We start from the raw sequence: 121,896 nt of genomic DNA, 5'->3' as shown, positions 1-121,896 counted from the left end.
TTAAGTTTGTGAAAGTCTGCCTTTTGAAATCGATCGACACCAGAAATGGTTTCGATGGAAACCTCAAGCCCTGGATCCTCTGGAGTTGAGAAAAGCAAAGCTTTGGAAAAATTGGTACCATTAGGATCAGATAAAAAACATGAGACTAGAGCCGACCTAAGAAATTTTTTTTTTGGTTGATTTGACCTAGAGACATGTCAAACATCCCCACCATCGAGTCATAATATGCGTTCTCTGGGCCTGGGGCTAAGACCCCATTCCTCTCTATATTTAATAAGTGTCTGGAAAGGATTTTGTGTACTATTGGGAATAAGTGGATCATTAAATAAAATGGTGGAGTGTTCCATGTTAAAGAGGCTTCATTGATGGGTCTCTCGGCCTAATTGACGCTACCTTCGCCTTCTCTATTCCAGCATGAGTATTCTATGTGTGCAACGTATCACTGATGCATAGTACTGCAGGACGCTGGATCTTTTCCAGATTCTTGAGAATGTTTTTCTTTTTGAGGGCTGGCCAACATACCAGTACTCTATACAGTAGTATAGGGATGACTATGGTGGTGTAGATCCGGTTTACTATATAGGAAGACACTCCCAGCTTAAGTCCTATTACTTTTTTGCATTTTTGGAAAAAAATTTAAGAAAACTGCTATAGCGGCCTTTTTTGACCTTTCTTTTATGTTTAGGTTCCAATTTAGCTTTCTGTCCAATAATACCCCTAAGTCTTTGTTAGTCTTGTGTGGACGAGGGGCGGGATTTTTAATATAACTAACTTTGTTTTCTGCGCATTTACTGCAAGGCCATTACTGCTCATAAGATCACAGAGCGTATGTAAGTGTTTTTATGTGAACCAAAATGCGACGCCATCCGCATATGCCACTACCTTGTAGCCTTGGATATGAAGACGATCCGTGATTTGACGGAGCCACGGTTGCGAAAATCTACCTAGCTTAAGGAATCTGATAAAGATCTTTGAAAACGAATTTGTGGCAATATCCCCTGCTTGTTGGATTTGTGCAGGAATCTCGTCGGGGCCGGACGGTTTGTAAAGCTTGAAACGGTGTATTGCTCAGTGTATTTTCAATGTCAATGCATAAAAAGCTCCATGAGGGGCTTTTCCGGATGGTCTTTTTGTAAGAGACCAGGGAAGCCTTATATTCGGTCCAGAGTATCTCCGCGTTTCCGGCTTAAGTCCTATTGATCAGGGCTCTGCTTGACGTCTGGAGGGTGTCCTCTTGGTTCTATTCTTGGGCATGCCCTTCTGAGGGCATTTTTTGCAGGCTCGAGTGAAACCAGAGTGTTCAGAGAGTCGCAAGACTGAGTACCGGTTTCGATACTAGCGTAAAATCAATGGATTCCATGCGATTCCAAATAATAAAGGTGGGGTAATTTCCCCTATTGCATAGGTTTAAAAATTAAAAAGAGACTCACCGCGGACATTGTTAAGCTATTAATATTTATTAATAGCGGGCAAATAAATAGACGATTTCACGGTTTAATTTCAATGTTTTTATTTGAGGGTTCAATCTAACCAACAAACTCGGAGCCGCTTGAATCAAAGCCAAAATACAAGTAGAATAGCTTTCGTTGGCAAGAGGCAAGGCGGGGGAGCGCACTCAAATGCAAGATGAGCTAGTGCGCAGCAGCTCTACAAAAAAGCTCTCAAAAGCGCTACAAATACCAGTAAAGCGCATGCGAACGGGGGAGAAATAAACAAAAACAGAACTGCTGATAAACCCGCCGCTGCTCCTCCGTTTTATAATTTATAAGTTATTTCAAATAGCTTCGTCTTTGGCTGCTTGGCTCAACACACATCTGATTATGAGGACTATGTTAAGCGTTGCGCTGTCTTGTACAAGTCTGTCCAATAGCTCGTCTGGACCCTTCCTCCTACTAGCCATGGTTTCTAGACAAGAACTAAATCAAGCCGATAAGAGGGGATAAAGACCTCCACCTCTTTGCAGAGGCCAAAACTTCGCAGCTAAAGATCTTCGGCTTGAACCAGGTTTTGGTGAGCAAGATGAAATGGGATGCAGAGAAAAAACTATCAGAATAGATTCTAGGATAGAAGTATTTGTTAGTTTTTTTTAAGAATCAGATTTGACAGATTATATTTTTTACCGTACTCGGTTGATGACCTCGCGAACATCGGCACACGTATCGTAAAGAACATAATGCGCCTCGAGTAGAAATACTAAAATTTCCTTATCTCATTCATTCTTATAATGACCTTGGTTCTGGCTTTGATATAAGCCGTGATGTTAATCTCAGAGGCATCAGGGGTTACCCTGATGACTACATTTAAGGGGTAAATTCTAGGCCATTCCTTGAGATCACTTACACGCGTTACCGTTCCTGCTTTTGAGGCAGCAACGAAAATGAGCGGCCGTAGTATTAGGGGTGGATAATCCGCGATCTATGAGGCTGCAACATCCCGAGTAGCGGATTTGTTAAGATTAGGAAAGTCTCCTAAAAACTTTAAAACTGTGAAATTGAGTATGCAGCACTCTGATTTGATCGATTATTTTTGGCTTCCGAACCTTCCGAAGAGCATAAGTGTTAACAGATATGTGAAAATAATTGCAGAATATTAACTGCAAATATATATAGATATAAATAAAGAAAATGAAGCAGAAAAGACATATATTTGGATTGCAAACGCCCGACTTTCCTAGAATCAATTCCCGGCCCACTTGTTGAACCAATCATTACTTCGCCGTGGGTCCTAAACTTCGGGATAGTCATGGGCCTCGCGCGGTCTATTTTCTCCTAATTTTTTTTTGGTCTTAAAGATAATTTTCTGTCATATTCTGGATACGTCTGTCATCATTATCCCCCAAAATCTTTAAACCATGTAAAAATCGTTCTTCTATTACTCTTAAGACCATATTTTATTTACATTTATCATAAATGAATAAGAACGCGTCGCATTTAAATATAATAGCTTCACTTTTAACTATTTATGAAATTTTATGTACGAAAATTTATTTTAAAAAGTACATTAATTTACACATAATATATTTAAATTTAAAAATGCATGTGGTAAAGAGAAATTGTAGCGTCATTATTAGCACACAATTCCTAAACAGCTGATTGCGTTAGCCTTGGTGAATGTTAAGTGTGAATACATAATATTAACAAAATAGTGGAAACATATTGGTATAACCGTTGATCATAGAAGATTAAATGATTTTTACAAAGCTTGGCCACTCTTTTTTTCTGAAATTGTAATATTATGGTGTAAATAAAACAAGTCACTAATTGTAACCAATACCATGAAGTTGAACGAAATTTAAAATTAAAATTGCCAGTTGTTCTAGTTTAAAATTATATTTTCTTCTTGAGTAAGAACAAATTCAAAGTTATTGTAAGTTCTGTTTTGAAAATGTACTAAGTTGTAGTAGCTGAAACTCTTATTCATTGATTGCTCGTTAGAAACAACTTTATAATTATATCTGGAACGTAATTATTTGAACTATAATTAAATAAATATGCAGATTTGTTTTGATTATTATGAATTAAAAAAATAATAGAGTTATATGCGTACAGCCTAAGCTTAATCTATTAAGAAAAATGTTTTGAAATGTGCAACTAACTAAGATTTGTTAGTCTATATGCATTGTATGTACATATTTACATACAAATACACATAGAAAAAGTGACCTATATGTAGGTCAAGGCTAGCGCACTGTACACACAAAATGAAAACACACTTATGTACGCATATATGCTTAAATATGTATACTTATATATTGTATATAGGAGAAATTTTATTGTTAACCCCATCTATGTACATATGTATGCAAATAGTACATCAATTTTATAAGTTTACGTTCCTTTTATTTTATGGTCACAATTTGGTTGCTTATTTTATTGCGTATAAAAATAAAAGTTATTCTTTTACATACAAATGTACCTACCAAATTATTCTCTTGCAGGCTAATATTATTTTGTCGAAGATTGTCACAGTGATGGATATACGGTGGCGAGCATACATACATACATGTATGTAAATACATATGTATGTAAAAATGTGGATTCAAGTTTACCACATTGCAACGTTTATACTTGTAAAGTTTTTAACGATGAATATAATTTTTTTTTTTAATTTTGTTATTTTTTATAAAAATATAATAAAAGTTTAATAAACATAAAACATTCACTAAAAACGTTTTCGATTTTTCGTAATAATTAAAATTAATTATAGGATATTGTTTAGTTAGGCAAAAACAAGTCACACTCAACTAAATTCTATGTATACAAGTACATATGTACATATGTATATGTAAGTTTTCAAAGGTTAAGATTTCTTTATAAAAAGAAATTAATCTTTTTACGTTTTTGTTTATTTGAGTTTTTAATTAGAACTGATTATGATTCTTATGATTAATAGCACAGGCCGACAATTTCCAACTTTTTTTTCCCTCTTTTTAGGGTCCCCTGAACCAAAGTCCAGAACAAACATAGGTTCTATCACCCACAGTTTCCGCGCTACACCTAAGATAAGAAATTGATCAAATTTTACCATATATTGAATTATGTAGGCCGTGTAATGGCGATGACCATCATTGTTTCTAGTACATATCATTTTTGAAATGTATGTATACCAACTAAAATTAAAAAATGGTATTTAGCAGTTACCATATCTTTGGAATACTTATCCAAACTCCGATGAATTTCTACATTTTCTACATTAATTTTTGGTCCTCTATGAATAACTAAACCTACATACATATGTACATATGCGTCGCTCCATCGCTGCTGCAATTTCGCGGTTGCTGCTTCTGCTGGCGTCCCTCAATGTTTTTGGTAGCTGATGTTCCTGTAACTGAAGTCCATGTCTTTTCTCCTTTTGGTTAATGGACTTGCGTTGCCGCTGGGTTCAGGGGTTACGATCGCATGCATATCCAATGCTTAGCCAGCGCACGAGTTTTTCGAACCGTGTGACACTTTTGGTGCCACGTCCGATCATATTGGACGCCTTATTGCGTCCGGTGCCGCTCTATTGCTGTTGTTGTTAAGAATTTTTGCGCGTGTGACTGGACTAAGCGATGTTTATTTTCTTTTTTGTGATAACTTGTTTTATTTCGCCCCTTCTGGCTGGCCCTGTGCCTGACGTTTAGTTTACCGATGCCTCATTTGCCTTCTCTTCTTACATTTTTTTTCAGGATCTTGGTGTTATTTATATTTTGTTGTCCTCGCGAGGGGACTTCATTCATTTTGTGAGTCTTTGTCATTATACCCTTGCAGAGGGTATTATAATTTTGGTCAAAAGTGTGCAACGCAGTGAAGGAGACATCTCCGACCCTATAAAGAATATATATTCTTGATCAGGATCACCTCCTGAGTCGATATGAGCATATCCGTCTGTCTGTCTGTCTGTCGGTTTCTACGCAAACTAGCCTCTCAGTTTTGGAGCTATCGAATTGAAACTTTGCACCCTTCTTTTTTTGCAGGTAGTATATAAGTCGGAACGGTCGGGATCGGTCGAATATATCTTATAGCTGCCATATAACTGAATGATCGGAAATACCATAACTTTGATCGGACAATTATATACGATCCGAAATATATAATAATAATATAAGCTGCAACTTACCGGCAAGGGTATATCAACTTCGAAATTGGTCGAAAATTATTGAATTCGATTTTTTGTACTTTGGTCGCTTGTGAATTCCAGAGCTTTGATTCAATCTGCACATATTATATTTCCACGTAAACATCACTTCATTACCTTTCGATAAAAAAAAACTGCTCACAACCTTTGAACATTTCTTTTTATGAGATATTACCGAAAACCTCAAAAAGCACCACAAAAACTCGGTTTTAAAAAATTTCTCCTAAACTGTCCTTAAGAAAAATAAACGGATGTCATTTTAGAGTTCTCCGACCCCAAATTACTTTAAACAAGAAAGGAAAGCTAATTTCGAGCGGAGCCCAAGTTGATATACCCTTGCAATTGAGTCGCAGTCCGCTAGGTGGCGCCACGCATCTTATATTATTAGATATATAGCGGATCGCATATAGTCGGCCGATACTTATGAAATTTGGCATATTGAATTATTTTGCCCAAAGAGTAATCTTTACCAAGTCCCATCTTTCTAACTTAAAAAACACCAAAGTTATGCTAATTTCGATCGTTCTATGACAGCTATAGGATATAGTCGGCCGATCCTTATGTTTTTGTACATAAAATATTTTGGTCAAATATAACATGTGTGGAAAGTCCCAACCCTCTAACTTAAAAAAACACCAAAGTTATGGCATTTCCGATCAATCAGTTATATGGCAGCTATAGGATATAGTCGACCGATCCCGGCCTTTCCGACAGACAGACGGACATGCTCATATCGACTCAGGAGGTGATCCTGATCAAGAATATATATACTTTATAGGGTCGGAGATGTCTCCTTCACTGCGTTGCACACTTTTGACCAAAATTATAATACCCTCTGCAAGGGTATAAAAACAGTTTTTAACCGAGGTTTTCGTGTAAACTAGTGCTAGTGTTATTGCTCCTATGTGAGCCCGGACAGACAGACGGACATGCTTATATTGACTCAGAAGGTGATGCTAATTAAGAATATATATACTTTATGGGGCCGCAGATCTCCTTCACTACGTTGCACACTTTTGACCAAAATTATAATACCCTCTGCAAGGGTACAAATATAATTCTGACATATCAATGGATTCTTGATGATCAGATCCCGCTTGCCATGAAGTTTCTTCTTCAGCTCATCTATTCCATTCTTTCGGCTGTCTGAAAATATTCTTGTTCTTCATCCTCCTCCGATTGTATAGTGAATTGGCGTTGCATTTCATCGTTCATGGAACGTTTGCGTTGCTCAGTGCTCTTTTGGTTAACGTGACGTGAACGAATCATGTCCATTGGTGTATTTTGTATGTAATTTCTAATATTATACTATAATATTTTTGGAAACCCTTTTTGTTGTGATAAAATTTTAAAACTCTCTTCGCTTATCTCTCAGGACCAGTATTCGCTGTTGTTCCCAGAAAAGTCTTAAGCGTCTGCGCTATATGAGACGTTTGCATGGCCTCACTTACCCTTTTGTTGTGACCCCTTTACCCTTTTTGTTGTGATAAAATTTTAAAACTCTCTTCGCTTATCTTTCAAGACGAGTATTCGATGTTGTTCCCAGGAAAGTCCCAGGACGCTTGGGTCCGCGTTATGTGAGACATTTGCATGGCCTCACTTACAGCATACGATCATATGAATTAATTTGATTTCAATTGAATTGAGTAAAAACGACACAAGAGCAAACGGAAGTTGTTTGAATTCGTAAATTCACTCGTATTCACATCATGCGAATTTCAGAGAAACTATGTATTTATGTTGTTAAGTGGAATTCGGTCATTTTGTGGATTCTGTACTATATGTGCATAATCTGTACTATATGTAAACATTTTCTGTGTGCGTTCAATCTGAATGAGTGATATACAAAATTAATTAGTTTGCCTTGGGAGAACTTTGCGTAAATGTAAAACACTTTTTACTTAAAATGTAAACGTTTAAAATGTAAAACACCTATAAAGTATATATATTTTTGATCAGAATCACCTCCTGAGTCGATATGAGCATGCCTGTTTGTCTGTCTGTCTGTTTCTACGCAAACTCTCTAAGTTTTATAGCTATCAACCTGAAACTTTGTACACATCCTTCTTTTGTTTGCAGTCAGTTTATAAGCCAGAACCTCCGGGATCGGTCGACTATATCCTATAGCTTCCATATAAGTGATTGATCGGAAATGCCATAACTTTGGTGTTTTTTAAGTTAAAGTTAGGTTAGGGTTGGGACTTTTCACACATGTTATATTTGGAAATATCTTATGTACAAAATTTATTAAGGATCGGCCGACTATAGCTGTCATAGAACGATCGGAATTGGCATTGACAAATTGGCAAGATGGGACTTTGCATAAGGATCGGCCCACTATATCCTATATCTATCATATAACTGAACGATCGGAAATGGCACAACCTTGCTATTTTTAAAGAACACTTGGGGCTGTTTCGAACACTTTCAATAAAAACTTGATTGGATGGTGAAATTCTCATAAGGATCGGCCAACTTTATACGATCCGGTATAATTTTCTAGGCCAATTAAAACTGTTTCTAACGATTCTATTCATATTGCATGTGGAGATAGCCCTTGAAATAACACTACGGTTGATACATCTGGGAAAAGTCGCTTAGTCAAGATATAGTCCGATAAGTTGTAAGGTAAAAGTGCATATTCATATAATTTTTTTGCAGTTTGCTGACACAAAAAATAAAAAAAAATAAAATAGGAGAAATTAATTTAATGTATTTTATTTTAATAAGATGTTTTTTGTTCAGAACTGGCCACTAACCGCGACCTCACTCCCGGAAAAATACTCAAACAATTTTTAGTTTCTTTTTTTAACTTTTGAATAGCGCTTTGCCACTGGCAGCTACCATATTGTTCTTATTCGGCTCGTGGAACAATAAAAACAAGAAAGGAAAGCTAACTTCGGGTTTATATACCCTTGCAGTTGAGTCGCAGTTCGCTAGGTGGCGCCACGCATCTTATATTATTAGATATATAGCGGATCGTATATAGTTGACCGATCCCTTTGAAATTTGGCATATCGAATTATTTTCGAATTTTTATTTGGCCCAAAGAGGAATCCACTGAAACTCCCATCCTTCTAACTTGAAAAACAACGAAGTTATGGCATTTCCGATCAATCAGTTATATGGCAGCTATAGGATATAGACGGCCGATCCTTACGAAATTTGGCAGATCGTATAAGTTTGCCCAAATTAAAATGCAGAAAGTTCCATCCTTCTAACTTGAAAAACAACAAAGTTATGCCAATTCCGATCGTTCAGTTATATGACAGCTATATAATTTAGTCGGCCGATCCTTATGAAATTTGGCAAATCAGATTACTTTGCTAAAAATATATCCTGTACTAAGTCTCATCTTTCTAACTTAAAAAAAATCAAAGTTATGCTAATTCCGATCGATCTATGGCAGCTATAGGATATAGTCTGCCGATCCTTATGAAATTTTTTAGACAAGATATTTTGGCCAAATATAACATGTGTGGAAAGTCTCAACCCTCCAACTTAAAAAACACCAATGTTATGGCATTTCCGATTAATCAGTTATATGGCAGCTATAGGATATAGTCGATCGATCCGGGCGTTCCGACTTATATACTACCTGCAAGGAAAAAAAGGATGTGTGCAAAGTTTCAACTCGATAGCTCCAAAACTGAGAGACTAGTTTGCGTAGATCGAATCAGGAGGTGATCCTGATCAAGAATATATATACTTTATAGGGTCGGAGATGTCTCCTACATTGCGTTGCACACTTTTGACCAAAATTATAATACCCTCTGCAAGAGTATAATAAACCATATAAACACTGGCCGGGTAAAAATTTTTTTATTATGTAATTTTTTATACATACATATATTGCATTTTTTCGTCACCAAAATTAATATTAGATTTTGGGTGCGGCTTGCGGGTTTGCCACCGATATTGTACCTTGTGAAGAGGGTTTTTTTATTTGATTTGTATATAAGCATAAACACACAAACATCTTTACATTCGTTTCAGATATTACGCTACACATTAAGATATAAATAAATTTTTTAAATATGCTTCATATTTGTATTCATAATAAAGTTAATAATTACATTATATAAATTAAATATAAAATATAATTATGTACTTATTAAAACTAACTGAATTTTAAAATTTTATCACTTCGTGTTTCGTTGATTCAATCTTGTGCGACTGAGCCGGTCGTTCGTGCACTCACTCTTTGTAACCAAAACGGTTAGAATTTCATATTATATTATGTACAGTTAATTCGAATGTAGTTTTTTTGCCATTAATGCAAATGACCACACTGTCTGATTATGAGCTACTCTATGCTAGCCCATGTTGTGATGTTTTGTGTGTTTTAATTATTTTGTTTTGTTAAGTCCTTGTTTTGATTGATTCCTTATCTGACGCAGCTAAGTTCTCTTGAAATTTGTCCTTAATTGTCTCTTCCACGTCCTTTTCAGTTTTGAAGTTTCGCACGTTCGGTCATTTTAATGGGGTTTTTAATGGATGATCGCTAATGGGTCTTATAAGGGTGATACTCTTTTCTATCTAATTCTAGCTTTTAATCTTCATAAGGGTTTTTGTTTAATTTCAGTTTTAGTCAATAATGTGGGTTTTTTTTTATAGATTTCTTAAAATTGTTTATAAATATCCTTTCTTCTTAAAATTTTAGATTCTTTAATCTTGTTTCTTGGTAAGGTTTTCCTCATCATTTGAGTTGAAGTTACTAATTTTTAGTGTTTAAGGATCGAAGTTCAAAAAAATCCTTTTTTGTTATTGTCGTATAATCTTCTACACAATCTCGAGAATATTCTCCTACATTTTCAAGTCCATTCGAATAAAAATTTCAGAGATACAGCCTTGAAAAGGTGGATGCTCGAGGTCATGTATAGGCAGAGCGCAAACTTTAAACGCGTTTTTCTCAAAACTATGTTTTTAAAGTCGGTTGACAAGATTTCTAGGAAATTACTCAACCTATATTGGCGAAATTTTGCACAGGCCTTCGAGATACGATTCTCTAGAACTTGAACGAAGGATTTTTTTGTTAATAATAACTATTTAAGGGGGCAGGATGGTTTCAGAGGCTGAAAAAAGCAGCTTTTTTTTTTATTTAATTATAATTATTTAATTTTTTTACACGATAAATGGCAATATTTGGAGAGTATCTAGGAATTTTTAGTTTTAAGAAATAATTATTATTCGTAAAGTCCTTACAGTGTTATCGGAAATAAAAAAATTGAATTGATTTACTTAAAATATTAGTTTCTTGTGCGGATGAACGAAACCATTTTGAACAATAAGCGATTTTGAATTTTTGGCGCGGTTCTAAAGTCGGAGGTACCATTTTTACATAAAAATCACCCCATTATTGCCCGCAAAAATGGAACAAAAAAATTAAAAAAAAAAAAAAAAAAAAAAAAAAGCGTTCGTTCATCCGGAGTATTTATTTTGTTTAAGATGTGTGAAATTTTTATTTAGATCCGAGCATTACTTTTTGCGTTATGTTACGCACAGACTCGAAAAAGTTGTTATGAGAAAAACGCGTTTATAAAGTTTTAAAAGCAATTGAATGAATATGGAGAGAAAGTAACTACAGGGTGCGCCATCTCAATGTGGTCAATGGAAACCTTGAATAACTTTGACAGATCTCAACCGATGGCGGACAGAATAAGCGTTTTGTAAAGGTTATTCCAATACAATTTTAGCCATGAGTCGCTTTACGCCCAAAAAACGCGCGGAAATAGTTACAATGTACATTAAATGTAATCGTTCAGTTGTTGCAACACAGCGTTCGTATCGTAAAAAGTATCGCGGCCGTGCTGCGCCTAAAAGATTTGACTGCACCAGACTTTTTCTTGTGGGGCTTTTTGAAAAGCAAAGTGTACGCGAACAAACCGAAGACTTTGGACGAGCTGACAACATTCGAGCCGAAATCGCTGCGATATCGCCCAAGATGCTGGCAAATGTCATGCAAAATGCCAAAAAAAGAGCGCAATTTTGTTTGCGCAATAATGGTGGTCATTTGATCGACGTCGTTTTTTGAACATAGCTGGAACAAATTGTAAAGCTTTGAATTGATAATAAAAAAAGTTTTTCCAAAATTCATTGAAAATTGTTCAAGTTATTCAACATTTCCATTGACCACATTGAGATGGCGCACCCTGTAGAAAATCGGTATCTCAGCGATTTTTAGTCCGATCGACATGAAACTTTCACAGGATATTCCTGAGATAATGTTCTATTATATAAACAATTTTTGAAAAAATTTTTTTTTTTATCTCTTAAACCATCCTGCCCCCCTAAAACAAAATAATGTTGAACAAATTTCACCACAATTTAAATTTTTTTACAAAAAGGTGTCAAATTTTCACTTTTTTTTTCCTTCGTTCAGATTCTAGTTTTAGGTCTGTACTAAAAGGAAATATTTTGTCTTTTCAATTCAGATGATTCTGTCAGGAATTGTGCTGTCAAAGAGACAGCACCTTTTTTAGGAGGGATCACCAGAAACGACGTCTCAATGGCTGTCTCAATTTCTTTCTGAAAATTTCAGAAATTCTTCTTCTAATATGTATGTTTAAGAAAAATTTTTATTATTTATATAAAAAAAAATTATTTAAAACAATCCATTTTTTGGACGAGTAAACCCACCTAACTCTTTAAAAAATAACAAAGTTGTGCCATTTCTGATCGTACAGTTATATGGCAGATGTAAGATATAGTCGGCCGATCCTTATACAATTTTGCATATCAGATTACTTTGCCCAAAATGGAATATGCTCCAAGTCTCTAACAACTTTCTAACTTAAAAAACACCAAAAGTTATGCCAATTTCGTTCTTTCTATGACAGCTGTAGGATATAGTCGGCCAATCCTTATATCGGCCGATCCTTTGTACATAAAATATTTTGGCCAAATATAACATATGTGTAAAATCCTATAACTTAAAAAATTCTGAAGTTATGGCATTTTCGATCAATCAGTTATTTGGCCGGTCTTTATCCTTTGATATATCGGCTTAGTTCATTACCCAAACTGGAACTTGTTTAAAGTTCCAATAATCTAGCTTTAAAACACCAAAACTATATATATTCGACCGGACAAAGGACATTGCTTGAGACCAGTTCACGTAGAAACAGACAAACAGACAGGATCTTAATTAATGATCGGAGATGTCTCCTTCTCTGCGTTGCACAATTTTGACCAAAATTACAATACCCTGTAAAAATCGAATTTAATAAATCTATAAAAATCAATAATACATCACAGTTGACGGCAGTCCTCGAGGTGACGACCTGCATGCCTTGGCGTGAGCGGTGACACTCCATATATAGCCGAAGAATTAAAAATCTGTAGGCATCCAATCTGAATGAATTATACACCAAATGAAAGGTATTTTTTTAATTAGATAATTTTTGTCCAAAAATTTTCGTTTGGTTTGGGAGAAATTAGGGTGAAAGTAAAAAAATTTTGAATCACTAAATTGGGACTGCTGGAGACATTTTAGTCCCCAGATAGAATATATTTCATTCTAATCCTAAATACGCGTCGATTGGTACTGCGATCCGACCCGATCTAACATTTCTTTTAGAAGTTATTGAAGAAATTCGATTTTTAAAGCTTTTTCCAAATTAAGGCAGTTTGTCTGCACTGTCTTGCACTATTTTTTTCTTGGCAATCCTGAAAAAAGTTGTAGATGTTTGTTACTATCATATGAGCAACTATTGTTCTACAAATTTTTGAAATACCTTAACCTTACGTTAAAAAATTAAAAAAAAACTTTTTAAATTAAAAAATTCATAACCTTTTAATAAAGAAAGATATTAAAATGGGCTTTACACCGTTGAAAAGGTTTTTTAAAAATCTATAGTAGACAAAAAAATATGCACAGAAAATAATTACACTGAAAATAATACAGCTGCTGCTGCGCTTGACGTTATCTTTCCTTTCCTGTTTTTTTTTTTTGATAATATAGTGAAAATTCCATAAGGATCCCACAAATACGAAACATTTTTAGATTTTTAGTAGAGTTTTGGCAAATTTTTAATAAAAATTTTTAAACTAACCAAATTTGAAAACCTTTGTAATTTAAAAATACGTATAACTTCAGAATCACTGAAGCTATCGAAACATTCTTTTCATCTTTGGAAAGTTTTTTAATTCTTCCACTTTAATGTCAAAATCTATGGAGTAAATAAAAAGAGTTTTGGTGTTTATCCTTACAATTAAAGTATTGCTAACTGTGTGAATCGCCTGTCCAGAGGTTACTTCAATATATATATATTCTATATATTATGCGTTCTATTTTAAATAATTGAAGTTCAATATATACAAAAAAACAACTGATATCACATAAAAAAACCTCTTGACGTGGTAAAGTACCGGTGACAAACCTGCATGCGAAACCCAAAATATCTGATTTCTGATTTTTTATAAAAATATGCTATATACATAGGTGTACAAAATTGCATATAAAAAATATTCTTTTTCGGCACATGCAAGAAAAACAAACAAAAAAACAGCCATGGGCCGAAAAGAAATATTTTTTTTTCTCAGTGTATTATTTATCCTTACGATTTTGGAATTTGATTTGATATTACATGTGAAGTTAGCTTCATTGGTCGTAAAGTTACGCGTTTTTTAAATTAGTCTTTATAAATTTTTTAAGGTATCGTTAAGTAATTTAAAACAAGAAAGGAAAGCTAACTTCGGGCGCAGCCGAAGTTACCTCCTGAGTCGATATGAGCATCTCCGTCTGTCTATTTCTATGCAAACTAGTCTCTCAGTTTTAAAGCTATCGAGTTGAAACTTTGCACACATCCTTCTATGGTTTGGGGGGATCGGTCGACTATATCCTATAGCTGCCATAAGAGTAAAAGGATTGGGATTTTCCACACATAGTATATTTGGCCAAGATATCTTATGAACGAAATTCATAGGGATCGGCAGTTTCTATCCTACAGCTGTTATAGAACGAACGAAATTGGCATAACTTCGGCCTGAGTCGCTTCAAAAAATTATTATCTTGCGGTGCGTAAAGTCTGGCCTTACAGTGTTATCGGAAATTAAAAAATTGAATTGATTTATTCAAAATATGAGTTTCTCGTGCGGATGAACGAAACCATTTTGAAAAATAAGCGATTTTGAATTTTTGGCTCGGTTCTAAAGTCGGAGGTACCATTTTTTCATAAAAAATGGTAAAAAAAAAATTTAAAAAAAAAAAGCGTTCGTTCATCCGCAAGATGTGTGAAAAATTTTATTTAGATCCGAGCATTACTTTTTGAGTTACGTTACGCACAGACTTGAAAAAGTTGTTTTGAGAAAAACGCGTCTAAAGTTTTAAAAGCTATTGAAAGTATATGGAGAGAAAGTAACTAGAAAATCGGTATCTCAGCGAGCTTTAGTCCGATCGATATTCCTGGATACAGGATAATCGATATTCCAGGATATTCCTGAGATACTGTTCTATTATATAAAAAATTTTTACAAAAAAATTTTTTTTGAAGTCTCAAGCTAATACATTCGTCTTCCCTGGTTTATAGAATAATTCATAGTCATATTCTTCGAGATCTTCACATTTTTATTCTAGGATTTCCATTCCAACTACTCAAGGAGTAAGTCAGAGCTTGATGGTCTGTGAAGATTTTTATCTGTGTTCATGTCAATACGTTTTTTCCTGGACTTTTTTTTGGGCACACGTCCGTCTTCCCCTCTTAAAAATGAGTGTGGAGGACTTTACCCTAAACAAATTTTGTTTTGTGTTATTGTATTGTTCTGTGTCTTCGTCATACTCTTCTGGGTGCTGTTCAGCTTGTTCTAAGTATTCTTCCTGACTTCGATTTTCTGTTGAATCAGTCATGTTAGCTTCGGTAGCGCCGAAGGTTGGTTCTGTTAGAAAGACTTCTTTTCCATAAATGTTGGGGTCGTGGATAGTACGTTGGGCCTGGTTATAGCTAAAATGTTGGGTTTGCTGTTGAGATTCATTTTCTATTAATTATTTCTAATAAAATATTTAACTTACTGATTTATGGTTGTTTATTGTTTGATTGTAATTTTTAAACTGACAAACTTAAACCAATTCTGATTTGAATTCTGAATTCAATCCCTGAGTTAGCTAAGACTTTTCGGTGGAGCTGCACCAGCGACGGAGTCCGGTGGCTTGATATTTTAGTAATTTAATTATTGTTAACTTACATAATTCTGAATATCTTGAAGACTGGTTCAAGATATGTGGTTCCTTTAACAGGCGGATGATATACAAGTTTAAAGTATGACTGTGAACGTGTTAGAGTGACTAGGGCAGTCGTCTCACTTCAATCACTGACTACAATATATAAAATACGAATTCCATACAATAAAAATTGACGCAAAAGTTTCTTGTGACAGGCCCAAGAGAGCATCTTACTCTCTTTCTTAAACTGATAATCTCATTGAGGGTTTTTGCTTGTAGTTTTGCTTGCAGTCGCAGAGAGGCATTATTGGTGATTAATTGGTAGCAGTAATATGTTTTTAAAATATACATGAGTTAAAAGATTAGGTTACTATTCTTTATAAAAAAAAAAAATTAAGTCACTTTACATTATATTTATTTGAGTTTAGATTTTGAACTGACAATTATGATTCTTATGAATAATAATGCGTTGCTTCAATGCTGCCACAATCGCTGTAACTTGAAGTCAGTAACTTGTTGCTGTAACTGAAGTCCATGTCTTTGCTCCTAATTGGTCAATGCAACTGCACTGTGTTGTTGGCTCTTGCCGTTGGGTTCACTGAGCTTTCCAAATATTTTGGTGTTTTCTTTCTTTTGGCTCTTCCACGATCGCAAGCATAATCAATGCTTACTCAGCGCGCGTGTCTTTCGATCCGTGTGACCCTTGTTGGTACCACGGCATCATATTGCGTCCGGTGCACTCGTGGTTGCGTAAGCTCTATTGCTAGAACTTTTGAAGAACTTTTGCGCGTTTGTCTGGACCTAACGTTTTGTTTAGTAATTTAGTTTTATTTGGTATTTGACATGTTTTGTATTAACTAATGTATACGAATGAATAAAAATCAATATACTAATATAGGAACAGGGTATATCTATGTTACCGATATACAAGGTGCGTTCAAAAGTTACCGGGTTTTTTTTGAATCTAGCGCCCTCTAGTGGCGCCATCTATATGTCAACTGGTGCGTTAGAATCTGCTATCTGTTATCGACTTCCAGTAAAAATTGCATGACATTTGATCTATTGGAAGTGAATTTATTGCGTTTTAAGTGTGTTTTGTTTTTGTCAGTATGTTTTTGTCATCGGTGCAAAAATGAGCTTCAAGCTAAGACCCAACATTGAATTTTGTTTTAAAATTGGTAAAACTTTTACCGAAACGTTTCAATTGATGAAACAAGTTTTTGGCGATGATATATAAACTTCGGCTCCGCCCGAAGTTAGCTTTCCTTTCTTGTTTAATTTTAGTTGGTACACATACATTTCAAAAATGATATGTACTAGAAACAATGATGGTTATCGCCATTACACGGCCTACATAATTCAATATATGGTAAAATTTGATCGATTTCTTCTCTTAGGTGTACCGCGGAACCTGTGGGTGATAGAACCTATGTTTGTTCTGGACTTTGATTTATGGGAGCTTAAAGGTTATGGAGCAGGTGAAATTATGCCAAGCAGCCACCAAAGAATGCATATAAAATAATTATAATATGCTAAGCTGCAGCTGTTGTTATCAGCATGTTTTCGTCTCTGTTTTGTCTCCCAGTTTCGCATGCGCTTTATTGTTATTTGAAGCGTATGCGCTTTGGGGAGCTTTGGTTGAGCTTCTGCGCAAGCTCTTGGTTTTTTGCGTCTGTTGTGATTTGGAGTTGATTGGAGCCGCATAGATTAGGGTTAAATTGAACCCTAAATAAATATATTGAAACACTGATTTAAAACGCGTGTACATATTTATTCGGCTGCTATTAAAAACTATTAATAGCACAACACCTGTGTTATTAGATATATAGCGGATCGTATATAGTTGGCCGATGCTTATGAAATTTGGCATATCGAATTATTTTGCCCAAAGAGGAATCCACTGAAACTCCCATCCTAATTACTTGAAAAACAACGAAGTTATTGCATTTCCGATCAATCAGTTATATGGCAGCTATAGGATATAGTAGACCGATCTCGACCGTTCCGACTTATATACTGCCTGCAAAGAAAAGAAGGATGTGTGCAAAGTTTCAACTCGATAGCTTCAAAACTGAGAGACTAGTTTGCGTAGAAACCGACAGACAGACGGACAGACAGACAGACAGACGGACAAAGGGACATGCTCATATCGACTCAGGAGGTGATCCTGATCAAGAATATATATACTTTATAGGGTCCGAGATGTCTCCTTCACTGCGTTACACACTTTTGACCAAAATTATAATACCCTCTGCTAGGGTATAAATATTAAAACAAGAATTTGAGTTTTGTAATTACTACATAAAATAGCAATACCAATAACATTTTATTTTAATAAAAATCGAAATGTGATGTAGTGGTGCTTTTATTATTTCGTTACTGTATGTTCCCATATATTTTTAGGAAAAACTTTGAAAAAAAAATTTTAACAAGAAAGGAAAGCTAACTTCGGGCGGAGCCGAAGTTGATATACCCTTGCAGTTCAGTCGCAGTCCGCTAGGTGGCGCCACGCATCTTATATTATTAGATATATAGAGGATCGTATATAGTCGGCCGATCCTTATGAAATTTGGCAAATCAGATTATTTTGTCTAAAATAGAATCTGTACCAAGTCCCATCTTTCTAACTTAAAAAACACCAAAGTTATGCCAATTCCGATCGTTGTATGACAGCTATAGGATATAGTCGGCCGATCCTTATGAAATTTTGTATATAAGATATGTTGGTCAAATATAACATATGTGGAAATTGGCATAACTTCGGCCTGAGTCGCTTCAAAAAATTATTATCTTGCGGTGCGTAAAGTCTGGCCTTACAGTGTTATCGGAAATTAAAAAATTGAATTGATTTATTCAAAATATGAGTTTCTCGTGCGGATGAACGAAACCATTTTGAAAAATAAGCGATTTTGAATTTTTGGCTCGGTTCTAAAGTCGGAGGTACCATTTTTTCATAAAAAATGGTAAAAAAAAAATTTTTAAAAAAAAAGCGTTCGTTCATCCGCAAGATGTGTGAAAAATTTTATTTAGATCCGAGCATTACTTTTTGAGTTACGTTACGCACAGACTTGAAAAAGTTGTTTTGAGAAAAACGCGTCTAAAGTTTTAAAAGCTATTGAAAGTATATGGAGAGAAAGTAACTAGAAAATCGGTATCTCAGCGAGCTTTAGTCCGATCGATATTCCTGGATACAGGATAATCGATATTCCAGGATATTCCTGAGATACTGTTCTATTATATAAAAAATTTTTACAAAAAAATTTTTTTTGAAGTCTCAAGCTAATACATTCGTCTTCCCTGGTTTATAGAATAATTCATAGTCATATTCTTCGAGATCTTCACATTTTTATTCTAGGATTTCCATTCCAACTACTCAAGGAGTAAGTCAGAGCTTGATGGTCTGTGAAGATTTTTATCTGTGTTCATGTCAATACGTTTTTTCCTGGACTTTTTTTTGGGCACACGTCCGTCTTCCCCTCTTAAAAATGAGTGTGGAGGACTTTACCCTAAACAAATTTTGTTTTGTGTTATTGTATTGTTCTGTGTCTTCGTCATACTCTTCTGGGTGCTGTTCAGCTTGTTCTAAGTATTCTTCCTGACTTCGATTTTCTGTTGAATCAGTCATGTTAGCTTCGGTAGCGCCGAAGGTTGGTTCTGTTAGAAAGACTTCTTTTCCATAAATGTTGGGGTCGTGGATAGTACGTTGGGCCTGGTTATAGCTAAAATGTTGGGTTTGCTGTTGAGATTCATTTTCTATTAATTATTTCTAATAAAATATTTAACTTACTGATTTATGGTTGTTTATTGTTTGATTGTAATTTTTAAACTGACAAACTTAAACCAATTCTGATTTGAATTCTGAATTCAATCCCTGAGTTAGCTAAGACTTTTCGGTGGAGCTGCACCAGCGACGGAGTCCGGTGGCTTGATATTTTAGTAATTTAATTATTGTTAACTTACATAATTCTGAATATCTTGAAGACTGGTTCAAGATATGTGGTTCCTTTAACAGGCGGATGATATACAAGTTTAAAGTATGACTGTGAACGTGTTAGAGTGACTAGGGCAGTCGTCTCACTTCAATCACTGACTACAATATATAAAATACGAATTCCATACAATAAAAATTGACGCAAAAGTTTCTTGTGACAGGCCCAAGAGAGCATCTTACTCTCTTTCTTAAACTGATAATCTCATTGAGGGTTTTTGCTTGTACAGTCGCAGAGAGGCATTATTGGTGATTAATTGGTAGCAGTAATATGTTTTTAAAATATACATGAGTTAAAAGATTAGGTTACTATTCTTTATAAAAAAAAAAAATTAAGTCACTTTACATTATATTTATTTGAGTTTAGATTTTGAACTGACAATTATGATTCTTATGAATAATAATGCGTTGCTTCAATGCTGCCACAATCGCTGTAACTTGAAGTCAGTAACTTGTTGCTGTAACTGAAGTCCATGTCTTTGCTCCTAATTGGTCAATGCAACTGCACTGTGTTGTTGGCTCTTGCCGTTGGGTTCACTGAGCTTTCCAAATATTTTGGTGTTTTCTTTCTTTTGGCTCTTCCACGATCGCAAGCATAATCAATGCTTACTCAGCGCGCGTGTCTTTCGATCCGTGTGACCCTTGTTGGTACCACGGCATCATATTGCGTCCGGTGCACTCGTGGTTGCGTAAGCTCTATTGCTAGAACTTTTGAAGAACTTTTGCGCGTTTGTCTGGACCTAACGTTTTGTTTAGTAATTTAGTTTTATTTGGTATTTGACATGTTTTGTATTAACTAATGTATACGAATGAATAAAAATCAATATACTAATATAGGAACAGGGTATATCTATGTTACCGATATACAAGGTGCGTTCAAAAGTTACCGGGTTTTTTTTGAATCTAGCGCCCTCTAGTGGCGCCATCTATATGTCAACTGGTGCGTTAGAATCTGCTATCTGTTATCGACTTCCAGTAAAAATTGCATGACATTTGATCTATTGGAAGTGAATTTATTGCGTTTTAAGTGTGTTTTGTTTTTGTCAGTATGTTTTTGTCATCGGTGCAAAAATGAGCTTCAAGCTAAGACCCAACATTGAATTTTGTTTTAAAATTGGTAAAACTTTTACCGAAACGTTTCAATTGATGAAACAAGTTTTTGGCGATGATTGCCTATCCCGTAGCAGAGTGCACGAGTGGTTTCAACGTTTTCAAAGTGGTCGTGAGGACATAAGTGACGATGAACATGTGGGCCAACCAAAATCCGTGATCACCGAAAATTCCATCGAAACTGTGCGTGAATTCATAAAAAATCAGCCGAAATCATCATTGAAATTCATGGAAATAGAATTGAACAAAACATCGATTAGGTATCATTGACTCCTTTCTTAACGTCGGACCACAGATTCTCTTTTGAATTTAGATCCGGCGACTCCGCAGGCCACTCCAAAACTTTAACTGAATTTTTGGAGAACCACTTCTTTGTCTTTTTGCTTGTTGTTTCGGGTCGTTAACCTGCTAGAAGACCCAAACAAAAGGCATTTCATCCTCTTCGAAGGGTAACGTTACAGTTTGCAAAATATTCACATAGACGTATTGATCCATAATAGTTTTTTAACGCATCTTATATTATATTAAAACTTCTGTAAAGCTTTGCGAAACAAGCTGAACCTGCAATAGATACGTTTTGAACAAAGAAACAAGATAGTCATGACTTTTTGAAAATATGAGATTAAAAACTCCAATTTAATTGAAGAAAATACTATTTAATGGGAGTTTCAATGGATTCCTCTTTTGGCAAAATAATTCGATATGCCAAGGATCGGCCAACTATATACGATCCGCTATGTATCTAATAATATAAGATGCGTGGCGCCACCTAGCGGACTGCGACTCAACTGCAAGGGTATATAAACTTCGGCTCCGCCCGAAGTTAGCTTTCCTTTCTTGTTTAATTTTAGTTGGTACACATACATTTCAAAAATGATATGTACTAGAAACAATGATGGTTATCGCCATTACACGGCCTACATAATTCAATATATGGTAAAATTTGATCGATTTCTTCTCTTAGGTGTACCGCGGAACCTGTGGGTGATAGAACCTATGTTTGTTCTGGACTTTGATTTATGGGAGCTTAAAGGTTATGGAGCAGGTGAAATTATGCCAAGCAGCCACCAAAGAATGCATATAAAATAATTATAATATGCTAAGCTGCAGCTGTTGTTATCAGCATGTTTTCGTCTCTGTTTTGTCTCCCAGTTTCGCATGCGCTTTATTGTTATTTGAAGCGTATGCGCTTTGGGGAGCTTTGGTTGAGCTTCTGCGCAAGCTCTTGGTTTTTTGCGTCTGTTGTGATTTGGAGTTGATTGGAGCCGCATAGATTAGGGTTAAATTGAACCCTAAATAAATATATTGAAACACTGATTTGAAACGCGTGTACATATTTATTCGGCTGCTATTAAAAACTATTAATAGCACAACACCTGTGTTATTAGATATATAGCGGATCGTATATAGTTGGCCGATGCTTATGAAATTTGGCATATCGAATTATTTTGCCCAAAGAGGAATCCACTGAAACTCCCATCCTAATTACTTGAAAAACAACGAAGTTATTGCATTTCCGATCAATCAGTTATATGGCAGCTATAGGATATAGTAGACCGATCTCGACCGTTCCGACTTATATACTGCCTGCAAAGAAAAGAAGGATGTGTGCAAAGTTTCAACTCGATAGCTTCAAAACTGAGAGACTAGTTTGCGTAGAAACCGACAGACAGACGGACAGACAGACAGACAGACGGACAAAGGGACATGCTCATATCGACTCAGGAGGTGATCCTGATCAAGAATATATATACTTTATAGGGTCCGAGATGTCTCCTTCACTGCGTTACACACTTTTGACCAATTTATAATACCCTCTGCTAGGGTATAAATATTAAAACAAGAATTTGAGTTTTGTAATTACTACGTAAAATAGCAATACCAATAACATTTTATTTTAATAAAAATCGAAATGTGATGTAGTGGTGCTTTTATTATTTCGTTACTGTATGTTCCCATATATTTTTAGGAAAAACTTTGAAAAAAAAATTTTAACATGAAAGGAAAGCTAACTTCGGGCGGAGCCGAAGTTGATATACCCTTGCAGTTCAGTCGCAGTCCGCTAGGTGGCGCCACGCATCTTATATTATTAGATATATAGAGGATCGTATATAGTCGCCGATCCTTATGAAATTTGGCAAATCAGATTATTTTGTTTAAAATAGAATCTGTACCAAGTCCCATCTTTCTAACTTAAAAAACACCAAAGTTATGCCAATTCCGATCGTTGTATGACAGCTATAGGATATAGTCGGCCGATCCTTATGAAATTTTGTATATAAGATATGTTGGTCAAATATAACATATGTGGAAAGTCCCAACCCTCTATCTTAAAAAACAACGAAGTTATGGCATTTCCGATCAATCAGTTATATGGCAGCTATAGGATATAGTCGACCGATCCCGGCCGTTCCGACTTATATACTACCTGCAAAGGAAAGAAGGATGTGTGCAAAGTTTCAACTCGATAGCTCCAAAACTGAGAGACTAGTTTGCATAGAAACCGACAGACAGACAGACGGACAGACGGACATGCTCATATCAACTCAGGAGGTGATCCTGATCAAGAATATATATACTTTATAGGGTCGGAGATGTCTCCTTCACTGCGTTGCACACTTTTGACCAAAATTATAATACCCTCTGCAAGGGTATAAAAAACTAAAAAAATTTCAAACGTCTTGATCTGGTTAAGGATAAAATACAATTAACAAAAAGCAAGCAAGAATTGCACGTGGTTCATGACTTATTTAGGTGATATTATGCGTGATATTACGCGACATGACGTCACGACATTCCTTATTGCCCAAAAAATTCAAATAAGTTTTTCAAGACTAACTGAAAGCCTCTATACTGATTATAATCAGATACTAATTTTTTTCGCAAAAACGCCGACAATGGATTAAGTATAACGTTTTGTGTACAGGTTCCGTACAGGCTTCTATATTTTGTATGTTAATAGATCATAACATAACATTGCAGAGGGTATTATAATTTTGGTCAAAACTTTACCGACTTTATGAAGTATTGTATACATTCAGGATATCCTCCTGAGAATCCGCCAGCCCGTCTGTCTGTGAATTAGTCCCTCAGTTTCAAAGCTACCAGCTTCATACTTTGTACACATCCTTCATTCTTTTGCACGCAGTATATAAGTCTAAACTACCGGGACCGGTCGGACTTTATTCTATAGCTGCCATATAACCGATTAATCGGAAAAGACACAACTATGTTGTTTTTAAGTTAGGATTATGGGAAAGCCACATGATCCGATCTGCTAAAATCGGCCGACTAAGAATCGACTATACTTGGAATCGGCCGACTAGATCCTATAGTTGCCATACATTCCAATTTTTGAAAACATTTTTGGAAACCCACCCTTCATCTGCCAAATTTGATAATTATTATTATACCCTTGCAGAGGGTATTATATTTTTGGTCAAAAGTGTGCAACGCAGTGAAGGAGACATCTCCGACCCTATAAAGTATATATATTCTTGATCAGGATCACCTCCTGAGTCGATATGAGCATGTCCGTCTGTCTGTCTGTCTGTCTGTCTGTCCGTCTGTCTGTCGGTTTCTACGCAAACTAGTCTCTCAGTTTTGGAGCTATCGAGTTGAAACTTTGCACACATGCTTTTTTTTTCTTGCAGGTAGTATATAAGTCGGAACGGCCGGGATCGGTTGACTATATCCTATAGCTGCCATATAACTGATTGTTCGGAAATGCCATAACTTTGGTGTTTTTTAAGTTAGAAAGCTGGGACTTGGTACAGATTACTGTTTGGGCAACATAATTCAATATGCCAAATTTCATAAGGATCGGCCGACTAAATACGATCCGCTATATATCTAATAATTTAAAATGCGTGGCGCCACCTAGCGGACTGTGACTGAACTGCAAGGGTATATCAATATATATTCGGGCTCCGCCCAAAGTTTGCTTTCCTTTCTTGTTTTTAATTTATTCCTTACCAATTGCTGTTAAATAATATTTACCAATTGTAAACTAAAAAAAATGTTAAGTATTATTTACTTACTCGCCACTGTGGTTTGAACTCTCGTTCTTTTTTCAACTGGACCGACATGCAAACCTCTAAGCCGAAGTTGATATACCCTTGCAGTAAGATATCAGTTTATATTATTATATATATATCGTATCGAATATATATGGCCGATCCCTTTGAGAATTGAGAATAAAAATTTGAGGCCTAATTGCATGGGTATATCAACTTCGGCTCGGCCCGAAGATAGCTTTCCTTTCTTGTTACAACCTAGCAGAGGGTATTATTTTAATTTGGTCAAAATTGTGCAACGCAGTGAAGGAGACATCTCTGACCCTATAAAGTATATATATTCTTGATCAGGATCACCTCCTTAGTCGATATAAGCATGTCCGTCTGTCCGTTTTTCTTTCGGTTTCTACGCAAAGTAGTCTCTCAGTTTTAAAGCTATCGATTGGAAATGCCATAACTTTGGTGTTTTTTAAGATAGAGGGTTGGGACTTTCCACGCATGTTATATTTGCCAAAATATTTTATGTTCAAAATTTTATAAGGGTCGGCTATATCCAATAGCTGTCATGTTACGATAGGAATTGGCATAACTTTCATGTTTTTTAAGTTAGAAAGATGGGATTTGGTACATATTTTGGGCAAAATAATCCAATTTGAAAAATTTCATAAGGATCGGCCGACTATATCCTATAGCTGCCATATAATTGAACAATCGGAATTAGCATAACTTTGGTGTTTTTTAAGCTAGAATGATGGGACTTTCTACGGATTCCATTTTTAGGCAATAAAATCTGATCTGCTGAATTTCATAACGATTGGCCGACTATATCCTATAGCAGCCATAGACCTGAACGATCGGAAATGGCACAACCTTAACTGCAAGAGTATATCAACTTCGGCTCCGCCCGAAGTTAGCTTTCCTTTCCTGTTTTAAAATGAATTTGGGTGAAAGTGAAAAAAATATTGATTCACCTAATTTGAACTAATGGCACATTAGAGTCATTAGGAAAAATATTTCGTTCTAAAGTTATTCAAATTCATCTGTTTGTGGAAATTTAAAAAATGAATTGCTCTCTTTGATATTAGAGCTTTGATAAAAATAACCACATTGTTCTTACCTGACACCTCACCATCATCTTTAAAACTAGACTAGTTTGAGTAGAAACAGAGCGGTGGATAGACAGACATTCTCACATCGACTTAGGAGGTCAGGATCACCTATAGAATATAAATTCTTTATAGGGTCGGAGATGTCTCCTTCACTGCGTTGCACACTTTTGACCAATATTATAAAACCCTCTGCAAGGGTATAATAATCTATAAGCTAAAAACAAACCAAACGATATCATTTCTTTCCTTATTGAATTCTTCGTTTTTTTCAGATTTAATGATTTGAATAAACGTTTTAGAATGAATGGAAGTATGAATATGGCCAACAAATGTGAATTACTGGTCGAATGCCCTAAATAGAAATAAAGGAAAAAAAACGCAAATATTGTATCTTATTTTGTTTATGGCTCTTAAAGAATTGATTGAGTACAATGGGAGCCAGCACCTCTAGCAATAATTGTTCTAACGTCGCATCATCAGGAAGCGTAAACAATAATACAGGCAATTCTAATGGAAACTTTTCAGTTATTATGCCTATCAGCATGACGAGAATGCTAACTTCGGGATCTGAAGGAGTCACAACTGGAAATGTTAATGTTTCGAGCGGAAGTATGGGAGAAAATCCTGACAATATTATAAGTAGTGCTCAATACCATCGTGAGCAAAGACGAAAACGTACTACCGGGTTTGCTACGCTTAAACGAAAATTAATTCGACGCCGCCGTTCGTCTAAAGCTTGCGATCACGCTCGAGTCTTAAGAGATTTTGTGTCGGACTGGAAACCTTTGGAATTGGCTGCTCTTTGCGAAGAGTTTGAAGCTTTGTCAGCTCTGAGGGACTTGTCGGTTAGCAACATAAATATGACATTATATATGTGACAATACATTTTTTTTGTATTTTTAGGTACAAGCTGAACTGGCTCGACCACCTGCGGCGACATACAAACAAGACCTAGCAGCTCTTTATGACCAACATTTGTGTACAGATTGTGACCTTGTTTTTCGTGGAGCAGTATTCCCTGTTCATCGCTCAATATTATCAGCCCGTTGTGTATATTTTCGTGACTTGCTCACTGGGTGCCCGGGCTTCGGAGCGCGTGTATGCCTTGAACTCCCATCTTCTCCAATTGATGTACAAATGTTTTCTTCATTATTACGTTACTTGTACACTGGTGACCTATGTTCTCATAACCCAAATGTTGACGTTAGCGTTTTGTGTCAGCTGGGTGAAAGTTTTGGCACTCCAAACCCATTGGAACATGATTTACGATACTTATTGGAAACAGGTGACTATGCAGACGCAGCACTAGTGTTTACAGCAGATGGAACAAATGATCATTTAAGACAAGACTCAGGATCCTCGGAGTATGGATTTCGTCCAAAAATCGAACTTCCTTGCCATAAAGCAATATTAAGCGCGCGGTCACCATTTTTTCGAAATTTAATTGCGCGGCGTACACGTAAAATAGATGAGTATGTAGAACGATCTTTACACGTTCCGACTCGTATTGTGTTAGACGAAACTGTTATTCCAAAAAGGTATGCACGCGTATTGCTTCAAGCTATTTATTTAGACACAGTAGATTTGACTTTGATCTTGCGTGGTGTTGGATCAAGTACAACAGCGGGTTCTCTAGGAGAAGTCCATGCTTTAACCAACACTGGCCGAGTGCGTCCAACAACTCTTGAAGAAGCTATGGAGCTATATCAAATCGGACGTTTTTTGGAACTTGATATATTGGCCCAAGGATGTGAGGATTTGATTTTAGAATGGTTATCTCTAGACACCTTACCCACCGTTTTAAGGTGGGGCTGCCAACCTTATGGTTCTGCATGGGTTTTTCGACAAGCTTGTCAATATTTGCGAGAAGAATTTTCGGCTGTTAGCGCCTCGCCAGTTCTGCATCAATTGGATAAATCCCAGTTAATACATGTATTGCACAGTAACTTTTTACAAGCGTCGGAGTTAGAAATATTGCAAGCGGTTTTAAAATGGGGCGAGCAAGAACTTATTCGACGTATGGAAGATAGAGAACCAAATTTGTTGTCACATACAGCCCATTCAGTAACACGCAAAGGTGTAAAAAAACGCGACATAAGTGATATAGAACTAAGAGAAATTCTGTCAGAACTGCTACCTTTAGTACGGATGGACCATGTCTTACCCCCTCATTGTGACGTTTTATGTCAAGCCATTCGAAGAGGTCTTGTAAGTACACCTCCATCACATATGATTGGGGATGAAAGAGAAAATCTCCGTATCAACGCCTGGATTCGTGGAGGAAAAAACCAGGGATTGTATGTAAGGCCGCGTCTATTTATGCCATATTTTGAAGAAGTAAAAACACTTTTAGAAGATCGAATGCCAACGCACAATCACGTAGAAATATTACGAATGCGCACGACTAGGCATCCTCCAAATATTCCAGACACATTGTATATGGTATCTCACTTAAATTCTGGCTCAAACAGGGGTATTGGGGCAGAAAGAAATAATGATGAACAACATTTTGGTTTTTTAGGGGGAGCAGTTGCAATACCGCCACCGGACAACCAAACGTTATTAGCTATGCGGAAGCGTGAACATAAATTGCGTCAATCACCAATGTGCCAACGTGCATTGCTGCTCCCTCTTTCGTCAAAAAATGAAATTGACCGGCAAATTAGGCTTAGAGTTGTTAGAGAGTTTAATCTTCCGGATGAAGTATCTGATATATTGGGGAACTCTCTCCAAATCAATAAAGGAAGTAATGATCCCTCTATAGAAGCAACTGTTACACCATCATCGGCCCAAAATGAGGTTAGTTTACTTGAAGATGAAAACCAGAGTCCCCCCCCTTCGCCAGCTGCTCATGGATCAGTTTCACAATACACAAACGCAGCACCTTCGTTTCTATCGACGGCTACAATGGCATCATCAGTGTCGTCTTATAATACTGATATGGTTCACCCATGTAACAACCGAAATCTTACTTTTCCAAGACATCACTCAACTGGTATTATTGGTGTAGCTAATTTTATGGCATATAATTCTGGTCCTGGAGCACAGTGCAGCTACGCACGTCTTTCAAATTCAAGTCAACATCGTAACGATTTGCCTGCCTTGATAACTGAGGGCGATTTTGGATTTTCTCATGATAACAGTCTGGGGTCTGATGCCGACACCGAGGGTGGAGCATCTGCATTAGATGCCGGTAACAGTCATCTTTCCGAAATGATGCCGGATGTAGCTATGGCTACGGCATCGTTGGGACAGCTTCATTTGACAAATAGTGGATCTGGGTGTATTTCCACTAGCACACGCGCATCAATTATTAATAACGAGGTACCAGAAAGCTTGCAATTGGATTTAGGCGATGGTCCAAGCCCCCATGTCGTTGGAACTGCAACAAGTAGTATTACTATACGTAATATTCAGGTAGGCTTCCATTACCGTTTAATTAAAAATGTAAATAATGCTATTATTTTCAGCAACTGCCTCAAAATAGTTACCACCATTTTAGGCATCGTTCAAATTCACCTTTTGAAATCCTGCGACAAGGGCAGGCCTCACCTACGTTGCATCGCGAACATTCCGGAATGTTTAATTCCGGTCCCCCCAGATTTTTATAGAGGCTGCAAATTGGACCGACCAGGAAAAATTATTTAAGCATGCCTTTCCGAGTAGAATCCAATATAACTATCCGCAAAGCTTAGATAATTAAATAAAATACTTATAAATTATAATCAATTTCTTTTTATCATTGTATGTATATTGAAATATATGTGAATTTGTTAACTCGTGTTGTAAATGTGCAAATTTTTGCAAGATTAGTAAGTCTTCAGAATGAAATTTTAAATATATATATAATTGAAAGATTCTATTTTACTTTTTACCCGTCAATGAAGGGATATAGGAAGAGGCGCCTTGCGGTAATGTCGGTTTTTTCGGCCTATAAAATAAATTTTAGATTATTCAAAATTTTAAAAGTTTGGTTGATTCTTTCGAGTCTATCTTTGTTCGAGAATCCAACCTTGTTCCTTATTAGACTCAAAAATTAAACATAAACTGCAAGGGTATATTTTTCTTATATGGGCATAAACCATATCTTACACTAACTTTCGGCTAACAATTTTTGCAATGTTTTGTTCCATAATTCAATAATAGTACGCATAGGTACTAGCTTGTCACGTAATCGGCGATCTGCAACATTTTTTAACATTTACTTCCGAATGCCATAAAGATTTCTTCATTTCAGAAAAGTAACAAGAAAAGGAAAGTTAATTTCGGGCGAAACCGAAGTTGATATACCTATACCACCATTAAGGTGGTGGTTTTTGCAATATTTTGTTTCATATATCAAACATAGTACGCATAGGTGCTTGCTTGCCACGTAATCGGCGATCTGCAACATATTTTAACTTGTACTTCCGAATGCCATGAAGATTTTTTTATTTCAGAGAAGTAACAAGAAAAGTTAATTTCGGGCCAAACAGAAGTTGAGATACCTATATCACCTTTTAGGTGGTGGTTTAATTACAATATATACATCGGATAAAATATACATCGCAAATATCGGACATAGTCAGCCGGTTCTAAAATATTTATTATAATTTTAAATTCCTAATAACATAAAAAATTACAATAAATAGCATGTAGCCTGTCTGTTTCTGCGCAAATAGTCTCTCAGTTTTGAAGCCTTTTGTTCCAGTAGAAACTTAGCACACATCCTTATTTTATTTGCAGGCAGTATATAAATCGGACCGGCCGGGATTGGTCGACTATACCGTATGCCTTTTAACTGATTGATCGGAAATGCCCTAATTTGGTGTTTTTCAGGTTAGATGGTTGAGACCTTCTATGGATTCTATTACGGGCAACCTAAGCCAAAATTTTTGAGGATCTTCAAATGTTGACGTTAGCGTTTTGTGTCAGCTGGGTGAAAGTTTTGGTACTCCGAACCCACTGGAACATGATTTACGATACTTATTGGAAACAGGTGACTATGCAGATGAAGCACTAGTGTTTACAGCAGATGGAACAAATGATCATTTAAGACAAGACTCAGGATCCTCGGAGTATGGATTTCGTCCAAAAATCAAACTTCCTTGCCATAAAGCAATATTAAGCGCGCGGTCACCATTTTTTCGAAATTTAATTGCGCGGCGTACACGTAAAATAGATGAGTATGTAGAATAACGAAACTGTTATTCCAAAAAGGTATGCACGCGTATTGCTTGAAGCTATTTATTTAGACACAGTAGATTTGACTTTGATCTTGCGTGGTGTTGGATCAAGTACAACAGCGGGTTCTCTAGGAGAAGTCCATGCTTTAACCAACACTGGCCGAGTGCGTCCAACAACTCTTGAAGAAGCTATGGAGCTATATCAAATCGGACTATATCAAATTTTTGGAACTTGATATATTGGCCCAAGGATGTGAGGATTTGATTTTAGAATGATTATCTCTAGACACCTTACCCACCGTTTTAAGGTGGGGCTGCCAACCTTATGGTTCTGCATGGGTTTTTCGACAAGCTTGTCAATATTTGCGAGAAGAATTTTCGGCTGTTAGCGCCTCGCCAGTTCTGCATCAATTGGATAAATCCCAGTTAATACATGTATTGCACAGTAACTTTTTACAAGCGTCGGAGTTAGAAATATTGCAAGCGGTTTTAAAATGGGGCGAGCAAGAACTTATTCGACGTATGGAAGATAGAGAACCAAATTTGTTGTCACATACAGCCCATTCAGTAACACGCAAAGGTGTAAAAAAACGCGACATAAGTGATATAGAACTAAGAGAAATTCTGTCAGAACTGCTACCTTTAGTACGGATGGACCATGTCTTACCCCCTCATTGTGACGTTTTATGTCAAGCCATTCGAAGAGGTCTTGTAAGTACACCTCCATCACATATGATTGGGGATGAAAGAGAAAATCTCCGTATCAACGCCTGGATTCGTGGAGGAAAAAACCAGGGATTGTATGTAAGGCCGCGTCTATTTATGCCATATTTTGAAGAAGTAAAAACACTTTTAGAAGATCGAATGCCAACGCACAATCACGTAGAAATATTACGAATGCGCACTACTAGGCATCCTCCAAATATTCCAGACACATTGTATATGGTATCTCACTTAAATTCTGGCTCAAACAGGGGTATTGGGGCAGAAAGAAATAATGATGAACAACATTTTGGTTTTTTAGGGGGAGCAGTTGCAATACCGCCACCGGACAACCAAACGTTATTAGCTACGCGGAAGCGTGAACATAAATTGCGTCAATCACCAATGTGCCAACGTGCATTGCTGCTCCCTCTTTCGTCAAAAAATGAAATTGACCGGCAAATTAGGCTTAGAGTTGTTAGAGAGTTTAATCTTCCGGATGAAGTATCTGATATATTGGGGAACTCTCTCCAAATCAATAAAGGAAGTAATGATCCCTCTATAGAAGCAACTGTTACACCATCATCGGCCCAAAATGAGGTTAGTTTACTTGAAGATGAAAACCAGAGTCCCCCCCCTTCGCCAGCTGCTCATGGATCAGTTTCACAATACACAAACGCAGCACCTTCGTTTCTATCGACGGCTACAATGGCATCATCAGTGTCGTCTTATAATACTGATATGGTTCACCCATGTAACAACCGAAATCTTACTTTTCCAAGACATCACTCAACTGGTATTATTGGTGTAGCTAATTTTATGGCATATAATTCTGGTCCTGGAGCACAGTGCAGCTACGCACGTCTTTCAAATTCAAGTCAACATCGTAACGATTTGCCTGCCTTGATAACTGAGGGCGATTTTGGATTTTCTCATGATAACAGTCTGGGGTCTGATGCCGACACCGAGGGTGGAGCATCTGCATTAGATGCCGGTAACAGTCATCTTTCCGAAATGATGCCGGATGTAGCTATGGCTACGGCATCGTTGGGACAGCTTCATTTGACAAATAGTGGATCTGGGTGTATTTCCACTAGCACACGCGCATCAATTATTAATAACGAGGTACCAGAAAGCTTGCAATTGGATTTAGGCGATGGTCCAAGCCCCCATGTCGTTGGAACTGCAACAAGTAGTATTACTATACGTAATATTCAGGTAGGCTTCCATTACCGTTTAATTAAAAATGTAAATAATGCTATTATTTTCAGCAACTGCCTCAAAATAGTTACCACCATTTTAGGCATCGTTCAAATTCACCTTTTGAAATCCTGCGACAAGGGCAGGCCTCACCTACGTTGCATCGCGAACATTCCGGAATGTTTAATTCCGGTCCTCCCAGATTTTTATAGAGGCTGCAAATTGGACCGACCAGGAAAAATTATTTAAGCATGCCTTTCCGAGTAGAATCCAATATAACTATCCGCAAAGCTTAGATAATTAAATAAAATACTTATAAATTATAATCAATTTCTTTTTATCATTGTATGTATATTGAAATATATGTGAATTTGTTAACTCGTGTTGTAAATGTGCAAATTTTTGCAAGATTAGTAAGTCTTCAGAATGAAATTTTAAATATATATATAATTGAAAGATTCTATTTTACTTTTTACCCGTCAATGAAGGGATATACGAAGAGGCGCCTTGCGGTAATGTCGGTTTTTTCGGCCTATAAAATAAACTTTAGATTATTCAAAATTTTAAAAGTTTGGTTGATTCTTTTGAGTCTATCTTTGTTCGAGAATCCAACCTTGTTCCTTATTAGACTCAAAAATTAAACATAAACTGCAAGGGTATATTTTTCTTATATGGGCATAAACCATATCTTACACTAACTTTCGGCTAACAATTTTTGCAATGTTTTGTTCCATAATTCAATAATAGTACGCATAGGTACTAGCTTGTCACGTAATCGGCGATCTGCAACATTTTTTAACATTTACTTCCGAATGCCATAAAGATTTCTTCATTTCAGAAAAGTAACAAGAAAAGGAAAGTTAATTTCGGGCGAAACCGAAGTTGATATACCTATACCACCACTAAGGTGGTGGTTTTTGCAATATTTTGTTCCATATATCAAACATAGTACGCATAGGTGCTTGCTTGCCACGTAATCGGCGATCTGCAACATATTTTAACTTGTACTTCCGAATGCCATGAAGATTTGTTCATTTCAGAGAAGTAACAAGAAAAGTTAATTTCGGGCCAAACAGAAGTTGATATACCTATACCACCTTTTAGGTGGTGGTTTAATTACAATATATACATCGGATAAAATATACATCGCAAATATCGGACATAGTCAGCCGGTTATAAAATATTTATTATAATTTTTAATTATTTGCTTAAATATCCCGAAAGTTTACAATATAGTTTCGTATTTTTTTAATAATATTTATACTTTTTGAGCAAAAAGTGTGTTATCTTGCTATCGTAATTACTTAAAATAAAATCCACTGATTTCGGGTGTTTGATATAATATTATAACTATTACATTGACCCGGTCACTTGGCTACGCACGTCTTTCAAATTCAAGTCAACATCGTAACGATTTGCCTGCCTTTATAACTGAGGGCGATTTTGGATTTTCTCATGATAACAGTCTGGGGTCTGATGCCGACACCGAGGGTGGAGCATCTGCATTAGATGCCGGTAACAGTCATCTTTCCGAAATGATGCCGGATGTAGCTATGGCTACGGCATCGTTGGGGCAGCTTCATTTGACAAATAGTGGATCTGGGTGTATTTCCACTAGCACACGCGCATCAATTATTAATAACGAGGTACCAGAAAGCTTGCAATTGGATTTAGGCGATGGTCCAAGCCCCCATGTCGTTGGAACTGCAACAAGTAGTATTACTATACGTAATATTCAGGTAGGCTTCCATTACCGTTTAATTAAAAATGTAAATAATGCTATTATTTTCAGCAACTGCCTCAAAATAGTTACCACCATTTTAGGCATCGTTCAAATTCACCTTTTGAAATCCTGCGACAAGGGCAGGCCTCACCTACGTTGCATCGCGAACATTCCGGAATGTTTAATTCCGGTCCTCCCAGATTTTTATAGAGGCTGCAAATTGGACCGACCAGGAAAAATTATTTAAGCATGCCTTTCCGAGTAGAATCCAATATAACTATCCGCAAAGCTTAGATAATTAAATAAAATACTTATAAATTATAATCAATTTCTTTTTATCATTGTATGTATATTGAAATATATGTGAATTTGTTAACTCGTGTTGTAAATGTGCAAATTTTTGCAAGATTAGTAAGTCTTCAGAATGAAATTTTAAATATATGTCGCAGAATAATTTAAACATTCAAATTATAACGATTATTTATTGGTACACATTTGTTTTATTTCTTTGTGGTTCCCCTTTCTTTCGTGCGAGGCAGATACATAATTCTGTCAACGTAGTCTGGCCGTGGGCATGAGTGAGACAGATAGTGTTCGTCATAACTCACCACACTGTGCGTGTGTATTGGAGGGTGAGAAGGAATTGAAAAGGGATCGACATGAATTAAAGAGGCAGTCGAGTTGTGAAATTCAATCAACATGCCACGCGCCAGAAAACGTTTCGCCGAAAGTCCGGTCAAAGACTCGGATAATGAATCCTCGTCATCAGAAGTGGGATTACCTCCGCCTCCAGCCGATGATGCAAATCTTTTGTCAATTTTGGAGATGCAAAATCGTAATTTCGCTGAGCTAATAAAACAAGTGCAGTGCTCTCAAAATGAACCAAAAGATGCCAAAAACATTGTTCTGCCAAAGTTCAACCCTGATCGTGCAGGATCAGACGCTCTCTCCTGGTGTTCAACGGTCGACTACATCTTGTCCGAAAACCAGCTAGTGGGCAGCGCTCTTGTAATGTCCCTCAGCAAATCACTGGAAGGCACCGCATCTCACTGGCTCTCGCAGACATGTTTTCCCGGCATTACGTGGACGCAGTTCCGAGAATTATTTTTGCAATATTTTTCTGGAACGGAGACTTTGGCCGCAACCGTTATGAATTTGCTAAATGCACGCCCAAACGAAGGAGAGTGCTTGTCGCTGTATGGAAGCAGAATGGTCACATCACTTATGGCCCGCTGGAAGTCACTTAGCGTCGAGCAGATTGCAGTATCCGTTACGTTGGCACATGCAGCTGGGATAGACAAACGATTGCGCCGTTTGGTTTTTACGACGGATATCAAAACCAGAAACGAGCTGCATCAGGAACTCAAAGCCTTTTCGTTCGACACTAGACAGAACCAGCATTCGAGTGACAACTTATCAGCACCCCAAGGAAAAAGAGTCAGGACTATGTCTCACATCACGTGTCATAATTGTGGCAAACCCGGACACAAGAAGGCGGAATGTCGCTTTAATAAAGAGGCAACTCAGCGTCAGCAGCCCCGTAATCAACAATTTGGAGCAAAAGATCGATCATCCGTGATCTGCTATAAATGTGGAAAAGCTGGACATGTATCTACTGTGTGCCCAGATCGTCAGGAGCGTCCGCCGATGAAGAGCAATACCATCAAAGACGTAAACATATGCACAGTACTTGAGCCCTTAGGAACGTTGCTGCAGTTTGGTGAGTCGTTCCAATTTTACTTCGACTCCGGAGCCGAATGTTCACTCATCAAAGAGACTGCATCACTGAGATTATCCGGCACTAGAATAAACAACGTAGTGACATTGAGGGGTATAGGTGGCAACTCTGTTTGCAGCACTTTACAGATATTGGCGAATGTTTTAATTTGTGAGCGTTCTTTCGAAATCTTGTTTCACGTAGTTTTAGACAATCATATCAAATACGACGCTCTGATTGGCCGGGAAATTTTGAGCCAGGGCATCGGCGTGACAATTACATCAAGCGCGCTTACTATGTTTAACGAAAAGTCTGTATTACCTGTCGTAGTCTCCGAATGCACTCCTGACCTGGCTGGTGTCGATACCGATTTACATGGACAGGATAAAGACAAACTGCTCTCAATATTACAGGGGTATTCAAATTCTTTTATAAACGGTATACCACAGAGTCGCGTGACTACGGGACAGTTAGAGATTCGCTTGATTGATCAGAATAAGACGGTTCAGAGACGCCCTTATCGATTGAGTGTGGAAGAAAAAGAAATGGTTAGACATTCCATTCAAGAGCTGTTGGAAGCAAACATAATAAGACACAGTTCCTCTCCTTTCGCGAGTCCGATGTTACTTGTCCGCAAGAAAAATGGTACAGACCGTCTGTGTGTTGATTATCGTGAGCTTAATGCCAATACCGTTTCCGACAAGTACCCATTGCCACTTATATCTGACCAGATAGCTAGGTTGAGTGGTGCTAGGTTTTTCACGTGCATTGACATGGCGAGTGGCTTCCATCAGATCCCAATACATCCAAGCTCTATTGAACGGACAGCGTTTGTAACCCCAGAAGGGCAGTATGAATACTTGGCTATGCCTTTTGGGCTTAAAAATGCGCCTTCTGTATTCCAGAGGGCCATTAATCGTGCCCTAGGCGATCTGACTCATACATATGCCATCGTTTATATGGACGATGTAATGATAGTTGCACGCACAAAGGAGGAAGCTTTCGACAGGCTAAAAATAACTCTACAAGCACTCGTCGAAGCAGGATTTTCTTTCAACATTAAAAAATGCTCCTTTCTTAAATCTTGTGTAGAATATTTGGGCTTCGAAGTTAGAGCAGGTGAAATTCGACCGAATCCTAGAAAAATACAAGCTCTTACAGATTTACCGCCTCCGCAATCTGTGACTCAACTGAGACAATTTATTGGACTGGTCTCGTATTTTCGTCAGTTTGTACCCAAGTTTTCACAGTTACTGAAACCACTCTATGCTCTAACTTCAAAAAGCATGTCATTTTCATGGGAATTAGAGCACGAGCAAATACGACAGAAGGTAATTTCAATCCTGACTAGTGAACCTGTTCTTACTATTTTCGATCCACAATTTCCTATTGAGCTTCATACAGATGCGAGTGCCGATGGCTATGGCGCAATTTTGTTGCACAAAATCGAAAACAAGCCACGAGTTATCGAATACTTTAGTAAACGGACTTCGTCAGCGGAATCGCGTTATCACTCGTATGAGTTGGAAACACTTGCAGTTTTCAATTCTATTAAGCATTTTCGCCATTACTTGCATGGTCGACATTTTATCGTTTTTACCGATTGCAATTCTCTCAAGGCATCTCGCACAAAAGCGGAACTGACTCCAAGAGTCCATAGGTGGTGGTCGTACATGCAATCTTTTGAGTTTGACATTCAGTATAGGCCAGGCGAACGAATGGCTCATGTAGATTTTCTGTCTCGAAATCCCATATCAAAAGATCGCATCCAGTCAAAAGGTACAGTGGAAAAACATATAAATTTAGCAGAGATTACTGACAAATGGTTGTTAGCTGAGCAGCAACGAGACGTAGAAACGTCGTCTATTGTTTCTAAATTGCGTAACGATGATCTTTCTGAGGATTTGGCCAAAACGTTCGAGTTAAGGGCAGGAACGCTGTATAGGAAAATTCAAAGAAACGGAAAGACTCGTTGTCTCCCTATTATCCCAAAGCCATTTAGGTGGTCAGCTGTAAACAATGTGCACGAGTCAATTATGCACCTTGGTTGGGAAAAAACCCTTGAGAAAATGTACGAATACTATTGGTTTGACAAGATGTCCAAATACGTTCGCAAATTTGTCGACAACTGTATTACATGCAGATTGTCAAAGCCCCCATCTGGTAGGGTACAAGCGGAATTGCATCCCATACCAAAGGTTAACATCCCGTGGCATACAGTCCACATCGACATCACAGGGAAGCTTAGTGGTAAAAATGAACAGAAGGAATACATAATCGTGTCAATAGACGCCTTCACGAAGTTTGTCTTTTTATCTCATACATCGAGGCTAGACACCGAGAGCTGTATTAAGGCATTAAGATCACAAATATCATTGTTCGGCGTACCCTCTCGTCTGATCGCAGATCAGGGACGTAGTTTTTCAAGCACAGCATTCCGTGATTTCTGTTCGGTTCAAAAGATAGATTTGCATCTGATCGCCACGGGTGCTAGTCGGGCCAATGGCCAAGTAGAGCGAGTTATGAGTACTCTAAAGTCCATGCTAACAGCGGTTGAGACAGGTCAGGGGTCATGGCAAGATGCTTTATGCGAAATTCAACTGGCTCTTAATTGTACGCCCAATAGAGTGACTAAGGTTAGCCCTTTAGAACTACTTATTGGCAAAGAAGCAAGGCCGTTTGGTCTCGTACCTGTTGTTGAAAATAAGAACGATGTTGATATTGATAAAGTTAGAGAAATGGCTAAGCAAAACATGGAAAAGAATGCCAATTATGATAGATTTGATTTGCTAGATTTGATAAAGATAAGGCTACTATTGTAAGACATAAAGTTGGTGATCACGTTTTGCTTAAGAACGAAGAGCGACATCAGACAAAATTAGACCCTAAGTTTAGAGGACCGTTTTTAGTAACCGAAATATTGGAAGGAGATCGGTATAAACTTAAGGCACTAACTAATAATAGAACATATAAATATTCTCACGAATTTTTGAGGCGTATGCCTGAGAAGGGGATTACCACAGAGTTGGATGATGAGTGTGATGATGAAGAAATCACAGAACTAAATGATGAAGTCAGTGATGAAGATGCCACAGATCAAGCCGGCGAGGGCTGTGATCTTGAAATAGAATAAAGACCTTTCCGGATCGGTTCCATATTTCATGACTTTCTGTAGAGGTGAGCGCCCGAGTTATGTGGTTCTCCATTTGCTGCATTAATATTGAAATTTTGGTAATGATCGGACGTCAGTTATTTGGCCGGCTTATAAACTAAACTGTGAGCTATTTGTGATGGCCGGTTTGTCTGGATATAAGCTGTGGGCTAAATTAACTTGTTGTTTGGCTGGCCAGTTTATTTTGTTAATGACTGTGTGCTAGTTGTTGGCATGATTTTTGTAAATGAAATGAAGAATATGGTCGCCTTATGAAAGAAAAGGCTGAATAATTTTAATTGTTTGAATTTAAGTTGGTGGTAATCTGAATCTCATGGCAAACGTTGTATAAGAGTAAGAAATAATTTGTTCAATTTTTATTTAAGAAGAAAAATGTATTTTTGCGAAACCTGCTTGAATTTGAATTTGTATTAAAAGGAAAATAATAATAATAATAATAAGAGAATATTTTGTAAAACCTTCATATTGTAAACTCACGAGGACGTGAGATAGGTCAGGAAGGCCGTGTCGCAGAATAATTTAAACATTCAAATTATAACGATTATTTGTTGGTACACATTTGTTTTATTTCTTTGTGGTTCCCCTTTCTTTCGTGCGAGGCAGATACATAATTCTGTCAACGTAGTCTGGCCGTGGGCATGAGTGAGACAGATAGTGTTCGTCATAACTCACCACACTGTGCGTGTGTATTGGAGGGTGAGAAGGAATTGAAAAGGGATCGACATGAATTAAAGAGGCAGTCGAGTTGTGAAATTCAATCAACATGCCACGCGCCAGAAAACGTTTCGCCGAAAGTCCGGTCAAAGACTCGGATAATGAATCCTCGTCATATATATATAATTGAAAGATTCTATTTTACTTTTTACCCGTCAATGAAGGGATATACGAAGAGGCGCCTTGCGGTAATGTCGGTTTTTTCGGCCTATAAAATAAATTTTAGATTATTCAAAATTTTAAAAGTTTGGTTGATTATTTCGAGTCTATCTTTGTTCGAGAATCCAACCTTGTTCCTTATTAGACTCAAAAATTAAACATAAACTGCAAGGGTATATTTTTCTTATATGGGCATAAACCATATCTTACACTAACTTTCGGCTCTGCTAGAACGCGCTCTTCACATCTATTCGTTTTCGGATTATTTGTGGCCTCTTTAGTTTTGTTAATAATAGTAATTATAATTTCCATATACGCGAATTGCAACTGTCATAACGATCTGGTTAAGTTGGGATGTATTGTGTAACAATGACAATTTAACAACCTAACAATTTTTGCAATGTTTTGTTCCATAATTCAATAATAGTACGCATAGGTACTAGCTTGTCACGTAATCGGCGATCTGCAACATTTTTTAACATTTACTTCCGAATGCCATAAAGATTTCTTCATTTCAGAAAAGTAACAAGAAAAGGAAAGTTAATTTCGGGCGAAACCGAAGATGATATACCTATACCACCACTAAGGTGGTGGTTTTTGCAATATTTTGTTCCATATATCAAACATAGTACGCATAGGTGCTTGCTTGCCACGTAATCGGCGATCTGCAACATATTTTAACTTGTACTTCCGAATGCCATGAAGATTTTTTTATTTCAGAGAAGTAACAAGAAAAGTTAATTTCGGGCCAAACAGAAGATGATATACCTATATCACCTTTTAGGTGGTGGTTTAATTACAATATATACATCGGATAAAATATACATCGCAAATATCGGACATAGTCAGCCGGTTCTAAAATATTTATTATAATTTTAAATTCCTAACAACATAAAAAATTACATTAAATAGCATGTAGCCTGTCTGTTTCTGCGCAAATAGTCTCTCAGTTTTGAAGCCTTTTGTTCCAGTAGAAACTTAGCACACATCCTTATTTTATTTGCAGGCAGTATATAAATCGGACCGGCCGGGATTGGTCGACTATACCGTATAGCTGCCTTTTAACTGATTGATCGGAAATGCCCTAATTTGGTGTTTTTTAGGTTAGATGGTTGAGACCTTCTATGGATTCTATTACGGGCAACCTAAGCCAAAATTTTTGAGGATCTTCAAATGTTGACGTTAGCGTTTTGTGTCAGCTGGGTGAAAGTTTTGGTACTCCGAACCCACTGGAACATGATTTACGATACTTATTGGAAACAGGTGACTTTGCAGATGAAGCACTAGTGTTTACAGCAGATGGAACAAATGATCATTTAAGACAAGACTCAGGATCCTCGGAGTATGGATTTCGTCCAAAAATCAAACTTCCTTGCCATAAAGCAATATTAAGCGCGCGGTCACCATTTTTTCGAAATTTAATTGCGCGGCGTACACGTAAAATAGATGAGTATGTAGAACGATCTTTACACGTTCCGACTCGTATTGTGTTAGACGAAACTGTTATTCCAAAAAGGTATGCACGCGTATTGCTTCAAGCTATTTATTTAGACACAGTAGATTTGACTTTGATCTTGCGTGGTGTTGGATCAAGTACAACAGCGGGTTCTCTAGGAGAAGTCCATGCTTTAACCAACACTGGCCGAGTGCGTCCAACAACTCTTGAAGAAGCTATGGAGCTATATCAAATCGGACGTTTTTTGGAACTTGATATATTGGCCCAAGGATGTGAGGATTTGATTTTAGAATGGTTATCTCTAGACACCTTACCCACCGTTTTAAGGTGGGGCTGCCAACCTTATGGTTCTGCATGGGTTTTTCGACAAGCTTGTCAATATTTGCGAGAAGAATTTTCGGCTGTTAGCGCCTCGCCAGTTCTGCATCAATTGGATAAATCCCAGTTAATACATGTATTGCACAGTAACTTTTTACAAGCGTCGGAGTTAGAAATATTGCAAGCGGTTTTAAAATGGGGCGAGCAAGAACTTATTCGACGTATGGAAGATAGAGAACCAAATTTGTTGTCACATACAGCCCATTCAGTAACACGCAAAGGTGTAAAAAAACGCGACATAAGTGATATAGAACTAAGAGAAATTCTGTCAGAACTGCTACCTTTAGTACGGATGGACCATGTCTTACCCCCTCATTGTGACGTTTTATGTCAAGCCATTCGAAGAGGTCTTGTAAGTACACCTCCATCACATATGATTGGGGATGAAAGAGAAAATCTCCGTATCAACGCCTGGATTCGTGGAGGAAAAAACCAGGGATTGTATGTAAGGCCGCGTCTATTTATGCCATATTTTGAAGAAGTAAAAACACTTTTAGAAGATCGAATGCCAACGCACAATCACGTAGAAATATTACGAATGCGCACGACTAGGCATCCTCCAAATATTCCAGACACATTGTATATGGTATCTCACTTAAATTCTGGCTCAAACAGGGGTATTGGGGCAGAAAGAAATAATGATGAACAACATTTTGGTTTTTTAGGGGGAGCAGTTGCAATACCGCCACCGGACAACCAAACGTTATTAGCTATGCGGAAGCGTGAACATAAATTGCGTCAATCACCAATGTGCCAACGTGCATTGCTGCTCCCTCTTTCGTCAAAAAATGAAATTGACCGGCAAATTAGGCTTAGAGTTGTTAGAGAGTTTAATCTTCCGGATGAAGTATCTGATATATTGGGGAACTCTCTCCAAATCAATAAAGGAAGTAATGATCCCTCTATAGAAGCAACTGTTACACCATCATCGGCCCAAAATGAGGTTAGTTTACTTGAAGATGAAAACCAGAGTCCCCCCCCTTCGCCAGCTGCTCATGGATCAGTTTCACAATACACAAACGCAGCACCTTCGTTTCTATCGACGGCTACAATGGCATCATCAGTGTCGTCTTATAATACTGATATGGTTCACCCATGTAACAACCGAAATCTTACTTTTCCAAGACATCACTCAACTGGTATTATTGGTGTAGCTAATTTTATGGCATATAATTCTGGTCCTGGAGCACAGTGCAGCTACGCACGTCTTTCAAATTCAAGTCAACATCGTAACGATTTGCCTGCCTTGATAACTGAGGGCGATTTTGGATTTTCTCATGATAACAGTCTGGGGTCTGATGCCGACACCGAGGGTGGAGCATCTGCATTAGATGCCGGTAACAGTCATCTTTCCGAAATGATGCCGGATGTAGCTATGGCTACGGCATCGTTGGGACAGCTTCATTTGACAAATAGTGGATCTGGGTGTATTTCCACTAGCACACGCGCATCAATTATTAATAACGAGGTACCAGAAAGCTTGCAATTGGATTTAGGCGATGGTCCAAGCCCCCATGTCGTTGGAACTGCAACAAGTAGTATTACTATAAGTAATATTCAGGTAGGCTTCCATTACCGTTTAATTAAAAATGTAAATAATGCTATTATTTTCAGCAACTGCCTCAAAATAGTTACCACCATTTTAGGCATCGTTCAAATTCACCTTTTGAAATCCTGCGACAAGGGCAGGCCTCACCTACGTTGCATCGCGAACATTCCGGAATGTTTAATTCCGGTCCCCCCAGATTTTTATAGAGGCTGCAAATTGGACCGACCAGGAAAAATTATTTAAGCATGCCTTTCCGAGTAGAATCCAATATAACTATCCGCAAAGCTTAGATAATTAAATAAAATACTTATAAATTATAATCAATTTCTTTTTATCATTGTATGTATATTGAAATATATGTGAATTTGTTAACTCGTGTTGTAAATGTGCAAATTTTTGCAAGATTAGTAAGTCTTCAGAATGAAATTTTAAATATATATATAATTGAAAGATTCTATTTTACTTTTTACCCGTCAATGAAGGGATATACGAAGAGGCGCCTTGCGGTAATGTCGGTTTTTTCGGCCTATAAAATAAATTTTAGATTATTCAAAATTTTAAAAGTTTGGTTGATTCTTTTGAGTCTATCTTTGTTCGAGAATCCAACCTTGTTCCTTATTAGACTCAAAAATTAAACATAAACTGCAAGGGTATATTTTTCTTATATGGGCATAAACCATATCTTACACTAACTTTCGGCTAACAATTTTTGAACGGTTTTGTTCCATAATTCAATAATAGTACGCATAGGTACTAGCTTGTCACGTAATCGGCGATCTGCAACATTTTTTAACATTTACTTCCGAATGCCATAAAGATTTCTTCATTTCAGAAAAGTAACAAGGAAAGGAAAGTTAATTTCGGGCGAAACCGAAGTTGATATACCTATACCACCATTAAGGTGGTGGTTTTTGCAATATTTTGTTTCATATATCAAACATAGTACGCATAGGTGCTTGCTTGCCACGTAATCGGCGATCTGCAACATATTTTAACTTGTACTTCCGAATGCCATGAAGATTTTTTTATTTCAGAGAAGTAACAAGAAAAGTTAATTTCGGGCCAAACAGAAGTTGAGATACCTATATCACCTTTTAGGTGGTGGTTTAATTACAATATATACATCGGATAAAATATACATCGCAAATATCGGACATAGTCAGCCGGTTCTAAAATATTTATTATAATTTTAAATTCCTAATAACATAAAAAATTACAATAAATAGCATGTAGCCTGTCTGTTTCTGCGCAAATAGTCTCTCAGTTTTGAAGCCTTTTGTTCCAGTAGAAACTTAGCACACATCCTTATTTTATTTGCAGGCAGTATATAAATCGGACCGGCCGGGATTGGTCGACTATACCGTATGCCTTTTAACTGATTGATCGGAAATGCCCTAATTTGGTGTTTTTTAGGTTAGATGGTTGAGACCTTCTATGGATTCTATTACGGGCAACCTAAGCCAAAATTTTTGAGGATCTTCAAATGTTGACGTTAGCGTTTTGTGTCAGCTGGGTGAAAGTTTTGGTACTCCGAACCCACTGGAACATGATTTACGATACTTATTGGAAACAGGTGACTATGCAGATGAAGCACTAGTGTTTACAGCAGATGGAACAAATGATCATTTAAGACAAGACTCAGGATCCTCGGAGTATGGATTTCGTCCAAAAATCAAACTTCCTTGCCATAAAGCAATATTAAGCGCGCGGTCACCATTTTTTCGAAATTTAATTGCGCGGCGTACACGTAAAATAGATGAGTATGTAGAACGATCTTTACACGTTCCGACTCGTATTGTGTTAGACGAAACTGTTATTCCAAAAAGGTATGCACGCGTATTGCTTCAAGCTATTTATTTAGACACAGTAGATTTGACTTTGATCTTGCGTGGTGTTGGATCAAGTACAACAGCGGGTTCTCTAGGAGAAGTCCATGCTTTAACCAACACTGGCCGAGTGCGTCCAACAACTCTTGAAGAAGCTATGGAGCTATATCAAATCGGACTATATCAAATTTTTGGAACTTGATATATTGGCCCAAGGATGTGAGGATTTGATTTTAGAATGATTATCTCTAGACACCTTACCCACCGTTTTAAGGTGGGGCTGCCAACCTTATGGTTCTGCATGGGTTTTTCGACAAGCTTGTCAATATTTGCGAGAAGAATTTTCGGCTGTTAGCGCCTCGCCAGTTCTGCATCAATTGGATAAATCCCAGTTAATACATGTATTGCACAGTAACTTTTTACAAGCGTCGGAGTTAGAAATATTGCAAGCGGTTTTAAAATGGGGCGAGCAAGAACTTATTCGACGTATGGAAGATAGAGAACCAAATTTGTTGTCACATACAGCCCATTCAGTAACACGCAAAGGTGTAAAAAAACGCGACATAAGTGATATAGAACTAAGAGAAATTCTGCAGAACTGCTACCTTTAGTACGGATGGACCATGTCTTACCCCCTCATTGTGACGTTTTATGTCAAGCCATTCGAAGAGGTCTTGTAAGTACACCTCCATCACATATGATTGGGGATGAAAGAGAAAATCTCCGTATCAACGCCTGGATTCGTGGAGGAAAAAACCAGGGATTGTATGTAAGGCCGCGTCTATTTATGCCATATTTTGAAGAAGTAAAAACACTTTTAGAAGATCGAATGCCAACGCACAATCACGTAGAAATATTACGAATGCGCACGACTAGGCATCCTCCAAATATTCCAGACACATTGTATATGGTATCTCACTTAAATTCTGGCTCAAACAGGGGTATTGGGGCAGAAAGAAATAATGATGAACAACATTTTGGTTTTTTAGGGGGAGCAGTTGCAATACCGCCACCGGACAACCAAACGTTATTAGCTACGCGGAAGCGTGAACATAAATTGCGTCAATCACCAATGTGCCAACGTGCATTGCTGCTCCCTCTTTCGTCAAAAAATGAAATTGACCGGCAAATTAGGCTTAGAGTTGTTAGAGAGTTTAATCTTCCGGATGAAGTATCTGATATATTGGGGAACTCTCTCCAAATCAATAAAGGAAGTAATGATCTCTCTATAGAAGCAACTGTTACACCATCATCGGCCCAAAATGAGGTTAGTTTACTTGAAGATGAAAACCAGAGTCCCCCCCCTTCGCACAAACGCAGCACCTTCGTTTCTATCGACGGCTACAATGGCATCATCAGTGTCGTCTTATAATACTGATATGGTTCACCCATGTAACAACCGAAATCTTACTTTTCCAAGACATCACTCAACTGGTATTATTGGTGTAGCTAATTTTATGGCATATAATTCTGGTCCTGGAGCACAGTGCAGCTACGCACGTCTTTCAAATTCAAGTCAACATCGTAACGATTTGCCTGCCTTGATAACTGAGGGCGATTTTGGATTTTCTCATGATAACAGTATGGGGTCTGATGCCGACACCGAGGGTGGAGCATCTGCATTAGATGCCGGTAACAGTCATCTTTCCGAAATGATGCCGGATGTAGCTATGGCTACGGCATCGTTGGGACAGCTTCATTTGACAAATAGTGGATCTGGGTGTATTTCCACTAGCACACGCGCATCAATTATTAATAACGAGGTACCAGAAAGCTTGCAATAGGATTTAGGCGATGGTCCAAGCCCCCATGTCGTTGGAACTGCAACAAGTAGTATTACTATACGTAATATTCAGGTAGGCTTCCATTACCGTTTAATTAAAAATGTAAATAATGCTATTATTTTCAGCAACTGCCTCAAAATAGTTACCACCATTTTAGGCATCGTTCAAATTCACCTTTTGAAATCCTGCGACAAGGGCAGGCCTCACCTACGTTGCATCGCGAACATTCCGGAATGTTTAATTCCGGTCCTCCCAGATTTTTATAGAGGCTGCAAATTGGACCGACCAGGAAAAATTATTTAAGCATGCCTTTCCGAGTAGAATCCAATATAACTATCCGCAAAGCTTAGATAATTAAATAAAATACTTATAAATTATAATCAATTTCTTTTTATCATTGTATGTATATTGAAATATATGTGAATTTGTTAACTCGTGTTGTAAATGTGCAAATTTTTGCAAGATTAGTAAGTCTTCAGAATGAAATTTTAAATATATATATAATTGAAAGATTCTATTTTACTTTTTACCCGTCAATGAAGGGATATACGAAGAGGCGCCTTGCGGTAATGTCGGTTTTTTCGGCCTATAAAATAAATTTTAGATTATTCAAAATTTTAAAAGTTTGGTTGATTCTTTTGAGTCTATCTTTGTTCGAGAATCCAACCTTGTTCCTTATTAGACTCAAAAATTAAACATAAACTGCAAGGGTATATTTTTCTTATATGGGCATAAACCATATCTTACACTAACTTTCGGCTAACAATTTTTGCAATGTGTTGTTCCATAATTCAATAATAGTACGCATAGGTACTAGCTTGTCACGTAATCGGCGATCTGCAACATTTTTTAACATTTACTTCCGAATGCCATAAAGATTTCTTCATTTCAAAAAAGTAACAAGAAAAGGAAAGTTAATTTCGGGCGAAACCGAAGTTGATATACCTATACCACCACTAAGGTGGTGGTTTTTGCAATATTTTTTTCCATATATCAAACATAGTACGCATAGGTGCTTGCTTGCCACGTAATCGGCGATCTGCAACATATTTTAACTTGTACCTCCGAATGCCATGAAGATTTGTTCATTTCAGAGAAGTAACAAGAAAAGTTAATTTCGGGCCAAACAGAAGTTGATATACCTATACCACCTTTTAGGTGGTGGTTTAATTACAATATATACATCGGATAAAATATACATCGCAAATATCGGACATAGTCAGCCGGTTATAAAATATTTATTATAATTTTTAATTATTTGCTTAAATATCCCGAAAGTTTACAATATAGTTTCGTATTTTTTTAATAATATTTATATTTTTTGAGCAAAAAGTGTGTTATCTTGCTATCGTAATTACTTAAAATAAAATCCACTGATTTCGGGTGTTTGATATAATATTATAACTATTACATTGACCCGGTCACTTGGCTACGCACGTCTTTCAAATTCAAGTCAACATCGTAACGATTTGCCTGCCTTGATAACTGAGGGCGATTTTGGATTTTCTCATGATAACAGTCTGGGGTCTGATGCCGACACCGAGGGTGGAGCATCTGCATTAGATGCCGGTAACAGTCATCTTTCCGAAATGATGCCGGATGTAGCTATGGCTACGGCATCGTTGGGGCAGCTTCATTTGACAAATAGTGGATCTGGGTGTATTTCCACTAGCACACGCGCATCAATTATTAATAACGAGGTACCAGAAAGCTTGCAATTGGATTTAGGCGATGGTCCAAGCCCCCATGTCGTTGGAACTGCAACAAGTAGTATTACTATACGTAATATTCAGGTAGGCTTCCATTACCGTTTAATTAAAAATGTAAATAATGCTATTATTTTCAGCAACTGCCTCAAAATAGTTACCACCATTTTAGGCATCGTTCAAATTCACCTTTTGAAATCCTGCGACAAGGGCAGGCCTCACCTACGTTGCATCGCGAACATTCCGGAATGTTTAATTCCGGTCCTCCCAGATTTTTATAGAGGCTGCAAATTGGACCGACCAGGAAAAATTATTTAAGCATGCCTTTCCGAGTAGAATCCAATATAACTATCCGCAAAGCTTAGATAATTAAATAAAATACTTATAAATTATAATCAATTTCTTTTTATCATTGTATGTATATTGAAATATATGTGAATTTGTTAACTCGTGTTGTAAATGTGAAAATTTTTGCAAGATTATTAAGTCTTCAGAATGAAATTTTAAATATATATACAATTGAAAGATTCTATTTTACTTTGTACCCGTCAATGAAGGGATATACGAAGAGGCGCCTTGCGGTAATGTCGGTTTTTTCGGCCTATAAAATAAATTTTAGATTATTCAAAATTTTAAAAGTTTGGTTGATTCTTTTGAGTCTATCTTTGTTCGAGAATCCAACCTTGTTCCTTATTAGACTCAAAAATTAAACATAAACTGCAAGGGTATATTTTTCTTATATGGGCATAAACCATATCTTACACTAACTTTCGGCTCTGCTAGAACGGGCTCTTCATCTATTCGTTTTCGGATTATTTGTGGCCTCTTTAGTTTTGTTAATAATAGTAATTATAATTTCCATATACGCGAATTGCAACTGTCATAACGATCTGGTTAAGTTGGGATGTATTGTGTAACAATGACAATTTAACAACCTAACAATTTTTGCAATGTTTTGTTCCATAATTCAATAATAGTACGCATAGGTACTAGCTTGTCACGTAATCGGCGATCTGCAACATTTTTTAACATTTACTTCCGAATGCCATAAAGATTTCTTCATTTCAGAAAAGTAACAAGAAAAGGAAAGTTAATTTCGGGCGAAACCGAAGTTGATATACCTATACCACCACTAAGGTGGTGGTTTTTGCAATATTTTGTTTCATATATCAAACATAGTACGCATAGGTGCTTGCTTGCCACGTAATCGGCGATCTGCAACATATTTTAACTTGTACTTCCGAATGCCATGAAGATTTTTTTATTTCAGAGAAGTAACAAGAAAAGTTAATTTCGGGCCAAACAGAAGTTGATATACCTATATCACCTTTTAGGTGGTGTTTTAATTACAATATATACATCGGATAAAATATACATCGCAAATATCGGACATAGTCAGCCGGTTCTAAAATATTTATTATAATTTTAAATTCCTAACAACATAAAAAATTACAATAAATAGCATGTAGCCTGTCTGTTTCTGCGCAAATAGTCTCTCAGTTTTGAAGCCTTTTGTTCCAGTAGAAACTTAGCACACATCCTTATTTTATTTGCAGGCAGTATACAAATCGGACCGGCCGGGATTGGTCGACTATACCGTATAGCTGCCTTTTAACTGATTGATCGGAAATGCCCTAATTTGGTGTTTTTTAGGTTAGATGGTTGAGACCTTCTATGGATTCTATTACGGGCAACCTAAGCCAAAATTTTTGAGGATCTTCAAATGTTGACGTTAGCGTTTTGTGTCAGCTGGGTGAAAGTTTTGGTACTCCGAACCCACTGGAACATGATTTACGATACTTATTGGAAACAGGTGACTATGCAGATGAAGCACTAGTGTTTACAGCAGATGGAACAAATGATCATTTAAGACAAGACTCAGGATCCTCGGAGTATGGATTTCGTCCAAAAATCAAACTTCCTTGCCATAAAGCAATATTAAGCGCGCGGTCACCATTTTTTCGAAATTTAATTGCGCGGCGTACACGTAAAATAGATGAGTATGTAGAACGATCTTTACACGTTCCGACTCGTATTGTGTTAGACGAAACTGTTATTCCAAAAAGGTATGCACGCGTATTGCTTCAAGCTATTTATTTAGACACAGTAGATTTGACTTTGATCTTGCGTGGTGTTGGATCAAGTACAACAGCGGGTTCTCTAGGAGAAGTCCATGCTTTAACCAACACTGGCCGAGTGCGTCCAACAACTCTTGAAGAAGCTATGGAGCTATATCAAATCGGACGTTTTTTGGAACTTGATATATTGGCCCAAGGATGTGAGGATTTGATTTTAGAATGGTTATCTCTAGACACCTTACCCACCGTTTTAAGGTGGGGCTGCCAACCTTATGGTTCTGCATGGGTTTTTCGACAAGCTTGTCAATATTTGCGAGAAGAATTTTCGGCTGTTAGCGCCTCGCCAGTTCTGCATCAATTGGATAAATCCCAGTTAATACATGTATTGCACAGTAACTTTTTACAAGCGTCGGAGTTAGAAATATTGCAAGCGGTTTTAAAATGGGGCGAGCAAGAACTTATTCGACGTATGGAAGATAGAGAACCAAATTTGTTGTCACATACAGCCCATTCAGTAACACGCAAAGGTGTAAAAAAACGCGACATAAGTGATATAGAACTAAGAGAAATTCTGTCAGAACTGCTACCTTTAGTACGGATGGACCATGTCTTACCCCCTCATTGTGACGTTTTATGTCAAGCCATTCGAAGAGGTCTTGTAAGTACACCTCCATCACATATGATTGGGGATGAAAGAGAAAATCTCCGTATCAACGCCTGGATTCGTGGAGGAAAAAACCAGGGATTGTATGTAAGGCCGCGTCTATTTATGCCATATTTTGAAGAAGTAAAAACACTTTTAGAAGATCGAATGCCAACGCACAATCACGTAGAAATATTACGAATGCGCACGACTAGGCATCCTCCAAATATTCCAGACACATTGTATATGGTATCTCACTTAAATTCTGGCTCAAACAGGGGTATTGGGGCAGAAAGAAATAATGATGAACAACATTTTGGTTTTTTAGGGGGAGCAGTTGCAATACCGCCACCGGACAACCAAACGTTATTAGCTATGCGGAAGCGTGAACATAAATTGCGTCAATCACCAATGTGCCAACGTGCATTGCTGCTCCCTCTTTCGTCAAAAAATGAAATTGACCGGCAAATTAGGCTTAGAGTTGTTAGAGAGTTTAATCTTCCGGATGAAGTATCTGATATATTGGGGAACTCTCTCCAAATCAATAAAGGAAGTAATGATCTCTCTATAGAAGCAACTGTTACACCATCATCGGCCCAAAATGAGGTTAGTTTACTTGAAGATGAAAACCAGAGACCCCCCCCTTCGCCAGCTGCTCATGGATCAGTTTCACAATACACAAACGCAGCACCTTCGTTTCTATCGACGGCTACAATGGCATCATCAGTGTCGTCTTATAATACTGATATGGTTCACCCATGTAACAACCGAAATCTTACTTTTCCAAGACATCACTCAACTGGTATTATTGGTGTAGCTAATTTTATGGCATATAATTCTGGTCCTGGAGCACAGTGCAGCTACGCACGTCTTTCAAATTCAAGTCAACATCGTAACGATTTGCCTGCCTTGATAACTGAGGGCGATTTTGGATTTTCTCATGATAACAGTCTGGGGTCTGATGCCGACACCGAGGGTGGAGCATTAGTAAGTCTTCAGAATGAAATTTTAAATATATATATAATTGAAAGATTCTATTTTACTTTTTACCCGTCAATGAAGGGATATACGAAGAGGCGCCTTGCGGTAATGTCGGTTTTTTCGGCCTATAAAATAAATTTTAGATTATCCAAAATTTTAAAAGTTTGGTTGATTCTTTTGAGTCTATCTTTGTTCGAGAATCCAACCTTGGGCCTTATTAGACTCCAAAATTAAACATAAACTGCAAGGGTATATTTTTCTTATATGGGCATAAACCATATCTTACACTAACTTTCGGCTCTGCTAGAACGGGCTCTTTTTCTATTCGTTTTCGGATTATTTGTGGCCTCTTTAGTTTTGTTAATAATAGTAATTATAATTTCCATATACGCGAATTGCAACTGTCATAACGATCTGGTTAAGTTGGGATGTATTGTGTAACAATGACAATTTAACTACCTAACAATTTTTGCAATGTTTTGTTTCATAATTCAATAATAGTACGCATAGGTACTAGCTTGTCACGTAATCGGCGATCTGCAACATTTTTTAACATTTACTTCCGAATGCCATAAAGATTTCTTCATTTCAGAAAAGTAACAAGAAAAGGAAAGTTAATTTCGGGCGAAACCGAAGTTGATATACCTATACCACCACTAAGGTGGTGGTTTTTGCAATATTTTGTTTCATTTATCAAACATAGTACGCATAATTGCTTGCTTGCCACGTAATCGGCGATCTGCAACATATTTTAACTTGTACTTCCGAATGCCATGAAGATTTTTTTATTTCAGAGAAGTAACAAGAAAAGTTAATTTCGGGCCAAACAGAAGTTGAGATACCTATATCACCTTTTAGGTGGTGTTTTAATTACAATATATACATCGGATAAAATATACATCGCAATTATCGGACATAGTCAGCCGGTTCTAAAATATTTATTATAATTTTAAATTCCTAACAACATAAAAAATTACAATAAATAGCATGTAGCCTGTCTGTTTCTGCGCAAATAGTCTCTCAGTTTTGAAGCCTTTTGTTCCAGTAGAAACTTAGCACACATCCTTATTTTATTTGCAGGCAGTATATAAATCGGACCGGCCGGGATTGGTCGACTATACCGTATAGCTGCCTTTTAACTGATTGATCGGAAATGCCCTAATTTGGTGTTTTTTAGGTTAGATGGTTGAGACCTTCTATGGATTCTATTACGGGCAACCTAAGCCAAAATTTTTGAGGATCTTCAAATGTTGACGTTAGCGTTTTGTGTCAGCTGGGTGAAAGTTTTGGTACTCCGAACCCACTGGAACATGATTTACGATACTTATTGGAAACAGGTGACTATGCAGATGAAGCACTAGTGTTTACAGCAGATGGAACAAATGATCATTTAAGACAAGACTCAGGATCCTCGGAGTATGGATTTCGTCCAAAAATCAAACTTCCTTGCCATAAAGCAATATTAAGCGCGCGGTCACCATTTTTTCGAAATTTAATTGCGCGGCGTACACGTAAAATAGAGTATGTAGAACGATCTTTACACGTTCCGACTCGTATTGTGTTAGACGAAACTGTTATTCCAAAAAGGTATGCACGCGTATTGCTTCAAGCTATTTATTTAGACACAGTAGATTTGAATTTGATCTTGCGTGGTGTTGGATCAAGTACAACAGCGGGTTCTCTAGGAGAAGTCCATGCTTTAACCAACACTGGCCGAGTGCGTCCAACAACTCTTGAGGAAGCTATGGAGCTATATCAAATCGGACGTTTTTGGAACTTGATATATTGGCCCAAGGATGTGAGGATTTGATTTTAGAATGGTTATCTCTAAGACACCTTACCCACCGTTTTAAGGTGGGGCTGCCAACCTTATGGTTCTGCATGGGTTTTTCGAAAAGCTTGTCAATATTTGCGAGAAGAATTTTCGGCTGTTAGCGCCTCGCCAGTTCTGCATCAATTGGATAAATCCCAGTTAATACATGTATTGCACAGTAACTTTTTACAAGCGTCGGAGTTAGAAATATTGCAAGCGGTTTTAAAATGGGGCGAGCAAGAACTTATTCGACGTATGGAAGATAGAGAACCAAATTTGTTGTCACATACAGCCCATTCAGTAACACGCAAACGTGTAAAAAAACGCGACATAAGTGATATAGAACTAAGAGAAATTCTGTCAGAACTGCTACCTTTAGTACGGATGGACCATGTCTTACCCCCTCATTGTGACGTTTTATGTCAAGCCATTCGAAGAGGTCTTGTAAGTACACCTCCATCACATATGATTGGGGATGAAAGAGAAAATCTCCGTATCAACGCCTGGATTCGTGGAGGAAAAAACCAGGGATTGTATGTAAGGCCGCGTCTATTTATGCCATATTTTGAAGAAGTAAAAACACTTTTAGAAGATCGAATGCCAACGCACAATCACGTAGAAATATTACGAATGCGCACGACTAGGCATCCTCCAAATATTCCAGACACATTGTATATGGTATCTCACTTAAATTCTGGCTCAAACAGGGGTATTGGGGCAGAAAGAAATAATGATGAACAACATTTTGGTTTTTTAGGGGGAGCAGTTGCAATACCGCCACCGGACAACCAAACGTTATTAGCTATGCGGAAGCGTGAACATAAATTGCGTCAATCACCAATGTGCCAACGTGCATTGCTGCTCCCTCTTTCGTCAAAAAATGAAATTGACCGGCAAATTAGGCTTAGAGTTGTTAGAGAGTTTAATCTTCCGGATGAAGTATCTGATATATTGGGGAACTCTCTCCAAATCAATAAAGGAAGTAATGATCCCTCTACAGAAGCAACTGTTACACCATCATCGGCCCAAAATGAGGTTAGTTTACTTGAAGATGAAAACCAGAGTCCCCCCCTTCGCCAGCTGCTCATGGATCAGTTTCACAATACACAAACGCAGCACCTTCGTTTCTATCGACGGCTACAATGGCATCATCAGTGTCGTCTTATAATACTGATATGGTTCACCCATGTAACAACCGAAATCTTACTTTTACAAGACATCACTCAACTGGTATTATTGGTGTAGCTAATTTTATGGCATATAATTCTGGTCCTGGAGCACAGTGCAGCTACGCACGTCTTTCAAATTCAAGTCAACATCGTAACGATTTGCCTGCCTTGATAACTGAGGGCGATTTTGGATTTTCTCATGATAACAGTCTGGGGTCTGATGCCGACACCGAGGGTGGAGCATTAGTAAGTCTTCAGAATGAAATTTTAAATATATATATAATTGAAAGATTCTATTTTACTTTTTACCCGTCAATGAAGGGATATACGAAGAGGCGCCTTGCGGTAATGTCGGTTTTTTCGGCCTATAAAATAAATTTTAGATTATCCACTATTTTAAAAGTTTGGTTGATTCTTTTGAGTCTATCTTTGTTCGAGAATCCAACCTTGTTCCTTATTGGACTCAAAAATTAAACATAAACTGCAAGGATAAATTTTTCTTATATGGGCATAAACCATATCTTACACTAACTTTCGGCTCTGCTAGAACGGGCTCTTCATCTATTCGTTTTCGGATTATTTGTGGCCTCTTTAGTTTTGTTAATAATAGTAATTATAATTTCCATATACGCGAATTGCAACTGTCATAACGATCTGTGTTGTCTCCGGGACGTATGGCTCCCACGTTCCTTTAGCAAACACACAATTTCTTAATAATAATCTTTATTATCCATATGCGTGCCACAAAAAATGTGAAAAGCGCTAAAAAACTTCGTGTTTTATCCACACGTTAACTTCACCGTATTTCTCTTGTTCTTTCTAATAGCGATGGCCGACGCTTTGCCTTCTTTTGGCCGTTACTAAACCTATCGATAAGTTTACATATGTGTGCTTATTCTAAACAATTCAAATTTAAATCAAAATTCTGTTACGGCGGCAACATTCCCTCCCCTGTAATTGATCCCGGTTCGTGGTCAGTTACCATCCTCCAAGCCGACGTCCAAAACCGCTATCTTCGTTGCTGGTCTTTCCAAAACGCCGTGCTGGGTCTTTATAGTCACTCGTCGAACTTGTCCATCCTTGGCTATCATTGTGTCGATCACTCGTCCCTTTAGCCACAAGTTCCTGGGTAGAAGCTCATCTACGATGACTACGATGCTCCCAATGGTTATGGGAGGTACCTTCTCGAACCATTTGGTGCGCCTGGTTAATACGGGCGCATACTCTTTAATCCATCGCTGCCAAAAACGGTCCCCGAAGCGCTGAGACTCAATCCATCTACGCTGCAGATTCATCCCTTCTTTTGGTAGTGGCTTGTATCCATTCGCTGACCCCAACAGTAGGTGGTTCGGGGTCAGAGCGGCGTCATCCTCAGTGTTCAGACTTACGAACGTGAGCGGTCGCGAGTTGATGATAAATTGTGCCTCCATCAATGCATTCTCAGGCCCTCGTCGTTGAAGGAGTAATTTGGGCAAATGATTTTCAGAATTCCTTTTGTTGTCCGGACAAGTCTCTCCCATGCTCCACCCATGTGTGGTGCTCCTGGTGGGTTGAATCGCCACTTTATGCCATCGAACTTAATGGTGATCTTATCGTACTCGATCTTTTTCAGCTATTCTCGCACGGCTTTTTCCGTGGCTCTGAAGTTCGTACCATTGTCTGAGAATATTTCCTTCGGAGTCCCTCGAAGTGCCATAAAATTGGAGAGGCACATGATGCATGAACTTGTGTCAAGACTATAGGCGATCTCGAAATGCACCGCGCGCAACGTGAGGCAGGTGAACAGAGCTACCCATCTCTTCTCCTTGCGCCTGCCGACGTTCACCATAACGGGCCAAAATAATCGACGCCTGTGTAGGTAAACGGTCTCTGGAAGCTTCCTATTCTCGCTCTCGGAATCGGTGCCATCTGGGGAGGTCTGGGAGCTGCAGTGTCAACCTTGCATCGTTGGCATGTACTCCGCACGGATTTATACAACACTCGGAGGCGGCTGATGTAAAACGAAGCCTTGATGTCGTTTATTGCAGTCTCGTGAGCAAGATGATGGTACTTCTCGTGAAAACTCCTCGCTATTAGGTTAGTTATCCGGCATCCTGGAGCTAGTATAATTGCGTCTTCAGCTATGTCAATTGAGTTCAGTCTGCCTCTAGTCCGCAGTACTCCATCGTTGTCTACATATGCGTTCAATCCGACCAATCTGTTTCCTTTGTGCAGCGTCGCTCCCACGGATAGCACTTTCAACTCTTCGGCGAAGGCGATGTCTTGGGATTGCTTATAAAGTAGTATTTTCGCTTTCCTCACATGGTACATCGTCGTGGCTGTTGGCATGTCTTGCTTGGCGCATTTCGCTCGTAACCGATCGACGAATAAGAATATTATCGCCACTGCTCTATACAACCGCCGCCAGCTCGAGAAATGGTGCGCATTGAACATAACCGCTGATCTCGCACACGTTGTCATCACATGCTTCCGTATTTCTGAAGTATCGATGATGCTCTCCTGCTTTGTCGATGTTGGCCAATGGCTGGATTCAGCTTTTAGGAACCCAGGTCCCGTTATCCACGTCTTCTGCTGGGTTTGGTCGGTGATCTTTGTAGCTCCGTCTGCTACGTTCAGCTTCGAGGGTACCCACCGCCATTGCTCGACTTGCGTTGTTTCCAGGATTTCGGCGACTCTGTGCATCACGAACTGATGAAAGTTTCGGGGGTCCATAGTTAGCCACTGCAGTACTGTCTTTGAATCTGACCAGTATGTGGCATTGTCGATTCGCAGGTTGCGCGTGCTCATCACCTTGTGGGCTAAGCGTGCTCCCATAACTGCTGCCTGCAGCTCCATACGCGGAATCGAGAGTGGTTTTAAAGGTGCCACCTTCGACTTCGCTATCACCAAAGAGACGTCGACTTTGGCATCCATTGCTACACGCAAGTAGCAGACAGCAGAATACGCATACTCGCTGGCGTCGACGAATGTGTGGAGCTCCGTTTGGCGGGGATCTGATGTGTCTGGGGAGAAGCATCTCGGCACCTCGAAAATCCTGATTTGCTCTAAAAGAGTTTTCCAAAGGCGCCAGTCTTCCAGAATCTTCTCGGGCAGCTCCTGATCCCAGTCCATATTTAGCCGCCATATACGCTGTAGAAATATTTTCAGCCCAATCGTGTGGCACGACAAGAATCCTAATGGATCGAAGATCGACATAAGGACTTGCAGAACTTCTCGCTTGGTCGGGATTACGTTTTCTGCCAGGACGTCGCGTTTCAGCCTTGCAAATCTGCAGAGAAACTTAAACACATCCTTATGTGGGTCCCAGGACATACCAAGTATCTTTTCAGTCGAACAAAAATCCACAGGTTCTTGGCTACCAACATTGCCATTACTTTGCAAGCTCTTAAGGACTTCTTTTGAATTAGAAGACCAGTTGCGGATCTCGAATCCGCCTCTTCGATGAACCTCTATGACTTGTCTGGTGGTCTGGATGGCCTCCTGTTCGTTTCTCATGCTATCGATGTAGTCGTCGACGTAGTGCGCCTTTTGGATGGCGTTTTAGGCCAATGGGAAATCTTCTTGATGGGCTTCTGCATTTTTATCTCGAACGAAGTGAGCGATGAATGGTGCGCAACTGATCCCAAACGTCATAGCCCGCATAACATAGGTTTCTACTTTATCGCTGCTTCTGTCATACCACAAGAATCGTTGCGCGTGCATATCCTCCTCACGGATGTTGATCCTGTGAAACATTTCCGCAATGTCTCCGCAAATCGCAATCTTGTTGACACGAAAAGCTAGTAAGACCTCTATGAGTGGGTTCAGGCTATCTGGTCCCTTAAGTAAGTAGTCATTCAGTGCACATCCGTGTGACTTCGCGGCTGCATCCCATACCAGCCTTAGCTTACTCGGCTTATTTGGATTTCGCACTATGAATATCGGCAGATACCACGTACGGCTGTTCTCACGGCAGGTTTCCTCCTTGGATAGCTTAACCGCGTATCCTTTGTCTAGAAGGTTCCTGACTTGGGCGTCAATCTTGTCGTACATTTCAGGTTCCTGAGATACCTTTTTCTTTATGCAGGTAAGGCGTTTCAGAGCGTTACCGCGGCTCTCTGGCAGTTTGTCGATGCCGCCACGCCACGGAAAACCGACTTCGTATTTTCCTGACTTCTCTTGGCAGGTGGTCTCTAATATTTTGACTGCTAGCTTATCTTCGGCTGAATATAGCTTACGTGGTACGAGTGTCTCGAGGCTGTAATGGTCCTTGATGTCGTCATGAAGCTCCTGCCAATCGCAGTCGCAGTGATGCATGACAATGGATCGTTGGGGGTTCGTCGATCCTTGGATGGTCCATCCTAGCATACACTTCGATGCTATCGGTTCGTTCCATTTCCCTTCTCGGATCCTGCGAGGGACTGCTAGCTTCCAATTATTCGACCCGATTAGCAATGTCGGCTGGGCAGAATAGGACTCTAGCGGTAAGTCTCTCAGATGCTGGAATCTGCTACGTAGTTCTTTCATCTCGACTGTCTGTTTTGGCAGTGCTAGGTTCTGAACGGTCTGGACGTTGTTCAACCAATAAAATCTATCGGAATTGGTTTCAGAGATTTGGACTGATGCTTTTACGGATTCGCTCTCAATTCGAGTTGTTTCTGCGGTCCACTGTAAACACATTGGCGCAGCTTGGCCTTGTATTCCTAATCTTTGGAATACAGATGCGTCTACTAAAGTCACGGATGATCCTTCGTCTAGGAATGCATAGATTTCGATCATCCTGCTGCCATTGCGTAGCTTAACTGGAATGATGCGAAAGAATTGACTTCCGTAGTTGTCGTCTTGATGCGTACTCACGAGATTTTGTGTACTGCCTTGTTCCGTGTGAAGTAGCTCATGGTGCCGCCTTGTACATCCGTTAATTCCACAGTTTCCGGTTCGGCATCTATTGCGATGTACTTTGAGGCAGCAGAAACATGCTTTACTCGATGTGATTATCTGCCACCTGTGCTGCGTGTCGAGGTTCAAGAACACCTGACATTGTGGTGGGCGGTGACTGATGTCGCCGCACGCCACGCACCCCGATTGAACTTGCTTGTCCTTGCGTTGCGCGACTGTTGTGAGTGTTAACTGCGCCTGATTTGTAAAACGATGGCGCCACTACTGAAGATGCTGCCTCTGCGATCTTGTACAACCAATCGCTGAATGCTTTAACTGCTGCTATTCTATCATCACGAGGTTGCATTGCCCAGTTTAGCTTGTGTTGGTTGGGAAGCTTATCTACGAGCTCCTTAACCAGCATTGGATTGTTAAGATGTGCCTTCAGTTCGCATGCCTCCATAATCGCACAGACGTTGCGAACTGCTAGCGCGTACTCTATTAAAGCCTCCAATCTGTCTTTGGGTGGTGCCAGTCTTCGCACCTTTTCCACCATTCTTTCTAGGATATGCTCTGGTCTGCCGAAGAACATCTTCAGAGTGCTGATGACATCTGGAACTAGGTTCGGAAGTAGAAGTTTATCCCTAATCAGTTCACGAGCCTTTCCTTTAAGCGACTTTTGCAGACGTAGCATGTTTTCCACGTTGGTGTATCCAGCTGCTGTGGTGCTGTGTTCGAACGTGCTGATAAATAACGGCCACTCCTCCGGATCTCCACTGAATGTTGGAAGATCTTTTGGTATAGCTTGCCGGGCCGCTATTTGACTGCTCGTTGGTGAATCTGTAGCTCGAACCATCCCGGCTTCCGGTACATCAGTGGGATTCATTTGCATGAGAAGTTTATACTTTTCTTCTATAAACTTTGCCTCCGATTGCCTTTTCTCCTCTAGCTTCTTTAAAAGCAATTGGTTCCTAGTCCTTTCCGGATTTCCTTCCTGCGCGTGTGTGTTCTCTCCGCTGCCGGCCATATCGATTAGAGTATCGACAGCTAGCGCTTTGTCGTGCGGTTCGGGGGTGGCCATTGCGTCTTCGCGTGTTTGAGGCTGTACCGGTGATCTTTGCATACTGCCGTACGGTGCTATGTGGCTGCAACCCGCGAGGCAGAAATCGCAACTCCAGTCCTTGCTCTCAATGTTGTCCTCTACGCCGGCACACTCAAAATGGTACCACCTTCCGCAAACGTCACACTGAACCCAATTCTCTGACGCTGTCTCGTTCTTGTTCTCACAAATTTGGCACACTTCTATATTCATGCTCCACTCTAACCAGCGTGCGTGTTCTGACGCGTCTGCATGTATACGTGTGCTTCTTCGTTCGATCTGCGTGCTTACCTAGCTTTTCTTTCTAGGGCAGCCACGCCTTTACCTCTGCCTTGATCCGCAAAGTCCTTTCGTTCCTGTAATCGACGTGATCAGCTCGACCTAGCTGTTATCTGCTGGGAATCCGACGCTTTGATCCGTAGGTAACGAAGTTCTTTAGAACGAGGTCTTATAGAACCAAGTTTTTTAGAACTGGGTCCTATATAACGAAGTTTTTTAGAACGAGGTCTTATAGAACCAAGTTTTTTAGAACTGGGTCCTATATAACGAAGTTTTTTAGAAATGTTGTCTCCGGGACGTATGGCTCCCACGTTCCTTTAGCAAACACACAATTTCTTAATAATAATCTCTATTAATCCATATGCGTGCCACAAAAAATGTGAAAAGCGCTAAAAAACTTCGTGTTTTATCCACACGTTAACTTCACCGTATTTCTCTTGTTTTTTCTAATAGCGATGGCCGACGCTTTGCCTTCTTTTGGCCGTTACTAAACCTATCGATAAGTTTACATATGTGTGTTTATTCTAAACAATTCAAATTTAAATCAAAATTCTGTTACGGCGACAACAATCTGGTTAAGTTGGGATGTATTGTGTAACAATGACAATTTAACAACCTAACAATTTTTGCAATGTTTTGTTCCATAATTCAATAATAGTACGCATAGGTACTAGCTTGTCACGTAATCGGCGATCTGCAACATTTTTTAACATTTACTTCCGAATGCCATAAAGATTTCTTCATTTCAGAAAAGTAACAAGAAAAGGAAAGTTAATTTCGGGCGAAACCGAAGTTGATATACCTATACCACCACTAAGGTGGTGGTTTTTGCAATATTTTGTTCCATATATCAAACATAGTACGCATAGGTGCTTGCTTGCCACGTAATCGGCGATCTGCAACATATTTTAACTTGTACTTCCGAATGCCATGAAGATTTGTTCATTTCAGGAAAGTAACAAGAAAAGTTAATTTCGGGCCAAACAGAAGTTGATATACCTATACCACCTTTTAGGTGGTGGTTTAATTACAATATATACATCGGATAAAATATACATCGCAAATATCGGACATAGTCAGCCGGTTATAAAATATTTATTATAATTTTTAATTATTTGCTTAAATATCCCGAAAGTTTACAATATAGTTTCTTATTTTTTTAATAATATTTATATTTTTTGGGCAAAAAGTGTGTTATCTTGCTATCGTAATTACTTAAAATAAAATCCACTGATTTCGGGTGTTTGATATAATATTATAACTATTACATTGACCCGGTCACTTGGCAATAGTAGTACATTTTTTTATCTACTCTTCAGTCGGCTTGGAAAAGGCCATCCATTCCTCGGAGGCCACAAAAGAGCCCGAATTTTCCATATAATCGTCGAGGAATTTTTTATGGATAATTTTGAAAGTTTCTTCACATCCGGAATTTCGAAAACGAGCGTTAAGCGACCTAGAAGAAGCTAGGAGTTCTAACAGGAATTCATGCCGTTTTCTTTCGATAAATTCCTAACAACATAAAAAATTACAATAAAAAGCATGTAGCCTGTCTGTCTGTTTCTGCGCAAATAGTCTCTCAGTTTTGAAGCATTTTGTTCCAGTAGAAACTTAGCACACATCCTTATTTTATTTGCAGGCAGTATATAAATCGGACCGGCCGGGATTGGTCGACTATACCGTATAGCTGCCTTTTAACTGATTGATCGGAAATGCCCTAATTTGGTGTTTTTTAGGTTAGAGGGTTGAGACCTTCTATGGATTCTATTACGGGAAACCTAAGCCAAAATTTTTGAGGATCTTCAAATGTTGACGTTAGCGCTTTGTGTAAGCTGGGTGAAAGTTTTGGTACTCCGAACCCACTGGAACATGATTTACGATACTTATTGGAAACAGGTGACTATGCAGACGCAGCACTAGTGTTTACAGCAGATGGAACAAATGATCATTTAAGACAAGACTCAGGATCCTCGAAGTATGGATTTCGTCCAAAATACGAACTTCCTTGCCATAAAGCAATATTAAGCGCGCGGTCACCATTTTTTCGAAATTTAATTGCGCGGCGTACACGTAAAATAGAAGAGTATGTAGAACGATCTTTACACGTTCCGACTCGTATTGTGTTAGACGAAACTGTTATTCCAAAAAGGTATGCACGCGTATTGCTTCAAGCTATTTATTTAGACACAGTAGATTTGACTTTGATCTTGCGTGGTGTTGGATCAAGTACAACAGCGGGTTCTCTAGGAGAAGTCCATGCTTTAACCAACACTGGCCGAGTGCGTCCAACAACTCTTGAGGAAGCTATGGAGCTATATCAAATCGGACGTTTTTGGAACTTGATATATTGGCCCAAGGATGTGAGGATTTGATTTTAGAATGGTTATCTCTAAGACACCTTACCCACCGTTTTAAGGTGGGCTGCCAACCTTATGATTCTGCATGGGTTTTTCGACAAGCTTGTCAATATTTGCGAGAAGAATTTTCGGCTGTTAGCGCCTCGCCAGTTCTGCATCAATTGGATAAATCCCAGTTAATACATGTATTGCACAGTAACTTTTTACAAGCGTCGGAGTTAGAAATATTGCAAGCGGTTTTAAAATGGGGCGAGCAAGAACTTATTCGACGTATGGAAGATAGAGAACCAAATTTGTTGTCACATACAGCCCATTCAGTAACACGCAAAGGTGTAAAAAAACGCGACATAAGTGATATAGAACTAAGAGAAATTCTGTCAGAACTGCTACCTTTAGTACGGATGGACCATGTCTTACCCCCTCATTGTGACGTTTTATGTCAAGCCATTCGAAGAGGTCTTGTAAGTACACCTCCATCACATATGATTGGGGATGAAAGAGAAAATCTCCGTATCAACGCCTGGATTCGTGGAGGAAAAAACCAGGGATTGTATGTAAGGCCGCGTCTATTTATGCCATATTTTGAAGAAGTAAAAACACTTTTAGCACAATCACGTAGAAATATTACGAATGCGCCCGACTAGGCATCCTCCAAATATTCCAGAAACATTGTATATGGTATCTCACTTAAATTCTGGCTCAAACAGGGGTATTGGGACAGAAAGAAATAATGATGAAAAACATTTTGGTTTTTTGGTATTGCGTCAATTACCAATGTGCCAACGTGCATTGCTGCTCCCTCTTTCGTCAAAAAATGAAATTGACCGGCAAATTAGGCTTAGAGTTGTTAGAGAGTTTAATCTTCCGGATGAAGTATCTGATATATTGGGGAACTCCCTCCAAATCAATAAAGGAAGTAATGATCACTCTATAGAAGCAACTGTTACACCATCATCGGCCCAAAATGAGGTTAGTTTACTTGAAGATGAAAACCAGAGTCCCCCCCCCCCATCGCCAGCTGCTCATGGATCAGTTTCACAATACACAAACGCAGCACCTTCGTTTCTATCGACGGCTACAATGGCATCATCAGTGTCGTCTTATAATACTGATATGGTTCACCCATGTAACAACCGAAATCTTACTTTTCCAAGACATCACTCAACTGGTATTATTGGTGTAGCTAATTTTATGGCATATAATTCTGGTCCTGGAGCACAGTGCAGCTACGCACGTCTTTCAAATTCAAGTCAACATCGTAACGATTTGCCTGCCTTGATAACTGAGGGCGATTTTGGATTTTCTCATGATAACAGTCTGGGGTCTGATGCCGACACCGAGGGTGGAGCATCTGCATTAGATGCCGGTAACAGTCATCTTTCCGAAATGATGCCGGATGTAGCTATGGCTACGGCATCGTTGGGACAGCTTCATTTGACAAATAGTGGATCTGGGTGTATTTCCACTAGCACACGCGCATCAATTATTAATAACGAGGTACCAGAAAGCTTGCAATTGGATTTAGGCGATGGTCCAAGCCCCCATGTCGTTGGAACTGCAACAAGTAGTATTACTATACGTAATATTCAGGTAGGCTTCCATTACCGTTTAATTAAAAATGTAAATAATGCTATTATTTTCAGCAACTGCCTCAAAATAGTTACCACCATTTTAGGCATCGTTCAAATTTACCCTTTGAAATCCTGCGACAAGGGCAGGCCTCACCTACGTTGCATCGCGAACATTCAGGAATGTTTAATTCCGGTCCTCCCAGATTTTTATAGAGGCTGCAAATTGGACCGACCAGGAAAAATTATTTAAGCATGCCTTTCCGAGTAGAATCCAATATAACTATCCGCAAAGCATAGATAATTAAATAAAATACTTATAAATTATAATCAATTTCTTTTTATCATTGTATGTATATTGAAATATATGTGAATTTGTTAACTCGTGTTGTAAATGTGTTAATTTTTGCAAGATTAGTAAGTCTTCAGAATGAAATTTTAAATATATATATAATTGAAAGATTCTATTTTACTTTTTACCCGTCAATGAAGGGATATACGAAGAGGCGCCTTGCGGTAATGTCGGTTTTTTCGGCCTATAAAATAAATTTTAGATTATCCAAAATTTTAAAAGTTTGGTTGATTCTTTTGAGTCTATCTTTGTTCGAGAATCCAACCTTGTTCCTTATTAGACTCAAAAATTAAACATAAACTGCAAGGGTAAATTTTTCTTATATGGGCATAAACCATATCTTACACTAACTTTCGGCTCTGCTAGAACGGGCTCTTTATCTATTCGTTTTCGGATTATTTGTGGCCTCTTTAGTTTTGTTAATAATAGTAATTATAATTTCCATATACGCGAATTGCAACTGTCATAACGATCTGGTTAAGTTGGGATGTATTGTGTAACAATGACAATTTAACAACCTAACAATTTTTGCAATGTTTTGTTCCATAATTCAATAATAGTACGCATAGGTACTAGCTTGTCACGTAATCGGCGATTTGCAACATTTTTTAACATCTACTTCCGAATGCCATAAAGATTTCTTCATTTCAGAAAAGTAACAAGAAAAGGAAAGTTAATTTCGGGCGAAACCGAAGTTGATATACCTATACCACCACTAAGGTGGTGGTTTTTGCAATATTTTGTTCCATATATCAAACATAGTACGCATAGGTGCTTGCTTGCCACGTAATCGGCGATCTGCAACATATATTTTTTTTTTTTTTTTTTTTTTGTAATTAAACTTTGCTTTTATTTAGTCTCTTCTCTTAATTTTGAGACTAACAATAAGTTTTCAAATCTTAACATTAACATTTAACTAACAGTAGACTAAGACTGCATTATGGTTGCGCGTTCCTCAAGACGGTCGCTGGGTGGGTAGGTCATTGCGACGAAGTCGTGATTGGTTGCTCAACCTTGTTAGACCTCTCGCCAGGTGGTTAGGGTGCGACAATAGCTTGCTAAAGTACTTTTCCTTCTGTTCTGCGATCACATCTTTGACTGGAAGAATGTTTAAGTCGCGATGTATGTTTTCGTTGCGAACGTACCACGGTGCCCCGGTGATTGTTCTCAAGATCTTCGACTGAGCTCGCTGGACTATGTCAATATTGCTATTGCTGGCATTCCCCCATAACTGGGAGCCGTACATCCATATAGGTTTAAGTACCGAGTTATACAGCAGGACTTTATATTTAAGGCAAAGGGGAGACCGAGCGTTGATAAGCCAATGAAGGCTGCTGGCTTTAAGCTTTAGGTGGGTTCTTTTAGCTTCAATGTGCCGACGCCATGTGAGTCTTCTATCGAGGTGTACTCCTAGATATGTTACCTCGTTTGCTTGCGGGAGTAGGGTGTTGTTTAGCGTAAGGGGCGGGCAGTTTTGCCTATTCAAGGTGAACGTAACGTGCTTGCATTTTTGTTCGTTTACTTTAATTCGCCAGTCTGATAGCCATTTTTCAACATCCACCAGATGAAGAGCTAGCTGCGCAGTTGCTTGCATCGGGCATTTTGAGCGGCTAAGAATAGCTGTATCATCAGCAAACGTAGATGTTGTTAGTCGTGTGCTTGTCGGGATGTCTGCTGTGTAGAGAACATATAATGTTGGTCCGAGTACACTTCCTTGAGGAACTCCAGCTCCAACAGTGAATTCGTCAGATATATCTGTGTTGCACCTCACAGCAAATTTTCTGTCGTAAAGGTAAGACTCTAAAAGCTTGTGGGTATTACAAGGGAGCATTGTCTTGATCTTGTACATTAGACCTTCTAGCCAGACTCTATCAAATGCTTGAAAGACATCTAGAAATATTGCGGTACAGTACTCGCGTTTTTCGAATGCATTCCGAATTTCTGCTGTTATCCGGTTGACCTGCTCAATTGTTCCGTGCTTTTCACGAAACCCAAACTGATGTGACGGGATTCCTTCCTGGATCCTTAGGTATGTGTTTATTCGAGTCAGAATGCATTTCTCAAAGAGTTTAGATAAGCATGAAAGTAGGCTTATAGGTCTATACGACGTGGGAATTGTGTGGTCTTTTCCCGGCTTTGCTATCATTATTATAATTGACTTTTTCCATCTCGCTGGAAAGTGGCCAAGTTTTGCGATGGCATTGAAGAGCTGGGTGATAGTGCAGACGGCGCAATATGGAAGCTCAATGATCATTTTGGGATTTATGAGGTCGCAGCCTGGTGATTTTTTCGGATTTAGTTGGTTTTTGATGATATTAGCGATTTCGTTTGGGCGAAACTCGATTGGTTCATGTTGAAGCTGAGGCTCGTATGGTAAAGTCGGCAAAGTAAAGGCACTAGTGGCCGGATTTGGTTGGAAGATATTTTTAAGGTGATTGGCAAACGTGCTGGCTCTGTCTGCATCGCTGCGCGCCCAGCCGCCTGTGGGATTTCTAATAGGCATCACGGTTTCTTTCGGTGAGCTTAGAGTTGGGTGAGCTCTCCATAGTGAGTGTTTTGTAATAGAAGTTGACAATTGCTCTATATAGCGGCGGTGGACATAATCTTCTTCTTGCTGTAGGGCTTTAGTAAGTTGACGTGAGGCATGTCTAAAGCTTTGCTTAGCAGATGGCGATCTGTGGAGTTGCCACTCGCGACGTAAACGCCTCTTTTCGAGGACGAGCTGTTCGATTTGTAGATTTGTCTTTTTATTGCTTTGTGTATTTATGGTTTGCGATGTTGAGGCTCGAGCTGCAGAGACGAGTACAGACTCAAGTGAATTAACAAAGCTGTCTACGTTTGCTTCATCGTGGAGATGAGGACTTAGCTCAATGTGTGAGCTGATATATTTTCTGTACTTAACCCAATTGGTTTTCTGTGAGGTCAATTTTAATGGTTGTTCCAATGTTTCTGGATGTCGCAGTAGAATAAACAGGACAGGCGAGTGATCAGATGAGAGGTCCGATAGGCAATTGGCGCTTATCAGATTTTTAGGGATGTTTTTGGTAATCGCAAAGTCTATTAAATCTGGTAGTTTCCTTGGGTCTGCCGGCCAGTATGTTGGTGTGCCAGAAGAAACATAGTCGAGCTTGTTCTTGGCTTTGATAATTGCATTATAGAGCTGCTTCCCTTTTGGAGTCACGAGACGGGATCCCCAGTGTGTGTGCTTGGAATTGTAGTCTCCTGCTGCTATGAAGTGGTCTCCAAGTGTGTTGAAAAACTGCATAAACTCATCTTCAGCTATATTGAAGCGAGGGGGGCAGTATACGGCGGCTAGTGTAAGTTGGTTGCCAGTATTTAGTTGTATATTTATAGATGTGGCCTGTAGGTAGTTTTTAGCAAATTTTTTTTGATAATGGTGCTTTATGCGGCTTCTGATTAGAATTCCAGTCCCACCATGTGCTTTACCATCTGGATGATTTGTTCCGTAGAATGAATATCCTCGTAGTTGAAAATTGTATTTGTTTGTAAGGTGTGTTTCCGAAAGCAGCATTACATCGATATGATTGTAGAGTAGGAATTGAGCTAACTCAAGTTTATGTTGGGAAACGCCGTTAGCGTTCCACGTAGATATCCGTAGGAAAGCCATTATTTGGATTGTTGTGAAACCAGCATTTGAATCAATAGATTTTGGTTTCGCATTAAATCTTGCATAGTTGTGCGCATAAACGACATAAATTCCGCCAGGCTTTGTTGTAGGCTGCATATCATAGCTTCAAAGTTGCTTTTTGGCTGCTCTGTTGGTTGATGTTGCTGAGCCGTGTTCGGTTCTTGATATGCTGATTGCAGAAATGAGCTTCTTGAGGCAGGTGTCGCCGGTCCTGATTTTAAGGCGCTTGCGTATGTAAAATTTTTGTAAGAGTTAATGGGTCCTAGTGAGGATCTGGCTGCAGTCGAGAAGAAGACTTCAGGGTTGCATCTTGCATAGTTGTGCGCATAAACGACATAAATTCCGTCAGGCTTTGTTGTAGGCTGCATATCATAGCTTCAAAGTTGCTTTTTGGCTGCTCTGTTGGTTGATGTTGCTGAGCCGTGTTCGGTTCTTGATATGCTGATTGCAGAAATGAGCTTCTTGAGGCAGGTGTCGCCGGTCCTGATTTTAAGGCGCTTGCGTATGTCACATTTTTGTCAACGTTAATGGGTCCTAGTGAGGATCTGGCTGCAGTCGAGAAGAAGACTTCAGGGTTTGATCTGGACGCCGTGAACTGTCCATTTTGGGTGGATGCGACTTTTTAGATCCTTATGGACTGGGCATCCTCTATAATTAGCAGTGTGGTTGCCACCGCAGTTGCCGCACTTTTTCGAGTTGCTGTCATCTTTGCTCGCTGGGCAGTGTGCGGAGTCATGAAGCTCTCCGCAAACTACACACACCGGGCGCAGTTTACAGTATGACCTTGTATGGCCATATTCTTGGCAGTTCGCACATTGTACCGGGCCATTGCGTTTGTGCGGTTCCTCAACTGTAATTCTGCGGTGCAGCAGGTACTGAAGATTGTATATTGGGTGCACTTCGTATTTCTTCAGGAGCTTGGTTTCTGGTTCGAGCTCAACCTTAAAGAGTGGCTGCGGCTTTCTATCCCTGTTAGGGATATTAAAGACTGTCTTGGCGCTAAAACCCTTCTCCTGTACCGCCTTTTTTATCTCTGCAGGCGTTACTTCGGGCTCTATGCCCTTAAGTACGACTTGCAGGCCCTTGCTGCTTTTTAGCTGATATGTGTAAAAGTTCTTTTTATTCTCGGTAAGATATTTTGATAATACTCTGTAGTTATCTTCAGACTTCATTTGAACTTTTGTTTCTTGAATGTTGCCCTTTACAAGGGGTATTATGTGGAAGTTATCCTTACCAATAAGCTCAATAATTTTGTTGACAAGAACATTGGAACTTTTTTCGCGTATATAGATAGGCGGAGGTTTTGGCTTCCTTTTCTCAACTTCAGTGGATTCGCCCGCCTCAACCTCATCGGCGTCTGCCAAGATTTTAAATCGGTTTGAGTTAATGGGCGTTTCTTTTGCTGCTAGGCTAGCATTGCCACGGGTTATTTTGCGTTTGGAATTGAGGGGGCTCAGCTTCCTTTTGATTTGGATGTAGCGATCCATGCCAGTCTGCACAGCCGGCTTAATATAGTCATTGTTTTTGTTTTGGTTTTCGGGCAGCGCGGACGTATTAATATTTGCGCTGCTAGCTGATGACGTCGTTAAACGCGCTGTCGATACAGTTGCGGTTGTTGTTGTTGTTACTGTTGACGTTGTCAAAGAAATTGAGGTGCTAGTTACTGCACTCTTTGGCTGCAGAGACATCGATGGTATCGAGGGGGAGCAGGAACGCGCTCTCTCGCTCTCTACGTTTAAGAATTCGGTCAAGTTGGGGGTAATTGACCGCGATTGATCGGAGCTTGCATGGTTTTCGGTTGCTTTAAAAGAGAAGTACGCGTTGTTTCTTGGTACTGAGAGCCGTCTCTCGTCTTGCTCACGTTGACGTTGTGTGCGAACGTCGTTTGAGCTCATTGCAGTCGAGGTTGATTTAGTTTAAGTTTTGAGAGTTGTGTTTTATATTAATTAATTAATTAATTAATCAATATAAACATTAGCGATTTCATCGCAAAAAGCGTCTTTTCGCTTTATTGTAGATTTCTTAGACCAGTCACTGCACTTTTATGATTTTATTGAATATTTTTTTTCCGGAGCACAATAAAAAACACGTCTGCATGCGACGACAGTCGGCCGAATTCCCCAACATATTTGAACATATTTTAACTTGTACTTCCGAATGCCATGAAGATTTGTTCATTTAAGGAAAGTTAATTTCGGGCCAAACAGAAGTTGATATACCTATACCACCTTTTAGGTGGTGCTTTAATTACAATATATACATCGGATAAAATATACATCGCAAATATCGGACATAGTCAGTAAAGTAAGTAAAGTAGTAAAATCCACTGATTTCGTGTGTTTGATATAATATTATAACTATTACATTGACCCGGTCACTTGGCAATAGTAGTACATTTTTTTATCTACTCTTCAGTCGGCTTGGAAAAGGCCATCCATTCCTCGGAGGCCACAAAAGAGCCCGAATTTTCCATATAATCGTCGAGGAATTTTTTATGGATAATTTTGAAAGTTTCTTCACATCCGGAATTTCGAAAACGAGCGTTAAGCGACCTAGAAGAAGCTAGGAGTTCTAACAGGAATTCAAGCCGTTTTCTTTCGAGAAATTCCTAACAACATAAAAAATTACAATAAAAAGCATGTAGCCTGTCTGTCGCTTTCTGCGCAAATAGTCTCTTAGTTTTGAAGCATTTTGTTCTAGTAGAAACTTAGCACACATCCTTATTTTATTTGCAGGCAGTATATAAATCGGACCGGCCGGGATTGGTTGACTATACCGTATAGCTGCCTTTTAACTGATTGATCGGAAATGCCCTAATTTGGTGTTTTTTAGGTTAGAGGGTTGAGACCTTCTATGGATTCTATTACGGGCAACCTAAGCCAAAATTTTTGAGGATCTTCAAATGTTGACGTTAGCGTTTTGTGTCAGCTGGGTGAAAGTTTTGGTACTCCGAACCCACTGGAACATGATTTACGATACTTATTGGAAACAGGTGACTATGCAGACGCAGCACTAGTGTTTACAGCAGATGGAACAAATGATCATTTAAGACAAGACTCAGGATCCTCGGAGTATGGATTTCGTCGAAAAATCGAACTTCCTTGCCATAAAGCAATATTAAGCGCGCGGTCACCATTTTTTCGAAATTTAATTGCGCGGCGTACACGTAAAATAGAGTATGTAGAACGATCTTTACACGTTCCGACTCGTATTGTGTTAGACGAAACTGTTATTCCAAAAAGGTATGCACGCATATTGCTTCAAGCTATTTATTTAGACACAGTAGATTTGACTTTGATCTTGCGTGGTGTTGGATCAAGTACAACAGCGGGTTCTCTAGAAGAAGTCCATGCTTTAACCAACACTGGCCGAGTGCGTCCATCAACTCTTGAGGAAGCTATGGAGCTATATCAAATCGGACGTTTTTTGGAACTTGATATATTGGCCCAAGGATGTGAGGATTTGATTTTAGAATGGTTATCTCTAGACACCTTACCCACCGTTTTAAGGTGGGGCTGCCAACCTTATGATTCTGCATGGGTTTTTCGACAAGCTTGTCAATATTTGCGAGAAGAATTTTCGGCTGTTAGCGCCTCGCCAGTTCTGCATCAATTGGATAAATCCAAGTTAATACATGTATTGCACAGTAACTTTTTACAAGCGTCAGAGTTAGAAATATTGCAAACGGTTTTAAAATGGGGCGAGCAAGAACTTATTCGACGTATGGAAGATAGAGAACCAAATTTGTTGTCACATATAGCCCATTCAGTAACACGCAAAGGTGTAAAAAAACGCGACACAAGTGATACGGAACTAAGAGAAATTCTGTCAGAACTGCTACCTTTAGTACGGATGGACCATGTCTTACCCCCTCATTGTGACGTTTTATGTCAAGCCATTCGAAGAGGTCTTGTAAGTACACCTCCATCACATACGATTGGGGATGAAAGAGAAAATCTCCGTATCAACGCCTGGATTCGTGGAGGGAAAAATCATATTTTGAAGAAGTAAAAACACTTTTAGAAGATCGAATGCCAACGCACAATCACGTAGAAATATTACGAAAGCGCACGACTAGGCATCCTCCAAATATTCCAGACACATTGTATATGGTATCACACTTAAATTCTGGCTCAAACAGGGGTATTGGGGCAGAAAGAAATAATGATGAACAACATTTTGGTTTTTTAGGGGGAGCAGTTGCAATACCGCCACCGGACAACCAAACGTTATTAGCTATGCGGAAGCGTGAACATAAATTGCGTCAATCACCAATGTGCCAACGTGCATTGCTGCTCCCTCTTTCGTCAAAAAATGAAATTGACCGGCAAATTAGGCTTAGAGTTGTTAGAGAGTTTAATCTTCCGGATGAAGTATCTGATATATTGGGGAACTCTCTCCAAATCAATAAAGGAAGTAATAATCCCTCTATAGAAGCAACTGTTACACCATCATCGGCCCAAAATGAGGTTAGTTTACTTGAAGATGAAAACCAGAGTCCCCCCCCTTCGCCAGCTGCTCATGGATCAGTTTCACAATACACAAACGCTGCACCTTCGTTTCTATCGACGGCTACAATGGCATCATCAGTGTCGTCTTATAATACTGATATGGTTCACCCATGTAACAACCGAAATCTTACTTTTCCAAGACATCACTCAACTGGTATTATTGGTGTAGCTAATTTTATGGCATATAATTCTGGTCCTGGAGCACAGTGCAGCTACGCACGTCTTTCAAATTCAAGTCAACATCGTAACGATTTGCCTGCCTTGATAACTGAGGGCGATTTTGGATTTTCTCATGATAACAGTCTGGGGTCTGATGCCGACACCGAGGGTGGAGCATCTGCATTAGATGCCGGTAACAGTCATCTTTCCGAAATGATGCCGGATGTAGCTATGGCTACGGCATCGTTGGGGCAGCTTCATTTGACAAATAGTGGATCTGGGTGTATTTCCACTAGCACACGCGCATCAATTATTAATAACGAGGTACCAGAAAGCTTGCAATTGGATTTAGGCGATGGTCCAAGCCCCCATGTCGTTGGAACTGCAACAAGTAGTATTACTATACGTAATATTCAGGTAGGCTTCCATTACCGTTTAATTAAAAATGTAAATAATGCTATTATTTTCAGCAACTGCCTCAAAATAGTTACCACCATTTTAGGCATCGTTCAAATTTACCCTTTGATATCCTGCGACAAGGGCAGGCCTCACCTACGTTGCATCGCGAACATTCCGGAATGTTTAATTCCGGTCCTCCCAGATTTTTATAGAGGCTGCAAATTGGACTGACCAGGAAAAATTATTTAAGCATGCCTTTCCGAGTAGAATCCAATATAACTATCCGCAAAGCATAGATAATTAAATAAAATACTTATAAATTATAATCAATTTCTTTTTATCATTGTATGCATATTGAAATATATGTGAATTTGTTAACTCGTGTTGTAAATGTGTTAATTTTTGCAAGATTAGTAAGTCTTCAGAATGAAATTTTAAATATATATATAATTGAAAGATTCTATTTTACTTTTTACCCGTCAATGAAGGGATATACGAAGAGGCGCCTTGCGGTAATGTCGGTTTTTTCGGCCTATAAAATAAATTTTAGATTATCCAAAATTTTAAAAGTTTGGTTGATTCTTTTGAGTCTATCTTTGTTCGAGAATCCAACCTTGTTCCTTATTAGACTCAAAAATTCAAAATAAACTGCAAGGGTATATTTTTCTTATATGGGCATAAACCATATCTTACACTAACTTTCGGGTCTGCTAGAACGGGCTCTTTATCTATTCGTTTTCGGATTATTTGTGGCCTCTTTAGTTTTGTTAATAATAGTAATTATAATTTCCATATACGCGAATTGCAACTGTCATAACGATCTGGTTAAGTTGGGATGTATTGTGTAACAATGACAATTTAACAACCTAACAATTTTTGCAATGTTTTGTTCCATAATTCAATAATAGTACGCATAGGTACTAGCTTGTCACGTAATCGGCGATCTGCAACATTTTTTAACATTTACTTCCGAATGCCATAAAGATTTCTTCATTTCAGAAAAGTAACAAGAAAAGGAAAGATAATTTCGGGCGAAACCGAAGTTGATATACCTATACCACCACTAAGGTGGTGGTTTTTGCAATATTTTGTTCCATATATCAAACATAGTACGCATAGGTGCTTGCTTGCCACGTAATCGGCGATCTGCAACATATTTTAACTTGTACTTCCGAATGCCACGAAGATTTGTTCATTTCAGAGAAGTAACAAGAAAAGTTAATTTCGGGCCAAACAGAAGTTGATATACCTATACCACCTTTTAGGTGGTGGTTTAATTACAAAATATACATCGGATAAAATATACATCGCAAATATCGGACATAGTCAGCCGGTTATAAAATATTTATTATAATTTTTAATTATTTGCTTAAATATCCCGAAAGTTTACACTATAGTTTCTTATTTTTTTAATAATATTTATATGTTTTGGGCAAAAAGTGTTTTATCTTGCTATCGTAATTACTTAAAATCCACTGATTTCGTGTGGTTGATATAATATTATAACTATTACATTGACCCGGTCACTTGGCAATAGTAGTACATTTTTTTATCTACTCTTGAGTCGGCTTGGAAAAGGCCATCCATTCCTCGGAGGCCACAAAAGAGCCCGAATTTTCCATATAATCGTCGAGGAATTTTTTATGGATAATTTTGAAAGTTTCTTCACATCCGGAATTTTGAAAACGAGCGTTAAGCGACCTAGAAGAAGCTAGGAGTTCTAACAGGAATTCATGCCGTTTTCTTTCGAGAAATTCCTAACAACATAAAAAATTACAATAAAAAGCATGTAGCCTGTCTGTCTGTTTCTGCGCAAACTAGTCTCTCAGTTTTGAAGCATTTTGTTCCAGTAGAAACTTAGCACACATCCTTATTTTATTTGCATGCAGTATATAAATCGGACCGGCCGGGATTGGTCGACTATACCCTATAGCTGCCTTTTAACTGATTGATCGGAAATGCCCTAATTTGGTGTTTTTTAGGTTAGAGGGTTGAGACCTTCTATGGATTCTATTACGGGCAACCTAAGCCAAAATTTTTGAGGATCTTCAAATGTTGACGTTAGCGTATTGTGTCAGCTGGGTGAAAGTTTTGGTACTCCGAACCCATTGGAACATGATTTACGATACTTATTGGAAACAGGTGACTATGCAGACGCAGCACTAGTGTTTACAGCAGATGGAACAAATGATCATTTAAGACAAGACTCAGGATCCTCGAAGTATGGATTTCGTCCAAAAATCGAACTTCCTTGCCATAAAGCAATATTAAGCGCGCGGTCACCATTTTTTCGAAATTTAATTGCGCGGCGTACACGTAAAATAGAGTATGTAGAACGATCTTTACACGTTCCGACTCGTATTGTGTTAGACGAAACTGTTATTCCAAAAAGGTATGCACGCGTATTGCTTCAAGCTATTTATTTAGACACAGTAGATTTGAGAACCGCGGGTTCTCTAGGAGAAGTCCATGCTTTAACCAACACTGGCCGAGTGCGTCCAACAACTCTTGAGGAAGCTATGGAGCTATATCAAATCGGACGTTTTTTGGAACTTGATATATTGGCCCAAGGATGTGAGGATTTGATTTTAGAATGGTTATCTCTAGACACCTTACCCACCGTTTTAAGGTGGGGCTGCCAACCTTATGATTCTGCATGGGTTTTTCGACAAGCTTGTCAATATTTGCGAGAAGAATTTTCGGCTGTTAGCGCCTCGCCAGTTCTGCATCAATTGGATAAATCCAAGTTAATACATGTATTGCACAGTAACTTTTTACAAGCGTCAGAGTTAGAAATATTGCAAGCGGTTTTAAAATGGGGCGAGTAAGAACTTATTCGACGTATGGAAGATAGAGAACCAAATTTGTTGTCACATACAGCCCATTCAGTAACACGCAAAGGTGTAAAAAAACGCGACATAAGTGATACGGAACTAAGAGAAATTCTGTCAGAACTGCTACCTTTAGTACGGATGGACCATGTCTTACCCCCTCATTGTGAAGTTTTATGTCAAGCCATTCAAAGAGGTCTTGTAAGTACACCTCCATCACATATGATTGGGGATGAAAGAGAAAATCTCCGTATCAACGCCTGGATTCGTGGAGGGAAAAATCAGGGATTGTAAGTAAGGCCGCGTCTATTTATGCCATATTTTAAAGAAGTAAAAACTTTTAGAAGAACGAATGCCAACGCACAATCACGTAGAAATATTACGAAAGCGCACGACTAGGCATCCTCCAAATATTCCAGACACATTGTATATGGTATCACACCTAAGTTCTGGCTCAAACAGGGGTATTGGGACAGAAAGAAATAATGATGAGCAACATTTTGGTTTTTTAGGGGGAGCAGTTGCCACAAAAGAGCCCGAATTTTCCATATAATCGTCGAGGAATTTTTTATGGATAATTTTGAAAGTTTCTTCACATCCGGAATTTCGAAAACGAGCGTTAAGCGACCTAGAAGAAGCTAGGAGTTCTAACAGGAATTCATGCCGTTTTCTTTCGAGAAATTCCTAACAACATAAAAAATTACAATAAAAAGCATGTAGCCTGTCTGTCTGTTTCTGCGCAAACTAGTCTCTCAGTTTTGAAGCATTTTGTTCCAGTAGAAACTTAGCACACATCCTTATTTTATTTGCAGGCAGTATATAAATCGGACCGGCCGGGATTGGTCGACTATACCGTATGCCTTTTAACTGATTGATCGGAAATGCCCTAATTTGGTGTTTTTTAGGTTAGATGGTTGAGACCTTCTATGGATTCTATTACGGGCAACCTAAGCCAAAATTTTTGAGGATCTTCAAATGTTGACGTTAGCGTTTTGTGTCAGCTGTGTGAAAGTTTTGGTACTCCGAACCCATTGGAACATGATTTACGATACTTATTGGAAACAGGTGACTATGCAGACGCAGCACTAGTGTTTACAGCAGATGGAACAAATGATCATTTAAGACAAGACTCAGGATCCTCGAAGTATGGATTTCGTCCAAAAATCGAACTTCCTTGCCATAAAGCAATATTAAGCGCGCGGTCACCATTTTTTCGAAATTTAATTGCGCGGCGTACACGTAAAATAGAGTATGTAGAACGATCTTTACACGTTCCGACTCGTATTGTGTTAGACGAAACTGTTATTCCAAAAAGGTATGCACGCGTATTGCTTCAAGCTATTTATTTAGACACAGTAGATTTGTCTTTGATCTTGCGTGGTGTTGGATCAAGTACAACCGCGGGTTCTCTAGGAGAAGTCCATGCTTTAACCAACACTGGCCGAGTGCGTCCAACAACTCTTGAGGAAGCTATGGAGCTATATCAAATCGGACGTTTTTTGGAACTTGATATATTGGCCCAAGGATGTGAGGATTTGATTTTAGAATGGTTATCTCTAGACACCTTACCCACCGTTTTAAGGTGGGGCTGCCAACCTTATGATTCTGCATGGGTTTTTCGACAAGCTTGTCAATATTTGCGAGAAGAATTTTCGGCTGTTAGCGCCTCGCCAGTTCTGCATCAATTGGATAAATCCAAGTTAATACATGTATTGCACAGTAACTTTTTACAAGCGTCAGAGTTAGAAATATTGCAAGCGGTTTTAAAATGGGGCGAGCAAGGACTTATTCGACGTATGGAAGATAGAGAACCAAATTTGTTGTCACATACAGCCCATTCAGTAACACGCAAAGGTGTAAAAAAACGCGACATAAGTGATACGGAACTAAGAGAAATTCTGTCAGAACTGCTACCTTTAGTACGGATGGACCATGTCTTACCCCCTCATTGTGAAGTTTTATGTCAAGCCATTCAAAGAGGTCTTGTAAGTACACCTCCATCACATATGATTGGGGATGAAAGAGAAAATCTCCGTATCAACGCCTGGATTCGTGGAGGGAAAAATCAGGGATTGTATGTAAGGCCGCGTCTATTTATGCCATATTTTGAAGAAGTAAAAACACTTTTAGAAGATCGAATGCCAACGCACAATCACGTAGAAATATTACGAATGCGCACGACTAGGCATCCTCCAAATATTCCAGACACATTGTATATGGTATCTCACATAATTTCGGGCTCAAAAAGGGGTATTGGTTTTTTTGGTTTTTTAGGGGGAGCAGTTGCAATACCGCCACCGGACAACCAAACGTTATTAGCTATGCGGAAGCGTGAACATAAATTGCGTCAATCACCAATGTGCCAACGTGCATTGCTGCTCCCTCTTTCGTCAAAAAATGAAAATGACCGGCAAATTAGGCTTAGAGTTGTTAGAGAGTTTAATCTTCCGGATGAAGTATCTGATATATTGGGGAACTCCTTCCAAATCAATAAAGGAAGTATTGATCACTCTATAGAAACAACTGTTACTACACAATATCATAATGATTGTTCCAATTTTGAGTTGCAAGTTATGTGGTGGAAAGCCTGGTAGCTATTGAGAGTTCAAAAACTCCTCCATATTGCCAAGAATTTTTGATTGAATGGTTCAATTCAGTGCGTGTACATCATAATTCTTTGCAGCAAGAATTGCTCATTGACTTAATTAAGCATAATTCTCTTAATTCTCACTAATGTTAATAGACACCAGTATTATTGTCCACCGCTTGCATTAATGTCTCGTATCTTTGTTTTTGCTGCTTATTCAGAAACGGCAGATTATTTCAATTTCTACAATGTATCAAGATTGTATTGTATCTCTCGATTTAATTCTTGGTTGAATGTATCGATGCAAGATATCTTCACATGTCGTATGTGGTCGAAACTAACGAACAGCAATTCATTTTTATATATGTAGAAGATAATCAATTTCTTTTTATCATTGTATGCATATTGAAATATATGTGAATTTGTTAACTCGTGTTGTAAATGTGTTAATTTTTGCAAGATTAGTAAGTCTTCAGAATGAAATTTTAAATATATATATAATTGAAAGATTCTATTTTACTTTTTACCCGTCAATGAAGGGATATACGAAGAGGCGCCTTGCGGTAATGTCGGTTTTTTCGGCCTATAAAATAAATTTTAGATTATCCAAAATTTTAAAAGTTTGGTTGATTCTTTTGAGTCTATCTTTGTTCGAGAATCCAACCTTGTTCCTTATTAGACTCAAAAATTCAAAATAAACTGCAAGGGTATATTTTTCTTATATGGGCATAAACCATATCTTACACTAACTTTCGGGTCTGCTAGAACGGGCTCTTTATCTATTCGTTATCGGATTATTTGTGGCCTCTTTAGTTTTGTTAATAATAGTAATTATAATTTCCATATACGCGAATTGCAACTGTCATAACGATCTGGTTAAGTTGGGATGTATTGTGTAACAATGACAATTTAACAACCTAACAATTTTTGCAATGTTTTGTTCCATAATTCAATAATAGTACGCATAGGTACTAGCTTGTCACGTAATCGGCGATCTGCAACATTTTTTGACATTTACTTCCGAATGCCATAAAGATTTCTTCATTTCAGAAAAGTAACAAGAAAAGGAAAGTTAATTTCGGGCGAAACCGAAGTTGATATACCTATACCACCACTAAGGTGGTGGTTTTTGCAATATTTTGTTCCATATATCAAACATAGTATGCATAGGTGCTTGCTTGCCACGTAATCGGCGATCTGCAACATATTTTAACTTGTACTTCCGAATGCCATGAAGATTTGTTCATTTCAGAGAAGTAACAAGAAAAGTCAATTTTGGGCCAAACAGAAGTTGATATACCTATACCACCTTTTAGGTGGTGGTTTAATTACAAAATATACATCGGATAAAATATACATCGCAAATATCGGACATAGTCAGCCGGTTATAAAATATTTATTATAATTTTTAATTATTTGCTTAAATATCCCGAAAGTTTACAATGTAGTTTCTTATTTTTTTAATAATATTTATATGTTTTGGGCAAAAAGTGTGTTATCTTGCTATGTGTGATATAATATTATAACTATTACATTGACCCGGTCACTTGGCAATAGTAGTACATTTTTTGATCTACTCTTCAGTCGGCTTGGAAAAGGCCATCCATTCCTCGGAGGCCACAAAAGAGCCCGAATTTTCCATATAATCGTCGAGGAATTTTTTATGGATAATTTCCGAGTTCTAACAGGAATTCATGCCGTTTTCTTTCGAGAAATTCCTAACAACATAAAAAATTACAATAACAAGAGAGGAAAGCTAACTTCGGGCGGAGCCGAAGTTGATATACCCTTGCAGTTCAGTCGCAGTCCACTAGGTGGCGCCACGCATCTTATATTATTAAATATATAGCGGATCGTATATAGTCGGCCGATCCTTATGAAATTTGGCATATTGAATTATTTTGCCCAAAGAGTAATCTGTACCAAGTCCCATCTTTCTAACTTAAAAAACACCAAAGTTATGCCAATTCCGATCGATCTATGACAGCTATAGGATATAGTCGGCCGATCCTTATGAAATTTTGTACATAAGATATTTTGGTCAAATATAACATGTGTGGGAAGTCCCAACCCTTTAACTTAAAAAACACCAAAGTTATGGCATTTCCGATCAATCAGTTATATGGCAGCTATAGGATATAGTCGACCGATCCCGGCCGTTCCGACTTATATACTACCTGCAAAGGAAAGAAGGGTGTGTGCAAAGTTTCAACTCGATAGCTCCAAAACTGAGAGACTAGTTTGCGTAGAAACCGACAGACAGACAGACAGACGGACAGACGGACAGACGGACAGACAGACAGACGGACAGAAAAAGCATGTAGCCTGTCTGTCTGTTTCTGCGCAAATAGTCTCTCAGTTTTGAAGCATTTTGTTCCAGTAGAAACTTAGCACACATCCTTATTTTATTTGCAGGCAGTATATAAATCGGACCGGCCGGGATTGGTCGACTATACCCTATAGCTGCCTTTTAACTGATTGATCGGAAATGCCCTAATTTGGTGTTTTTTAGGTTAGAGGGTTGAGACCTATGGATTCTATTACGGGCAACCTAAGCCAAAATTTTTGAGGATCTTCAAATGTTGACGTTAGCGTTTTGTGTCAGCTGGGTGAAAGTTTTGGTACTCCGAACCCACTGGAACATGATTTACGATACTTATTGGAAACAGGTGACTATGCAGACGCAGCACTAGTGTTTACAGCAGATGGAACAAATGATCATTTAAGACAAGACTCAGGATCCTCGAAGTATGGATTTCGTCCAAAAATCGAACTTCCTTGCCATAAAGCAATATTAAGCGCGCGGTCACCATTTTTTCGAAATTTAATTGCGCGGCGTACACGTAAAATAGATGAGTATGTAGAACGATCTTTACACGTTCCGACTCGTATTGTGTTAGACGAAACTGTTATTCCAAAAAGGTATGCACGCGCAATTAAACTGTTATTCCAAAAAGGTATGCAGGATTTGATTTTATAATGGTTATCTCTAAGACACCTTACCCACCGTTTTAAGGTGGGGCTGCCAACCTTATGATTCTGCATGGGTTTTTCGACAAGCTTGTCAATATTTGCGAGAAGAATTTTCGGCTGTTAGCGCCTCGCCAGTTCTGCATCAATTAGATAAATCCCAGTTAATACATGTATTGCACAGTAACTTTTTACAAGCGTCGGAGTTAGAAATATTGCAAGCGGTTTTAAAATGGGGCAAGAAAGAACTTATTCGACATATGGAAGATAGAGAACCAAATTTGTTGTCACATACAGCCCATTCAGTAACACGCAAAGGTGTAAAAAAACGCGACATAAGTGATATAGAACTAAGAGAAATTCTGTCAGAACTGCTACCTTTAGTACGGATGGACCATGTCTTACCCCCTCATTGTGACGTTTTATGTCAAGCCATTCGAAGAGGTCTTGTAAGTACACCTCCATCACATATGATTGGGGATGAAAGAGAAAATCTCCGTATCAACGCCTGGATTAGTGGAGGAAAAAACCAGGGATTGTATGTAAGGCCGCGTCTATTTATGCCATATTTTGAAGAAGTAAAAACACTTTTAGAAGATCGAATGCCAACGCACAATCACGTAGAAATATTACGAATGCGCACGACTTGACATCCTCCAAATATTCCAGACACATTGTATATGGTATCTCACCTAAATTCTGGCTCAAACTGGGGTATTGGGGCAGAAAGAAATAATGATGAACAACATTTTGGTTTTTTAGGGGGAGCAGTTGCAATACCGCCACCGGACAACCAAACGTTATTAGCTATGCGGAAGCGTGAACATAAATTGCGTCAATCACCAATGTGCCAACGTGCATTGCTGCTCCCTCTTTCGTCAAAAAATGAAATTGACCGGCAAATTAGGCTTAGAGTTGTTAGAGAGTTTAATCTTCCGGATGAAGTATCTGATATATTGGGGAACTCCTTCCAAATCAACAAAGGAAGTAATGATCCCTCTATAGAAGCAACTGTTACACCATCATCGGCCCAAAATGAGGTTAGTTTACTTGAAGATGAAAACTAGAGTCCCCCCCCTTCGCCAGCTGCTCATGGATCAGTTTCACAATACACAAACGCTGCACCTTCGTTTCTATCGACGGCTACAATGGCATCATCAGTGTCGTCTTATAATACTGATATGGTTCACCCATGTAACAACCGAAATCTTACTTTTCCAAGACATCACTCAACTGGTATTATTGGTGTAGCTAATTTTATGGCATATAATTCTGGTCCTGGAGCACAGTGCAGCTACGCACGTCTTTCAAATTCAAGTCAACATCGTAACGATTTGCCTGCCTTGATAACTGAGGGCGATTTTGGATTTTCTCATGATAACAGTCTGGGGTCTGATGCCGACACCGAGGGTGGAGCATCTGCATTAGATGCCGGTAACAGTCATCTTTCCGAAATGATGCCGGATGTAGCTATGGCTACGGCATCGTTGGGACAGCTTCATTTGACAAATAGTGGATCTGGGTGTATTTCCACTAGCACACGCGCATCAATTATTAATAACGAGGTACCAGAAAGCTTGCAATTGGATTTAGGCGATGGTCCAAGCCCCCATGTCGTTGGAACTGCAACAAGTAGTATTACTATACGTAATATTCAGGTAGGCTTCCATTACCGTTTAATTAAAAATGTAAATAATGCTATTATTTTCAGCAACTGCCTCAAAATAGTTACCACCATTTTAGGCATCGTTCAAATTCACCTATTGAAATCCTGCGACAAGGGCAGGCCTCACCTACGTTGCATCGCGAACATTCCGGAATGTTTAATTCCGGTCCTCCCAGATTTTTATAGAGGCTGCAAATTGGACCGACCAGGAAAAATTATTTAAGCATGCCTTTCCGAGTAGAATCCAATATAACTATCCGCAAAGCTTAGATAATTAAATAAAATACTTATAAATTATAATCAATTTCTTTTTATCATTGTATGTATATTGAAATATATGTGAATTTGTTAACTCGTGTTGTAAATGTGCAAATTTTTGCAAGATTAGTAAGTCTTCAGAATGAAATTTTAAATATATATATAATTGAAAGATTCTATTTTACTTTTTACCCGTCAATGAAGGGATATACGAAGAGGCGCCTTGCGGTAATGTCGGTTTTTTCGGCCTATAAAATAAATTTTAGATTATTCAAAATTTTAAAAGTTTGGTTGATTCTTTTGAGTCTATCTTTGTTCGAGAATCCAACCTTGTTCCTTATTAGACTCAAAAATTAAACATAAACTGCAAGGGTATATTTTTCTTATATGGGCATAAACCATATCTTACACTAACTTTCGGCTAACAATTTTTGCAATGTGTTGTTCCATAATTCAATAATAGTACGCATAGGTACTAGCTTGTCACGTAATCGGCGATCTGCAACATATTTTAACTTGGACCTCCGAATGCCATAAAGATTTCTTCATTTCAGAAAAGTAACAAGAAAAGGAAAGTTAATTTCGGGCGAAACCGAAGTTGATATACCTATACCACCACTAAGGTGGTGGTTTTTGCAATATTTTTTTCCATATATCAAACATAGTACGCATAGGTGCTTGCTTGCCACGTAATCGGCGATCTGCAACATATTTTAACTTGTACCTCCGAATGCCATGAAGATTTGTTCATTTCAGAGAAGTAACAAGAAAAGTTAATTTCGGGCCAAACAGAAGTTGATATACCTATACCACCTTTTAGGTGGTGGTTTAATTACAATATATACATCGGATAAAATATACATCGCAAATATCGGACATAGTCAGCCGGTTATAAAATATTTATTATAATTTTTAATTATTTGCTTAAATATCCCGAAAGTTTACAATATAGTTTCGTATTTTTTTAATAATATTTATATTTTTTGAGCAAAAAGTGTGTTATCTTGCTATCGTAATTACTTAAAATAAAATCCACTGATTTCGGGTGTTTGATATAATATTATAACTATTACATTGACCCGGTCACTTGGCTACGCACGTCTTTCAAATTCAAGTCAACATCGTAACGATTTGCCTGCCTTGATAACTGAGGGCGATTTTGGATTTTCTCATGATAACAGTCTGGGGTCTGATGCCGACACCGAGGGTGGAGCATCTGCATTAGATGCCGGTAACAGTCATCTTTCCGAAATGATGCCGGATGTAGCTATGGCTACGGCATCGTTGGGGCAGCTTCATTTGACAAATAGTGGATCTGGGTGTATTTCCACTAGCACACGCGCATCAATTATTAATAACGAGGTACCAGAAAGCTTGCAATTGGATTTAGGCGATGGTCCAAGCCCCCATGTCGTTGGAACTGCAACAAGTAGTATTACTATACGTAATATTCAGGTAGGCTTACATTACCGTTTAATTAAAAATGTAAATAATGCTATTATTTTCAGCAACTGCCTCAAAATAGTTACCACCATTTTAGGCATCGTTCAAATTCACCCTTTGATATCCTGCGACAAGGGCAGGCCTCACCTACGTTGCATCGCGAACATTCCGGAATGTTTAATTCCGGTCCTCCCAGATTTTTATAGAGGCTGCAAATTAGGAAAAATTATTTAACCCTCTAAGCCTGTCTGAAGGCACATATTACGTTTTTGGCCCTAACAAATAACTAACAGCTTTTTAATCGTTTAAATAATTTTTGGCGGTTGATAAAAAGTATATTGAATTATAAATCTCAGCTTTAAAGATCTCCAAAGCACTTAACGGCACTTATGCTTAGGAATACATAAAGCATATGTTGTTTCGCGCATAAAATTTGGTCGGCGGTATGTTGTGTGTTGCTGTTTGAATAGTAGCAAATTTATAAAACCTATCCAGCTCATAATTTTTTTCTTGAGAGGTAAGTTTATTCACTTTTAAAATTAAGTTGAAGATTTACAAATATATAAAAAGCATGCGTTGTGACAGCGAAAGACCGATGCCTTGAGGCCCGTTTGGGGATCCAAGACAACTTTTGTTGCCAGCTGATAACCTCACAATTTGTTATGACCATTTTCTGGTCTGACGGTCCGCCAATCGGCATGGGTCTGGCTCCGGCTAGCTCAACCAGGGCCGTGGTTTCCCTGACCCTTCCCATTGTGACCGCTAACAATAATAATCATCCAACATATACTAAACAGCACATGTTAGACGTTTCACAACACTAAATTCCCCACAACATTTAAATTCAAATCCTAACATACCGAGACAAACTAACTTCTAACACTCATCCTCACCTGATCAATACGGGATCTCTATCCTACTCCTGCTGACATGGAGTAGTTGGGCCTGCCCTCCCTTCCATAGCGGAACGCTGGCCACTTCTTGCGTCCGCCCCTATTTCTTTCCTCCCAATCCCCTCCTACTTTCCCATTATCCTATCCCTAACCCCTTCTTTATCCTCTACTCAGTCTTCATTCTTTCATTCAAATTTTTATTAAATAATCTATACAAATTATGCTTAATCAGTTTTCTATCTTTATCTTTTACTTTCTCTTATTCCGACGCTTTGGTTTCGCTCTGGGCTTAAATCATAATAATACGGCAATTATCATAATATAACCAACTCACTTTCCGCCCGGATTTATATCCCTACCTAAGAGAGCTCTCCTTAAGACGTAGGGACTACCGCCAAAACAAAAAGGAAATTTGTTTTCCTTGGGAAATTGTCAACCGCTAGCTCCAACGGTGGACATAGATAGAATAGGATTTCTCGAGTCATTTTTTTGTACTCCACTTGCATCTTCACCTTGCCCAAGATCTGCTGCTGCGATCCATTCGCCGTTCGCACCTTAGCATGCCATGGCTTCCATGGGATTTCGAGACGTTCCACCAATTCTCTGCAGCCTCTTCCAATTAGCCTAATCGAAGCTCCGGAATCTAGTAGTCCTCTTATCATTCTCCCTGCTACCTTGACCATTGCGTATGGTCGTGGGTCTGGTTTGGGTCCTTCACGCGTCATGGACATCACCGAGCGGGTTACTTCCTGTCGCTCCTTTTTTCTCGCTTTGAAACGCTCGCGTTTCTTCTTGACTCTTCTTGTAACCATCTTCATCCCTGCTAGCTGGTTCTCTCGGAAGATTCTTTCCCTCGCCTCCTTGTACTGACGCACCCTCTCCTCCAAACTTCGATAGACTCTATTTGCCGCTTTACCCCCTATCGCTTCCTGGGTGTCTGATAAGGGTATTCGTGCTTCTATCCTTAGCCTTCCTACTGCCTCTTCTGGACTTCGGGCTCTTTCATCGAACGCTGGTTGCCCTCCGACGCAACGTTCCTGTTGGCGTTTCCCGGCCTGCAATTGGGGCACTTGGGCGTTACGGTGTTTGCCAATCCACATTTGTAGCAGAAAAGCCTACGCTGAGCAGCTTCGCAGTCCATGTAGACATGACCCTTCTGCTGAAAGTTCCAACAGGTGATAACTTTTCGGGGTGTACCGCTAGAGATCGCCGCCACCGTATCTTCTTGTTTGTCCGTTCCGTTCATTTCGGCTGGTCCTCCTTTCCAGTAGGGGTGCACCTCTTCCAGTCTTCCAACTCGTTGCTCCTCCCGGGGCTTGAATCCGGCGCTCACGCGATGCCTATATCCTCGCTCCGGATTTAGCACTCGTTCCATTTCCTTGCACTCATCGTGCAGGTGTTTTAGGGTGTAGACTCGCATTGGATAAATCCACTGCCTCATCGGTTCTAGGTGATTTCTTTTTGCCGTCTTGATGACCTAATCGTTTTCCACTCCTGATTTCACCGAAGCTACCAGTCTACTTAGGGCCATAAAATACTCCTCCAGTGACTTTCCTTGCCGTTGCTTCCTCTCCGCGATATCCTGGATGCGATCGTAGTCGCCCCTATTATCGCAATATCTGCGTTGCAGGGCTTCTTTTAACTCTCTCCAGTCTTGCGGCGGCTTGGTCCTTATTAGTAGCCAGTACCATTCGGATGCCTCTTCCGTCAACAACCGGTGGAAGTCTCGAAGCAGTTCAATTCACGGCATCCCGTATTGTTTCTGAAGATGCTCCACCCGGAAAAGAAAATCTTCAGCCCTCTGCCTTTTGTTTGTCTCCCTGTTGCTTTCCTGAATTAGGAGAACCGCCAGCTGAACCATTAGGCCGTGGATTCTCCACCTAGGTGGCCATGGAGGATTCTGATGACCTCGAGGAAGGAACTTTTCCGGAGTCCCGATCCAGCTTCCGGAGTATTTGTTCAAATCCCGTCCTCATGCACAGGTCGATCTTTCGATCCACCAGTTGGCTGAGATCTACTCTTAGCTGCTCTTGGGAGGTGTGAATGAGGGCCTGCATCTCTCGTCGATTGAAGGATGTATAGGCCTCTGCATTTTCCAGGCTATACTGCTCCTGAATGGGATCTAATTGGACATGAGAGTACGTCCCGAATGGACTTGATGCTTGTTCCATGCTGAGGTTCCTCGGGATTGCCCCCCTTTGTTGTGCGCTGAGTCGAGTGGTCTCTCTGCTTTGCTCGTTACCGTCCTGTGCTCCCCGCTCCATGTCCAAATCTCTTTCCCCTTCTTCGAGAATCGATAGGCTTGGTCCACCCATAGAGTCCTATTTCTATTTTACTCAAGTTTTCCAATAAGGAATTATCCAATCTATTTATATGCAAGCGCTGACTGACTATAATAATTAATTTCAATACTGGCCGGTACCACCAGAATGAGTCCCCGATAACCAAAATAAATAAATAAATAAACAAAATGAATAAATAAACCTATTAAATAAATGAATAAATAAATAAATAATTGATAAAAATATAAATAAACACTATTAAACCAAATAAACAAATGAATAAATAATTATACTAATAAATTTCGAAATAAATAAATAAATAATTACAAAAAAAACTCCCTCCTTTAATTTTGGACTCTATAAAAAAATTCTCTCAGTAACACAACTCTATCTGGTTTCCTATCTGGGGGCTATAAGGAAGGATGTTTGGGGTTCCGGATTGAGGCTTTCCGTCTGATCCGTGTTTTCCTGGATCTCCGGGTGAGATATATATATATTTTTAATATTTTTGTTTTCTATTTGTAGGGTTTTTTCTTCTGGTGCTTCTTGGAGCAACGCAAAGGCTATTTGTGTTTAGCCGTTTGGGACTTCCGTTTTTGGTTCAGAACCCCTACAAATATAAAAAAAATCCTTTCTATCCTATTCTTCTATCAACGCATATATATACTTTGTAGTTTAAGACACAGCCGTTGTATTTTCCCCTTCTATTAATCTTATCCTTTTCCTACTCTTATCTATTTCTACTTTAAGTCCTATATATTTATCACAGTACATATCACAGTTCATTCCTTGCTGCGCAAATCGGCCTTTGGTCTGTTCAGGCCCGATGTCGCATATGGAATTCCAATTCAACTTTGATTTGTACTGCCATAAATTGACTCCAGAAACCTACTAATTGGGGACCTCTCGTGCGGTTCTCTATTTAGCTTTCTGGACCCACGAAAGTAGAGGTTCCTTTTGTGGAGGCTATAGCGTTGGTTTCAAAATTGGGCGCCATATTGTTATGACCATTTTTTTTGGTCTGACGGTCCGCCAATCGGCATGGGTCTGGCTCCGGCTAGCTCAACCAGGGCCGTGGTTTCCCTGACCCTTCCCATAGTGACCGCTAACAATAATAATCATCCAACATATACTAAACAGCACATGTTAGACGTTTCACAACACTAAATTCCCCACAACATTTAAATTCAAATCCTAACATACCGAGACAAACTAACTTCTAACACTCATCCTCACCTGATCAATACGGGATCTCTATCCTACTCCTGCTGACATGGAGTAGTTGGGCCTGCCCTCCCTTCCATAGCGGAACGCTGGCCACTTCTTGCGTCCGCCCCTATTTCTTTCCTCCCAATCCCCTCCTACTTTCCCATTATCCTATCCCTAACCCCTTCTTTATCCTCTACTCAGTCTTCATTCTTTCATTCAAATTTTTATTAAATAATCTATACAAATTATGCTTAATCAGTTTTCTATCTTTATCTTTTACTTTCTCTTATTCCGACGCTTTGGTTTCGCTCTGGGCTTAAATCATAATAATACGGCAATTATCATAATATAACCAACTCACTTTCCGCCCGGATTTATATCCCTACCTAAGAGAGCTCTCCTTAAGACGTAGGGACTACCGCCAAAACAAAAAGGAAATTTGTTTAATTTCCTTGGGAAATTGTCAACCGCTAGCTCCAACGGTGGACATAGATAGAATAGGATTTCTCGAGTCCTTTTTTTGTACTCCACTTGCATCTTCACCTTTCCCAAGATCTGCTGCTGCGATCCATTCCCCGTTCGCACCTTAGCATGCCATGGCTTCCATGGGATTTCGAGACGTTCCACCAATTCTCTGCAGCCTCTTCCAATTAGACTAATCGAAGCTCCGGAATCTAGTAGTCCTCTCATCATTTTCCCTGCTACCTTGACCATTGCGTATGGTCGTGGGTCTGTTTTGGGTCCTTCACGCGTCATGGACATCACCGAGCGGGTTACTTCCTGTCGTTCCTTTTTTCTCGCTTTGAAACGCTCGCGGATCTTCTTGACTCTTCTTGTAACCATCGTCATCCCTGCTAGCTGGTTCTCTCGGAAGATTCTTTCCCTCGCCTCCTTGTACTGTCGCACCCTCTCCTCCAAACTTCGATAGACTCTATTTGCCGCTTTACCTCCTATCGCTTCCTGGGTGTCTGATAAGGGTATTCGTGCTTCTATCCTTAGCCTTCCTACTGCCTCTTCTGGACTTCGGGCTCTTTCATCGAACGCTGGTTGCCCTCCGACGCAACGTTCCTGTTGGCGTTTCCCGGCCTGCAAGTTGGGCACTTGGGCGTTACGGTGTTTGCCAATCCACATTTGTAGCAGAAAAGCCTACGCTAAGCCGCTTCGCAGTCCATGTAGACATGACCCTCCTGCTGACAGTTCCAACAGGTGATAACTTTTCGGGGTGTACCGCTAGAGATCGCCGCCACCGTATCTTCTTGTTTGTCCGTTCCGTTCATTTCGGCTGGTCCTCCTTTCCAGTAGGGGTGCACCTCTTCCAGTCTTCCAACTCGTTGCTCCTCCCGGGGCTTGAATCCGGCGCTCACGCGATGCCTATGTCCTGCTCCTCGCTCCAGATTTAGCACTCGTTCCACTTCCTTGCACTCATCGTGCAGGTGTTATAGGGGTAGACTCGCATTGGATAAATCCACTGCCTCATCGGTTCTAGGTGATTTCTTTTTGCCGTCTTGATGACCTAATCGTTTTTCACTCCTGATTTCACCGAAGCTACCAGTCTACTTATTGCCATAAAATACTCCTCCAGTGACTCCCCTAGCCGTTGCTTCCTCTCCGCGATATCCTGGATGCGATCGTAGTCGCCCCTATTATCGCAATATCTGCGTTGCAGGGCTTCTTTTAACTCTCTCCAGTCTTGCGGCGGCTTGGTCCTTATTAGTAGCCAGTACCATTCGGATGCCTCTTCCGTCAACAACCGGTGGAAGTCTCGAAGGAGTTCAATCCACGGCATCCCGTATTGTTTCTGAAGATGCTCCACCCGGAACAGAAAATCTTCAGCCCTCTGCCTTTTGTTTGTCTCCCTGTTGCTTTCCTGAATTAGGAGAACCGCCAGCTGAACCATTAGGCCGTGGATTCTCCACCTGGGTGGCCATGGAGGATTCTGATGACCTCGAGGAAGGAACTTTTCCGGAGTCCCGATCCAGCTTCCGGAGTATTTGTTCAAATCCCGTCCTCATGCACAGGTCGATCCTTCGATCCACCAGTTGGCTGAGATCTACTCTTAGCTGCTCTTGGGAGGTGTGAATGAGGGCCTGCATCTCTCGTCGATTGAAGGATGCATAGGCCTCTGCGTTTTCCAGGCTATACTGCTCCTGAATGGGATCTAATTGGACATGAGAGTACGTCCCGAATGGAGTTGATGCTTGTTCCATGCTGAGGTTCCTCGGGATTGCCCCCCTTTGTTGTGCGCTGAGTCGTGTGGTCTCTCTGCTTTGCTCGTTACCGCCCTGTGCTTCCCGCTCCATGTCCAAATCTCTTTCCCCTTCTTCGAGCATCGATAGGCTTGGTCCACCCATAGAGTCCTATTTCTATTTTACTCAAGTTTTCCAATAAGGAATTATCCAATCTATTTATATGCAAGAGCTGACTGACTATAATAATTAATTTCAATACTGGCCGGTACCACCAGAATGAGTCCCCGATAACCAAAATAAATAAATAAATAAACAAATAGATAAATAAATAGACAAATAACTAAATAAATAAATAAACAAAATGAATAAATAAACCTATTAAATAAATGAATAAATAAATAAATAATTGATAAAAATATAAATGAACACTATTAAACCAAATAAACAAATGAATAAATAATTATACTAATAAATGTCGAAATAAATAAATAAATAATTACAAAAAAAAACTCCCTCCTTTAATTTTGGACTCTATAAAAAAATTCTCTCAGTAACACAACTCTATCTGGTTTCCTATCTGGGGGCTATAAGGAAGGATGTTTGGGGTTCCGGATTAAGGCTTTCCGTCTGATCCGTGTTTTCCTGGATCTCCGGGTGAGATATATATATATTTTTAATATTTTTGTTTTCTATTTGTAGGGTTTTTTCTTCTGGTCCTTCTTGGAGCAACGCAAAGGCTATTTGTGTTTAGCCGTTTGGGACTTCCGCTTTTGGTTCAGAACCCCTACAAATATAAAAAAAATCCTTTCTATCCTATTCTTCTATCAACGCATATATATACTTTGTAGTTTAAGACACAGCCGTTGTATTTTCCCCTTCTATTAATCTTATCCTTTTCCTACTCTTATCTATTTCTACTTTAAGTCCTATATATTTATCACAGTACATATCACAGTTCATTCCTTGCTGCGCAAATCGGCCTTTGGTCTGTTCAGGCCCGATGTCGCATATGGAATTCCAATTCAACTTTGATTTGTACTGCCATAAATTGACTCCAGAAACCTACTAATTGGGGACCTCTCGAGCGGTTCTCTATTTAGCTTTCTGGACCCACGAAAGTAGAGGTTCCTTTTGTGGAGGCTATAGCGTTGGTTTCAAAGTTGGGCGCCATATTGTTATGACCATTTTTTTTGGTCTGACGGTCCGCCAATCGGCATGGGTCTGGCTCCGGCTAGCTCAACCAGGGCCGTGGTTTCCCTGACCCTTCCCATAGTGACCGCTAACAATAATAATCATCCAACATATACTAAACAGCACATGTTAGACGTTTCACAACACTAAATTCCCCACAACATTTAAATTGAAATCCTAACATACCGAGACAAACTAACTTCTAACACTCATCCTCACCTGATCAATACGGGATCTCTATCCTACTCCGGCTGACATGGAGTAGTTGGGCCTGCCCTCCCTTCCATAGCGGAACGCTGGCCACTTCTTGCGTCCGCCCCTATTTCTTTCCTCCCAATCCCCTCCTACTTTCCCATTATCCTATCCCTAACCCCTTCTTTATCCTCTACTCAGTCTTCATTCTTTCATTCAAATTTTTATTAAATAATCTATACAAATTATGCTTAATCAGTTTTCTATCTTTATCTTTTACTTTCTCTTATTCCGACGCTTTGGTTTCGCTCTGGGCTTAAATCATAATAATACGGCAATTATCATAATATAACCAACTCACTTTCCGCCCGGATTTATATCCCTACCTAAGAGAGCTCTCCTTAAGACGTAGGGACTACCGCTAAAACAAAAAGGAAATTTGTTTAATTTGCTTGGGAAATTGTCAACCGCTAGCTCCAACGGTGGACATAGATAGAATAGGATTTCTCGAGTCCTTTTTTTGTACTCCACTTGCATCTTCACCTTTTCCAAGATCTGCTGCTGCGATCCATTCGCGTCGTGGGTCTGTTTTGGGTCCTTCACGCGTCATGGACATCACCGAGCGGGTTACTTCCTGTCGTTCCTTTTTTCTCGCTTTGAAATGCTCGCGGATCTTCTTGACTCTTCTTGTAATCATCGTCATCCCTGCTAGCTGGTTCTCTCGGAAGATTCTTTCCCTCGCCTCCTTGTACTGTCGCACCCTCTCCTCCAAACTTCGATAGACTCTATTTGCCGCTTTACCTCCTATCGCTTCCTGGGTGTCTGATAAGGGTATTCGTGCTTCTATCCTTAGCCTTCCTACTGCCTCTTCTGGACTTCGGGCTCTTTCATCGAACGCTGGTTGCCCTCCGACGCAACGTTCCTGTTGGCGTTTCCCGGCCTGCAAGTTGGGCACTTGGGCGTTACGGTGTTTGCCAATCCACATTTGTAGCAGAAAAGCCTACGCTAAGCCGCTTCGCAGTCCATGTAGACATGACCCTCCTGCTGACAGTTCCAACAGGTGATAACTTTTCGGGGTGTACCGCTAGAGATCGCCGCCACCGTATCTTCTTGTTTGTCCGTTCCGTTCATTTCAGCTGGTCCTCCTTTCCAGTAGGGGTGCACCTCTTCCAGTCTTCCAACTCGTTGCTCCTCCCGGGGCTTGAATCCGGCGCTCACGCGATGCCTATGTCCTGCTCCTCGCTCCAGATTTAGCACTCGTTCCACTTCCTTGCACTCATCGTGCAGGTGTTATAGGGGTAGACTCGCATTGGATAAATCCACTGCCTCATCGGTTCTAGGTGATTTCTTTTTGCCGTCTTGATGACCTAATCGTTTTTCACTCCTGATTTCACCGAAGCTACCAGTCTACTTAGGGCCATAAAATACTCCTCCAGTGACTCCCCTAGCCGTTGCTTCCTCTCCGCGATATCCTGGATGCGATCGTAGTCGCCCCTATTATCGCAATATCTGCGTTGCAGGGCTTCTTTTAACTCTCTCCAGTCTTGCGGCGGCTTGGTCCTTATTAGTAGCCAGTACCATTCGGATGCCTCTTCCGTCAACAACCGGTGGAAGTCTCGAAGGAGTTCAATCCACGGCATCCCGTATTGTTTCTGAAGATGCTCCACCCGGAACAGAAAATCTTCAGCCCTCTGCCTTTTGTTTGTCTCCCTGTTGCTTTCCTGAATTAGGAGAACCGCCAGCTGAACCATTAGGCCGTGGATTCTCCACCTGGGTGGCCATGGAGGATTCTGATGACCTCGAGGAAGGAACTTTTCCGGAGTCCCGATCCAGCTTCCGGAGTATTTGTTCAAATCCCGTCCTCATGCACAGGTCGATCCTTCGATCCACCAGTTGGCTGAGATCTACTCTTAGCTGCTCTTGGGAGGTGTGAATGGCGGCCTGCATCTCTCGTCGATTGAAGGATGCATAGGCCTCTGCGTTTTCCAGGCTATACTGCTCCTGAATGGGATCTAATTGGACATGAGAGTACGTCCCGAATGGAGTTGATGCTTGTTCCATGCTGAGGTTCCTCGGGATTGCCCCCCTTTGTCGTTACCGCCCTGTGCTTCCCGCTCCATGTCCAAATCTCTTTCCCCTTCTTCGAGCATCGATAGGCTTGGTCCACCCATAGAGTCCTATTTCTATTTTACTCAAGTTTTCCAATAAGGAATTATCCAATCTATTTATATGCAAGAGCTGACTGACTATAATAATTAATTTCAATACTGGCCGGTACCACCAGAATGAGTCCCCGATAACCAAAATAAATAAATAAATAAACAAATAGATAAATAAATAGACAAATAACTAAATAAATAAATAAACAAAATGAATAAATAAACCTATTAAATAAATGAATAAATAAATAAATAATTGATAAAAATATAAATGAACACTATTAAACCAAATAAACAAATGAATAAATAATTATACTAATAAATGTCGAAATAAATAAATAAATAATTACAAAAAAAAACTCCCTCCTTTAATTTTGGACTCTATAAAAAAATTCTCTCAGTAACACAACTCTATCTGGTTTCCTATCTGGGGGCTATAAGGAAGGATGTTTGGGGTTCCGGATTGAGGCTTTCCGTCTGATCCGTGTTTTCCTGGATCTCCGGGTGAGATATATATATATTTTTAATATTTTTGTTTTCTATTTGTAGGGTTTTTTCTTCTGGTCCTTCTTGGAGCAACGCAAAGGCTATTTGTGTTTAGCCGTTTGGGACTTCCGTTTTTGGTTCAGAACCCCTACAAATATAAAAAAAATCCTTTCTATCCTATTCTTCTATCAACGCATATATATACTTTGTAGTTTAAGACACAGCCGTTGTATTTTCCCCTTCTATTAATCTTATCCTTTTCCTACTCTTATCTATTTCTACTTTAAGTCCTATATATTTATCATAGTACATATCACAGTTCATTCCATGCTGCGCAAATCGGCCTTTGGTCTGTTCAGGCCCGATGTCGCATATGGAATTCCAATTCAACTTTGATTTGTACTACCATAAATTGACTCCAGAAACCTACTAATTGGGGACCTCTCGAGCGGTTCTCTATTTAGCTTTCTGGACCCACGAAAGTAGAGGTTCCTTTTGTGGAGGCTATAGCGTTGGTTTCAAAGTTGGGCGCCATATTGTTATGACCATTTTTTTTGGTCTGACGGTCCGCCAATCGGCATGGGTCTGGCTCCGGCTAGCTCAACCAGGGCCGTGGTTTCCCTGACCCTTCCCATAGTGACCGCTAACAATAATAATCATCCAACATATACTAAACAGCACATGTTAGACGTTTCACAACACTAAATTCCCCACAACATTTAAATTGAAATCCTAACATACCGAGACAAACTAACTTCTAACACTCATCCTCACCTGATCAATACGGGATCTCTATCCTACTCCGGCTGACATGGAGTAGTTGGGCCTGCCCTCCCTTCCATAGCGGAACGCTGGCCACTTCTTGCGTCCGCCCCTATTTCTTTCCTCCCAATCCCCTCCTACTTTCCCATTATCCTATCCCTAACCCCTTCTTTATCCTCTACTCAGTCTTCATTCTTTCATTCAAATTTTTATTAAATAATCTATACAAATTATGCTTAATCAGTTTTCTATCTTTATCTTTTACTTTCTCTTATTCCGACGCTTTGGTTTCGCTCTGGGCTTAAATCATAATAATACGGCAATTATCATAATATAACCAACTCACTTTCCGCCCGGATTTATATCCCTACCTAAGAGAGCTCTCCTTAAGACGTAGGGACTACCGCTAAAACAAAAAGGAAATTTGTTTAATTTGCTTGGGAAATTGTCAACCGCTAGCTCCAACGGTGGACATAGATAGAATAGGATTTCTCGAGTCCTTTTTTTGTACTCCACTTGCATCTTCACCTTTCCCAAGATCTGCTGCTGCGATCCATTCGCGTCGTGGGTCTGTTTTGGGTCCTTCACGCGTCATGGACATCACCGAGCGGGTTACTTCCTGTCGTTCCTTTTTTCTCGCTTTGAAACGCTCGCGGATCTTCTTGACTCTTCTTGTAATCATCGTCATCCCTGCTAGCTGGTTCTCTCGGAAGATTCTTTCCCTCGCCTCCTTGTACTGACGCACCCTCTCCTCCAAACTTCGATAGACTCTATTTGCCGCTTTACCTCCTATCGCTTCCTGGGTGTCTGATAAGGGTATTCGTGCTTCTATCCTTAGCCTTCCTACTGCCTCTTCTGGACTTCGGGCTCTTTCATCGAACGCTGGTTGCCCTCCGACGCAACGTTCCTGTTGGCGTTTCCCGGCCTGCAAGTTGGGCACTTGGGCGTTACGGTGTTTGCCAATCCACATTTGTAGCAGAAAAGCCTACGCTAAGCCGCTTCGCAGTCCATGTAGACATGACCCTCCTGCTGACAGTTCCAACAGGTGATAACTTTTCGGGGTGTACCGCTAGAGATCGCCGCCACCGTATCTTCTTGTTTGTCCGTTCCGTTCATTTCAGCTGGTCCTCCTTTCCAGTAGGGGTGCACCTCTTCCAGTCTTCCAACTCGTTGCTCCTCCCGGGGCTTGAATCCGGCGCTCACGCGATGCCTATGTCCTGCTCCTCGCTCCAGATTTAGCACTCGTTCCACTTCCTTGCACTCATCGTGCAGGTGTTATAGGGGTAGACTCGCATTGGATAAATCCACTGCCTCATCGGTTCTAGGTGATTTCTTTTTGCCGTCTTGATGACCTAATCGTTTTTCACTCCTGATTTCACCGAAGCTACCAGTCTACTTATTGCCATAAAATACTCCTCCAGTGACTCCCCTAGCCGTTGCTTCCTCTCCGCGATATCCTGGATGCGATCGTAGTCGCCCCTATTATCGCAATATCTGCGTTGCAGGGCTTCTTTTAACTCTCTCCAGTCTTGCGGCGGCTTGGTCCTTATTAGTAGCCAGTACCATTCGGATGCCTCTTCCGTCAACAACCGGTGGAAGTCTCGAAGCAGTTCAATCCACGGCATCCCGTATTGTTTCTGAAGATGCTCCACCCGGAACAGAAAATCTTCAGCCCTCTGCCTTTTGTTTGTCTCCCTGTTGCTTTCCTGAATTAGGAGAACCGCCAGCTGAACCATTAGGCCGTGGATTCTCCACCTGGGTGGCCATGGAGGATTCTGATGACCTCGAGGAAGGAACTTTTCCGGAGTCCCGATCCAGCTTCCGGAGTATTTGTTCAAATCCCGTCCTCATGCACAGGTCGATCCTTCGATCCACCAGTTGGCTGAGATCTACTCTTAGCTGCTCTTGGGAGGTGTGAATGAGGGCCTGCATCTCTCGTCGATTGAAGGATGCATAGGCCTCTGCGTTTTCCAGGCTATACTGCTCCTGAATGGGATCTAATTGGACATGAGAGTACGTCCCGAATGGAGTTGATGCTTGTTCCATGCTGAGGTTCCTCGGGATTGCCCCCCTTTGTTGTGCGCTGAGTCGTGTGGTCTCTCTGCTTTGCTCGTTACCGCCCTGTGCTTCCCGCTCCATGTCCAAATCTCTTTCCCCTTCTTCGAGCATCGATAGGCTTGGTCCACCCATAGAGTCCTATTTCTATTTTACTCAAGTTTTCCAATAAGGAATTATCCAATCTATTTATATGCAAGAGCTGACTGACTATAATAATTAATTTCAATACTGGCCGGTACCACCGGAATGAGTCCCCGATAACCAAAATAAATAAATAAATAAACAAATAGATAAATAAATAGACAAATAACTAAATAAATAAATAAACAAAATGAATAAATAAACCTATTAAATAAATGAATAAATAAATAAATAATTGATAAAAATATAAATGAACACTATTAAACCAAATAAACAAATGAATAAATAATTATACTAATAAATGTCGAAATAAATAAATAAATAATTACAAAAAAAAACTCCCTCCTTTAATTTTAGACTCTATAAAAAAATTCTCTCAGTAACACAACTCTATCTGGTTTCCTATCTGGGGGCTATAAGGAAGGATGTTTGGGGTTCCGGATTGAGGCTTTCCGTCTGATCCGTGTTTTCCTGGATCTCCGGGTGAGATATATATATATTTTTAATATTTTTGTTTTCTATTTGTAGGGTTTTTTCTTCTGGTCCTTCTTGGAGCAACGCAAAGGCTATTTGTGTTTAGCCGTTTGGGACTTCCGTTTTTGGTTCAGAACCCCTACAAATATAAAAAAAATCCTTTCTATCCTATTCTTCTATCAACGCATATATATACTTTGTAGTTTAAGACACAGCCGTTGTATTTTCCCCTTCTATTAATCTTATCCTTTTCCTACTCTTATCTATTTCTACTTTAAGTCCTATATATTTATCATAGTACATATCACAGTTCATTCCATGCTGCGCAAATCGGCCTTTGGTCTGTTCAGGCCCGATGTCGCATATGGAATTCCAATTCAACTTTGATTTGTACTGCCATAAATTGACTCCAGAAACCTACTAATTGGGGACCTCTCGAGCGGTTCTCTATTTAGCTTTCTGGACCCACGAAAGTAGAGGTTCCTCTTGTAGAGGCTCCTCTTGTAGAGGCTATAGCGTTGGTTTCAAAATTGGGCGCCATATTGTTATGACCATTTTTTTGGTCTGACGGTCCGCCAATCGGCATGGGTCTGGCTCCGGCTAGCTCAACCAGGGCCGTGGTTTCCCTGACCCTTCCCATACTGACCGCTAACAATAATAATCATCCAACATATACTAAGCAGCACATGTTAGACGTTTCACAACACTAAATTCCCCACAACATTTAAATTGAAATCCTAACATACCGAGACAAACTAACTTCTAACACTCATCCTCACCTGATCAATACGGGATCTCTATCCTACTCCTGCTGACATGGAGTAGTTGGGCCTGCCCTCCCTTCCATAGCGGAACGCTGGCCACTTCTTGCGTCCGCCCCTATTTCTTTCCTCTCAATCCCCTCCTACTTTCCCATTATCCTATCCCTAACCCCTTCTTTATCCTCTACTCAGTCTTCATTCATTCATTCAAATTTTTATTAAATAATCTATACAAATTATGCTTAATCAGTTTTCTATCTTTATCTTTTACTTTCTCTTATTCCGACGCTTTGGTTTCGCTCTGGGCTTAAATCATAATAATACGGCAATTATCATAATATAACCAACTCACTTTCCGCCCGGATTTATATCCCTACCTAAGAGAGCTCTCCTTAAGACGTAGATCTGCTGCTGCGATCCATTCGCCGTTCGCACCTTAGCATGCCATGGCTTCCATGGGATTTCGAGACGTTCCACCAATTCTCTGCAGCCGCTTCCAATTAGACTAATCGAAGCTCCGGAATCTAGTAGTCCTCACATCATTCTCCCTGCTACCTTGACGATTGCGTATGGTCGTGGGTCTGTTTTGGGTCCTTCACGCGTCATGGACATCACCGAGCGGGTTACTTCCTGTTGTTCCTTTTTTCTCGCTTTGAAACGCTCGCGGATCTTCTTGACTCTTCTTGTAACCATCGTCATCCCTGCTAGCTGGTTCCCTCGGAAGATTCTTTCCCTCGCCTCCTTGTACTGACGCACCCTCTCCTCCAAACTTCGATAGACTCTATTTGCCGCTTTACCTCCTATCGCTTCCTGGGTGTCTGATAAGGGTATTCGTGCTTCTATCCTTAGCCTTCCTACTGCCTCGTCTGGACTTCGGGCTCTTTCATTGAACGCTGGTTGCCCTCCGACGCAACGTTCCTGTTGGCGTTTCCCGGCCTGCAATTTGGGCACTTGGGCGTTACGGTGTTTGCCAATCCACATTTGTAGCAGAAAAGCCTACGCTAAGCCGCTTCGCAGTCCATGTAGACATGACCCTCCTGCTGACAGTTCTAACAGGTGATAACTTTTCGGGGTGTACCGCTAGAGTTCGCCGCCACCGAATCTTCTTGTTTGTCCGTTCCGTTCATTTCGGCTGGTCCTCCTTTCCAGTAGGGGTGCACCTCTTCCAGTCTTCCAACTCGTTGCTCCTCCCGGGGCTTTAATCCGGCGCTCACGCGATGCCTATGTCCTGCTCCTCGCTCCAGATTTAGCACTCGTTCCACTTCCTTGCACTCATCATCATCATTTTGCCGTCTTGATGACCCAATCGTTTTCCACTCCTGATTTCACCGAAGCTACCAGTCTACTTAGGGCCATAAAATACTCCTCCAGTGACTTCCCTTGCCGTTGCTTCCTCTCCGCGATATCCTGGATGCGATCGTAGTCGCCCCTATTATCGCAATATCTGCGTTGCAGGGCTTCTTTTAACTCTCTCCAGTCTTGCGGCGGCTTGATCCTTATTAGTAGCCAGTACCATTCGGATGCCTCTTCCGTCAACAACCGGTGGAAGTCTCGAAGCAGTTCAATCCACGGCATCCCGTATTGTTTCTGAAGATGCTCCACCCGGAATAGAAAATATTCAGCCCTCTGCCTTTTGTTTGTCTCCCTGTTGCTTTCCTGAATTAGGAGAACCGCCAGCTGAACCATTAGGCCGTGGATTCTCCACCTGGGTGGCCATGGAGGATTCTGATGACCTCGAGGAAGGAACTTTTCCGGAGTCCCGATCCAGCTTCCGGAGTATTTGTTCAAATCCCGTCCTCATGCACAGGTCGATCCTTCGATCCACCAGTTGGCTGAGATCTACTCTTAGCTGCTCTTGGGAGGTGTGAATGAGGGCCTGCATCTCTCGTCGATTGAAAGATGCATAGGCCTCTGCGTTTTCCAGGCTATACTGCTCCTGAATGGGATCTAATTGGACATGAGAGTACGTCCCGAATGGACTTGGTGCTTGTTCCACGCTGAGGTTCCTCGGGATTGCCCCCCTTTGTTGTGCGCTGAGTCGTGTGGTCTCTCTGCTTTGCTCGTTACCGCCCTGTGCTTCCCGCTCCATGTCCAAATCTCTTTCCCCTTCTTCGAGCATCGATAGGCTTGGTCCACCCATAGAGTCCTATTTCTATTTTACTCAAGTTTTCCAATAAGGAATTATCCAATCTATTTATATGCAAAAAAAAAACTCCCTCCTTTAATTTTGGACTCTATGAAAAAATTCTCTCAGTAACACAACTCTATCTGGTTTCCTATCTGGGGGCTATAAGGAAGGATGTTTGAGGTTCCGGATTGAGGCTTTCCGTCTGATCCGTGTTTTCCTGGATCTCCGGGTGAGATATATATATATTTTTAATATTTTTGTTTTCTATTTGTAGGGTTTTTTCTTCTGGTCCTTCTTGGAGCAACGCAAAGGCTATTTGTGTTTAGCCGTTTGGGACTTCCGTTTTTGGTTCAAAACCCCTACAAATATAAAAAAAATCCTTTCTATCCTATTCTTCTATCAACGCATATATATACTTTGTAGTTTAAGACACAGCCGTTGTATTTTCCCCTTCTATTAATCTTATCCTTTTCCTACTCTTATCTATTTCTACTTTAAGTCCTATATATTTATCATAGTACATATCACAGTTCATTCCATGCTGCGCAAATCGGCCTTTGGTCTGTTCAGGCCCGATGTCGCATATGGAATTCCAATTCAACTTTGATTTGTACTGCCATAAATTGACTCCAGAAACCTACTAATTGGGGACCTCTCGAGCGGTTCTCTATTTAGCTTTCTGGACCCACGAAAGTAGAGGTTCCTCTTGTAGAGGCTCCTCTTGTAGAGGCTATGGCGTTGGTTTCAGAATTGGGCGCCATATTGTTATGACCATTTTTTTGGTCTGACGGTCCGCCAATCGGCATGGGTCTGGCTCCGGCTAGCTCAACCAGGGCCGTGGTTTCCCTGACCCTTCCCATACTGACCGCTAACAATAATAATCATCCAACATATACTAAACAGCACATGTTAGACGTTTCACAACACTAAATTCCCCACAACATTTAAATTGAAATCCTAACATACCGAGACAAACTAACTTCTAACACTCATCCTCACCTGATCAATACGGGATCTCTATCCTACTCCTGCTGACATGGAGTAGTTGGGCCTGCCCTCCCTTCCATAGCGGAACGCTGGCCACTTCTTGCGTCCGCCCCTATTTCTTTCCTCTCAATCCCCTCCTACTTTCCCATTATCCTATCCCTAACCCCTTCTTTATCCTCTACTCAGTCTTCATTCATTCATTCAAATTTTTATTAAATAATCTATACAAATTATGCTTAATCAGTTTTCTATCTTTATCTTTTACTTTCTCTTATTCCGACGCTTTGGTTTCGCTCTGGGCTTAAATCATAATAATACAGCAATTATCATAATATAACCAACTCACTTTCCGCCCGGATTTATATCCCTACCTAAGAGAGCTCTCCTTAAGACGTAGGGACTACCGCCAAAACAAAAAGGAAATTTGTTTTCCTTGGGAAATTGTCAACCGCTAGCTCCAACGGTGGACATAGATAGAATAGGATTTCTCGAGTCATTTTTTTGTACTCCACTTGCATCTTCACCTTGCCCAAGATCTGCTGCTGCGATCCATTCGCCGTTCGCACCTTAGCATGCCATGGCTTCCATGGGATTTCGAGACGTTCCACCAATTCTCTGCAGCCGCTTCCAATTAGACTAATCGAAGCTCCGGAATCTAGTAGTCCTCTCATCATTCTCCCTGCTACCTTGACCATTGCGTATGGTCGTGGGTCTGTTTTGGGTCCTTCACGCGTCATGGACATCACCGAGCGGGTTACTTCCTGTTGTTCCTTTTTTCTTGCTTTGAAACGCTCCCGGATCTTCTTGACTCTTCTTGTAACCATCGTCATCCCTGCTAGCTGGTTCCCTCGGAAGATTCTTTCCCTCGCCTCCTTGTACTGACGCACCCTCTCCTCCAAACTTCGATAGACTCTATTTGCCGCTTTACCTCCTATCGCTTCCTGGGTGTCTGATAAGGGTATTCGTGCTTCTATCCTTAGCCTTCCTACTGCCTCGTCTGGACTTCGGGCTCTTTCATTGAACGCTGGTTGCCCTCCGACGCAACGTTCCTGTTGGCGTTTCCCGGCCTGCAATTTGGGCACTTGGGCGTTACGGTGTTTGCCAATCCACATTTGTAGCAGAAAAGCCTACGCTAAGCCGCTTCGCAGTCCATGTAGACATGACCCTCCTGCTGACAGTTCTAACAGGTGATAACTTTTCGGGGTGTACCGCTAGAGTTCGCCGCCACCGAATCTTCTTGTTTGTCCGTTCCGTTCATTTCAGCTGGTCCTCCTTTCCAGTAGGGGTGCACCTCTTCCAGTCTTCCAACTCGTTGCTCCTCCCGGGGCTTTAATCCGGCGCTCACGCGATGCCTATGTCCTGCTCCTCGCTCCAGATTTAGCACTCGTTCCACTTCCTTGCACTCATCATCATCATTTTGCCGTCTTGATGACCCAATCGTTTTCCACTCCTGATTTCACCGAAGCTACCAGTCTACTTAGGGCCATAAAATACTCCTCCAGTGACTTCCCTTGCCGTTGCTTCCTCTCCGCGATATCCTGGATGCGATCGTAGTCGCCCCTATTATCGCAATATCTGCGTTGCAGGGCTTCTTTTAACTCTCTCCAGTCTTGCGGCGGCTTGATCCTTATTAGTAGCCAGTACCATTCCGATGCCTCTTCCGTCAACAACCGGTGGAAGTCTCGAAGCAGTTCAATCCACGGCATCCCGTATTGTTTCTGAAGATGCTCCACCCGGAATAGAAAATATTCAGCCCTCTGCCTTTTGTTTGTCTCCCTGTTGCTTTCCTGAATTAGGAGAACTGCCAGCTGAACCATTAGGCCGTGGATTCTCCACCTGGGTGGCCATGGAGGATTCTGATGACCTCGAGGAAGGAACTTTTCCGGAGTCCCGATCCAGCTTCCGGAGTATTTGTTCAAATCCCGTCCTCATGCACAGGTCGATCCTTCGATCCACCAGTTGGCTGAGATCTACTCTTAGCTGCTCTTGGGAGGTGTGAATGAGGGCCTGCATCTCTCGTCGATTGAAAGATGCATAGGCCTCTGCGTTTTCCAGGCTATACTGCTCCTGAATGGGATCTAATTGGACATGAGAGTACGTCCCGAATGGACTTGATGCTTGTTCCACGCTGAGGTTCCTCGGGATTGCCCCCCTTTGTTGTGCGCTGAGTCGTGTGGTCTCTCTGCTTTGCTCGTTACCGCCCTGTGCTTCCCGCTCCATGTCCAAATCTCTTTCCCCTTCTTCGAGCATCGATAGGCTTGGTCCACCCATAGAGTCCTATTTCTATTTTACTCAAGTTTTCCAATTAGGAATTATCCAATCTATTTATATGCAAAAAAAAAACTCCCTCCTTTAATTTTGGACTCTATGAAAAAATTCTCTCAGTAACACAACTCTATCTGGTTTCCTATCTGGGGGCTATAAGGAAGGATGTTTGGGGTTCCGGATTGAGGCTTTCCGTCTGATCCGTGTTTTCCTAGATCTCCGGGTGAGATACATATAAGTTATCACCCGGCACATTCGAGCCCCTCCCTTTGCTCAGCATTATTCGCCCCCTACCACTACGCCCTGAACTCGACCCAGACTCTTAAACCCGAATCCACAACATAAGCACAATTCCCAATATTCAAGTGCTGTGGGTTCAAGTACATCCGGCTATGTCGCAAGAGTGCAACTATGTACGCTGACTCAAATGTTGCGGGAGAGCTGACACTAACTCTTGACACTAAGTGTTCGCCGACTCTTGACCGGAAAGCTGACTCCACACCCGCTGACTCCACACCCGCTGACTCCACACCCGCTGACTCCACACCCGCTGACACCACACACGCCGACACCACACACGCTGACACCACACATAGAGTTGGAGTGGGCTGAACCTAATATTCTTTTACTCAATTCCAAATTGTATCCACTAAACACTATTTCCATCAAATATCGAACCAATTGTTAGATTAAGAACCAAGGAATAAATTGTATCAACCCAAGCAAGCATGAACGGAGTTCTGATTATCAGGTGATCAATAAAACGACACCTTAACTGGCGCCCGAGCGGGTAAGTAGAGTGAAAGTGTATTATGAGTGCTGAAAAGTGTTTTCCCAAGAAAAAGAAAAAAAAAAAACCAATCGAAAATCAGGGAAAAAATTTACAAATATAGAAATCCTTCTCAAAAAAAAAAAAAAGAAAAATATTCTTCGTTTTGTCCCCAAACAAATTTCTTTCCCCAAAATAAAATGAAGAATGAATAGAAAAAAGTTTCCCAAAATAAAATAAAAAAAAAAGGGGAAAAATGAATAGGGAAAAATTTAAAAGTGTAGAAATCTTTCCCAAAATGAAATAAAAAAAAGGGGAAAAATGAATAGTGAAAAGTTTAAAAGTGTAGAAATTTTTCCAAAAAAAAAAAGGGGAAAATGAATAGTGAAAAGTTTAAAAGTGTAGAAATCTTTCCCAAAATGAAAAAAAAAGGGGAAAAATGAATAGTGGAAAATTTAAAGGTGTAGAAATCTTTCCCAAAATGAAATAAAAAAAAGGGGAAAATGAATAGTGAAAGGTTTAAAAGTGTAGAAATTTTTCCCAAAATAAAATAAAAAAGAAAGGGAAAATGAATAGGAAAAAGATTTAAAATGTAGAAATCTTTCCGAAAATTAAAGAAAAAAAAAGAAAAAGTATAGAAGTGAAGTAACGAGGAGTTTTTGTTTTTTCTTTCAAGAAAATAAAAGAATAAAATCAAGAATAAAAAATAACGTAAAGTTTTTCAGAGTAGAACAAAAAGTGAGGAAAATGGTTAGGGAAAAGTGTAAAAACAAGCGTTAGGAAAAACGTAGATTTTCTTAAAAAAAAAAAAAAGGAAAAAAAAATAAAAAAGAAAAAATAAAAATTTAGATAGGGGAAGACGAAAATAAAAAGCATTGCCTCAAAATAAAAAAATATAAAAGAATAAAATTTTTTTTTTTAGATAGATGAATTTTTAGAGAGATTTTTTTTTTTTTTCCCTCAAGGTATAAAGAAGTAAAAGAAAGTAAAAGTAAAACATTAAGGTATGGGAAAAGAGCGGGTAATGTAAGAACAAAAATAAGAATGAAATTTAAAAATGAAAATGAAATCGAAGAATTACGAAATATGAAACAAAATTAAAAAGAAAAAGAAGAAAAATATGTGTTGTAATAAAATAATGAAGTAATTACCCACCGCGGCGGTTTGCTACCATAGCATATTCGCGGGTGCTAAAATATTGCTTCATATAAAGAAATAAGAGAACTACCGCGAAGACATTCGCGAGTGGCAAGAATTATAATAAAAAAAGATATAAAAAAAGGGTTGTGTTGTGTTATAAAAATAAAAGAAACGGAATTACCCACTGCGGCGGTTTGCCACTGGCATATCCGCGAGTGTTAAAATATTGCCGTGTATAAAAAAATAAGAGAACCACCGTGAGCACATTCGCGTGTGGCAAGAAAAATAAACCAACAAATAAAGATAAAATGGTGTGTGGCAACCTGCTGGAAACGCTAAGAGGTGTGGAATGCACCCAAAAAAAGCTGCCCAGTGGGTTGTGTGAGCAACCGTACCTGAGTTGGCCTGCGGGCTAAAACGGAACAATACGGACCACCGCGCCGTATAAAAATACAAAACACAAGACAAACCCGAAACCAGAATTTACCACACACAAAACAAAAGAAAACCTAAAAGCACGAAACAAAAAAGAAAAACTAAAACGAAACAAAAAGAAAAAACTAAAACGAAACGAAAAAGAAAAACTGAAAGTATGCAACAAAAAATAAAATTAAAGTATGCAACAAAAAAGGAAAACTAAAAGTATGCAATATACGCAAAACAGCGCCCGTAATACACACTCACTCTACACCCTATTACAATTAAATAATATTATATTCTGCTATTCCTCATATTTAAAAAAATTTCTTTTTCTAATTATCAGAAGAATTTGAAGACGAACACGAGCACTCCAATATCAATACACAAACACTTGTAAAGGGTGAGTAAAGCGCTTCCTCCCTTCCTCCTCAAAAAACAAAAAATTACAACCACCATTTACGAGTACCAAAAATTATAAAAACAAATATTAAAAATTATATTATAAGAAACAAGAACAAAAAACAAAAAATTACAACCATCATTTACGAATACTAAAAATTATATTTCAAGAATTAAAAAAATTAAATTGCTTACTTACGTACTATTTTTTTATACGACTTACACGTCATTCTCTTGGGACCCTTTGGCATAGGTCTATAGTATTTTTTCCTGAATAAAACATTTTCCCCTTCCTCTTGAAATGGAAGAAATCAAGGCCACCCTGCAGAAATTCGACGAGAGCCTTAAGACCCTCTTAGATCAGGTTGTAGCAGTTAAGGAGGATATTAGGAAAGTCGGAACGAGGGTAGCCACACTCGAGCAAGACCATGAAAGACGTAATCCTGCGGTGATCCAACCCGTTCCCCTGGTCCGTCCGCGCACCGAATATGAACTGAAGGAAACTTCTACTTTGCCAGATTGCGTTAAGGAACTCCAGACTTTTAAAGGGGAGCCCGGGAAATTCGTGTCCTGGATTAACAGGGCGCAAGCCATTGTCAATTATTATGAAATCATTATAGGCAAGCCCTTGTACAGGACCATCATTCTTTATATTAGACAGAAAATAAGAGGTGACGCCGATTTGGCGCTCTCTTCTTACAATGTAGAAGACGATGATTGGTCGGAAATTAAGCGGGTCCTCTCGCTTCAATACGCCGACAAGCGAGACGTCCGAACCCTTGAGTATCAATTAAGCCAATTGACACAGGCAGGTAGAACCCTAGATCAATTCTACAATGATGTCAATAATCACTTTTCCTTGATCCTAAACAAATTAAAACAATCGGAGCACGCGCCGAACGTGGCCAGTGCCCTAATTGAGATGTATAGGGACAAAGCGCTGGTTGTTTTTGTAAGAGGGCTCAACGGCGATGCCTCTAAATTACTGATCATCCGGGGTCCGAAAAATTTGCCGGAGGCATATTCCTTTTGCCTAGAGCTGCAAAATGTATCGGTCAGGGGTAATGCACGAATGGAACACACAAATAAGTTCACCCCATTTTTCCAACCCCGCTACCCAACAAACGCATCACGCTATGCGCCTCCAATAGCCCCACGGTTTCCGCCTTCGTTCCAACCACCAGTGAGGGCACCCGTGGGCGCAACCTTTAATGATGGTTCATCCGGTAATTCACGGGGCTTTAATAGATTCCAGGGACCACGATCAGCCATTAAGATGGAACCAAATCGGTCTGGTCAGTCGTATCAGTCCGGCTTTGGCATACGCCGTGGAAACGACTCCGTGTATGGGTCCCAAAATACTTCATCCGGTCCGAATCCCCTCAAGAAGGCACAAAGATTGTACCACATGGCGGCGGTTCCGTCTAGCGTGGTGACAATGCCTGAAGACGACACGCAAAATTCCGCTTGTCAGACTACCTTCGAAGACGAAGCGGTGAGCGCCCACGACACGAGCCTCGAGTACGATGTCCCATATCATAAGGCTGACGACGAGAACGTTAGCGATGAGGTAAATTTTATGACGGACGCCTATCCAGCGTGCCATACACAGAATACGTCGCGAAGAATGGCAACAAGTTAAAGTTACTTATCGACACCGGCTCCACCCCATTACCTACTCCCTTTTACGTTGAATCTGCTGCTGACAATGTTAGAATTACGCATTGTTTAGTAGGTCGAAATACGTACTAGTACTCAAGACCCCATTCTTCCAATCCATGCTTTCAGAATTTTAAGTTGTATAAAATTCGAATAACGCAGAGATTGGTAAAAAATCAATTCACCTCCGCGAAGCACTGCTATAGGCCCTACGTTACATAGAATGATAGTGTCGGACAACGAAAGGGGTCTCCTTTGCCCAACGGTACTAAACTACCTCTGAACATTGGAGATAGAACTATAACATACCCCTACTTAAAAGAGCGAAACCAGACTATGGTCAATATAGGGCATAATAAAAATAGGACTGAGTCGGGGGATAGGGTTTTCGTCGCTAATAAGCAGATTAAAACGAAAGAGAAACAACGTTTCAGACCAGAGGAGGTCCAAGAGAATCGCGAAGTGACGATAAAAACTAAATCAGGGAAAATCTTACACAAATCAGACTTGAGGAATTGAAGAGCGCTTTATGAACCTATCTATTTTTTTTAACATGCACATAGAATATTTTTCTATTTTTAACACAAAACATTTTAACACACACACAAAACATTTCTCTATTTTAACATACACACAAAAAAAACATTAAATGTAGTACACAACTAATTTAAGCATGAATACACAAATATTATACACACAAATACACAAATAATTTTAGCATGAATACACAAATATTATACACACAAATACACAAATAATTTAAGCATGAATACACAAATATTATAAGCGCGGATAGTATATACACAAGCTTTCCTTTCCTTCTCGATCAATGCCCTACAAGCCTCACAATCGTCGGTCTCACATCAGCCGCGCGCATATACCAATACGACGCACCCGTCGTACCCCTGCAACAAGGAGGAGTATGGCGCATCAACGGAATGTTCAAACTGGTACCCGTCATCGACATATCGAGGATGATGCAGCTAGTGGACGAAACTAGCCGGGATGCGGCAACCCTGCCGGATCAACGTATCAACACTATAACGAGGCATTACCTGGAGCAGCCAGCGGAAGGGATGAACAGAGTGATGAGGCCATCATCACGCAGAGCTCGAGCAGTAAACTGGCTGGGTTCAGCCTGGAAATGGATAGCAGGATCGCTGGATGCAGAGGACTGGAATGCGGTACTCAACTCGGGGAAGATGATCACCGAAAGCGTTGACCAGCCAAAATTTGGATCAACGCTCGACTATTCGACAACAGCCCACCATTCTGTTAATTGATCTGCGGGACGCAGACTTTTAGAGGGGGAGAAGTTATCACCCGGCACATTCGAGCCCCTCCCTTTGCTCAGCATTATTCGCCCCCTACCACTACGCCCTGAACTCGACCCAGACTCTTAAACCCGAATCCACAACATAAGCACAATTCCCAATATTCAAGTGCTGTGGGTTCAAGTACATCCGGCTATGTCGCAAGAGTGCAACTATGTACGCTGACTCAAATGTTGCGGGAGAGCTGACACTAACTCTTGACACTAAGTGTACGCCGACTCTTGACCGGAAAGCTGACTCCACACCCGCTGACTCCACACCCGCTGACTCCACACCCGCTGACACCACACACGCCGACACCACACACGCTGACACCACACATAGAGTTGGAGTGGGAAATCGGCCAATTCCGAACTGACGATCGGAGGGTCACGACTCTGCGTAGTCAGTCTTCTCCGGACCTCAGAACCTGGCAGCTGAACCTAATATTCTTTTACTCAATTCCAAATTGTATCCACTAAACACTATTTCCATCAAATATCGAACCAATTGTTAGATTAAGAACCAAGGAATAAATTGTATCAACCCAAGCAAGCATGAACGGAGTTCTGATTATCAGGTGATCAATAAAACGACACCTTAACTGGCGCCCGAGCGGGTAAGTAGAGTGAAAGTGTATTATGAGTGCTGAAAAGTGCTTTCCCAAGAAAAAGAAAAAGAAAAAATCAATCGAAAATCAGGGAAAAAATTTACAAATATATAGAAATCCTTCTCAAAAAAAAAAAAAGAAAAATATTCTTCGTTTTGTCCCCAAACAAATTTCTTTCCCCAAAATAAAATGAAGAATGAATAGAAAAAAGTTTCCCAAAATAAAATAAAAAAAAGGGAAAAATGAATGGTAAAAAAATTTAAAAAGTGTAGAGATTTTTCCAAAAAAAAAAAAAGGGGAAAAATGAATAGTAAAAAATTTAAAAGTGTAGAAATCTTTCCCAAAATGAAATAAAAAAAGGGGAAAAATGAATAGTGAAAAGTTTAAAAGTGTAGAAATTTTTTCAAAAAAAAAAAGGGGAAAATGAATAGTGAAAAGATTAAAAGTGTAGAAATTTTTCCAAAAAAAAAAGGGGAAAAATGAATAGTGGAAAATTTAAAGGTGTAGAAATCTTTCCCAAAATGAAATAAAAAAAAGGGGAAAATGAATAGTGAAAGGTTTAAAAGTGTAGAAATTTTTCCCAAAATAAAATAAAAAAGAAAGGGAAAATGAATAGGAAAAAGTTTTAAAGTGTAGAAATCTTTCCGAAAATTAAAGAAAAAAAAAGAAAAAGTATAGAAGTGAAGTAACGAGGAGTTTTTGTTTTTTCTTTCAAGAAAATAAAAGAATAAAATCAAGAATAAAAATTAACGTAAAGTTTTTCAGAGTAGAACAAAAAGTGAGGAAAATGGTTAGGGAAAAGTGTAAGGAATGTAAGGAGCGTTAGGAAAAACGTAGATTTTCTTAAAAAAAAAAAAAAGGAAAAAAAAATAAAAAAGAAAAAATGAAAATTTAGATAGGGGAAGACGAAAATAAAAAGCATTGCCTCAAAATAAAAAAATATAAAAGAATAAAATTTTTTTTTTTAGATAGATGAATTTTTAGAGAGATTTTTTTTTTTTTTCCCTCAAGGTATAAAGAAGTAAAAGAAAGTAAAAGTAAAACATTAAGGTATGGGAAAAGAGCGGGTAATGTAAGAACAAAAATAAGAATGAAATTTAAAAATGAAAATGAAATCGAAGAATTACGAAATATGAAACAAAATTAAAAAGAAAAAGAAGAAAAATATGTGTTGTAATAAAATAATGAAGTAATTACCCACCGCGGCGGTTTGCTACCATAGCATATTCGCGGGTGCTAAAATATTGCTTCATATAAAGAAATAAGAGAACTACCGCGAAGACATTCGCGAGTGGCAAGAATTATAATAAAAAAAGATATAAAAAAAGGGTTGTGTTGTGTTATAAAAATAAAAGAAACGGAATTACCCACTGCGGCGGTTTGCCACTGGCATATCCGCGAGTGTTAAAATATTGCCGTGTATAAAAAAATAAGAGAACCACCGTGAGCACATTCGCGTGTGGCAAGAAAAATAAACCAACAAATAAAGATAAAATGGTGTGTGGCAACCTGCTGGAAACGCTAAGAGGTGTGGAATGCACCCAAAAAAAGCTGCCCAGTGGGTTGTGTGAGCAACCGTACCTGAGTTGGCCTGCGGGCTAAAACGGAACAATACGGACCACCGCGCCGTATAAAAATACAAAACACAAGACAAACCCGAAACCAGAATTTACAACACACAAAACAAAAGAAAACCTAAAAGCACGAAACAAAAAAGAAAAACTAAAACGAAACAAAAAGAAAAAACTAAAACGAAACGAAAAAGAAAAACTGAAAGTATGCAACAAAAAATAAAATTAAAGTATGCAACAAAAAAGGAAAACTAAAAGTATGCAATATACGCAAAACAGCACCCGTAATACACACTCACTCTACACCCTATTACAATTAAATAATATTATATTCTGCTATTCCTCATATTTAAAAAAATTTCTTTTTCTAATTATCAGAAGAATTTGAAGACGAACACGAGCACTCCAATATCAATACACAAACACTTGTAAAGGGTGAGTAAAGCGCTTCCTCCCTTCCTCCTCAAAAAACAAAAAATTACAACCACCATTTACGAGTACCAAAAATTATAAAAACAAATATTAAAAATTATATTATAAGAAACAAGAACAAAAAACAAAAAATTACAACCATCATTTACGAATACTAAAAATTATATTTCAAGAATTAAAAAAATTAAATTGCTTACTTACGTACTATTTTTTTATACGACTTACACGTCATTCTCTTGGGACCCTTTGGCATAGGTCTATAGTATTTTTTCCTGAATAAAACATTTTCCCCTTCCTCTTGAAATGGAAGAAATCAAGGCCACCCTTCAGAAATTCGACGAGAGCCTTAAGACCCTCTTAGATCAGGTTGTAGCAGTTAAGGAGGATATTAGGAATTTCGGAACGAGGGTAGCCACACTCAAGCAAGACCATGAAAGACGTAATCCTGCGGTGATCCAACCCGTTCCCCTGGTCCGTCCGCGCACCGAATATGAACTGAAGGAAACTTCTACTTTGCCAGATTGCGTTAAGGAACTCCAGACTTTTAAAGGGGAGCCCGGGAAATTCGTGTCCTGGATTAACAGGGCGCAAGCCATTGTCAATTATTATGAAATCATTATAGGCAAGCCCTTGTACAGGACCATCATTCTTTATATTAGACAGAAAATAAGAGGTGACGCCGATTTGGCGCTCTCTTCTTACAATGTAGAAGACGATGATTGGTCGGAAATTAAGCGGGTCCTCTCGCTTCAATACGCCGACAAGCGAGACGTCCGAACCCTTGAGTATCAATTAAGCCAATTGACACAGGCAGGTAGAACCCTAGATCAATTCTACAATGATGTCAATAATCACTTTTCCTTGATCCTAAACAAATTAAAACAATCGGAGCACGCGCCTAACGTGGCCAGTGCCCTAATTGAGATGTATAGGGACAAAGCGCTGGTTGTTTTTGTAAGAGGGCTCAACGGCGATGCCTCTAAATTACTGATCATCCGGGGTCCGAAAAATTTGCCGGAGGCATATTCCTTTTGCCTAGAGCTGCAAAATGTATCGGTCAGGGGTAATGCACGAATGGAACACACAAATAAGTTCACCCCATTTTTCCAACCCCGCTACCCAACAAACGCATCACGCTATGCGCCTCCAATAGCCCCACGGTTTCCGCCTTCGTTCCAACCACCAGTGAGGGCACCGGTGGGCGCAACCTTTAATGATGGTTCATCCGGTAATTCACGGCTTTAATAGATTCCAGGGACCACGATCAGCCATTAAGATGGAATCAAATCGGTCTGGTCAGTCGTATCAGTCCGGCTTTGGCATACGCCGTGGAAACGACTCCGTGTATGGGTCCCAAAATACTTCATCCGGTCCGAATCCCCTCAAGAAGGCACAAAGATTGTACCACATGGCGGCGGTTCCGTCTAGCGTGGTGACAATGCCTGAAGACGACACGCAAAATTCCGCTTGTCAGACTACCTTCGAAGACGAAGCGGTGAGCGCCCACGACACGAGCCTCGAGTACGATGTCCCATATCATAAGGCTGACGACGAGAACGTTAGCGATGAGGTAAATTTTATGACGGACGCCTATCCAGCGTGCCATACACAGAATACGTCGCGAAGAATGGCAACAAGTTAAAGTTACTTATCGACACCGGCTCCACCCCATTACCTACTCCCTTTTACGTTGAATCTGCTGCTGACAATGTTAGAATTACGCATTGTTTAGTAGGTCGAAATACGTACTAGTACTCAAGACCCCATTCTTCCAATCCATGCTTTCAGAATTTTAAGTTGTATAAAATTCGAATAACGCAGAGATTGGTAAAAAATCAATTCACCTCCGCGAAGCACTGCTATAGGCCCTACGTTACATAGAATGATAGTGTCGGACAACGAAAGGGGTCTCCTTTGCCCAACGGTACTAAACTACCTCTGAACATTGGAGATAGAACTATAACATACCCCTACTTAAAAGAGCGAAACCAGACTATGGTCAATATAGGGCATAATAAAAATAGGACTGAGTCGGGGGATAGGGTTTTCGTCGCTAATAAGCAGATTAAAACGAAAGAGAAACAACGTTTCAGACCAGAGGAGGTCCAAGAGAATCGCGAAGTGACGATAAAAACTAAATCAGGGAAAATCTTACACAAATCAGACTTGAGGAATTGAAGAGCGCTTTATGAACCTATCTATTTTTTTTAACATGCACATAGAATATTTTTTTATTTTTAACACAAAACATTTTAACACACACACAAAACATTTCTCTATTTTAACATACACACAAAAAAAACATTAAATGTAGTACACAACTAATTTAAGCATGAATACACAAATATTATACACACAAATACACAAATAATTTTAGCATGAATACACAAATATTATACACACAAATACACAAATAATTTAAGCATGAATACACAAATATTATAAGCGCGGATAGTATATACACAAGCTTTCCTTTCCTTCTCGATCAATGCCCTACAAGCCTCACAATCGTCGGTCTCACATCAGCCGCGCGCATATACCAATACGACGCACCCGTCGTACCCCTGCAACAAGGAGGAGTATGGCGCATCAACGGAATGTTCAAACTGGTTCACGTCATCGACATATCGAGGATGATGCAGCTAGTGGACGAAACTAGCCGGGATGCGGCAACCCTGCCGGATCAACGTATCAACACTATAACGAGGCATTACCTGGAGCAGCCAGCGGAAGGGATGAACAGAGTGATGAGGCCATCATCACGCAGAGCTCGAGCAGTAAACTGGCTGGGTTCAGCCTGGAAATGGATAGCAGGATCGCTGGATGCAGAGGACTGGAATGCGGTACTCAACTCGGAGAAGATGATCACCGAAAGCGTTGACCAGCAAAAATTTGGATCAACGCTCGACTATTCGACAACAGCCCACCATTCTGTTAATTGATCTCCGGGACGCAGACTTTTAGAGGGGGAGGAGTTATCACCCGGCACATTCGAGCCCCTCCCTTTGCTCAGCATTATTCGCCCCCTACCACTACGCCCTGAACTCGACCCAGACTCTTAAACCCGAATCCACAACATAAGCACAATTCCCAATATTCAAGTGCTGTGGGTTCAAGTACATCCGGCTATGTCGCAAGAGTGCAACTAAGTCACAAGTGTGCAACTATGTACGGTGACTCAAATGTTGCGGGAGAGCTGACACTAACTCTTGACACTAAGTGTACGCCAACTCTTGACCGGAAAGCTGACTCCACACCCGCTGACTCCACACCCGCTGACTCCACACCCGCTGACACCACACACGCCGACACCACAAACGCTGACACCACACATAGAGTTGGAGTGGGAAATCGGCCAATTCCAAACTGACGATCGGAGGGTCACGACTCTGCGTAGTCAGTCTTCTCCGGACCTCAGAACCTGGCAGCTGAACCTAATATTCTTTTACTCAATTCCAAATTGTATCCACTAAACACTATTTCCATCAAATACCGAACCAATTGTTAGATTAAGAACCAAGGAATAAATTGTATCAACCCAAGCAAGCATGAACGGAGTTCTGATTATCAGGTGATCAATAAAACACCTTAACTTATATATTATTAATATATTTGTTTTCTATTTGTAGGGTTTTTTCTTCTGGTCCTTCTTGGAGCAACGCAAAGGCTATTTGTGTTTAGCCGTTTGGGACTTCCGTTTTTGTTTCAGAACCCCTACAAACATAAAAAAAATCCTTTCTATCCTATTCTTCTATCAACGCATATATATACTTTGTAGTTTAAGACACAGCCGTTGTATTTTCCCCTTCTATTAATCTTATCTTTTTCCTACTCTTATCTATTTCTACTTTAAGTCCTATATATTTATCACAGTACATATCACAGTTCATTCCATGCTGCGCAAATCGGCCTTTGGTCTGTTCAGGCCCGATGTCGCATATGGAATTCCAATTCAACTTTGATTTGTACTGCCATAAATTGACTCCAGAAACCTACTAATTGGGGACCTCTCGAGCGGTTCTCTATTTAGCTTTCTGGACCCACGAAAGTAGAGGTTCCCTTTGTGGAGGCTATAGCGTTGGTTTCAAAGTTGGGCGCCATATTGTTATGACCATTTTTTTTGGTCTGACGGTCCGCCAATCGGCATGGGTCTGGCTCCGGCTAGCTCAACCAGGGCCGTGGTTTCCCTGACCCTTCCCATAGTGACCGCTAACAATAATAATCATCCAACATATACTAAACAGCACATGTTAGACGTTTCACAACACTAAATTCCCCACAACATTTAAATTGAAATCCTAACATACCGAGACAAACTAACTTCTAACACTCATCCTCACCTGATCAATACGGGATCTCTATCCTACTCCTGCTGACATGGAGTAGTTGGGCTTGCCCTCCCTTCCATAGCGGAACGCTGGCCACTTCTTGCGTCCGCCCCTATTTCTTTCCTCTCAATCCCCTCCTACTTTCCCATTATCCTATCCCTAACCCCTTCTTTATCCTCTACTCAGTCTTCATTCTTTCATTCAAATTTTTATTAAATAATCTATACAAATTATGCTTAATCAGTTTTCTATCTTTATCTTTTACTTTCTCTTATTCCGACGCTTTGGTTTCGCTCTGGGCTTAAATCATAATAATACAGCAATTATCATAATATAACCAACTCACTTTCCGCCCGGATTTATATCCCTACCTAAGAGAGCTCTCCTTAAGACGTAGGGACTACCGCCAAAACAAAAAGGAAATTTGTTTAATTTCCTTGGGAAAATTTCAACCGCTAGCTCCAACGGTGGACATAGATAGAATAGGATTTCTCGAGTCCTTTTTTTGTACTCCACTTGCATCTTCACCTTGCCCAAGATCTGCTGCTGCGATCCATTCGCCGTTCGCACCTTAGCATGCCATGGCTTCCATGGGATTTCGAGACGTTCCACCAATTCTCTGCAGCCTCTTCCAATTAGACTAATCGAAGCTCCGGAATCTAGTAGTCCTCTCATCATTCTCCCTGCTACCTTGACCATTGCGTATGGTCGTGGGTCTGTTTTGGGTCCTTCACGCGTCATGGACATCACCGAGCGGGTTACTTTCTGTCGTACCTTTTTTCTCGCTTTGAAACGCTCGCGGATCTTCTTGACTCATCTTCTAACCATCGTCATCCCTTCTAGCTGGTTCTCTCGGAAGATTCTTTCCCTCGCCTCCTTGTACTAACGCACCCTCTCCTCCAAACTTCGATAGACTCTATTTGCCGCTTTACCTCCTATCGCTTCCTGGGTGTCTGATAAGGGTATTCGTGCCTCTATCCTTAGCCTTCCTACTGCCTCTTCTGGACTTCGGGCTCTTTCATCGAACGCTGGTTGCCCTCCGACGCAACGTTCCTGTTGGCGTTTCCCGGCCTGCAATTTGGGCACTTGGGCGTTACGGTGTTTGCCAATCCACATTTGTAGCAGAAAAGCCTACGCTGAGCAGCTTCGCAGTCCATGTAGACATGACCCTCCTGCTGACAGTTCCAACATGTGACAACTTTTCGGGGTGTACCGCTAGAGATCGCCGCCACCGAATCTTCTTGTTTGTCCGTTCCGTTCATTTCGGCTGGTCCTCCTTTCCAGTAGGGGTGCACCTCTTCCAGTCTTCCAACTCGTTGCTCCTCCCGGGGCTTGAATCCGGCGCTCACGCGATGCCTATGTCCTGCTCCTCGCTCCAGATTTAGCACTCGTTCCACTTCCTTGCACTCATCGTGCAGGTGTTCTAGGGTGTAGACTCGCATTGGATAAATCCACTGCCTCATCGGTTCTAGGAGATTTCTTTTTGCCGTCTTGATGACCCAATCGTTTTCCACTCCTGATTTCACCGAAGCTACCAGTCTACTTAGGGCCATAAAATACTCCTCCAGTGACTCCCCTTGCCGTTGCTTCCTCTCCGCGATATCCTGGATGCGATCGTAGTCGCCCCTATTATGGCAATATCTGCGTTGCAGGGCTTCTTTTAACTCACTCCAGTCTTGCGGCGGCTTGGTCCTTATTAGTAGCCAGTACCATTCGGATGCCTCTTTCGTCAACAACCGGTGGAAGTCTCGAAGGAGTTCAATCCACGGCATCCCGTATTGTTTCTGAAGATGCTCCACCCGGAACAGAAAATCTTCAGCCCTCTGCCTTTTGTTTGTCTCCCTGTTGCTTTCCTGAATTAGGAGAACCGCCAGCTGAACCATTAGGCCGTGGATTCTCCACCTGGGTGGCCATGGAGGATTCTGATGACCTCGAGGAAGGAACTTTTCCGGAGTCCCGATCCAGCTTCCGGAGTATTTGTTCAAATCCCGTCCTCATGCACAGGTCGATCCTTCGATCCACCAGTTGGCTGAGATCTACTCTTAGCTGCTCTTGGGAGGTGTGAATGAGGGCCTGCCTCTCTCGTCGATTGAAGGATGCATAGGGCTCTGCGTTTTCCAGGCTATACTGCTCCTGAATGGGATCTAATTGGACATGAGA

General features: G+C 39.8%; 5 protein-coding genes, 2 long non-coding RNA genes and 1 pseudogene across 12 annotated transcripts; 6 read left to right on the top strand and 2 right to left on the bottom strand.

Annotated features, from left to right (window-relative positions):
* Window positions 1-3,182: 3,182 nt before the first annotated feature.
* On the top strand, window positions 3,183-35,177 carry LOC6502484 (BTB/POZ domain-containing protein 7). Of its 6 annotated transcripts, none has more exons than XM_044717587.1 (6): window positions 3,183-3,366; window positions 3,938-4,020; window positions 26,271-26,843; window positions 26,902-27,520; window positions 31,182-33,083; window positions 33,137-33,456. In XM_044717587.1, exons 3-5 carry the CDS (start codon window positions 26,430-26,432, stop codon window positions 31,397-31,399), a joined length of 1,251 nt encoding a protein of 416 aa, XP_044573522.1. In that variant the 5' UTR covers window positions 3,183-3,366; window positions 3,938-4,020; window positions 26,271-26,429; the 3' UTR covers window positions 31,400-33,083; window positions 33,137-33,456. The 6 variants fall into 6 exon arrangements, with proteins under 6 accessions (XP_044573522.1, XP_032311892.1, XP_032311890.1 ...); XM_032456001.2 differs by lacking the exons at window positions 31,182-33,083; window positions 33,137-33,456 and adding exons at window positions 34,458-34,804; window positions 34,875-35,112 and having other exon boundaries at window positions 3,187-3,366; window positions 26,902-29,068; XM_032455999.2 differs by lacking the exons at window positions 31,182-33,083; window positions 33,137-33,456 and adding exons at window positions 34,458-34,804; window positions 34,858-35,177 and having other exon boundaries at window positions 3,188-3,366; window positions 26,902-29,068.
* LOC116656428 lies at window positions 15,162-16,590 on the bottom strand. The gene is made up of 2 exons (XR_004311387.2): window positions 15,626-16,590; window positions 15,162-15,574 (listed from the first exon to the last, which is right to left on the bottom strand). It is a non-coding gene; the product is annotated as an uncharacterized LOC116656428 (long non-coding RNA).
* LOC116656427 lies at window positions 19,099-20,517 on the bottom strand. Its single transcript, XR_004311386.2, has 2 exons — window positions 19,563-20,517; window positions 19,099-19,511 (listed from the first exon to the last, which is right to left on the bottom strand). It is a non-coding gene; the product is annotated as an uncharacterized LOC116656427 (long non-coding RNA).
* A 6,132-nt stretch (window positions 35,178-41,309) lies between the features above and the next one.
* On the top strand, window positions 41,310-44,318 carry LOC116656448 (BTB/POZ domain-containing protein 7-like). Its single transcript, XM_032456065.1, has 3 exons — window positions 41,310-41,334; window positions 41,715-43,945; window positions 43,999-44,318. Exons 1-3 carry the CDS (start codon window positions 41,310-41,312, stop codon window positions 44,137-44,139), a joined length of 2,397 nt encoding a protein of 798 aa, XP_032311956.1. The 3' UTR covers window positions 44,140-44,318.
* A 2,703-nt stretch (window positions 44,319-47,021) lies between these two features.
* On the top strand, window positions 47,022-47,988 carry LOC116656447 (annotated as a pseudogene).
* Window positions 47,989-50,498: 2,510 nt separating this feature from the next.
* On the top strand, window positions 50,499-54,312 carry LOC123257666 (BTB/POZ domain-containing protein 7-like). The gene is made up of 3 exons (XM_044717489.1): window positions 50,499-50,523; window positions 50,964-52,957; window positions 54,289-54,312. Exons 1-3 carry the CDS (start codon window positions 50,499-50,501, stop codon window positions 54,310-54,312), a joined length of 2,043 nt encoding a protein of 680 aa, XP_044573424.1.
* A 1,696-nt stretch (window positions 54,313-56,008) lies between these two features.
* Window positions 56,009-75,554, top strand: LOC123257703. The gene is made up of 3 exons (XM_044717588.1): window positions 56,009-56,126; window positions 74,892-75,181; window positions 75,235-75,554. The coding sequence occupies exons 1-3, from the start codon at window positions 56,018-56,020 to the stop codon at window positions 75,373-75,375; spliced, it is 540 nt and encodes a 179-aa protein (XP_044573523.1). The 5' UTR covers window positions 56,009-56,017; the 3' UTR covers window positions 75,376-75,554.
* Window positions 75,555-84,537: 8,983 nt separating this feature from the next.
* Window positions 84,538-85,582, top strand: LOC26513666. The gene is made up of 2 exons (XM_014903521.2): window positions 84,538-85,209; window positions 85,263-85,582. The coding sequence occupies exons 1-2, from the start codon at window positions 84,700-84,702 to the stop codon at window positions 85,401-85,403; spliced, it is 651 nt and encodes a 216-aa protein (XP_014759007.2). The 5' UTR covers window positions 84,538-84,699; the 3' UTR covers window positions 85,404-85,582.
* The last annotated feature ends 36,314 nt before the right edge of the window (window positions 85,583-121,896 follow it).

Source organism: Drosophila ananassae, chromosome XR (assembly GCF_017639315.1).
Source record: "Drosophila ananassae strain 14024-0371.13 chromosome XR, ASM1763931v2, whole genome shotgun sequence".
In the NCBI taxonomy this organism is placed as follows: Eukaryota; Metazoa; Arthropoda; class Insecta; order Diptera; family Drosophilidae; genus Drosophila; species Drosophila ananassae.
Note: the sequence above shows the minus strand (reverse complement) of the source record. Positions and strands in the feature narration are given on the sequence as shown.

Coding starts and splice junctions, on each gene's coding strand:
- LOC116656448 (XM_032456065.1), top strand. CDS start 41,310: ATGATATACCTATATCACCTTTTAG. Junction 41,335..41,714: donor ATACCTATATCACCTTTTAG/GTGGTGGTTTAA, acceptor AAAATTTTTGAG/GATCTTCAAATGTTGACGTT. Junction 43,946..43,998: donor TTACTATAAGTAATATTCAG/GTAGGCTTCCAT, acceptor TATTATTTTCAG/CAACTGCCTCAAAATAGTTA.
- LOC123257666 (XM_044717489.1), top strand. CDS start 50,499: ATGAAGATTTTTTTATTTCAGAGAA. Junction 50,524..50,963: donor GATTTTTTTATTTCAGAGAA/GTAACAAGAAAA, acceptor AAAATTTTTGAG/GATCTTCAAATGTTGACGTT. Junction 52,958..54,288: donor ACACCGAGGGTGGAGCATTA/GTAAGTCTTCAG, acceptor TATTGGAAACAG/GTGACTATGCAGATGAAGCA.
- LOC123257703 (XM_044717588.1), top strand. CDS start 56,018: ATGGCATATAATTCTGGTCCTGGAGCACAGTGCAGCTACGCACGTCTT. Junction 56,127..74,891: donor AACTGAGGGCGATTTTGGAT/TTTCTCATGATA, acceptor GCGATTTTGGAT/TTTCTCATGATAACAGTCTG. Junction 75,182..75,234: donor TTACTATACGTAATATTCAG/GTAGGCTTCCAT, acceptor TATTATTTTCAG/CAACTGCCTCAAAATAGTTA.
- LOC6502484 (XM_032455999.2), top strand. CDS start 26,430: ATGGGAGCCAGCACCTCTAGCAATAATTGTTCTAACGTCGCATCATCA. Junction 26,844..26,901: donor CAGCTCTGAGGGACTTGTCG/GTTAGCAACATA, acceptor TTGTATTTTTAG/GTACAAGCTGAACTGGCTCG. Junction 34,805..34,857: donor TTACTATACGTAATATTCAG/GTAGGCTTCCAT, acceptor TATTATTTTCAG/CAACTGCCTCAAAATAGTTA.
- LOC26513666 (XM_014903521.2), top strand. CDS start 84,700: ATGGCATCATCAGTGTCGTCTTATAATACTGATATGGTTCACCCATGT. Junction 85,210..85,262: donor TTACTATACGTAATATTCAG/GTAGGCTTCCAT, acceptor TATTATTTTCAG/CAACTGCCTCAAAATAGTTA.